Raw genomic sequence first — 144,179 nt, 5'->3', positions numbered from 1 at the left:
TGGTACTGGTACTCCCTGTATATAGCTCCACATAGATCTGGTACTGGTACTCCCTGTATATAGCTCCACATAGATCTGGTACTGGTACTCCCTGTATATAGCTCCACATAGATCTGGTACTGGTACTCCCTGTATATAGCTCCACATAGATCTGGTACTGGTACTCCCTGTATATAGCTCCACATAGATCTGGTACTGGTACTCCCTGTATATAGCTCCACATAGATCTGGTACTGGTACTCCCTGTATATAGCTCCACATAGATCTGGTACTGGTACTCCCTGTATATAGCTCCACATAGATCTGGTACTGGTACTCCCTGTATATAGCTCCACATAGATCTGGTACTAGTACTCCCTGTATATAGCTCCACATAGATCTGGTACTGGTACTCCCTGTATATAGCTCCACATAGATCTGGTACTGGTACTCCCTGTATATAGCTCCACATAGATCTGGTACTGGTACTCCCTGTATATAGCTCCACATAGATCTGGTACTGGTACTCCCTGTATATAGCTCCACATAGATCTGGTACTGGTACTCCCTGTATATAGCTCCACATAGATCTGGTACTAGTACTCCCTGTATATAGCTCCACATAGATCTGGTACTGGTACTCCCTGTATATAGCTCCACATCGATCTGGTACTGGTACTCCCTGTATATAGCTCCACATAGATCTGGTACTAGTACTCCCTGTATATAGATCCACATAGATCTGGTACTAGTACTCCCTGTATATAGCTCCACATAGATCTGGTACTAGTACTCCCTGTAGCTCCATTCTTGTGCATTTTATTCCTCTTGTGCTACAATTTTATTATTACAGTTTTTGACAATTGCTTACACAAGATTTCTGAAACTATGGCTCCTTTTCTCTTGACTCTACACACAAAACCCCAAAACACACACACAACATGCAAAACGTCACACATCTCTTGCAAAACCAAACACTTCAAAACGACTTTCACTCTTCCTCAAAATTGTGTTTTTGCATCAAATGCTACACACAAACCGGCAAATGATTAGCTCTTATACACGCCGACTACACACGGATGTGACAAATGTAAAACACTACTATCTAGTGTATTTTGCATGTTCAGTGTGCAGTGGAGTTCATGGCAGTTTGTCATAACACTCACACGTGCATGTATGTGCACAAATATATACAGTATGTATGCATGTTCAGTATATATTTACACTATAAACAGAAATGCAAGGGGGGAAAAATAAAATGTATGTCTTTCTCAAAACATTGTATTTTCATTCAGATTTCGGGATGAACAGTAACAGACAAAACAAATACAGTAGAAGATAAACAAATAGGCTTGTTACTATAAAGAAAAAAACAATTAGAGTGCATCCTGTCTCCTATTTGGGTCTGGCCACAGCAGCTCATCAACATCACAAGCGATGTTCTCTCTGGCTAAACAGCGGGGGAAGTAGCGTCTGGAGTGGCGTATCCAGCCCTGTCAAGCCCCCTCGTCTGTCACCACAGGCCTCCTCCTCGTCCCCCCTCTTACTCTCACTCCTCTTCCTCTAACTCTCTCTCCAAAACTGGCCTCCATTGTTGTCCAAACCAAAAAAGCCAACCTGAAGCCTATTTATAGTGCTTAAGCTCTGATTTCTAAGTCAAGAAATTAGCTGGAAGTGTTTTCACACGCGAGCACTGGGTGTAGGTCATCTGTAAATGAGTGTGGCATTTTGAATGGCAGTTTTCCAAACGAAACACAAGACCTGTTAGTTTTGAATGATGTGTCTAATGTAGAGAACTGTTTAGTGTTTTGCAAAAAGTGTGTTTTACAAATGCAAACTGAGTGTAAAGCAGATAATGTGCTTGCAGACTTGGTCTGAAGATTAGGTACATGAGTTAATGGTTTCACTTACTGTGCCTCAAGTACCACTTTGTGTGTAAGCGATTCGTTTTTTTTTTTTACAATCCTTTTTTTTACTCTGCATTGTTGGGAAGGGCTCTTAAGCAAGCATTTCACGGTAAAGTCTACACCTGTTGTATCTGGCGCATGTGATAAATACAATTTGATCTCTCCCTCTCTCCCTCCTACTAATCCTGAGTGGCCTAAACAGATGCAGCTCCATCACAGCTCCTGCATATCACATTGTTGGCCAGTGAGGCAATGAGGCACAGAGAGACAGTTTTCGGTGGGAAAGTTAACCGATCCGTTCACAGACGCATTAGACACATCAACAATGGCAGTCATGTGAACGCTTCTGCAAATTTTGAGACGTGTGAGTGAAAAGGAGCAAAAAACAAAACAATCACAAAATGTATCAACATCATCTATGGTTTGATTTGAGGTGCTTGTTTGAGTTGGAGGAGAGCTGAAAAGCTGTTGATGTACAGTTTATTGTACAGTTAATCATGTACAGTTTATTGTACAGTAGATGAAGTATGTGTGCTTGAGAGATTGTTATGGTGACAGCTCTAGTCTCGTAAACAGTGCAGCTGATCCATTCACTGTGTTAACAGCTTATAACGACACAAGGCGAGACCCAGATGCAGATGGTTCGAGTCTGATATTTATTGAACAACGAGGGGCAGGCAAGAGGCAGGTTGAGGACAGGCATGAGTTCATAACCAGAGTCCAAACCGTACAGGGCGGCAGGCAGGCTCGAGGTCAGGGGCAGGCAAAAGGTTAGAACCGGGAGGACTAGAAAAGAGAGACTAGGAAAAACAAGAGCTTTGAAAAACACTGGTTGACTTGGCAAGATGAACTGGCAACAGACAAACAGAGAACACAGGTATAAATACACTGAGGGTAATAGGGAAGATGGGTGACACCTGGAGGGGGGTGGAGACAATCACAGGGACAGGTGAAACAGATCAGGGAGTGACACAGCTAATCCTGCTGTTGTTCATGGGGTCAGTAATGCAGGGAATGACGTAAACGTTTAGAGAAAGAGTTAAATTCTTGTTACACTTGATGAATGACAGGGTAGCAGACTGGTTAGGCAGTTATTTGTAAGGTTACAGATGCTGTTTTTCTTGTCAGTCCCGTAGAATAAGACTTTCAAATAACCATTAATAATCCTCCATATTCATCAGAAAATATTGCAAAAGCTTTTTTTGTAGTCATTCAATATTTGGGTTCGAAGCAAAGCTTAGATATTAGCTTGGGGAGCTAATAAACATTCTTCAAAAATCTAAAAGCATGAATCCTGTATTTCCAGCATGTGTCCAGCATTTTTGCTTGCATCTGTCAAGTGTTTGGACTCCATTGTGTGCTGATTTACTCGAATATTCATGACATGTAACTCTGTTGTGTCGTCCAGACCATATTTGCAGTGTTTTTCCTTGGCAGTTGATTCGTGACTATACAGGACCAAGACGCATTGGATCATTTGGCTGCCCAATCTGGTGAGGTGATGCTCTAACTTCTCCACCAAGTCAGTTGACCTACAAGGCTCTCGCAAGCTACTTCACCATAAACATAACATACTGTAGCTGCCATATGCTTCCTCCCAATCACTTTCCAATCTAAGCAGTTGATTCAAAAGTCATATCATGGACTTTTCCTATATCAGGATGACATTGCTGTGTTACCATTGGTGGACGGAATAGGAAATGAAGAGGTTACTTACAACATCTAAACCCATTTACAACTATACTATGGTCTCAGGAGTCAGAGACCATAGGAATCAGCTGTTCTATTAGAGAGTGATTGGTTTTGGAACACCGTGCAGCAACAGGCGGTGCCTATGCCCATGTGCCAGCTCAGCATTTAGACAGCTATTCCCATTGGTATTATTATTTAATAAGATGAAGCTAGGGAGTTGGGCGCTGGGCTGATCACATATTGGCTGCAATGATGTCAGCCTGGCCAATCAAAATTCATTATCCTGTGTTTTTAATAGGATAGTTATTGTTTCAACTGATTGCCCCTTTAAGGTGAGCAAATTGGCATAAGTATTAATATGACAGTATAATGTTATTTGACCCATTTATGGCAAATGGAATTACGATAATGGACTTTTTGTCTATGTTGAACATTGCCATATCTACAATCTATAGTCCAGCTGTCACAGCTGCACATTAGCCTAAGTGTATTGTTTAAATGACAAAGTGTCACTAAGGATGGGGCTGGAGAAATGTAACCACTCTCAAATGAATTAACAGAGCTATGGATGTAAGGACTGACCATCCAATATATCAAAATGTTAGTGTTAACCATGTTTTGAGGCTATATAGTGTTTGTTTACATTTACTTTGTTCACAAAAATTGGAGTTAAACAAGTTTATATTTTGGGTTCTGATAGGTACAACAGCTGATCTAAGCTCATGAGGCAAGTTATTCTTCAAGAATCAGTGGGTGCATGTCATTCATTTAAAATGTAAAACAATTCATGTATCAATTGCAGATTGCTCCTTTAATCATCGTATTTGTCATGCCATTTTGTGTTTCTAAGAGTGTAATATATGTTGTTTCACTATATTGGATCACTCCAATATATTGGTATCACTCTGCGGCTGAGGGATACATCCGAGGTGAGGATTTACAGATTTATTCCTGTGTACACCTATGTCACGGCTGGGGTCCGCCCCTATATAAAGACCCCACTGCCGCGACACGTTCTTTCATTTTCTCGGCGGACGTCCGTACGGTTTGAGGTACAAACTTTCTTTAGTTCACTTGGTAAATCACTGGTAAGTGTAATATCTTGCTTGGAAGTATACTCACTGGCAGTTTGCAGCCTGGAGCAGCTGGCCGCATGGCCAGCCCCTCCTCGTGAGTGCTCCACTCGCTGCGCGTGATTGATCTGTAGCTTCCGCCCATGGTTTGTCGTGCTTGTGTTTCGTTAGCGGTACACTACGACTCCGTGTGCATTAATATATTGGTGGCTTTTGCTGCCACAAACCGTAATTTACCTTACACAACTTGCCGACTGGTTTGATCTATGTGTGTGTTGCAGTAGCGTGCCGTGGGCCTGGGGCCTGGGCCTTCAGTGAGGTCCTACACCAGGGGTGTCAAAGTCAAATGGACGGAGGGCCAAATAAAAAATTTAGCTACAAGCCGAGGGCCGGACTGTTCGAATGTTCATTGAAAAATTTTTAAATGACGCATATAGTCTAGTGAACCTAATTGAACCTACTGAAAACCTAACAAATATATTCCAATATGATCAGATAAATAAAGCAATATTTTCTTATGGCTCTGTCAGTAATCTTTAATTTTCAACAGACACAAAAGACAAATTTCCTTTATATAAAAATCCCCATAACATGAACATTAAATGAAAGAAACCGGTATTCAAGGCACCATCAGTAGCCTATATTTTCTATTTTAGCAAAAGTGGGCTAAATTTACTTCAAAGAAAAAAACAATAATAGCAATTTTCTATCATCCACTCAACTGAAATATTTTTAAAATATAATTGGATTGAAATACAATAAAATAAAGTGCAAAAATCTATTAATCAAAAACAACACTTTGTTTAAGGAGAAGTAACATGCAGTGAAAACAAATATTAAACTTTAACTTTTAAACTTGAACTGAGTAAAAACTCTAAATATGTGATTGCACAGTAATGTTCACTTGTTTGAGGTTGAGGGTGATACTTGGTGGTGTCCCATCTTTTCCACAAGTTCATCAATGTTCGGGGTAAGGCTCTGAGCTGAGGAAATCCTCAGAATTGAGTGGAGGTGTTCAGCAGTAAGTCGACTTCTGTGTGATGTTTTGTTCAGGTTCATCAAAGAAAACAGTTGTTCACACAGGTATGTGCTGCCAAACATAGACAACGTTTGAGCAGCCTGGATGCGCAGCTGGGGCATTGTGTCGGGGAGGAAACGGGCGAACTCCGCAGCACCCACTGCCGCATATTTTGCCCTCAGTGCATCATTGCATTGGAGGTCAATCAACTCCATTTGGAGGTTTGGTGGTGAGCTTTCCACGTCAACAGCAAATGGGTTACCGAGCAGTTCCAACCTGCTTTTTTGTGCTTCAAAGTCAGCAAATCGGCGTCGAAAGTCAGCGGCAAGCATACCTATTTTATCAGCCAACTGTGCGCTCGGGAACGCACTGGTAGAGAGCTTCTCTTTCATGGTCTGGCAGCTGGGAAAGTGGCTCAAATTTTCTTTCCGCATCTGCGTCTCCCACAGAGTCAGTTTGGTTTTAAATGCCTTCACTGTACTGTACATATCAGAGATGACATGATCCCGACCCTGCAGCTGCAAGTTCATTGCATTCAGATGACTCGTAATGTCACACAGAAAAGCCATTTCACACAGAAACATTTCGTCTCGGAGTTGTGTTGTGTCTTTCCCTTTGCTGTCCAAGAACAGACAAATCTCCTCACGAAGCTCGAAACATCTTTGAAGCACCTTTCCCTGGCTTAGCCATCGCACCTCTGTGTGATAAGGCAAATCACCATGCTCCGTTTCTAACTCCGTCAGAAATGCCTTGAACTGGCGGTGATTCAAACCTTTGGCTCTGATAAAGTTAACTGTGCGCGTGATGATGCTCATTACATGCTCCATTTTCAAGGCTTTACCGCACAACGCTTCCTGGTGTATGATACAATGATAAGCTGTCAGCTCACCTGTCGCGTTTTCCTCTTGCATCTTTTCCCGTATCTTCGCCACCAGTCCGCTCCTGTGTCCACACATCGCAGGTGCTCCGTCGGTTGTCAAACCCACGAGTTTTTCCCAAGGCAGCTCCATCTCATTTACACATCTTGACACCTCTTCATACAAATCATGCCCCGTAGTTGTGCCATGCATAGGACGTAAAGCCAAAAACTCCTCTGTCACGCTTAGGCTGGAGTCCACTCCGCGGATGAAAATTGACAACTGGGCAATGTCAGAAATGTCGGTGCTCTCATCCACAGCCAAGGAATATGCAATGAAATCTTTTCCCTTTTTCACAAGCTGCTCTTTTAGATTGATGGACAACTGGTCTACTCTCTCGGCAATGGTGTTTCTGCTCAGACTCACATTTAAAAAGAGTTGCCTTTTTTCTGGGCAAACTTCGTCACAAACTTTAATCATGCAGTTTTTGATGAAATCCCCCTCCGTAAATGGCCGGGCTGATTTAGCGATCTCTTCTGCCAAAATAAAACTGGCCTTGACAGCAGCCTGGCCTTGTGATTTGGCTTTTTTGAACAGAGCCTGTCGAGATTTGAGGCCTCGTTTTAATTCCTCTGCCTTTTGTAGCCTTTGTTCCATGTCCATATTCTTGTTTTTGTCCGCGTGTTTCGTTTCATAATGTCGTCTCAGATTATACTCTTTCAGTACCGCCACACTTTCTCCACACAGAAGACACACAGGTTTTCCAGCTACCTCCGTGAACATATACTCCGACTCCCACCTTGTTTGAAACCCCCGGTTCTCAGTGTCCACCTTCCGTTTTGCCATTTTTGATGGGTATCTGAAAGTTAATTTTACTGTGATGCTGACGACTGCTGTGCCAATAAATATTGAAATGAAGCAGCCTACTGCTCGGTGCGTCACCGTTGCATTGTGGGAAATGTAGTATTGGTGCGTGTAAAAGATCTGCGGGCTGCCGGCTTGCTGCGGTCTGCGGGCCGGTTCTAATAATAAATCAAGATCATCCCAGGGGCCGTAAAAAACCTTCTCGCGGGCCGGATGTGGCCCGCGGGCCTTGACTCTGACATATGTGTCCTACACAGTCCCACCCGAATTAATCCACCTCTTATTACAGAAACGCAGTATAACCAGGCGTTGCGTCACCTTGAAATTGACATTTTTATTCAGAGAATTGCAGGGGAAGAGTACAATACAGTACAGTTCAACTAATAGGCAAGAACATAGTCGACTGCAACAGAGTTATATTAATATTCTTCTTCTATCCATTTCTGGTCCACAAACTTTGAGCTTTAAGTCCCCCAAAAAATAAATACAGTGTGTTCACTAAACAGCGCATTGTCGCACCCAAAGCAGTTTCACCGTGATGATAAAGACACATAACTATTCACTGAAAATAAAAGAAAGAAAACAAATAATTTGCAACATAGGCTATTTGCCATTTTATTTTGTTAATATATAGGGTATTTAATATTAACGAAATAAAATGCGAAACATACATACACATTTAATAAAAAATAACATGCATTGTATGCCTACTCACCAAAGACTGATTATTTGAACACAAAATCCTTCCTCCTTTCTTTCCTCAAGAAGACTTCAATGACTCTGTTGTACAGTCTATCTGTGCGTTTTAGTTCCACCAATAAGTCCTTTTCTATCGACATGGAGGCTAATGCTGAAAGCCGAGTCTGTCCAGTAGCATTTCTGGAATACGTTTTGATTCGCTTTAAGGCCGAGAATGACCGCTCGACAGAAGCCGTGGACACAGGGATAGTCACTGTCACACATGCCAATGTGTAAAGTTGCCCCATGTCCTCATTCAGATTTTTCTGCTTAAGGAAATCAAGGAGATCAGAGGGACTTTTCCCTTCAAAATCAGTCATAGCATACATTACAGTCAGTTCTGTTTTTAGCTTGGATAGGTCGAACAGTGTTCCGTGACTCTCTGTTAAGCTGGAGAAGGCTGTTTGCGGGATTTTTTTCCGGTAGGTCTGAAAGTGCCGGGGGTCCAGGAGGGAGAGAAACATTAATTTTTCGTGGTCTTGAAACCTGTTTCGTATCTGGCAAAGAATGTTGTCCAGAATATTGCTGTGGAGTTGTTGATAGTATGTGCGAGGGTCTCCTTGTGGGCCTCTGCGTGCGCTGGGTAAACTTGAGATGCGCGCTGTGTCATCGTAGATTTGACTGAACCTGCACCTCTCTCGCTCAATTGTGTCACAAAACTCGTTCACCCTTGTCAGGCAGAATTGTACATCCAAAGTTTGTTTCTGTAGAATTCCAAAAAGCACATCCGAATAATTAAAAATCCCATTGAATGTTTCAAGCAAAAAACAAAACTCAAAATCATCCAAACGTGCATTAAATCCATCAGCCATAAGCACAGTATCCCCGTCATGGTCATCATGATGTTCCAGTAAGTGGTTAAACAGCTCCTTTAGGGCAACTCTCTTTTCAAAGACTGCATTGACCAATCTAGATGTATATTGCCACCTCGTTGGTGCAACCTTAGGAAGACGACGCTTGCAGATGTCATCCAGCAGTTGCGTGCGCTTAGGGGATCGTGAGAAAAATGCTGCAAGGCCATTGAGGTTGGCAAAGAAGACCTTGCATTCTTTAAGCTTTGAGGCTCCTTGAGCCAGTACTAAATTTAGTCGATGTGCATAGCAGTGAATGAATAAGGCCATCGGTGCCCTCTCCTTAACTTTAGCCTGCACCCCATTGAGTCCAGATGCCATGACTGCTGCGCCATCAAAACACTGTGCCACAACTTTATCCAGACTACATTCATTTTCCTCCAAGAAACGGAAAATAAGAGCGGCAATGTCATCAGCTCGCTTGCCGCTTGTCACATCTTCAAATCGGATAAATCGCTCCTTGACTCCTGTGTCCGCCACATAACGCAGGACGAGTGAGAGCTGTGCTGCATTTCCCACATCTGTTGTCTCGTCCACCATAACAGCAACAAAGGGAGCTTTTTTAATCTCCATTTTGATCTCTTCTCCCATCACTTCAGCAATAGCATAAATTAGGTCATTTTGTATTTTGCCGGACGTCCCAATGAACACTTTGTTAGTGGACAGGTGGTATTGTAAATCTGTGTTGCTTTCAGAAAGAAAAGAAAGAAGCTCCACGTAGTTCCCTTTGTTTGTGGAGTCAGCACTTTCATCGTGTCCCCTAAAAGAAAGTTCCTGTTTACCCAAAAACATGACACAATCAATGAGTCTTTTCAATATTTCCCTATTTTTCTTCACCTTTTCATTGTGCAGCTCCGTTGCCCTGCGCGATTGTTCATTGAGCTGTAGATCCATTCGGGTGTCCCCAAAAGTTTTCAAAAGCACCATTGCTTGTAAGTGCCCAGCCGTACTTTGGTGTCTCGTTGCTGCCTTGGTTAGACAACTCAAGTTTGCAAAGCCAGTGTGGCTCCAAACACCAAATCGATCACTTGCAAATAATAGGCATTCCCAGCAGTACAGTTTGCAGTGCTTCTCGGAGCCTGTGAGCCATTGATAGCGCTCGTAGTTGGAACTTTGAAAGTGGCGAACGAACCCCTTTCCCGCCTGTGACAGGCTTTGTAGCATCGGCGTCGGGCGACCTCTCCTTACAATGTCTAACTTTTCTTGAAAAGTTCGTCTTGAGAATGGCGTTATAATTATATCCTCGACCAAATCGATATCTTCTCCTCCTTCCGCCATTGTGGGTTGAAAAAACAGCTTAGTCGTACGCAAATTAATTAGTTTATCAAATTCAGTTTCCTAGTTCTGAGGATCTGCATAGACCTGCCCATAGGACCTGCTTCTCAATATTGGTAATCCAATCAAAAGACGTGCACGCACTACGCCTGCTAGCTGGCTCCTGTGTAACACTGGAGCCAGCCAGCAGGCGTACAATAGCCAACTCTAAAGCTGATTGGTTGACACTAAATTTTCATTTCCATTCACTTTAAGCTACAAGCGCCCGCACTGTTGATTCTGAAGGCCTGCGGGCAGATTTTAGACCCCTGGCAACACATGATGGCTGAATATGATTGGATAAAAGATCTAACATAAAGGCCAGCCCTCCAAATCTCAACCTGGGGCTGGAAGCAGTGCAACCAAGAGGAAAGCTATGAAATGAAGAGTATAATTCTTACTCTGGGGAATAATTTAATACATATTTGTGGGAAAATATATTTTAAAAAAATATATATTCTGATGATGTTTAGGCCAGCAGAGAAGGCCTTGCTGGCCCTGACGGCCCACCACTGGTGTGTTGTGAATTGCTTAATTAACATGCTGCTCCCCGCGCCTCTCTTTTAATTATCTTGCAGTGTTTTTTCTTGTTCTTTCCCCTGCAGAGTGTGAATATCGTGGAAAACTACGTTGAGACATTAACTTTGGGGTTCGTTAACAGGCGGTACTCCATATGGTGCTGTTTTTACTGCTTGGATATTAAACCAGTAGGTAATATTGCAGTTGGCGTAAAACCAAAAAACTATTAAATCAAATCCGTTACCTGGTTGGTGTTTTTTTTGTCTGCCTGTTTTTCCCACAGGGGTCTTCCACGTTTTTTGCAGAGGTACTGGGTAATTTATCCCTCACCGGGTTCCTATTCCTCCAAGCGGGTCACCACATAAGCTCTCCCAGGGCGTCGGACCCCTGCTCTGTGGCCTTGTTGGCTTGGTTGAGCTTATGGCTTCCCTTTGTGACAGGTGTGATGGTGTCAACCGTCACTGTCATAGGGACGTGCCTGGGAGAACCAGGTGCTCGGGGCACCAGAGGAGACACCCTTCCACCGGCCTCTGCGCTTCTCCAGGTCTCAAAAGGGCAAAGTGGGAGGAGGGTGTGGAGCATAGTGTTGTCCACTACGCTCGAGGGGTACCGACTCCAATTCTGTGCCGGCCCCCGTCCTTCAGGGGCCTTGTCACCACGGTGGCCGACCCCCTGAAGATAACACTGCGGCTGAAGATCTCCTCACTCCTGGACAAGGATGCCATCCGCAGGACCGAGACATCAGAACGACTAGGTAGGTTTAACTCCACTTATTTTGTGGTTCCAAAAAGAGGCGGAGGGTTTCGACTGATTCTGGACCTCCGCAACCTTAATGGGTACTTGAAGGTACTGAGGTTCCACATGCTGTCCCCAGTCTTGTGTTGCAGGCCGTGTCCAAGGACCAGTGGTTTGTGGCGCTGGACCTGAGGGATGCTTACTTCCATGTTCCTGTTCACCCAGCTCATTGGCAGTACTTCCGATTCACTTTCGAAGGAATGGCTTATGAATTCATGGTTCTTCCCTTCGGCCTCTCCTTGGCACCCCACACTTTCACAAAGTGCATGGATGCTGTCCTGGCACCTCTCACGTCCCGAGGATTGTTGATCCTTAATTACCTGGACGATTGGCTGATTTGTGCCCCGACCAGGACCCAGGTCATTACTGTAAATGACAAGAAGAGTCATCTGACGCCCACCCAGAGGGTGGCCTTCATTGGCATGGAACTGGACTCAGTCCTCATGACAGCACGCCTTCCCACCAGAAGGGTTCAGGCGATCCATCTTGCCCCAACCACATTCGGTAGGGTTGGGTGGTATCCGCCCTGACCTGCCAACGCCTGTTGGGCTTGCTTACGGCGGCCTCGTTGCTGATTCCCCTGGGCCTGCTCCATCAACAGCCTCTTCAACATTGGCATTGTTTAACTGGCGTTGTCACTCTTCTCTCAGGTGGGGTGGAGATGCTGAGGATGTGCCGCCGGGAGCTGGTCAGCACAGACGCCTCCCAGATCGGCTGGGGGGGGGTGTGACCAAGGGCAGGTCGGCCAGCGGTTGTTGGCTACCCTCTTGGAGCGGCAGGCACATCAATACACTAGAGCTCTGAGCTGTACTGCTTGCCCTGCGGTCCTTCCACATCTGAAAGGAAGACATGTCCTGGTGAGAATGGACAGCACCACAGTGGTGGCTTACATCAACCATCAGGGTGTACTGAGGTCCCACCGCCTCAATCTTATAGCACAGGAGCCCCTTCTCTGGGCTCAGGGCTGTCTAGCGTCTCTAGCGCAGCGCACATACCTGACATCCTGAGTGTGGCAGCGGATATGCTCTTGAGGGAGGGCCTGCCACCTTGGGACTGGAGCCTACATCCCCAGGTGGTGCAGCACTTTTGGGACAAGTTCGGGACAACGCAGGTGGACCTGTTGCCTCCCTGGACAATGCACACTGCCCCCTGTGGTACTCCATGTCGGCGCCACCAGGGCCTCTGGGCTCACAATTGGCCAGGGCTGGAACTTTATGCATTCCCCACTTCCTCCCTGATCCAGGCTGTGCTGAACAGGACCAGGATGGCAGAACATCTTCTGCTTCTGGTGGCCCCATACTGGCCCAGACGACCCTGATTCAGCCTTCTCCTGTCCCTGTTGTCTGGGACATCTTGGCAACTTCCCCTGAGACCGGACTTGCTGTCTCAGGCCGGGGGAACTCTGTGGCATCCGAGGCCACACCGCCTCGGATGATCCATGTTAGGACTACAGGAGGGTGTAATGAACACCATGCATAGTGCAAGGCCGCCGGCTAGAACCGAGGCATACCAGTTGCGCTGGCGGTTGTTCTGCTCTTGGTATTGAGGTTGTGCCCGAGTCATGCGGGGTGCAGTATGTCCTCCAGTACCTGCAGTCTCACATGGATGAGGGCTTGGCAGCCAGAACACTGAGAGGGTATTTGGCCGCTATATCTGCCTGCCATGTGGGGTGGATGGACAGGCCAGTGGTGCACCATCCCTTGGTCTCCAGGTTTATGAAGGGGGTTCATCGTCTGCGTCCAGCTAGGACCCGCTCAATGGCGAGCTGGGATCTGGATGTGGTCTTGGCAGCTTTGGCAAAGCCGCCTTTCGAACCATTGGAGTCTGCCTCCCTGAAACACCTCTCTATGAAGGTGGCTTTCTTGAAGAGGGTGGGTGAGCTCCATGCTCGTTTGGAAAGTTCTGAGTGCTACCGGATGGACCCCGGGGGGAGGAATATATCTCTCCGCCCCAACCCTTCATTCCTCCCGAAGGTTCTGTCAGACAGGCATGTGAATATCCCTTTTATCCTGTCTGCTTACGACCCCCGGGAGTGGCGGTGGAGTCTAGGCCTCGCCGTGGCATGTTGTGCCCTGTGAGGTCACTGGCTGCCTATGTGGAGCGGACACGGTCAGTGAGAACAACAGACTGACCAGCTCTTTGTCTGCTATGGTGAGAGAGTCCTGGGGGCTGGGCTATCAAAGCAGAGGCTCTCTCACTGGATCTTGGACACGATTACGACAGCATACTGCCTGGCTGGCATGCCAGTGCTGGAATCTGTGGTGGCACATTCAACATGAGGTGTGGCTGCGTCCTGGGCTCTACTGAGAGAAATACCCCTCGCTGAGATCTGTGCTGCGGCCAGCTGGGCTTCCTCTAGCACTTTTGCTCGGTACTATCGGGTAAATGTGGCACCTCACACTGCGGTTGGTTCAGCGGTCCCGGGCGTCACCTCCCCTTCCGGGGACTGTGCCGGGACCCCCTTCTACATTGACGGCCCCTGCGTCTCGGTCCCGCGCTGGGACGTCGCCGCTGGCTGGCCAGGTCCCTCTAGCACTGACTAATCTCGTACAGGTATACCAATATATTGGAGTGATCCAATATAGTGAAACATAAAGGTTATGTATGTAACCACGGTTATGTGAGCTATATGGATCACTCCAATCCTCTACGGTGCTAGAGGCACCTTAAAAATTGTGTAGAGAACGTGTCGCGGCCATGGGGTCTATATATAGGGGCGGACCCCAGCCGTGACACAGGTGTACACGGGAGTAAATCTGTAAATCCTCACCTCGGATGAATCTCTCCGCCGCGGAGGGATACCAATATATTGGAGTGATCCATATAGCTCACATAACCGTGGTTACATACGTAACCTTTGTTTTCAATAGTTAGCAATGCTCTCTTACACAGGTTCTGGGACAGTCTTTTCTTACGGCATCTATCAACATTTTATTTGAGTGGCCATAGCCATCTCCAGAGATCTAGAGAGGATTTAAAACCAGAGATCTTTTAAACCAGAGAGTGTTTTAAAAACAGACCACAGAGATAAGCAGCCTAGACTGCCCTCTTAACCAAGACATTTATGGCCCATGTATTTATTTGTATTTATTATGGATCCCCATTAGCAGCTACTCTCCTGGGGTCCAGCAAAATTAAGGCAGTTATACATTTTTAAAAACATTACAATACATTCTCAACATATTAAGTGTGTGTATACCTTTCTTTCATTGAGGATTTGTTGAGTACATCAGAATTCAACCAATTCTACATACGTTTGTTTTACAATAAAATTCTAAATCATTTTCAACATCTGCCCATATACTGTATATTTCTCAATCTGACCGGTATGCTTCTCTCATGACAGAAACATGACACATGACATGAGCTTTAACATTAGAATAACACTCTATAGTATGTAGTGTGCTCAACATTTTTTATCATTTACATTACACTTGTCAGTGTCATGGTATGAAAAAGTCCTTATGCAAAGCTTGTCTTATTCAGTTCTACTGAAAGCTCTTCAGCGTGTGATGAAAAGTATAGTTTCCTCTTTGGTTGAGCCACAAGGTTAGTTAACTGATGGGGTCTAACCCAGCTGAGCTGAGCTCTCTATTCCACCTGGATCCAAGCCAAATGGACGAAAAGCAAATGTTCCCAGTGGGAAAATACTGGAGTTTTTCCCTCTCATAACTTTCCTTAAGAGAGCAGGATTTTTTAATCAGCTGCACCTGCTGTGGGCCCTCAGCTGCATGGTGGGAAAATGCTGGTATATTTGGTCAGTGTCCCTAGAGGACTTAAAGGTTAAGGACTTAAGGTCAGGTCAGCTATTATGATATTGATTTCCAATCAGAAGAGAGGTACTTTCCAGAGAAAAAACACAAAGCAGGACATGTGAAGCATGGATCATTTCAATGTATGAGGGAATATCACAGTGGACAAGTCTAGGCATGTGCGTGTCCCAAGCTGCATATGAGATTTAAATATTTTCATTGTATGATTTTCAATAGTGCTAGTTAATATACTGTAGTTTAATAGCAGTTCAAGAATAATCTCTCTCTCAAGCCACAAGTTCTTGAATATGAACATATTATCAGTGTCATTCATGGTCAAAAGGAGAGATTAATATGGGGCGACACACCGCCATCCCCTTAACTGGATTATGTGATTGTTTCTTGTAGTATTTCTCACAGCAGATTAACATTCATCTTCTGTTTCAATATAATCCACAGAATTTGCCGCTTCTTAGTGTAACCGATGTGAAATGGCTAGCTAGTTAGCGGTGGTGCGCGCTAATAGCGTTTCAATCGGTGACGTCACTCGCTCTGAGACCTTGAAGTAGTTGTTCCCCTTGCTCTGCAAGGGCCGAGGCTTTTGTGGCGCGATGGGTAACGATGCTTCGTGGGTGTCTGTTGTTGATGTGTGCAGAGGGTCCCTGGTTCGAGCCCAGGTAGGGGCGAGGAGAGGTATGGAAGCAATACTGTTACATTAGTACTTTATGTGGCTTTACAGCCGCTTATCAACACTCTTATATAGGAGGGTAAGTGGAAATAATCTCCCAGCTCATACAAATGTAGCTACATCACATAACATGGAATATTGGCAGTAGTAATCAGGTTATCTTAACACAACATATACAGTGCATTTCGAAAGTATTCAGACCCCCTGACTTTTTATACATTTTGTTATGTTACAGCCTTATTCTAAAAATTATTAAATTGTTATTTTTTGCTCATCATTATGCACACAATACCCCATAATGACAAAGAAAAAACAGGGTTTTATAAATATCACATTTACATGTACATAAGTATTCAGACCCATAACTCAGTACTTTGTTGAAGCACCTTTGGCAGCAATTACAGCCTCGAGTCTTATTGGGCATGATGCTACAAGCTTGGCACACCTGTATTTGGGGAGTTTCTCCCATTCTTCTCTGCAGATCCTCTCAAGCTCTGTCAGGTTGGATGGGGAGCGTCACGGCACAGCTATTTTCAGGTCTCTCCAGAGCTGTTCAATCAGGTTCGGGCTCTGGCCGGGTCACTCAAGGACATTCAGAAACTTGTCCTGAAGCCACTCCTGCGTTGTCTTGGCTGTGTGTTTAGGGTCATTGTCCTGTTGGAATGTGAACCTTCACCCCAGTCTGAGGTCCTGAGCGCTCTGGAGCAGGTTTTCATCAAGGATCTCTCTGTACTATGCTCTGTTCATATTTCCCTCGATCCTGACTAGTCTCCCAGTCCCTGCCGCTGAAAAACATCCACACAGCATGATGCCGCCGCCACCATGCTTCACCGTAGGGATTGTGCCAGGTTTCCTCCAGCTGTGACGCTTGGCATTTAGGCCAAAGAGTTCAATATTGGTTTTATCATACCAGAGTATCTTGTTTCTCATGGTCTGAGAGTCTTTAGGTACCTTTTGGCAAACTCCAAGTGGGTTTTCGATTTGGTATAAATTTACAGCAATTTCTAAAAACCTATTTTCACTTTGTCGTTATGGGGTATTGTGTGTAGATTGATGAGGATTTTTATTTATTTAATACATTTTATAATAAGGCTGTAACGTAACAAAACGTGGAAAAGGTCAAGGGATCTGAATACTTTCCGAATGCACTGTACCTTAAATGCTGACACCAGCCTGTTTGGCCATTCTCTGCTGCTTGCCTTCCAACCCAACGTCCAACCAGATCACTGATTAGACTGTTAATATTGTCTGTCCCTGTTTGGCTCTTCAGATGCATGTACAGTTTCATCTGAAGGATGTGATTATTCAGTATTCAGTCACCTTTCCCCTGACTGATCAGACTCTGGCTTTGCTGTGGGAGCATACAGCGGGAAGTGTGCTAAGGTCTTGAGCTGCCAGTTTCGTTCTAAGTCACTGATGCCTGGGACGGATTACTCATTGTCTCCTTTAGCCCTTGACGTATTGGAAAGGACATAAGATGTGATCACTACGTAGGAGAAGCAACGGATTTTGTATGGGGGTGACTCAACTGTGGTTGTTATAAATACTGGAGTGCAAAGCTGCTGTGGAATATTGCCCTCCACAATTAGAAAATATAACCCTAGCCAGCCAAACTGGTTGCAATGATGTCATTAAGACGGCTTTCGTGACATCCAGGTCTTGTTGTATACTAGATGTGAAAGGTTTTGTTAACGTCTTTTTAGCGACCAGAAAAATGTCTTTATATCTGGTCTGACAACCTAACAACCAAAACATAACTTGATGTTGTCATGAAAAAATGTTTAAAAACAGAATGATGTCTATTTGACATCAAGTTCCCACTGGGAACATCTGAGGCTAAATAATGGAATGATAATAATGACGTCGGTTTGTGATGATTGGGCAAACAAGAGCCTTTGACCTCATGACCCTACATGTTTGCTGTTCATGAGACATTCTCTTTTCTCAACTGTTTCAGGGTAATCGAATTTCCACTAAATCCTGTGTGCAGATATTTGTTCACCTGGGACACAGAAAGTGGACATTGTCTTTTTTTGTGGGGAGTCGTGGGTGGGTGACGTCTGAGGGAGAGTAAAACCCAACCAGGCGTGAGCTGTTGCTTTTGGCTGGTCGGGAAAAATACTGCAATGAGGCGGCTGGGCTGGAGCATTGAGCATGTCCCCGCACCTGTGTCCACTCCTGATTGACACCACGCAACTCCTGGTCATTCTGCTCAGTGACAGCAGTGTGACCTCACTTGCAATGATATCATGGGATTGTCTGTGTCAGACAGATGGTAGCGTGGTTGGTTTGCACAGCTGCAGAACCCCATAGGGACTCTTTACACCAGCACATCACGTCTCGCTTACACAAGTCCACAGCTCAACTCAGATTCCTTAATACTGCAGGGACCTCATCTCCAGTGGATCTGATGTCTCTGTTGTTGATGCAAACACTGCAAAGTGCTTGGCATCGTTGTATTGTATATTTGATCATTTCATGTATGAGTAATTTTCCTTGGCTAATTCTAAAGACATCACAATGCTTCTTTGAGTGAGAGCACTCATAATTAAGAGTAATTTGTGTCTGGCACAATTTGAGATTGAGTGATATTTCTACTCAGATATGCATGACAGCATGATGAAGCTATGTACTGTGTACTCCTGGATTTGATATGGCTTTTTAATGGTGGGTGTTGATAACAGAGAAAGGCTTGTGTTTCCTTAGTCTTCCACGCCTTCTCTCTCAGTGCCAATATTTTACGTGTGGACAAGGCGTGGTTACCATGTGCAAAAATATATGTATTTAGATAGATTTAATTTGTTTAACTTTCTCTTAATCAGATTTTTCACTAAACTAAATAGGAAACGAAGCACACATTTTATGTGTTTCAATCAGTGAAGGCTCCACCTGGGAAAAATAGGGACGGTCCTCCTCAAACATTTTTCAAACATTAAAAACAATTTCCCAAAAATATGTTTTAAATTGTCGTTGTTTCCCACATGTCCTCCCATTAGCTTACCAGCCGCGACTGGTTTCAATAAACAAATGCTCACATGCAGTAATTTCTTGTCCCAGAGAGAACTGGTAGAGTGAGTTTGGTTCAGCCACACGTCCATGTTTATTGAATGTTTCTCGATGTGTTGTACATGTTCCTCTCCATCCATCACGTTCAGAGTCTTACCATCCATCACGTTCATTAGACTCACCGAGGGGTTACCCCACAGCTAGTGACCATGTCCTCATTTGTCAGTCATCCCATGACAATATACTTCTGCATTACCTTCATTTATCACATCAGCCACAACAGCTCTCCAAAGAAAACAGCTTCAGCAAACATCCTGAAAATGCCCTGACTTATGACACTTTTACATGATTGATTTATTTGAAGGGGGTGAGCACCAAGACCCTTGAGACGCAGTGGGAACATACTGGTTGTGTCAATGTTGTTTCCACGTCATTGCAAATAAATTACATTGAACCAATGTGGAATACACATTGAATTGACGTCTGTGCCAAGTGGGGACACTCTTAGAATGGCAGGAATGACAACAGTACAATTAGTATTTTCTCAACAGAGCACACCTGCTCTTCAAACAATTCTTCAACAGTGCTCTTCTTACTCAACTGCAAGCTGTTGTTAAACTGCACGCTATTGTTAAACTGCACGCTATTGTATCAAATGACAGAGGTTTTGGTTCTAGTGGCTTAGAAAAAAATAACCACAAAAATGCCACAAGGTTGAGATCATTTTGAAAAGATTCAGGCAAGGTTGGCGGGTGGCTGTTTATTTTTCAACATGAAAAGAGGGAGAGATATGTGAGGTCATTTCGTGTACTCTGTAATATGTTTTCATTATTATTAAAAGTAAAAACAACCACATCTTTTACTGCCATTTTGTCACCTCAGCAACAAGTGCGAAAATGGTCAAAACCAAAAACAATTTACTCAAGAGTGCAAATTACATTCAATTTACATGTATAAATGTCCAGTAGTAACATGTCAAGGTTCTACTCTGAAAGCTGTGAGTAAAAAAGCAGGTGTGTGCAAGGCAGCTGATCTATCCTACTAACTGAATTCTCCACAGTTCCCCTCTGAAGACATTCCCTTTCAGCAGAAGTGTCCAACCTCTAGAATGGTGAGTAGCCATGACGTTTACAACACACTGTAGGGGAAATAAGTCCGCCCTAACCAGGCATCCATAGCTCCTGCCTTTAAGCTTATAGAGATTCAGATGAATTCTCTCTGCATTGTTCAAGCCAGTTGTTTCATGTTTGTTACTAGGCCACTGCACTAGGGTGTGTGGTGCTTAGCTCTGATGGAGGTGAGACAGTGAGAACATTGGCAGGCTGTGAGGCTCCTGGGGAAATGGTCAACAACCCATAAAATATGTTCCTTCAGGAGTAGCACATGGTGCTTTGAGTATCGGAAGGAAAAGTCAAGGTCACCTCCAGGGACGGTCAATGAATGTCTCCTAGTGGTACACTGTATAATTTAGATGAAGATGGATGTCTTCCCTTAATGATGTTTTTGCATGCTTATGATCGGGTTTCTGGAACAGTGACCCAGGAATACCACACCCCAATGATATAAATGTGGATATTTTTTCTCTCTTGTGGAAACACATGTTCATTGGGGTCATTGAGGGCCATGACACTCCGAAATAGTTTTCACAGACCCTGGAATGTCATCCAGTTTCTTCAGGAGGTTGAAGGTTGGAGAAACAGAATGAAAGTTTTATACAAAATCACCAATGACAGGTGCTGTATATAACCTGATAACAATTAATCTTGATGGTTGTAAAGTCGTCTCAAATAAAACTGTGAAGAACCTCGGCGTTACTCTGGACCCTGATCTCTCTTTTGACAAACATAAAGACTGTTTCAAGGACAGCGTTTTTTCCATCTACGTAACATTGCAAAAATCAGAAACTTTCTGTCCAAAAATGATGCAGAAAAATTAATCCATGCTTTTGTTACTTCTAGGTTAGACTACTGCAATGCTCTACTTTCCGGCTACCCAGATAAAGCACTAAATAAAACTTCAGTTAGTGCTAAATACGGCTGCTAGAATCCTGACTAGAACCAAAAAATTTGATCATATTACTCCAGTGCTAGCCTCCCTACACTGGCTTCCTGTTAAGGCAAGGGCTGATTTCAAGGTTTTACTGCTAACCTACAAAGCATTACATGGGCTTGCTCCTACCTATCTTTCCGATTTGGTCCTGCCGTACATACCTACACGTACGCTACTGTCACAAGACGCAGCCCTCCTAATTGTCCCTAGAATTTCTAAGCAAACAGCTGGAGGCAGGGCTTTCTCCTATAGATCTCAATTTTTATGGAATGGTCTGCCTACCCATGTGAGAGACGCAGACTCGGTCTCAACTTTTAAGTCTTTACTGAAGACTCATCTCTTCAGTGGTCATATGATTGAGTGTAGTCTGGCCCAGGAAGGTGAACGGAAAGGCTCTGGAGCAATGAACCACCCTTGCTGTCTCTGCCTGGCCGGTTCCCCTCTCTCCACTGGGATTCCCTGCCTCTAACCCTATTACAGGGGCTGAGTCACTGGCTTACTGGTGCTCTTTCATGCCGTCCCTAGGAGGGGTGCGTCACTTGAGTGGGTTGAGTCACTGACGTGATCTTCCTGTCTGGGTTGGCGCCCCCCCTTCGGTTGTGCCGTGGCGGAGATCTTTGTGGGCTATACTCGGCCTTGTCTCAGGATGGTAAGTTGGTGGTTGAAGGTACCCCTCTAGTGGTGTGGGGGCTGTGCTTTGGCAGAGTGGGTGGGGTTATATCCTTCCTGTTTGGCTCTGTCCGGGGGTATCATCGGATGGGGCCACAGTGTCTCCTGACCCCTCCTGTCTCAGCCTCCAGTATTTATGCTGCAGTAGTTTGTGACGGGGGGCTAGGGTCAGTTTGTTATATCTGGAGTACTTCTCCTGTCTTATCCGGTGTCCTGTGTGAATTTAAGTATGCTCTCTCTAATTCTCTCTTTCTCTCTTTCTTTCTCTCTCTCGGAGGACCTGCGCCCTAGGACCATGCCTCAGGACTACCTGGCATGATGACTCCTTGCTGTCCCCAGTCCACCTGGCCGTGCTGCTGCTCCAGTTAACTGTTCTGCCTGCGGCTATGGAACCCTGACCTGTTCACCGGACGTGCTACCTGTCCCAGACCTGCTGTTTTCAATTCTCTAGAGACCGCAGGAGCGGTAGAGATACTCTTAATGATCGGCTATGAAAAGCCAACTGACATGTACTCCTGAGGTGCTGACTTGCTGCACCCTCGACAACTACTGTGATTATTATTATTTGACCATGCTGGTCATTTATGAACATTTGAACATCTTGGCCATGTTCTGTTATAATCTCCACCCGGCACAGCCAGAAGAGGACTGGCCACCCCTCATAGCCTGGTTCCTCTAGGTTTCTTCCTAGGTTTTGGCCTTTCTAGGGAGTTTTTCCTAGCCACCGTGCTTCTACACCTGCATTGCTTGCTGTTTGGGGTTTTAGGCTGGGTTTCTGTACAGCACTTTGAGATATCAGCTGATGTAAGAAGGGCTATATAAATACATTTGATTTGATAGGTCAGTGGTTTTGTTTGTTGCAAAGCCATCTACTGTGGATAATGGATTTAGACACAAATTACAACTTGATTCCTAGGGAAGCCCTCCTTAACCTTTATAAGGCCTATTTAGATGCTTGAGAAGCATCATCTTTTAAGTAGTATGACTTTGCTTTGTGAAGATGATTTGTGAAGTTATTGTGAGACCCCAAGTTCTTCATTCCTTCTCCATACACGTTGAGTGGGACCAACGTGATATTTGCTGATTTTCCCACTGTTTTAAAGTCACGCAATGGCTCGCTGACCTCTCATTCCATAGAGCCTATTGTTGGAGAGAGGTTGCCTAGTCGCTGCTTTTAACGGATCCTTATCAGTTGACAGGAACAAAAGAAGAGGGTGCTCAGGTCTGAGAGTCCTCTCCAAAAATGTGGGGGGGAAAAAATGTCTTGGTATTCACTTTGAACATGAATTCTTAACATTTATGGTCATCTGTTTTCAGAAGAATGTGTTTCTGTCAGTTCAAAGAAATGAGAATGCTTAAATTCAAAGATATGTAGCCATGTTGGGTTTGAGCATTTTTTGTAAGTCTGGGCTATTGTGGCTCTTTATTTTGGATGTTAAACGCAAGTACTTTCCAAGAGTGACTTGTGGAGTAACTAAAAGACTACAGCTTATTGAACCTTATACGAGAATATATTTTCTAACTTACTTATCTGTGGATGTGTGCAGCAATGAAAACATTTGTGAATAACATAGTTGTGTGGTTTGAGTAAATAACATCACACGAAGTGAATGTGCATGAAATAACTTAATTTGTGAATTTTCATGGCCATCAGGTATTAATTGAATTAGTCAAAGATGCAGCTCAAATCTGCCAAGCATTCCATTTGAGAGTATGTCAGTGTTCTCACTAATACCAGGCCACAGATCCTTTTAACTTTTATTTTAGGTTCTCATGCCTAAATGTGACAAGCATGCCTATTTTGTATCCTTGTCTATGCCTTAAAGCTGTTCACAAAGAGAGAAGCAACCTAGAGTCAGAATTCAAGACAGAGTTCAAATGGCCAATAGCATTTTGAAGCCTTGTTCATGTGAGCAAGGTCGTGAGTAGTTGGAAGAAGACCTTTGATCGGAATCCAAACATTCCGTCTATAAATCTAACATGCTCTTGACAGGGTCTAAAATAGCATGGTGTTTTTAGACAAAACTTAGTCATGGACATTAACTTTACTGTCAAATAAATAAGACTATTTGTTCATTCTAAAAGTTACCCAAGGGTATAATGTCTCATTGTTTCAACCAAAGGTCATTATTAAATTAGAGCGGCTATTTAAAATGGATGTAACAAGCCTTAAATTATTAATAATTAATTAATGTTTTACAAATAAAGTGGAACAGATTTGCTTTCTTACCTTGGTAGTATGCATGGGTAAATCCACATACTATACAGACTTCATCAAAAGCCACTTAAACATACCAGAATATTTGAATCCTTTTTGTAGGCTGTTTGAGTGGCAATCTGGTATTCGAATAACAACTGAGGGATTGGTTACATTTATCCAGACCCATCTCAAATTCCTAGACCAAGCTATGGAGTTATGCACGTGATATTACATGTTACGTTCTAAGACAAATGGCTTGACCATTCTCGGCCGTTTGACTGACGCAAACACTGTACAAAGCTTGGTGATGTTTCAGCACATGTTGTGTTTTGAAGGAGCCTGTCAGTGAATTCCATATGTTACTAGCAACGCTTTAGTCTTGATGTATGGATTCTGGGTACCAAGAGTTTTTTTGGGGAGGGGGGGTTCAAGACTGAGAAAGTGAAAATGTTTGTATTAGTAAACAGTAAAATAAATTAAGGTATATGTTGAATAATCACATACACAAATGGTTGGCATATTTAATTTAACTGATTCGCACTAATAATTTCAATTTGATACCATCAAATTTCAATTGATTTGATTGATTTGACAACACATTGCACATCATCGAGGATAACCCAAAGTTGAACAACTTGGTCCTTTTTTAAATGCACTCAATTATTTACTTAGTCAAGTATATATACACATTATTTAATTATACTTGTCTTCAATGTGGTTGAGAAATGGTGAGAAAATGCCAATATTTTCTGAGATTTGATACTTGATACTTTGAACAGCTGCAAAGCGGAGGGTTTTAATGGATTGACAAGGCAGCAGCATCTGCTAGGTTTATCACATGACGTGACATCATTTACCATAAAGGAATCAGGGGCCACTGGGACACATTCCTGGTATGGTTCTGTTGTCTTTTAATATCAGACATGAGAATATCCTATATATTGGACACTTCAGCGATGATGTACGTCTGTTTCAGCTTTGGGATTTACTGGTGTGTCTTCGCACAAGCAGGATATGACTTTAACTTGGTGCCTGAACACTTGAACAAAACAGTAAGCTATGGTATCAACATAGAACCAGAGGCAAAATTTGATCCAAAAAGATTCCCACATCGTGTAGCGTTGCAATTTCTGAGGCCTGATAATGGTGTATCTGGATTGTTTTTGGCCAATCTAAGTACAGTGCCTTCGGAAAGTATACAGACCCATTGGCCTTTTTCCAGATTTTGGTAGGTTACAGCCTTATTCTAAAATGTATTAAATCGTTTTTCCCCCTCATCAGTCTACAGACAATACCTCATGATGACAAAGCAAAAACAGAATTGTATACATTTTTGCTAATTAATTATAATTATATATTTTTTATCACATGACGTAAATCACCTCCCTGACCAAGGCCCTTCTTCCCCGATTGCTCAGTTTGGCCGGGCGGCCAGCTCTAGGAAGAGTCTTGGTGGTGCCAAACTTCTTCCATTTAAGAATGATGTAGGCTACTGTGTTCTTGGGGACTTTTTGGTACCATTCCCCAGATCTGTGCCTCGACACAATGCTGTCTTGGCACTCTACTGACAATTCCTTCAACCTCATTGCTTGGTTTTTGCTCTGACATGTACTGTCAACTGTGGGACCTTACATAGACCGGTGTGTGCCTTTCCAAATCATGTCCAATCAATTGAATTTACCACAGGTGCACTCCAATTAAGTTGTAGAAACATCTCAAGGGTAATCAATGAAAACGGGATGCACCTGAGCTCAATTTCGAGACTCATAGCAAGGGTCTGAATACCTATTTAAATAAGGTATTTCTGTTTTTTTATTTAACAAATTTGCAAATAAATCTCTAAAAAACTGTTTTTGCTTTGTCATTATAGGGTATTGTGTGTAGATTGCTGAGGATTTGTATTTATTTAATACATTTTATAAAAAGGCTGTAACGTAACAAAATGTGGAAAAAGTCAAGGGGTCTGAATACTTTCCGAAGGCACTGCATGTAGTTCATTTGCTGTGGCTCTCTTTCAATCCAAAACATTTTTATATTATCTTGTGAAGTTTGATGGTCTGAGTGGTTTCTTCTCTCAAGTCCTCATTTCAGCAGAAAACGTACAACTTTGTGAACGCAACATGTTCAAGTGTTTCAATAAAAATAAAAAATAAAATAAAATGTGCTCCTACGTACGAGAGGAGGCAGTTGTGTTTTTCTCAGAATATCCGGTGGTGTAAAGTACTGAAGTAAAAATACTTTAAAAGCACTACTTAAGTATTTTTGGGTGGTATCTGTACTTTACTATTTATATTTTGACAGCTTTTACTTTTATTCCACTACATCCGTAAAGAACATATGCACTTTTTACTCTTTACATTTTCCCTGACACCCAAAAGTACTTGTTACATTTTGAATGCTTAGAAGGACAGAACAATTGTCTAATTCATGCACCTATCAAGAGAACGTCCCTGGTCGTCCCTACGGCCTCTGATCTGGCTCACTAAACACAAATGCTTCGTTTGTAAATTATGTCTGAGTGTTGAAGTGTACCCCAGTTTATCAAAAAAGATTTGGGCCATCTGGTTTGCTTAATATAAGGAATTAGAAATTATTTATACTTTTACTTTTGATATGTAAGTATATTTTAGCGATTACATTTACTTTTGATACTTAAGTATATTTAAAACCAAATACTTTTAGACTTTTACTCAAGTAGTATTTTACTGGGTGACTCACTTTTACTTGAGTCATTATCTTTTAAGGTATCCTTACTTTTACTTAAGTATGACAATTGGGTACTTTTTCCACCACTGAGAATATCACCCACTAAATTCTCAGTTACACAATGATGGATGGAGGACCTACTTGAAAACATCATCCTCTGCATCCCAGATCCTGATATCTATCTGGTGGGAAACACTCGTTTTGCCAGAACCCACTCCCCTCCCTTGATGAATAGTTCACTTTAAGCCATTCTAGAAAAGATGTCTGAAAAGTCCTCCTCAGTGTCTGGCAGACAGCCACTCAGGCCCCTCCAGGTCCACCCAGGAGACATACTGTCGGAGGGGGGAACCTGAGTGGCGTGTGGAACAAACATTTATCATGGAAAAAGAAGTGGACCATCTGAATGCTCTGCATGTACTCCATGAGCGAGGAACTGATGTATATTTTTTTCCATTTGACTTTATGAAGACATTTATGCGACTTCAGCTCTGCAGCAAATGAAACCTTACAAACTTGTTTTTAATGATACAAAACATTTTGTTAAATTTGTACAAATCATACTTTGATTTGTGCACCCTATCACCACAATTAACCCTTGGAGTAAAACTGAATGACATTGTCTTAATGCTATTCAAAAGGACACCCTTCGTTTACATTGAAAATATTCAAGTTACCTTTTAACACCTCTGTCACAATAGCTGCAATGTCTCTCATAACTTAGTCCATGCACTTGTAGGGGTTAGAGGTGAGTAAATTTTTACATACTCTTAGCCATGATGACATTGAAATCATAATTCGATTTACACATGCCATCATATGTGATTCCCTTTCACAACCCCATTATGTGCTGGCAACAGATTATGTTGGGGCCTCTTGGATTGGTAACCATGCAGTTCTACCTCATAGAGAAGGCCCATATACATTGAGTGTACAATACATTGAGAACACCTTCCTAATATTGAGTTGCACCCCCTTTTGCCCTCAGAACAGCCTCAATTCATCGGGGGATGGACTCTACAAGGTGTTGAAAGAGTTCCAGAGGGATGCTGGCTCCTGTTGATTCCAATGCTTCCCACAGTTGTGTCAAGTTGGCTGGATGTCCTTTGGATGATGGACCATTCTTGATACACATGGGAAACTGTTGAGCGTGAAAAACCCAGCAGCGTTGCAGTTCTTGACACAATCAAACCGTTGCACCTGGCACCTACAACCATACCCTGTTCAAAGGCACTTAAATCTTTTGTCTTGCTCATTCACCCTTTGAATGGTACACATACACAATCCAAGTCTCAATTGTCTCAAGGCTTAAAAACAATTATTTAACGTCTCTCCTACCCTTCATCTACACCAGTGGTCACCAATCGGTCGATCACAATCGAATCTCCAAGGCATTCCTAGTCGATCACCAAACATTTCTGTAAAAAAACAACGATAAAGCCTTGCGTTCCTATTTTTAAAAATTTGGTCTCCCGCTGTTGGTGGTAGAAGCAACCGATTCAGCCTCCCTGCGTGCAGAGTAGCCGTGTGTTCCCAATTTTAACCATTTCATGTGTCTTAAGGTACAAACTCTGCCTTCCCGGCAGGCCCGGAGAGCAAATCTATAGGCCTACTGCTGGCCAATCGGATGGCTCAGATTACCGTGTCTGCAGTGAAGTAGTTGATACTGTGAGATTTAAAAACTTTTAAAACCATGACTAGAGAGAGACTGTCAACGAATAGAGCAAAGAGCGGCTGTTTTTATTAGTGAGTTCTAGTGTAAGTTCTTACTCAGCACTGTCAACACTCTATTCAACACTTTTATAAGCCATAAAATGCACGTTTTTCCTACTTCCACTTGTGCTACAACCAGCACTGCAGCTGTAATGAATGAGTAGGAAGTATATTGATAGGCTTGTGTTGTTATTATTAGCAGCATGGGTATTTTTTTATATCAAGGAATATTTTAATAGGAGTTACAACATGAATTTGTGCATGAGGCAGAAATAATGCGGTGCTACTCGAGTTTCACTGGAAGACTGTGTCCCTTTTTGGTCAGTGTCAGCGGAGGAAAGCGAGAGCGTTGAGAGGCAGACCATCAGTCTGCTATCCTCTCCCTCCACTGACCATCAGATGCAGCCTCCATCAGCCCAGTAAAATACAAATGGAATGTACATGTATGCTCACTCAGCTGTGCCTCACAAGTAATACAACAACTGATCAATTACTGTCGTGATCATATAGCCTACCTCACATTTTTCAATATAATATTTATTTCAATGAACAACAATGCATTGGCAGGGCAATTCAAGCAAAGCCAATATGCGGTGATAATGTACTGGGCCTATAGGCTACTGCACAAACCTCATTGCTACAGTGCTGCTTTTAATATGTTCGTGTTGCATAGACTTACGTTCTGAGCGGTAGATCTCAGCTTGCATTTTGACTCAAAGTGATCTTGAAAAGGCCGGTGACCACTGATTGAAGTGGATTTAACAAGTGACATCGATAAGGGATCATAGCTTCCACCTGGATTCACCTGGTCAGTCTATGTCGTGGAAAGGGTTCCTAATGTTTTGTACACTCAGTGTATATGTGATTCCAAGGCCTACATTTAGAAAGCTAATGTAAGCTGTTCCTCGCTACGTTTCTACAATTGAATCAATGTATACAATTCTAATCCCTAAAAGAAGGCTCTTCGTGTTTTTTTATCCAAATAGAATTATGTTCCTGCCCTCCCCAAATTACAAGATGACCTGTTGTAAATGGCCCATGGTGGTCTGTAGAGGGAGGGTCATCTCATCTCCTTTGTCATTTCTCTTGTAGCTGCCGGAATTCTAACTTGGCTGCATTGACTTGGCAGTGTCAAGCACCATAGAGTGCAGCTTTGTACGTCTCATCCAATTCTCTGCTACCCCTCAGTCACGCACCCCTAACAGGCTAACAGCTGACTACACCACAGAATGATTTCTCAGAACAGCTAAATAGACTGGCATGCAATGGGCAGGAGTGAAATCATTGTATTTCACTGAGCAGAGCAGAAGAGTTGGCATGGCCGTGTTTTTCTGGGTTTGGTGGAAAATAACTCCAGCTAGTAAGCATAAGCATCTGTTTCCTGATACAAGTTTGTAACCTCAATTGGATCTTTGCTATTTTTAATAATATACTGTACATTTTCACTCGTACTGTTACAATGTTTGAGAGAGAGAGAGATTTTAAGTGAATTTAAATCTGAATGGAGAGAGAGTGCATTATCTTCACATTTTGGTAGTCAGGTTGGCTTTGATGGCGTCTATTTTATAAAAAGATCAACAGTATTTAGTCTTATGTGTTTTATTTGATCACACATTGTATGTTGGAGGAAAATCTAACTTTCGTTGCATGCTGATTGTTGTTCAACAGCACACTTTCAATACTTTGGGGAAAAAGGGTATTTGAATGTTAACAGAGCCTAACCCTCAAGTATATTATCCAATGGGAAAGAAATAGGAAAAGTCTCTCACATCAGCTTGGAGAGTCATATCAAACACAAGGGATCTGTTATTAGATCACATTTGACCAATGCATATTGGTTGGGTGTAGCCCAATCAATTGGGTAAGAACATATTACTATAATTTGATACATTTTATTTAATTCACCGGATGAAATAGTACATTCTGCAGCTTGTCACAGTTATTGAATGAGACATTTTAATTGCATTCTAAGCTATTACACAGGAAATACTCACAGTAAAACCACAGCGTGAACATGGAATACTAATGAAAGGCCATTTTTTAGAATAACTACTTCATCTGGTCATCATACTTTTTTAAAGGTTAAATAGACTTTTGTTGTAAAAGTGAAGTAGTATGACACAGAATTATGCGAGCATCTAAAATGTCTTCAGACATACATATCCATGGTACATTTCTTGCATGTCTTAGTGTAGCATTTCTAGTGCACTCAGGTTAAACCCTTCGACAATGGATAGCAGATTCTTTCCGCGGTTGAAATTGAAACTAATGGAAATTGACACATCAAAAGTATTAAAATTACATGTATTATATTACTACTGTGTTGCAACTCAGTTAAACACATTTTTATTATAATGCTACGTGGGTGTTTTTTTACACATCTGGTTCATAGAAAGTGTTCATATTCAATTAGTTAATGCCCCACTACATTTACTCATGACCTCATCCACAACTGCAAAATGGGAAAGGCTTTTTGTTGGCAGTGAGTGTATTATGACATAATATATTTTCCTTGTGCCTGTAAACCTAATTTTGAAGGTTAAACATGTTTACCTAAAATATAGTGTTACTTATTTTGGGGAGTCATTAACTGTTTTTTAGATTTGAATTCAGGATCTCCAACACATCATATTCTGGTTGTACATACGGTGCATTCTGAAAGTATTCAGACCCTTGACTTTTTCCACATTTTGTTACGTTAAATGGATTAAATAATTTTTTCCCTCATCAATCTACAAACAGTACACCATAATGACAAAGTGAAAACCCTTTGCAATGAGACTCGGAATTGAGCTCAGGTACATCCTATTTCCATTGATCATCCATGAGATGTTTCTACAACTTGATTGGAGTCCACCTGTGGTAAATTCAATTTATTGGACATGATTTGGAAAGGCAAACAGCTGTCTCTCTAAGGACCCACAGTTGACAGTGCATGTCAGAGCAAAAACCAAGCCATGAGGTCGAAGGAATTGTCAGTAGAGCTCCGAGATAGGATTGTGTCGAGGCACAGATCTGGGGAAGGGTACCAAAACATTTCTGCATCATTGAAGGTCCCCAAGAACACAGTGGCCTCCAATATTCTTAAATGGAAGAAGTTTGGAACCACCAAGACTCTTCCTAGAGCTGGCTGCTCAGTCAAACTGAGTAATCGGGGGAGAAGGGCCTTGGTCAGGGAGGTGACCAAGAACCTGATGGTAATTCTGACAGAGCTCCAGAGTTCCTCTGTGGAGATGCAAGAACCTTCCAGAAGGACAACCATCTCTGCAGCACTCCACCAATCAGGCCTTTATGGTAGAGTGGCCAGATGGAAGCCACTACTCAGTAAAGGGCACATGACAGCCTGCTTGGAGTTTGCCAAAAGGCACCTAAAGGACTCTGACCATGAGAAGCAAGATTCTCTGGTCTGATGAAACCAAGATTGAACTATTTGGCCTAAATGCCAATCGTCACATCTGGAGGAAACCTGGCACCATCCCTACGGTAAAGCATGGTGGTGGCAGCATCATGCTGTGGGGATGTTTTTAAGCAGCAGGGACTGGGATACTCGTCAGGATTTAGGGAAAGATGAACGGAGCATAGTACAGAGAGATTGTTGATTGAAACCTGCTCCAGAGTACTCAGGACCTTCAGACTGGGGGAAGGTTCACCTTCCAACAGGACAATGACCCTAAGCACACAGCCAAGACAACACAGGAGTGGCTTCAGGACAAGTCTCTGAATGTCCTTGAGTGGCCCAGCCAGAACCCGGACTTAAACCGAGCTAACATCTCTGGAGAGACCTGAAAACAGCTGTGCAACGACGCTCCCCATCCAACCTGACAGAGCTTGAGAGGATCTGTAGGGAAGACTGGGCGAAACTCCTGAAGTACAGGTGTGCCAAGCTTGTAGCGTCATACCCAAGAAAACTCAAGGCTTTAATTGCTGCCAAAGGTGTTTCAACAAAGGGTCTGAATACTTATGTAAATGTAATTTCCTGTTTTTCTATTTTTAATAAATTAGCAAAAATGTCTAAAAACCTGTTTTTGCTTTATCATTATTGGGTATTGTGTGTAGATTGATGAGGGGGAAAAAACAATTTAGTCCATTTTAGAAAAAGGCTGTAGCATAAAAAAATGTGGAAAAGGTCAAGGGGTCTGTATGCAATACTTTTGACAGGCATATGGGGATGTAGGTTACAGTACACTGTACTGCAGTCTTTGTAGGCCAAACTAATCTCTAATTTCTGTATGGAACATTGTTTGGCTCGGACAGTGAATCTGGTACAGGTTTGCTGAGGAGAGAGGAAGTGGAAAATAATTGATAAGAAAAACAGCGATACAGTACAAGCTGGGAGTTTCAAGTAAACAAAGTCTGTGTCACATGTGAATCTGTGAGTGTATCAGTGGAGTACAGCAAGTGAGGGCCTAACAATTCCTCGAATCCTTGTTTACTTTGAACACATTCCAATGATAATGAAATCATCTTCAAAGGCCTCTGATCTCTTTCAAAACACATTTCAGATTCCTATATTTAAAATAAACAGCTCGGCAGGTTTGATAAATCACTTGGGCATCATGGAACATTGAACATTTCTCAGTATTGTCTTGGCTCCAAAATGTTGATTGAGCCTCCCGTAGGACAGTTCCATTTACGTGAATGTTTTTAACAGTCTGGCCACCAGTGACCTATCCGGCATGTACACCCCAGTACGTCATTTCACAGTACAGTAAGATTTCACCAGCCTGAAACACTCCCTCTGGAGCCGCTCCAGGACACCATTTCTCACTCTCAGGACTGTCATTTTGAGAAATGTAAGTTGAAGCTTTTCAAACTAATGGGATGGAACATCCCAAACTTGCCCACACTCAGGTAACACCCAAATACAATAACAGAAGTTTAGTCATTGATGTATGTGCCAAGTGTTGCTGTATGATCTCCGGTCGAGATTATCCTAACAACGGGACATTAAAAACTGTAATATCTTTAAAAAACTGTAAAACTGTAATATCACTGAGTTGTGGCTGAACAACGACACGGATAATATAGAGCTGGCTGGGCTTTTCGTGCATCGGCAGGACAGAACAGCTATGTCTGGTAAGACGAGAGGTGGGTGTCTATTTGTCAATGACAAAAAAGATGGGTGTCTATTTGTCAATGAGGCCTAATATTAAAGAAGTCTCGAGGTATTGCTCACCTGAGGTAGAGTACCTCATGATAAGTTCTAGACCACACTATCTACCAAGAGAGTTTTCATCTATATTATTCGTAGCCGTCTATTTACCACCACAAACCGATGTTGGCAGGAAGACCGCACTCAACGAGCTGTGTAAGGCCATAAGCAAACAAGAAAATGCGGCACTCCTAGTGGCCGGACTTTAATTTCCACCAGCATGTGCAACCAGAGGAAAGAAAACTCTAGACCACCTTTGCTCCACACCCAGAGACACATACAAAGCTCTCCCTCGCAATACATTTGGCAAATCTGACCATAATTCTATGCTCCTGATTCATGCTTACAAGCAAAAACTAAAGCTGTAAGTACGAGTGACTCGCTCAATACAGAAGTGGTCAGATGATGCAGATGCTATGCTACAGGACTGTTTTGCTAGCACAGACTGGAATATGTTCCGGGATTCATCCAATGGCATTGTGGAGTCTACCACCTCAATCACCGGCTTCATCAAAAAGTACATTGACGACGTTGTCCCCACAGTGACCATGCGTACATATCCCAACCAGAAGCCATGGATTACAGGCAACATGTGCACCGAGCTAAATGCTAGAGCTGCCGCTTTCACGGAGTGGGACACTAATCCGGACGCTTATAAGAAATCCCACTATGCCCTCAGACGAACTAAGATTGAATCCTACTACACCGGCTCTGATGCTTGTCGGATGTGGCAGGGCTTGCAAACTATTACAGACTACAAAGGAAAACCCAGTCGCAAGCTGCTCAGTGACGCGAACCTACCAGACGAGCTAAATGCCTTTTTTGCTCGCTTCGAGGCAAGCAACTATATATGATATAATACAATACAAACTGATATTTTTAACCTCTCTCTGACAGAGTCTGTAATACCTACATGTTTCAAGCAGACCACCATAGTCCATGTGCCCAAGAAAGCGAAGGTAACCTGACTAAATGAATACCGCCCCGTGGCAATCACGTCGGTAGCCATGAAGTGCTTTGAAAGGCTGGTCATGACATCAACACCATCATCCCGGAAACCCTAGACCCACTCCAATTCACATACCGCCCCAACAGATCCATAGATGATGCAATGTTACTGCAATATTAATCACACTCCACACTGCCCTTTCCTATCTGGACAAAAGAACAACTATGTGAGAATGCTGTTCATTGACTACAGCTTAACACCATAGTGCCCTCAAAGCTCATCACTAAGCTAAGGACCCTGGGACTAAACCCCTCCCTCTGCAACTGGATCCTGGACTTCCTGACGGGCCACCCCCAGGTGGTAAGGGTAGGCAACAACACATCTGCCACGCTGATCCTCAACACTGTGGCCTCTCAGGGGTGTGTGCTTAGTCCCCTCCTGTACTCCCTGTTCACCCACGACTGCGTGGCCAAGCATGACTCCAACACCATCATTAAGTTTGCTGACGACACAGCGGTGGTAGGCCTGATCACCACCAACGATGAGACAGCCTATAGGGAGGAGGTCAGAGACCTGGCAGTGTGGTGCCAGGACAACAACCTCTCCCTCAATGTGATCAAGACAAAGGTGCTGATCGTGGACTACAGGAAAAGGAGGGCCGAACAGGCCCCCATTAACATTGACGGGGCTGTAGTGGAGCGGGTCGAGAGTTTCAAGTTCCTTGTTGTCCACATCACCAACAAACTATCATGGTCCAAACACACCAAGACAGTCGTGAAGAGGGCACGACAACAGCTTTTTCCCCTCAGGAGACTGAAAAGATTTGTCATGGGTCCCCATATCCTCAAACGGTTCTACAGCTGCACCATCCTGACCGGTTGCATCACCGCCTGGTATGGCAACTGCTTGGCATCTGACCGTAAGGTGCTACAGAGGGTAGTGCGTACGGCCTAGTACATCACTTGGGCCAAGCTTCCTGTCATCCAGGACCTATATACTAGGCGGTGTCAGAGGAAGGCCCAAAAAATGGTCAAATACTCCAGTCACCCAAGTCATAGACTGTTCTCTCTGCTAACGCATGACAAGCGATACCGGAGGACCAAGATTAGGTCCAAAAGGCTCCTTAACAGCTTCCAAGACATAAAACTGCTGAACAATTAATCAAATGGCCACTCGGACTATTTACATTGACATCCCCCCCTTTGTTTTTACACTTTATTTATTATCTATGCATATTCACTTTATCCCTACCTACATGTACAAATTACCTTGACTAACCTGTATCCCCGCACATTGATTCAGTACCGGTACCCCCTGTATATAGCCTCATTATTGTTATTGTGTTACTTTTTATTTATACTTTAGTTTATTTAGTAAACATTTACTCAACTCTATTTCTTGAACTGCATTATTGGTTAAGGGCTTGTAAGTAAGCATTTCACGGTAAGGTCTACACTTGTTGTATTCGGCCTATGTGACAATTAAAAATGGATTTGATTAGATCTTAGCCAAGATTTTGAAAGCAACGACCATGGTGAGGCAATAATTGTTTTACGTAAATTTGTCAATAATTATACCTGTTGTATTCGGCACACATGACAAATACAATTTGATTTGATATTCTCATAACCATACTGTACCAAACAATTCTCCTGGAATTTGTATTGCAATGTGCTTCTGTAAACATGGTTCTGGTTTTGTCACGGCCGTCGAATGAAGAGGACCAAAGCTCAGCGTGGTGAGCGTACATATTCCTTTTATTTAGAAATGACGCCGACAAAAACAATAAACAATACAAAACAACCGTGAAGCTTAAGGGCTATGTGCCACAAGTAAAGTTAACTTCCCACAAAGAAAGGAGGGATAAGGGATACCTAAGTATGGTTCCTAATCAGGGACAACGATAGACAGCTGTCCCTGATTGAGAACCATACCCAGCCAAAACATAGAAATACAAAATCATAGAAAAACAAAACAGAATGCCCACCCCAAATCACACCCTGAACAAACCAAATAGAGACATAAAAAGGCTCTAAGGTCAGGGTGTGACAGGTTTTGATGTTGGGCTTAGATGATTTCAGGACATCAAACCGAGAGACTAAAGCCTTGTAGCGTTATAGAACCATAGCGGGACAATAGAGACTAATACAACTCTTGTCTTGGTTAATCAGTGAGGTTGTGTATTCTCTAGCCGTCCTTTGACAAACTGTTTGAAACCAAAGCCTTTTTTCTCTTTCCTCCTCCTAGCCTCAGTGGGATTCTGAGCTCTCACTGTTGACTGAACACCAAAGGTATGCTGAGGCTTGCAATTGGGATCAATCTCACACACAATCTCTCATTGTCTGTTCTGTTTAAGAATTTTCTCGCCTCAAGCTATGATTTATTTTACCTTCCTTTAGCCTCCCACTTCTGGCAGTAAAAGTAGTGTCTCCCTGTTACCATAGGGAGATTTGTTGGAAGAGGTTCTCTTAGACATGGAATCACTGGTCACTTTAATAATGGAACACTAGTCACTATAAGAATGTTTACATACTGCTTTACTCATTTCATATGTATATACTGTATTCTATTCTACTGTATTTTAGTTAATGCCACTCTGACATTGCTCATCCTAATATTTATATTTCTTAATTCCATTATTTTACTTTTAGATGTGTGTATTGTTGTGAATTGTTGTGAATTGTTAGATACTACTGCACTGTTAGAGCTACGAACACAATCATTTCGCTACACCCACAATAACATCTGTTAAATATGTGTATGTGACCAATAACATTTGATTTGATATTACCCCCAAGACTGACTGAATGTGCTTGGTATGGTAATTGGGTAACACTTCAGTACTGTAACAGTTTTGAATTAACATGTTGTGAGATAGTTGCCTGGCTACCCAGACTCCTTGCTCTCGCAAAACGCTACGCCACACCCACAAACATTAGTTTCCTCTCTGCAATGAGTCTGGATCTGAGTACCTCCCCTGCACTGAATTGCGAACACATTCAGGGATGTCTGATAGCTCCAGAAAACTATGGGTTGGGCCAGAGCCAAAACACACGTGGGTAAAGTGGCAGTTTGAAAATTCATCATTGGCTTTGATGCTCTGATTGGTTAGACTATCCAATCGCTGATGACTTTGTTTTGTACAACACCCCTTGTGGCCCTCTTCACCACAAACAACTTTAATGATGGCAGTCTCAAACTAAAGTATGTAGAGAGCAACAGAGCAGTGGAAGAATTTAGTGTGAGTTTTCAGGCTAGTTACATAGTACTGTACTTTAGTTGAGGACAGTCCCCATTTGTATATGGACAGTCCCTATTCCATTGCTATATACAGTATTTAATAACAAAAATCACAACTTAATTACTATGTAATTATATTGCAATTGCCAATGTACATGAATGTACTATCATGTATAATATAATGTTTACCAGTTGATTAGAGTAGGTCAATTTGTTATATTACATTTTTATTGAGAAAACAAATAACCTACTGTACTTTACAATAATTCTACTCACAAATGAGGAGCTGAGCTATCAGAGTCATAACATAGCTGCCACAACAGGGCTCACATTTCACAGGTTAGTTGTGTTGTGCTTTAGTGCACCTCTGGCACATAAGGGGCAGGTGTTAGCAATAAAACCTGATCGCTTAGCTCTCCCCTGCTGTTTATAAACTGAACTGGTTATGCCAGGCATTAGTGCGTACCCAATTATAAATCAATGTTTGGGTTTAAGGCTTGTAATGGGTACCAGGTGGGGTCACGCATGCATGTTTGGATAATGTCCAGACACAAAGGCCACATTCTCGTCTGCACAAGTTCGAGGTCATACGTCATACTCGCATGAAACGTGAATTGTGGAAGATTTCCAAGACATTGACCTGAGAAGCGATTTAAACAAATCAAACTGTATTTGTCACATGCGGCGAATACAACAAGTGTAGACCTTACCGTGAAATGCTTACTTACAAGCCCTTAACCAACAGTGCAGTTCAATAAGAGTTACCAAATAAACTACAGTAAAAATGTAAAAACGAGGCTATATAAAGGGGGTACCGGTACCGAGTCAGTGTGTGGGGGTACAGGTTAGAGGTGTACAGGTTAGAGGTCATTTGTACATGTATGGGTGAAGTGACTAAACGGCGAACTAACACAATTTAACACAGGAAATATATTTCTATACACTATTTCTTTCTCCATCTGATGAAGTGACTGACACTCCTTTGCTCTTGGGCAGAACCTTGTTGGAACCTTATGGTATGCAACATAAGACCACACAGGCATACTGGTATGATGTCATTGGTGTCAAGCTTATTTGGAGCACATGTGCGGCAAAAATAGTACTCCTACAGTCTAGTAACTATTCATATTTTTGACCTCTATCTGATTTTATGGAAAAACATGAAGTTTACATGCAAAATGTGAAAAATACTGCATGTGACAATATTACAGTGTATTCATAATGACTTGATCATTAAAGTCTTTATTGTCACGTCTACTCCCACTCATCCCTTCCGGTGTTCAACGTCGCCAGTTTACTAACCACCGGTCTTGGGAATCATCATTACGCGCACTTGGCTTTCATCATTACGCGCACCTGTGCGTCATCATCAAGCACACCTGTTCTCCATTACCTCACTCATTACCTCCCCTTTATCTGGCACTCCCTTAGGTTCCTTCCTCAGGCAGTATTGTTTCTGTTTGTTCATGTCTAGACGCTACTCCCACATTGTTTCATTCCATGTTCGTTGTTATATTAAACTTACCACCTGCTTCTCAACTACCAGTGTCTACGTTATAGAATACTGCCTCACCAAATGGAAGAAGCTGGAAATCAGGACATCTCCCAGACAGACGACGAACAGGGATACCTACTTCATAAACACCACGACCAGCTGGCTCAAGTGGGGACGGCCATGGAAGAGGTTCTTCGCATTCTTCAATGTCTCCAACATGCCTGAGAGGCGTTGCTTTCCACTAGCGGAGGATACCCTTCCACCAGTCGATCAAGCGAGCCTGCTCATTCAGCAGTCCGCCCAGGTCAGAGTTGCAAAGAAAAAGCCATGTCTCAGACTGGCCAATAAAAAGAAAAGATTAAGATGGACAAAAGAACAGACACTGGACAGAGGAACTCTGCCTAGAAGGCCAGCATCCTGGAGTCATCACTTCACTGTTGATGTTGAGACTGGTGTTTTGTGGGTACCATTTAATGAAGCTGCCAGTTGAGGACTTGTGCGGTGTCTGTTTCTCAAACTAGACACACTAATGTACTTGTTCTCTTGCTCAGTTGTGTACCGGGGCCTCCCACTCTTTCTATGCTGGTTAGAGCCAGTTTGCGCTGTTCTGTGAAGGGAGTAGTACACAGCGTTGTACAAGATCTTCAGTTTCTTGGCAATTTCTCGCATGGAATAGCCTTCATTTCTCAGAACAAGAATAGACTGATGAGTTTCAGAAGAAATATCTTTGTTTCTGGCCATTTTGAGCCTGTAATCGAACCCACAAATGCTGATGCTCCAGATAATCAACTAGTCTAAAGAAGGCCAGTTTTATTGCTTCTTTAATTAGCACAACAGTTTTCAGCTGTGCTAACATAATTGCAAAAGGGTTTTCTAATGATCAATTAGCCTTTTAAAATGATAAACTTGGATTAACTCAACTCCAGCCACTTTAATAATGGGAATTGATGGAAATTATGTAAAAATGTACCACTAGCCACTTTAAACAATGCCACTTAATATAATGTTTACATACCCTACATTACTCATATCATATGTATATGTATATACTGTACTCTATATCATCTACTGCATCTTGCCATCTTTATGTAATACATGTATCACTAGCCACTTTAAACTATGCCACTTTATGTTTACATACCCTACATTACTCATCTCATATGTATATACTGTACTCTATACCATCTACTGCATCTTGCCTATGCCGTTCTGTACCATCACTCATTCATATATCTTTATGTACATATTCTTTATCCCTTTACACTTGTGTGTATAAGGTAGTAGTTGTGGAATTGTTAGGTTAGATTACTTGTTAGTTATTACTGCATTGTCGGAACTAGAAGCACAAGCATTTCGCTACACTCGCATTAACATCTGCTAACCATGTGTATGTGACAAATAAAATTTGATTTGATTTGATTTGATTAGCTAACACAACGTGCCGTTGGAACACAGGAGTGATGGTTGCTGATAATGGGCCTCTGTATGCCTATGTAGATATTCCATAGAATATCTGCCGTTTCCAGCTACAAAAGTCATTACTTCGCCACCATGGCCTATTTATTGCCTTACCTCCCTTATCCTACCTCATTTGCACACACTGTATAGACTTTTTCTACTGTATTGACTGTGTTTATTCCATGTGTAACTCTGTGCTGTATGTGTCGAACTGCTTTGCTTTATCTTGGCCAGGTCGCAGTTGTAAATGAGAACTTGTTCTCAGCTAGCCTACCTGGTTAAATATAGGTGAAATAAAAAATTTACACCAATAACAATGTCTACACTATTTCTGATCAATCTGATGTTATTTTAATGGACAAATTTGCTTTTCTTTAAAAAAAGACATTTAAGTGACCCCAAACTTTTGAATGGTAGTGTATATTTCTGTCCTAAAATGTTTGTTTTTACGGGGCACATGCCCCTAGCCCCTCTCCCCCTTCCGCGTCAGTTTCAATGGGCATGACGCCTCTGCTAATGAGGAGCTGATACAGCTCATTTCCTTGTTGTGTAATCACATTCAAACTGATTCATGGCCTTTTAACCTCCTTCCATGCCTTGTCATGAGTGGTGTTATGCCGCGACTTACAATGCATTCAGAAAATATTGAGATTTTGTTACATTACAGCCTTATTTTAAAATTGATTACATTTTTTCCTCTCATCAGTCTACACACCCCATAACGACAAAGCAAAAACAGGATTTTAGAAATTGCAGCAAATTTATAAAAAATAAAAACCTGAAATATATAAGATCCCGTTACTCGGTACTTTGTTGAAGCACCTTTGGTTGCGATTACAGTCTTGGGTATGACACTACAAGCTTGGCACACCTGTATTTGATTTTTTTCTTGAGATACTCTCAAGCTCTGACAGGTTGGATGGGGAGCGTTGCTGTGCAGATATTTTCAGTTCTCTCCAGAGATGTTCGATTGGGTTCAAGTCCGGGCGCTGGCTGGGCCACTCGAGGACGTTGAGACTTGTCCAGAAGCCACTCCTGCATTGTCTTGGCTGTGTGCTTAGGGTTGTTATCCTGTTGGAAGGTGAACCTTCGCCCCCAGTCTGAAGTCCTGAGTGCTCTGGAGCAGGTTTTCATCAAGGATCTTTATGTACATTGCTCCGTTCATCTTTGCCTCGATCCTGACTAGTCTCCTAGTTCCTGCCGTGGAAAAATATCCCCACAGCATGATGCTGCCACCACCATGCTTCATCGAAGGGATGGTGCCAGGTTTCCTCCAGAAGTGACGTTTGGCATTCAGGCCAAAGAGTTCAATATTGGTTTCATCAGACCAGAGAATCTTGATTCTCATGATCTAATAGTCTTTACGTGCCTTTTGGAAAAAGTAAGGTATCTGAATGCACTGTAAATACAAAATATCTGACTTTGTATTCCCAGTTCAACTTTGTTGTGCTTTTAAATGGTTGAAAGTGCAGTGATAATACATTTAGATGACAACTAAACCAAAAATTTGACTTTTCCCCCCATTGGAATCTGGTTGTGCTTTTAGATGGTTGAAAGCATAGTGATCACACTTCTGGAATTCAACAAACATCTGGCTGTCTTTTTGAGTGGGTGAATAAAGGTTGAGTCTCAACCAAGTATTACCCAGATTTCCATGTTGAAATGACGTGGTGTGCCTAGTGAGTTATTGCGAGTTGCAATTGTTACTTGCAGGTATGTTAACACACACCCTTGTGATTTTCACAGCACATGATCTTGAGTGCCCATTGTAATGACAGCTCTTGACTGTTATTATAGAGAACTTAAGTGGTGCTTGCAGGCATGTAAAAAACTTGTTGGATAACACAAGCACACGTCTGTCAAACTCTTGCATAAACAGCACTTTGTTGGTCAAGATTTGATTGAACATGTTGACTAAAAGACGTTGTGATTGTAGGGATCTTTGTATGCGGTAGCCTATGATGAGGAACAATGATGGGTTAGTTGCTTAGTAGAATACAGAATACCACCATAATAGAATCCCAGAACTGTATTTTCTAATGGCACATTTACATTCCTTCTGAAACAGTGTATTCAGGGTGTGTCCAGAGAGTTTTTCACACTTTGAGTGAAGCACAACTGCCGGTGAGCAGTCCTGGGTTCAAATACTAATTGAAATAATTGAGTTTGCGGTGCAATACAACCCCAAAAAATTGTTGTATTTGAAAGATTTGAAATAGTCTTTGAACCCGGGTCTGCTGGGGTTCACAGCAGTGTCTCAGTTTGGACCAGATCTGAAGTATGTAGGTAATCCATCAAGATCTGTCCGGACATGGCTGTATTTCCACGACTAACGTGTTGTGCATGTGGAATCTCAGGATGATGAATGAAGCCCATTGGAAACAGTGAGACAGCAGGAGACTCTACTCCTCTCACACCCTCTCTCCCCCTAATCTCTACTTCTCACAGGATTGTAACTCCCCTCTCTCGTCTGGTTTTTGTCTTGTATCTGTGCAGGTTACTGTAAACATTTGCTCAAGAGAAACTTTTGAGAAACTCTTGTGCTTTTGACGTATTGATTTTCTTGTTTTTAGCATCGATTTATATATTTACAAACGTCAAGCAAATAGGCCTATAGAATATATCAGTTTGCTCATACCGATATATGACTACCCTACAGTACTATTAGGAATGTCTCTCCGCAAACAACAAGGTAACTCCTCATGTCCCATATAAACAGAGCAGAGGTTGGACATGCTTACAGAACCCAAGGGCTGAAACACTAAGCATTGGCAACTGTAATGATGATGTTAACGGCACCACTGGGACCCCCTTTCAGGACGTGAGTCATTTGCCCTGTCACTCCTGGATTAGGCAGCCTGAGAAATGCCTCTCCTGTGGGTCTATTGGAACTATTTACCCATTTCGACCAATTAATCTAATGCATTGTTGGACAGAGACTGCCTGTGAGGGCAGATTGATACATTATTATCTCACTCTAGTGGGTTGATGGAGGGGCCCCAAGTTCTTTAACTCAAATTGAAGTGCCTGGCTCGACATCACATATTTGGAAAAGTTAAGCTATTGTTAGGGATGTAAAAGTGGAATAGTATGAATTGTGTTTCGTAATGTGTTTTTGTGGTCTTATTGGCTTGCTAGTATCTGGCATGGTCTTTCTGTTATTTTGCTCTTATGCGACAAAAGTATTGACAGTTTTGTATGATGGAGGATTGCTATCTTACTTGAGAGCCTGTGTTTTTCTCCTGCGGGCCAATGGAGAGAAGGAAGTTAGGGTTTCGCGGTCTAGAGAGAGAGCAAGCTTGTCAAAACTGTGAAGCAGCTGAGGGAGTAGAGAGTAACCAGAGCCCTTTGCACTTCTGCTGTAGCGTCCATCACACCCACAGCTCAGGAGACACGGCTGGGAACACAACCATCCCCTGCCACTCTTAGCTCTGTCTGTGCAGCAGCTCTCACACTGTGGAGTAAAAACCAGAGAGAATGCACGCACGCACGCACACATCAAATCAAATCGTATTTGTAACATGCGCCGAATACAACTGGTGTAGACTTTACCGTGAAATGCTTGCTCACGAGCCCTTCCAAACGATGCAGAATTAAACATTTATAATATTAAAATAGGAACACGAGGTGTAAAATAAAATACACAGAGTGTACCAGTACCAGATCCAGGGGCGCAACTTTGGTTTTAGAAGTGGCGGGGACATAACTTGGTGTCTGGTATGAGGGTCCTCACATTTTTGGGGGGCATCTAATGCTAATTTCCTGCATTACTACACAATCTAATATGACCCATGGCCCTTCTAGCCGTCTCTATTTAGAGCAACATAAAGTAAGCAAAAATGCCCAGTCATCAAGCTAGGTAAGAGATCATTATTAAATATGTTTAAGTGATTGATAAGACTGAACTAGATCAATGATAATTCAATAATTCATATTGTTTTGCACCTTTAACCAATAGCCTAACAAATGAACAACTTACAAATAAAGTAAAGACTAAACTTTTGATTGTCTTTAATTAATTAATTCAATCAAATTTCAGCCAGACCGCCCAGCAAGCCCTAGCTGTCTACACGCCCAACCCCACCAGTCTAGTCAATAACTCAATTCCCTCCCCAACTTACTTACAATCTTTCTTTTATGTCTCAAGGAAAGGTTTGGAAAACATTTTGTTGTTGAATAACACACACCCTACACATTAACACACAGAAACAGTACACCCTCCATATAATTCATATCATAGGCCTAATAGTACTGTAGAGCTCTTGTTACTTGCACACAATAGAGCTGGGTCACCCCGTCCTGCCCCTAGGGGTCCACGGCCCTGCAGAGCCCCAACCCAACACACCCCACTCAGCTTTAGATCTTAGTGAAACATTCATTAATGGTTTCAGGTGTGTTAGGCCACGGACAGAGTGTCAACCAACATTATGGCAGACCCCCAGGGCCAGGACTGAGCAGCCCAGCAGCTAGCTTCTGCCTAAAAAGGTATGTCCCCTGACGTGGTTGTTTTCAATACAGACTCATTTTGTTGTACTGTATTCCATATATTCCATATAAGCCATCCAGACCTTATGAAAGTTGCACAGTATACCCTTAATCTTGTAAAACATCTAATCTAGTGATACAGTGTACATAACTTGACATTTCTTCCATCCATTGTGGGAGTATAAACAACCTTCCAATTAATGGCAATGCATTTCTTACCCGCTAGGTTACAGTTTTTTCTGATAACAGTCTCCAGTATCAACATTTCCAAGCAAACAAAAACAGGGAGAAGGGAGAATCTGTAGAATTCAGCCAGCCTTCACAAGACCATAGCATATGCAAATATGTCCCCTTTTGTGTTTTACACCTCCAGCAGAATAATTACATTTCTGTGTGCATGATTACGTTTCACTGGTATATAGTACGTTCTATGGATGGTCTTACACTTCAGTAATTTATGTTTGAGATTATATGAACATGACGGGATCTGTATCCATTCATCATCAATAGCGTTTTCTATGTCTTCCTCACATTTTGTTTTACGTGTGTGTCATTGGGAAAAGCCTCTATCAACCCTTGATACAGTTTGGAAATCAACTTTAGAGGTTTGTCAGACTGCCTTAAAATAGTTTAAATCTTTGAAGCTTCTTGCTTGTCCAGTGTTTGCTGCACGAGAAAATAAAGTGTTGTTTCTGTAAAAATTCACCTCAGCTCTGTCACAGACTGGTCTTCCCTGGCTGCCTGACCCTGATGAGACCCCTGTCACCATCTGATCCTTTTCAGATGAGGCATGACAAAGATTTACATTGTACATGTATACATTATATTATCCATGAATGATTCAACAATTGATATGACCATTATTCCCAGATCTCAGACTGTATCCTACCCATCAACTCAAGATGGAACTTTGTATCCATTCACTGATTGTTATAATATACTGCAAATTTCAACTGAGCTCTGTAGACTGGTCTTCACTGGCTGTCTGACCCTGCTGTCACCATCTGATCCTGCTAAAACATGATGGGCATAGTGTTGTGTACTGACGGTGTACCATGCCAGTGAAGCCTGTAGAGCTGTTTATACCGTGTCAGTGTGAAAAGTAGGGAATTAGCTAGGGAAACCGACAGATCAGTAACGTTACATTGCTATACTGACTAATAAAAACTCACATTGTTGTAACGATGTGTGCTGAGAGTCAGGAAGCAAGTTCAGGGAGTGAGTGTTTTGATGAATAAACACACCATAATACAAAAGAAACACGAACAACGCAGACATGAAACTGAAACAGAAACAATAACGCCTTCGGAAGGAACCAAAGGGAGTGGCATATATAGGGAAGGTAATCAGGGAAGTGATGGAGTCCAGGTGAGTCTGATGACGCGCAGGTGCGCGTAACGATGGTGACAGGTGTGCGCCATAATGAGCAGCCTGGTGACCTAGAGGCCAGAGAGGGAGCACACGTGACAATTGTGCTGATAAAATGTTGAAATACCAATCTTCAGATGTTTGGCCGCTGGTTTCATTGTTTGATTCAGGTCTAGTGTGATTGAGGCAAAACAATTGCTAAAGTTAGTGAGCTAGCTAGCTAACGTTAGCAAACTTTTGGCTAGCTCTGCTAGCTAATGATACAATGGTACATCATCAAATTGACTTCTGTTGAAACGGGACAAAACGAAGGCTACAAAACATTTCCATACACACAACAGCTGTTAGATACTGCTACCTGACAGATAGCTAGAAGCTAGCTAGAGCTGAAGTGACTGTGGTAGCTACTTGTTAGCTAACTAGCTGCTAGTAACGTAAACTCACTCACTTTTGTACATCGCCTTGGTCCGTACAATTGACCTTATTTTAGCGCCCCAAAAATGTAATACCTCCAGATCAACTGTAATGTCAATACCATTGTAAAGCACAATTTCTCCCCATTCCAACAAAATTAATGACAGGACCTCCACGCTGCCCGTTTCTGCATAATTCAAGAAGGCAATGAGCTACGTCGGGTCTTTTAAAAAATGGTGGGTGGGGAAGCGAAACTAATGCGTGATAGTAAGAAGGAGAGGAGATGTGTGGGAAAACTGCTTTTTTTCACTCGATCTGTCCAACTTATCCCCTTATCGCCTCTAAAATGTAAATAAAACACTATAAAGAGTTTATATAATGTGTCATTACATACCTAATTGAAGGTTTGTGTCAAATTTTTATTGGGTTTTTAGGGCGGTGCTAAAGTGATCTTCAGAAGTAAACAGCGGCTTTGAGAGTCATGATCGCTTACAGTGATGACGCAAAAAATGACTAGGTATCTCCCCCTTACCCCCGTCACTGTCCATTTCTTGTTTTTAAAGATGAGAGAAGTGCTTCACCTGGTGGAGAGAGATTGGAAGACAGAAATAGTTGCTTTATGCGTGTACATTACGGCATGACACGTCACGATGTAACGGAGGGTCAGTTTTTTTCAACTTTTCTCCAATACTATAGAGCCATTACCATGTCGATCAACGCTTGAATAGAAACGTAGTTCACACCCCAGATTTTGAAGTCAACACAGTCGCTACAGTCCCATTAGTTTTCTTTGTAGCCTTGTTTGAATGTCGCGGTTGCGCACATTTGTACGGAATGGGGTGAGTTTACGTTGGTTCATTCACTTTAGTCGAGAAGGGATGAAACATTAGCTAACGTAACATGTCAGTTACACTACTAGCTCAGCACTGGGAGTAAATATTTGTTTTTCTGTCAAACAGCAGTTACCTTGCCAGCTAGATCAGTCAACTAAAGAATATACATTTTTGCTCTGCTTGCTTTTACAACTCAGAGAATAAGTGTAACACAGACAGCAGCTGCCTCTGCTGGTACTATACGCCAGCCTATCAGAAGCTTTGCCTTCACACAGTCTGTCTGCACTCTCTGTGAAGTCTGTGCGGTCCTAAATCCAGCCGGCTGAAACCGGAAAGCAGCCTACCCAACCACTCTGAGGTGTCCGCATGGTCCTAAAGCACACCCAAGCCGCGTTTTGTATCACAGTGCAATGATAAAACCAGGGTGGACAAAATAACATTTCTGAATATGTGTATGTGATCAGATCAATGTGCAGAGTTACGAGGTCTTTGTGGGTAGACTAGTACATGAAGGCAGGGTAAAAGTGATTAGGCATCAGGATAGATAATCAGTGCTTGACTTGGGATAAAATAAATGCATTTAGATTTTGTTCACCGAAATTCACGAATTACATTATGCTGTAGAGACCTCTGATTGTTTACTGTTAAGGGTTCATACACATTTTCGATGACTTCTCTCAGCAGGTATTCCCAAACTGTGAATACAGGTGTACCCCAAGGGTACGCGCAATGCCGTCGGGGGTAAGCCAAATAAAAATGTGATTCAAATTGAATATATATATATTTTTAATTGTTTAATAAAATAAATATTTAAAACATCGTCACATTTTCAAACAGTACATATTTTCCAATGGGGCTTTACGTTTGGGTGAGGTTTTTTTCTCGCCTGAGTAGCCTCGTTTCACTGTCAAAAATAAAATTGAACCATCTAGTGTTCAGTGAAATAACAACACAATGTCAAATACAGGTAGCCTAGTCAAATAATTAATCACGTTAACCATTACTCTCTCGCGGGAAACCTTCACTCTTGCGTAGACATTTAGAAACGAAACATGACAATTTGAAAAATAAGCCACAGGAGTTTTTGGAGCGAGAATAAAGGCAACCTTTGAGTAGTAAGAAATGTATAAAAGCAACAGATACCATTAATAAGAAGGGGCTAGAAGAGTCTTATATGGTGACCTACCGAGTGGCTAGGACAGGGAAGCCCCATACTATTGTGGAGGACTTAATTCTTCCTGATGCCACGGATATGGCTGATACTATACAGACAATGCCTTCATCAAACAACACTGTTTCACGACACATCAGTGACATGGCAGGAGATGTTTTGAAACAATTACTGCTTTGCATACAAGCCAGTGATTTATATGCGTTACAGCTGGATGAGTCAACAGACGTGGCGTGCCTGGCACAGCTTCTGGTAAATGTCCATTGCGTTCATGGGAGATCAATTAAGGAAGACATCCTCTTCTGCAAACCACTGGAAACCAGGACAACATGAGAGGATATTTTTCAAGTACTGGACAGCTTTGTGACATCAAATGGACTTTGGTGGTCAAGATGTGTTGGTATCTGTACTGATGGCGCAAAAGCCATGACAGGGAGACATAGTGGAGTGGTAACGAGTGTGCAAGCAGTAGCTCCCGACGCCACTTGGGTACACGGCAGGATCCACCGAGAGGCTCTTGCTGCCAAGGGAATGGTCCTGTTGAGTAGCTGATGTTTAGGCTACAAGGTGGTTTGACCAGGGCTTGAACAAAAGCCTGCACACCCAGTAGCTGTCCTGGAGGATGGTTGCTCCCCTTGATATAAAATATTTCAACATTACAACCAAGTATTTTTGTCTTTATAAAATGATTCCCTCATTCAATGAATCAGGGATGAAATGGATAAGGTAGGCTTCTTCAAAGCATAGTATCTAACTAGACATGTTTATATATAAGGCTCAAATATTCATGTTTCAGGGGAGCTCCGCCTGATATAATTTTCCTGGATGGCAGGGAGCTCGGCCCCAGTGATGTACTGGGCTGTCCGCACCACCCTCTGTACGCGTTGTGGTCAAGGGCGGTGCATTTGCCATACCAAGCGGTGATGCAGCCAGTCAAGATGCTCTCGATGGTGCAGCTGTAGAACTTTTTGAGGATCCGAGGGCCCATGCCAAATCTGTTCAGCCTCCTGAGGGGGAAGAGGCACTGTCGTGCCCTCTTCATGACTGTGCTGGTGTGTCTGGACCATGTCAAGTCCTTAGTGATGTGGACACCAAGGAACTTAAAGCTCTCGACCTGCCTCACAGCAGCTCCGTTGATTTGGATGGGGGCGTGCTCTCCTATAGCCCATGATGAGCTCCTTGGTCTTACTGATGTTGAGGGAGCGGTTGTTGTCCTGGCACCACTCTGCTTAGTCTCTGAGGTGGTATGTGAATGGAGTGGGTCTAGGTTTTTTGGGATGATGGTGTTGATGTGTGTCATGACCAGCCTTTTAAAGCACTTCATAATTACAGATGTGAGTGTTACAGGGCGGTAGACATTTAGGCAGGTTACCTTGGAGCGCTTGGGAACCGGGACACACACACAAACACACTAAACCTAAGATTTCCTTTTTGTGTGTGTGTGTGTGGGGGGGGGGGGGGGGGGGGGTTGTTATACTCTAATACATAGAAGTAACGTATTCCTAGTCCTCCAATAAAACTGTTGGCTCTTTGTAGGGATGTCTTTGGCTTGCTTTATCTGGTTCGATGAGTTTTAATATAAACTAAGACATTGTGATTCATGTCAGCCCAGGGGTAGCCCATATGTAATAAGCTATCCTCTTACACTATATTACTGTATGCTTTGGCAAGCTCATTTATGCATCAAACCTTTCAACATATTATTCAACTCAATTGTGGACTGATGTTCAACTTGTCTGCCTTATTTATTATTATCTGATTATTTGACTTAGCATGACTTCATTCTTATCAGGCAGATTCCAAGTGAGAATGGGTTGGCTTTCTCCACTGTTCACTTTATCCTGAACACTCAATATCTATTGTCATTTTTCCTCCCCTCTGTTTGACAAAACCCATTCTACACCCTTACAGCTACACTATACATTGGACGTTTGGCGCAGTCTGATGTTGGCAATGGCAGTACAAAACATCTCCGCTAACTGTCCCGGACACAACATCTCTTACTTCCCATCTCCATGAGAGAGTTTTCATGTCTGAGCCTCTCCCTGGTCTAGCTGCAGTCCCCTGTCTGGCCCTGAGTGCTAGGGGACGGCCTGAGCCTCTCCCGGGTCTAACTGCAGTCCCCTGGCTGGCCCTGAGTGCTAGAGGAAGGTCTGACCTGTGTTCACACGCAGAAAAACTCTGTGGTTTGTGGGGCTCCTCACTGATGAGGACTGACAGCCTGTCTCTCCAGCTGCTTTAATCTGCTGACGTTCCAGGAAGCATCTGGCCTTGTTGAAGCAATGCAAGGTGAAGGACTGCAGGCAGAGCTAGGGGCCTGTTGCTTTTGCATTGCCTGGTAACTGGATTAGGATATTTGGATTGTTTTCAGTCTCCAACTCAGTAGATAACACCATGTAGTTTGGTATCATAATCACTCCTGATGATCTATATTTATTTACCATGTTTTTACAGGTAAATACATTAAGAACAGACTCTTATTTGCATGATGAGGATGAGACTGAAAATTAGGATTATTATTATGATGATGTGTTATCCTCTAGGCTTTGTTTGTATTTTTGTAATTGTAGAATTGTACCTTCCCCCCAAAAGGTGATGATGATGATGATGATGAAGTCGACTGTAGCATATGCCTGTAAAGAAGAATGGGTAAGGCGAGCCACACGTATCCTTGTCAGACTAACCCCTGCTGTCATGCACGCTTTTCAGATCTGTTCTGTACAGTGTAGTGTGGAAACTCTGTAGGCCTGCCATAGCAGGTTATGCACTACAAATGTGTTTGCATTCACATTGTAGTATTCCCCAAATAATATCATGTGTCAGAGGTTAACAGTTGGCTGCAGTTCTTGTTTTTGTAAAGCTAGTTGACTAGTGGAGCCTCAAGGTCAGGTCTATGAAATCACTGTGTGGTCAAATTACATGGGGTGGCAGGTAGCCTAGTGGTTAGAGCATTGGGCCAGTGACCGAAATGTTGCTGGATCGACTCCCCAAGTTGACATGGTAAAGATATGTCGTTCTGCCCCTGAACAAGGCAGTTAACCCACTGTTCTCTGGGAGGCTGTCATTGTAAATGAGAATTTGTTCTCAACTGACTTGCCTAGTTAACTAAAAAAACATACATATGAGCAAATAGAATCAGTTTACTGGCATGTTTTTTTAGATCATTTATTCATTTAACTTTTTCCCAATGTGAAAAACAAAATGTATTACTTGTTTTTTCCTATTCATTATTTATCCTTATTAACTCTACTATATGAGTGATTTATTTGGAAGCGATTCTCTGGATGATATTCGTCTTTATTTTTAATTTTTACTTTCACCTTTATTTAACCAGGTAGGCAAGTTGAGAACAAGTTCTCATTTACAATTGCGACCTGGCCAAGATAAAGCAAAGCAGTTCGACACATACAACAACACAGAGTTACACATGGAGTAAAACAAACATACAGTCAATAATACAGTAGAAAAATAAGTCTATATACAATGTGAGCAAATGAGGTGAGATAAGGGAGGTAAAGGCAAAAAAAGGCTATGGTGGCGAGGTAAATACAATATAGCAAGTAAAACACTGGAATGGTAGATTTGCAGTGGAAAAATGTGCAATGTAGAAATAGATAAGTGTTTCCAGTTTCAGAGATTTTTGTAGTTCGTTCCAGTCATTGGCAGCAGAGAACTGGAAGGAGAGGCGGCCAAAAGAGGAATTGGCTTTGGGGGTGACCAGAGATATATACCTGCTGGAGCACGTGCTACAGGGGGGTGCTGCTATGGTGACCAGCGAGCTGAGATAAGGGGGGACTTTACCTAGCAGGGTCTTGTAGACGACCTGGAGCCAGTGGGTTTGGCGACGAGTATGAAGCGAGGGCCAGCCAACGAGAGAGTACAGGTCGCAGTGGTGGGTAGTATATGGGGCTTTGGTGACAAAACAGATGGCACTGTGATAGACTGCATCCAATTTATTGAGTAGGTATTGGAGGTTATTTTGTAAATGACATCGCCGAAGTCGAGGATCGGTAGGATGGTCAGTTTTACGAGGGTATGTTTGGCAGCATGAGTGAAGGATGCTTTGTTGCGAAAAAGGAAGCCAATTCTAGATTTAACTTTGGATTGGAGATGTTTGCTGTGAGTCTGGAAGGAGAGTTTACAGTCTAACCAGACACCTAGGTATTTGTAGTTGTCCACATATTCTAAGTCAGAACCGTCCAGAGTAGTGATGCTGGATGGGCGGGCAGGTGCAGGCAGCAATCGGTTGAAGAGCGTGCATTAAGTTTTACTTGTATTTAAGAGCAGTTGGAGGCCACGGAAGGTGAGTTGTATGGCATTGAAGCTCGTCTAGAGGGTTGTTAACACAGTGTCCAAAGAAGGGCCAGAAGTATACAGAATGGTGTCGTCTGCGTAGAGGTGGATCAGAGACTCACCAGCAGCAAGAGCGACATCATTGATGTATACAGAGAAGAGAGTCGGCCCAAGAATTGAACCCTGTGGCACCCCCATAGAGACTGCCAGAGGCCCGGACAACAGGGCCTCCGATTTGACACACTGAACTCTATCAGAGAAGTAGTTGGTGAACCAGGCGAGGCAATCATTTGAGAAGCCAAGGCTATCGAGTCTGCCGATGAGGATGTGGTGATTGACAGAGTCGAAAGCCTTGGCCAGGTCAATGAATACGGCTGCACAGTATTGTTTCTTATCGATGGCGGTTAAGATATCGTTTAGGACCTTGAGCGTGGCTGAGGTGCACCCATGACCAGCTCTGAAACCAGATTGCATAGCGGAGAAGGTGCGGTGGGATTCGAAATTGTTGGTAATCTGTTTGTTGAGTTGGCTTTCGAAGACCTTAAAGGTCTTAAAGGCAGGGTAGGATAGATATTGGTCTGTAGCAGTTTGGGTCAAGAGTGTCCACCCCCTTTGAAGAGGGGGATGACCGCAGCTGCTTTCCAATCTTTGGGAATCTCAGACGACACAAAAGAGAGGTTGAACAGGCTAGTAATAGGGGTTGTAACAATTTCGGCAGATAATTTTAGAAAGAAAGGGTCCAGATTGTCTAGCCCAGTTGATTTGTAGGGGTCCAGATTTTGCAGCTCATTCAGAACATCAGCTGACTGGATTTGGGAGAAGGAGAAATGGGGAAGGCTTGGGCGAGTTGCTGTGGGGGGTGCAGTGCTGTTGACCGGGGTAGGGGTAGCCAGGTGGAAAGCATGGCCAGCCGTAGAAAAATGCTTATTGAAATTTTCAATTATAGTGGATTTATCGGTGGTGACAGAGTTTCCTATCCTCAGTGCAGTGGGCAGCTGGGAGGAGGTGCTCTTATTCTCCATGGACTTTACAGTGTCCCAGAACCTTTTTGAGTTTGTGTTGCAGGAGGCAAATTTCTGCTTGAAAAAGCTAGCCTTGGCTTTTCTAACTGCCTGTGTATATTGGTTTCTAACTTCCCTGAAAAGTTGCATATCACGGGGGCTGTTCGATGCAAATGCAGAACGCCACAGGATGTTTTTGTGTCGGTTAAGGGCAGTCAGGTCTGGAGAGAACCAAGGGCTATATCTGTTCCTGGTTCTAAATTTCTTGAATGGGGCATGCTTATATAAGATGGTGAGGAAGGCATTTAAAAAAATAACCAGGCATCCTCTACTGACGGGATGAGGTCAATATCCTTCCAGGATACCCGGGCCAGGTCGATTAGAAAGGCCTGCTCGCTGAAGTGTTTCAGTGAGCGTTTGACAGTGATGAGTGGAGGTCATTTGACCGCTGACCCATTACGGATGCAGGCAATGAGGCAGTGATCGCTGAGATCTTGGTTGAAAACAGCAGAGGTGTATTTAGAGGGCAAGTTGGTTAGGATGATATCTATGAGGGTGCCCGTGTTTATGGCTTTGGGGTGGTACCTGGTAGGTTCATTGATTATTTGTGTGAGATTGAGGGCATCAAGCTTAGATTGTAGGATGGCTGGGGTGTTAGCATGTCCCAGTTTAGGTCACCTAGCAGCACGAGCTCTGAAGATAGATGGGGGGCAATCAGTTCACATATGGTGTCCAGAGCACAGCTGGGGGCAGAGGGTGGTCTATAGCAGGCGGCAACGGTGAGAGACTTGTTTTTAGAGAGGTGGATTTTTAAAAGTAGAAGTTCAAATTGTTTGGGTACAGACCTGGATAGTAGGACAGATCTCTGCGGTAGATTGCAACACCGCCCCCTTTGGCCGTTCTATCTTGTCTGAAAATGTTGTAGTTAGGGATGGAGATTTCAGAGTTTTTGGTGGTCGTCCTAAGCCAGGATTCAGACACGGCTAGGACATACTGGTTAGCAGAGTGTGCTAAAGCAGTGAATAAAACAAACTTAGGGAGGAGGCTTCTAATGTTAACATACATGAAACCAAGGCTATTACGGTTACAGAAGTCATCAAAAGAGAGCGCCTGGGGAATAGGAGTGGAGCTAGGCACTGCAGGGCCTGGATTCACCTCTACATCACCAGAGGAACAGAGGAGGAGTAGGATAAGGGTACAGCTAAAAGCTATGAGAATTGGTCGTCTAGGACGTCCGGAACAGAGCGTAAAAGGAGCAGGTTTCTGGGGGCGATAAAATAGCTTCAAGGTATAATGTACAGACAAAGGTATGGTAGGATGTGAATACAGTGGAGGTAAACCTAGGCATTGAGTGATGATGAGAGAGATATTGTCTCTAGAAACCTAATTGAATCCAGGTGATGTCATCGCATGTGTGGGTGGTGGAACTGAAAGGTTGGATAAGGTATAATGAGCAGGGCTAGAGGCTCTACAGTGAAATAAGCCAATAAACACTAACCAGAACAGCAATGGACAAGGCATATTCACATTAAGGAGAAGGCATGCTTAGCCGAGTGATCATAAGGGTCCAGTGAGTAGTGAGGTTGGTTGGGGTCACGGCGATTCAGACAGCTAGCCGGGCCATGGGTAGCAAGCTGGCAGAAGATGGAGGTTTGTTTTTAGCCACCTCGTGCTTTTCCGTCGGTAGATTAGTGGGGTTCCGTGTGGTAGAGGGGATCAATCCAATTGGCAAAATAGTTATAGTTATAGTGGCCCAAGAAAATTGTCCGATAGACCTATTCAGATAGCAGCCGATAAGACAGCTAACGATTAGCGGGCCGCAGATGGGCGTTCAGGTTACGTCGCGACGAAGGGGCCAGTTGGATACCTCTCTCTGGCAGATAACGTCGGTAGTCCAGTCGTGAAGGCCCGGTGGGGCTCCGCATCGGCAGTAAAACGGGTCCGGATAGGTGATTGTAGCCCAGGAGTAGCTGATGGAACTCTTCAGCTGGCTAGCTCCGGAATAATTGATGTTTTGTCCAGGACCGACGTTAGCCAATAGTCACTCGGATAGCAGCTAGCTAGCTGCAAGATCCAGGTGTAAATGTCCAGAGCTTGCGGTAGAAATCCGGGGATATGGAGAGAAAATAGGTCCGGTATGCTCTGGTCTGAGTCGCGTTGTACAAACCTGGCAATAGCTTTTCGAGCTAATGCTGATGACCGCCAACCGTGGTTAGCTGAATAATAACGTTAATTCTGGCTAACTTCTGGCTAGCTTCTGTTGTGGATTTCAGATTTGAGGTGAAAAATACTTTTTTTTTTAAATTGGTGAGGCGGGTTGCAGGAGAGTGTTTTGAAGTTGAGTTTTTAGAAAAAAATATATAAAAAGATATGCGAAGAAAATATGTAAATATATATATACACGGGACACGACAAAACGAGGACAAAGGACGTCTGACTGCTATGCCATCTTGGAATCTATCATCATCATAATGCAATAATGGCCCCTGTCAGCTGAAAATGTAATGTGTTTGGAATGAGGTGTTGGTTTCCGGGAGTCCCTTTCCAGCGTCCACATGAGAGACTATCAAATTCTTGCAGGCAGTGAAAATAACGGAAGATGGGAATCCATCATGTTAGCATTAGAAGTCTAAAAGGCTTGAGTGGAATCAAGACAACCTGACTCTGGACGTTATTGCTGACAACACACTAAGGCAACTGAATCCTGAGTAGCTCAACTTATGTCCTCCCTGTGTACATCCTCATAGTGACAGTGAAAAGGAACCGACTGCCAGACCTGACTTCAAATAGTATTTCAAATCATAGAAGTATGTTTGCCGTGCTTGACTGAGCTTGTCTGGTGCAATGGAACCAATGGAATAGTCCCAAAAGTGCAGACCCCACCCCCATCTGCACCCCAGGCAGGCTCAAGCCAAATACTATCTTGTATGAAGTGTTTTGTCTCTGATTTAAATACAATGGATTAAACTGACAGTGATATATTACAGAATCCATTTGGAATGATGAGGGAGTGGGTAATCCGAACCACTGCCATGACACCACATACACATCTAATTCAAACTCCTCCATGTTTATGTAGCGATTAAACCTCTCTGCTGTTTTAGTACCTTGGGGATTGAATAAACTAGAATTACCACCCTCACCAGGCCCACTGTGGTCCAGCCTGCCACATAAACATTTGTAGAGCATATTGACAACCATGTCAGCCGCAGCATTATGTTAGCACCAGGAAGCAAGAGAATAACCACTTTAAGACATGCAAAGGAAGCTTGAGCTCATTTACTATTGACCGACTGATGAGAGGTTCCCTACACCTGAGAAGGGACAGTATATCTTCTGGAGAGGAACTTGGCACCGCTTGTGGTATTTTGTATTAAGTACCTGTTGAAAGACAGGGATATACTGCACACAACTCACTCCCAGATATTTAGCCACGGGCCATAGTTTTAGCTTATCTATCACTTGCTTTCTCTACCTTCTAATAAAACAGGTGACAGCAAACCTTCATTTCACATTATTTGTAGAAAACACTAAATGAAAAATGGCCATTCTGTTTAAACCTATAGGCTTGAGCGGAATAAGGATATGCTCAGACGTAACACACCCATTGCTGTTTTGGGTCTTGATCAGCAATTTGTAGCAAAGTGTGTAGGAGAGACCAGATGTTCTCTCTCCATCTGGATCTACTGTCCAGAGAGAGAGAGAGAGAGAACATGCAGCTAATCTAAATCTGCAGGTTACCAAGAGTTAAGGACCCGCAAACAAAGGAAAGGCTATATGAAAGGAACTCCTTTGATTGTTTCCATTGAACCAGGTTTTTCACAAGGTTTTACATGTTTGATGTTCCTAAAGAGGAGGTACGTTTTGACAAAATGCTTTGACAAAGTCGATATAGAAATGTTGGTATTTCAAACCAAAAAGTCAATATTTGCCAGTGAGCAGTGTTGCAACATCAACGTCAGAAATGTTGTGATTTGAAAGCTACAACCAATTCAATTCAATTGAGATCAAAAGGACTACTACGTATGTCATTAAACAGCATAGACATAATCATCCCCTAAGCATCTATAACTTGGAAAATAATATATCTCAATAGTCATAATTTTGTTATGATCTTTCTTTGGAGCCGTTCTTTTCAAACCCTCAGTAAATCAAAGAATAGTACAGTGTGTGGCACGTGTATACTTTAAAGACTGGCAATGGTGGATGGGGTGTTTTGGCTGGATTCGAAGTCCGCTGTTACATTACATCATCGTTCTCTCATCATGTGAAATCCAATACCTTGTCAAACATAAGATCAGGTCGCCAGTATGACTGTATAGTGTTTCATATATTTTGAACTCAAAGTCTTTTATCCAACGTCGTCACTTTGAAAACAAACATATGAATAGCATGAGAACACCCATTACAAAACTGTTTTACTGCCCCTTGGGAATATGATTGACCACATATTTTCTCCACTTAAAACCACAATGTTGACATATTTAAGAGGAGGTTCACTACACTGTGAACGTCGTCTTAAATATGTCGACATTGTGGTTTTAAGTGGAGAAAATATGTACTATTATGTACTATTACTATTATGTGCATAGTGTATGATCATAACCTTATACCGTAAAAAAAAAGATTCAGTGTTGTAAAAATCACTTTTATTCCTTTACACAGAAATCAGAAGTGATACTTAGTTTTTGCATACAGTGATCAAATGCAGCGTTATCATTGCACCATTATACCACAGAACTCGGTTTCAAATAGTATATTCCTTCAGATACTTTGAGTGTTTGACTGAGCCTACCTGGAGCACCAGATAGGTAGTGTTGCACTTTTGGGACAATCGCACCAATCGAGCACAACTAAAGTATATGAAAGATTTAAAATACTATTTGGACCCAGGTCTGCAGAACACCATATGTGTTCAGTGTGATTCAGTGGACATAGAGACAGAGAGAACGGGGTGAACCAGTGGGCAGAGACAGTTCACTGCACATCCCTCAGCCTACTTCATTAAGCCCCCACAGGCACATACATTGTTGAAATCACTCCGAGATTGAAAACAGCATTGAAGATCTCATTACTTTCATCCTAGCAAATTGCTTCCATTCTGCCTGGCTGACTGTCTGTAAAACTATCCTCTCCCAAACAGAGATTCCCTCTGAGTGGCCCAGTGAATGCGGAGGAGGGGAGAGAAATCACTCTACTGTAAACTCGTTAAGCAAACACAGCAAATTAAGATTAAACCCACACTGTCTACCTCTGCTGTGATTCACCGATAATAACCGAGCACATCAACAGGCCTTTATAGGGCTGAAACATCTCTCTCTCCCTCCCCCTCTCTCTCGCTCTGTATGTTTTACAAAGCCATCAACCAGAGTCAGTTTGAGATACCTTGTGTGTACTCATTATTGAAAAAGATGTGTGTCTGTTAGTGTGTGTCTGTGAGTGGAGAGCTTATTTTTTTTTTAAACGAGGACATGCTACAGCGAAGCATCACAGAGGGCAGTTGAAATAATCAGCTGGTAGATTCCTGCCATCCATTGGTTCCATCCCCTTACGATAACAAAAGGCGGTCTTTGTTATGTGAAGGCAAGCAACCGTTGAAATTGGGCAAAGTTTTGCAGGCAAGTGAAACTCTCATTGTTCACGTCTTCAGCATGGCCACATCAAATGGCAGTACTCACATGATTGTAGTTATCCTCAACTTTTGTAGCCAAAGGTAGCAACTCCTATAACTGCCAGTTTATTTGAGCAGAATACACTAATCTATATCAAGACCATCCTCAAATGTTCTGCATCCCAAATGGCACCCTATTCCATATGTAGTGCACTACTTTTTTATGCGAAAGGAATCTGGTCAAAAGTAGTGCACTTTACTGTGTAGAGAACAGGGTGCCATTTGGAATGCAAAAAACGTCTTTCTAAGGTCCATGAACAAATCATGTTTATTTCAGAGCTAAATGAAAGGCATAGGAAGTGTCAGAGACATGTGAGATGACTACTTAGAAGTCAACTTATTATACGTTAATGGTGTGTGTCTTCTTACATGTTATCGTCTCTGAACTAAGGAGTGGAAAGGTCCATAGCAGTGATGACCAGTTCAAACTTGTATAAGAATACAGTAACGTCTGTTGAGTGAAAATGCTTCCTGTTTGTATAGGCCTTTGCATGCTCAGTGATGTAATTGTGCACATGGGCTGTCTGATCCCTCTTTATAAAATCGTAATGTTCCATCTGGTTAAAATCATATCAGTTGCAACAGTTTTGGCATAACATTTTTTTTCTTCTGTTTTGCTTCTTTGATGTTGTGGATTTGAATGGATACTGTAGATACATGTCATGGGAATCATCAGCAAGTACACCTTTTACTGACAGATTGGTTGGAACAATAAAGGGGAGATATTGCACAACATAACCACAGACCCTGGCACTCCCAGGTGGAAAGGTCAATGTCTTGTTTCTTCTTCTTCATTCTAATTGGTTTGGAGGCGGACAGTGGAAACTGGGGAAATAAGTTACTGTCACGACTTCTGCCGAAGTCGTTGCCTCTCCTTGTTCGGGCGGTGCTCGGCGGTCGACGTCACCGGTCTTCTAGCCATCATCGATCCATTTTTCATTTTCCATTGGTTTTATCTTGTCTTCCCACACACATGTTTTCAATCCCATCCATTACCTGTTGTGTATTTAACCCTCTGTTTCCCCTCATGTCTTTGTCAGAGATTGTTTGTTGTCAGTGTAGTGTTTATTTTGTATAGGTGCGCGACGGGTCTTCGTACCCATATTTGTTTATTATTCATTTTCTTATGAGTGTTATGGAGCATGTTTCTTGGACATTTATTAAAAGACTCCATTTTACACTCCGTTTGACTCTCCTGCACCTGACTTCCCTGCCACCTATACACACGTCTCTGACAGTTACTTTCACACACAATGGCTCTGTTACAATTGTTCTTGACTAATCAGAAATTATCCATCTTCTTTATTGTTACCCGTTTGGAAAGAATGCCTACCAAAAATCTATTCATCATGTCACTTATATGTCATGTGAGTGATCTCTGTGGCATGTTGAATTCCTTTCCAAAGCAACATCTGGTCCTTGGTAGGTATTCAGCCTTTATGCAATCTCAGACATGTCTTTTCTAACAATAGTATGTACAGTATATAGTCAAGTTATCGTTACTCATTGTGTATTTATTCTACCTGTTTTTATTTTTTCTATTATTTTTCTATTTTTCTCTCTGCATTGTTGGGAAGGGCCTGTAAGTAAGCATGTCGCTGTTAGTCTACACCTGTTGTTTACCAAGCACGTGACGAATAACATTTGATTTGATTTACTCCTCAATTACTATTGGTTTAGACTTCTAAGGTATCATACACATTCTGGTAGACTTTGTGAAAGTAGCCGTCACCTTTCAACCAACCTGAAAAGGAGAATAAGAGCTCCTTCAGATAGATAGTCACCAGGAAAAAATACAGTAAACCAATGTTTCAACTCAATTAAATATCAACCAAAAATGGACATTGGTTATACGTTTGTATGTTACATCAGGGTATAGTCCGATTATTCAGATGAGAAGGTCACCATGGAGATGTGAGCGAGCCAGTGACCTCACCACTTGTAGCCCACTGCTTTTCATTACGCCCTGGTGTTGCTTTGCCTTCTAGAGTTCCCAACACTGCAGTTTAGCCCTGCCCTTATTTTGATGTGCACCATACGTTTTCACCATAGCAACCTAAATCTACTTTAACCCTGGAAAATCCCTATTTATGTCCTCATTTAAAAAAAAAAATATCCAGAGGAATAAGAAGGCAATGTGAGACTGTTCTTTCTCCCTAATACTGAGCTGTAGGTCTTCTCTGTGGTGTTGAAACTACTACGGGGGAACTTACAGTGGCAAAGGAGTATTGTAATTGTGAACGTACGTATCCACATAAATAGTGGAGTTGAACAGGTGCTTTTTATAGTGGGGAGTGAATGTGTGTGTGGAGGGGGTGAGTGTGAAAGAGCTAGACTGGTTCCTCATTCCTGCGATTCAAAAAAACAACAAACTGGCTGCCCCAGCACTTGTTTCGGTAAACAGCTGATAAATGGCTATACAGTATATCATTAATTTAAAAGTCCAAAAATGGATGTGGCAAGTGAACAATGCTGTTTTAAGCAGAAAAGTTGTGGAATTTATTAGAGACCCTGTACATTTTCAGAATAACAGCTAACCTCTTAACTTTGAAGGTCCGGCAGCTTTTCTTTTGGATGTATGCCCACTGATGCTGGCTCAACGTACAATGCAGAAATATTCAGCTCAGTTCAACTCAGGACAGGCTTTTTGGTGACGTGACATGTATTTAGCCAGAGACAATGTTGAATGATGGCTGTCATTTTGACTGTAGTGCCGTAATTACGAGAGCAAAGCTGTGCTGCACAATTTATATATTTCTTGGGAGAGTCCCAAGATTTCTGGGGACCTAATTTAGCCCAGCTGGGTGTTGTTTACGGGCCCTGTCAGGACATTTGATGAACACAGCAATATGCCAGCCAGTTGTATTTCTGCTTCTGTCATGAGCTTTTCAAATCACATGTCAGGCTTTGGTTTGCGTGGGTACATTATTACAGTAGCATTAAGTACAAGCATATTAAAGGAGAAGTTACCTTTATTTGTACCAAATCTCTATTTTGATGTCAGTGGCATGTTATAGAAGAGTCCAGACAATTGTTTTGCGATCTCACTTGTTTTTGTCACGGCCATCGTAGGGAGGAGACCAAGGCGCAGCATGGTATGCGTACATTCTCTTTATTATAAGAATGTGATACTAAACAAAACAACAAAACGAACCGTGAAGCTATACAAAGAGTGCTGAACAGCCAACTACATATAGACAAGAACCCACAAAACCAAAAGGGAAAATGGCAACCTAAATATGATCCCCAATCAGAGACAACGATAAACAGCTGCCTCTGATTGGGAACCAATTCAGGCCACCATAGACCTACATATACCTAGACATGCCAAAACCCCTAGATATACAAAAACCCCTAGACAATACAAAAACAAGCATACCCACCCTCGTCACACCCTGACCTAACCAAAATAATAAAGAAAACATAGATAACTAAGGTCAGGGCGTGACAGTACCCCCCCCCCCCCCAAAGGACTCCCGACCGCAAACCTGAACTTATAGGGGAGGGTCCGGGTGGGCATCTACCCTCGGTGGCGGCTCTGGTTCTGGACGCCGCCCCCCATCTTTACACTGATCCCTCCGCCTTTGTAGATCCGGACCGTGGATCATTGCCGGAGGCTCTGGACCGGAGACCCTCGCTGGAGACCGTCGCTGGAGACCCCGGACTGGGGACCGTCGTTGGAGGTTCCGGACTGTGGCCCGTCGTTGGAGGTTCCGGACTGTGAAACGTCGCCGGAGGTTCCGGACTGTGAAACGTCGCCGGAAGCTCCGGACTGGGTACTGTCGCCGGAAGCTCTGGACTGGGTACTGTCGCCGGAAGCTCTGGACTGGGTACTGTCGCCGGAAGCTCTGGACTATGGAAGCGCACTGGAAGCCTGATACGTGGTGCCGGAACTGGTGGTACCGGGCTGAGGACACGCACCTCAGGGCGAGAGCAGGGAAGAGGCACAGGACGTACTGGGCTGTGGAAGCGCACTGGAGGCCTGATGCGTGGTGCCGGAACTGTTGGTACCGGGCTGAGGACACGCACTTCAGGGCGAGTGCGGGGAGGAGGAACAGGACGTACTGGACTCTGGAGGCGCACTGTAGGCCTGGTGCGTGGTGCCGGCACTGGTGGTACCGGGCTAGGGACACGCACCTCAGGGCGAGTGCGGAGAGGAGGCACAGGACGTACTGGACTGTGGAGGCGCACTGGAGATCTGCAGCGTAGAGCTGGCACAATGCGTCCTGGCTGGATGCTCACTTGAGCCCGGCAAATGCGGGGCGCTAACACAGGACGCAGAGCCGGCGCAGGATATCCTGGTCCAAGGAGGTATACTGGAGACCAGGAGCGCTGAGCCGGCACCATCCGTCCTGGCTGGATGCCCATTCTAGCCCGGCAACTGCGAGGAGCTGGAATAGAGCGCACCGGGCTAAGAATGCGAACTGGAGACACCGTGCGCATCTCTGCATAACACAGTGCCTGACCAGTTGCACGCTCCCCATGGTAAGCACGAGGAGTTGGCTCATGTCTCCAACCTGACTCAGCCAATCTCCTCGTGTGCCCCCCCCAAAATAATTATTGGGGCTGCCTCTCGTGCTTGCCTTGTTTGTATTTCTCCTCATAATGTCGCCGTTCCGCTTTTGCTGCCTCAATTTCCTCCTTCGGAATGCGATATTCCCCAGCCTGCGTCCAGGGTCCTGCTCCATCCAGTATCTCCTCCCAGGTCCATTTCCCCATTAAACGCTGCTCCTCCTTTTCACGCTGCTTGGTCCTTTTATGGTGGGTTCTTCTGTCACGGCCGTCGTAGGGAGGAGACCAAGGCGCAGCGTGGTATGCGTACATTCTCTTTATTATAAGAATGTGACACTAAACAAAACTAACAAAACGAACCGTGAAGCTATACAAAGAGTGCTGAACAGGCAACTACAAATAGACAAGAACCCACGAAACCAAAAGGGAAAATGGCAACCTAAATATGATCCCCAATCAGAGACAACGATAAACAGCTGCCTCTGATTGGGAACCAATTCAGGCCACCATAGACCTACATATACCTAGACATGCCAAAACCCCTAGATATACAAAAACCCCTAGACAATACAAAAACAAGCATACCCACCCTCGTCACATCCTGACCTAACCAAAATAATAAAGAAAACATAGATAACTAAGGTCAGGGCGTGACAATTTTTGAGAAACCCCACCAATTATATACTTCCTCATGCTCGTTCAGCAGTTATAGAGGCAGAGATAAAACATGAACAAAGGCTGCAAAAACACCCAAATACATGCTTTTTGGAAATGGGAATTCTCTGAGTATAGTGACGCAGGTCTTTAGATGTTGTACACATACAATTGTGTCATTCCGAACTTTATTCCCAACACTATATTCCATTTTGTGTGACTCTAGCGATACGTCTCTGTGTAGCTCAAGATACTTTTCCGTGTGCGCATGAGCGGGCCACATGGAGAAGCAGCGCAGCAGGAGGAAAACGCTTGAATCCCACAAAATGGAATATAACGTTGTGGTAATGTTTGGAATGACACAATGTCATTGTTTCTCGTGGTACACCATCTGTTAGCTAATGAACTTCATAACAAGATCACTGCAGGGGTAAGGCAGCACAAATAAACTGCTGAGAGACGTCTCAAGTACGCACACTCAGTTCTGCATACTCAAGTGTCATCCAAAGAATTATTGATTCTCTGAATGTTTTAACCACACAGTCTTTGATTCATACAAAGTGGTCCTCCATTTTGGCTCCACGTTCACCCAAGTCAAGATGTGGATCTGATGACACAGGCGCCAGTGAGATGAGCTGCAGTTGTTTATGTCTCTTTTGAACTCGGCACATTCTGTATCTCGCCCAGGGGCTTATGGTATTAAAGTAAACAAATAAATACATCACTGAACACATTAACCTCACCACCACCGACTCTGGCAACTCTTGATCGCCACATAATCTCCAGAAATGGGATCTTTGCACCACAAGTGATCAGAATTTCACTAAGTCCCATTTTAGATGTGTGGAGCATAGCACACTTGGCTTATCTGCATGTCAGTGAAGATGTAAACACGAGTTCTCTCTCTCTCTCTTTCTCTCTCTCTCTCTGTCTCACTCTTTCCCTGTCTCTCTCTCTCGCTCTCTCTCTCTCTCTTTCTTTCCAATGGAGTCCATGGAGTATTTTCTCATGAATGTGGCCTGTGGTCCATCCCAACCTCCATTTGTCACGAGTAACAACTTGTCTGGAGCCCCTGATAAACGGGGGCCGACAGTACGGAAAACATCTCACACTGTTAAGGGGTAATCCTTCAGTAATCCTTCCTTTATGTGTTTCTTTTAGCCTGGGATTTCTACCACTGTGTTTTAGCTTATTGCCTTCGCTAGTCTCCTTGCCCAAACAAATTGAGTCCGTTTGAATCCCACGTGCCCGTGATCGAGGCATGGCTTCCATACAAAAGAGCACCAACAGAAGCTGCATGTGTACACAGAATGCACACAGTCATTTCTAAGACCTCTGGGGCTGTTTTTCATGCTCAGCTTTCGAACGACACAGTGGTCCGACCATTGGAATTCCATTGGTTTTCGGTGGACTGGTGGGTTGTCTTGAAGGTTTAGGTCGGAGGCAGTGTCGGTGGCTATAGTTTGACTTGTGAGGCCTAGTGCAAGGACAAATTTAGAAAATGCGGTACACTTTACATTAAGTTGCCCCTATTACTATGCAACTACACATTCATAACTGTAGTAGCAACATAGTAGTTAAATAGGTACTACCATGTAATTACGTGGTAATAAGGTAGTAGCGCTCTCAGTTAATGTGAATCTTTGTCAAATCCATTAAAGAAAAGTCAAACTGAAAAATGTTCTTCTGTCTCCTTATTTTTCCTGGTCAGCCTGTTGTCTGCAAACATTGTTACATTGGAACTGCAAAGTAATATAAATGGCACTTCACTTTACAGTAAGTTGCTTGATCCTGGGAAAGTACATTGTAAATTCATGTATATCACTTGTAACATTGTAATTACAGAGCTGATTGTTAAATTGTAAGTAAAATGTAACTAAAAGGGTTATTACCATTGCTCTCCTGTCTCCTAATTCATCCTGGTTAGCCTATTGTCTGCAAAGGTTGTTACATTGCAACTAGATAGTGATTATAAGGGTTATACCCTGCTGGGTTTCATGTTTCATTAAGTTGCTTGCTTCTTGGTAGATACATGATAATTACATGTATTTCCTATGTAACCACATTGTTCTTACACTTGATTTGGCATAGCATTTGAGCCTGGTCATAACATAGAAATAAAGAAATTGAAAATGACTGGTAGTTAATGACTTCTTACAATTGTTCTTACCAGGTCGTAGCCTATTTATCAACCCTGGTATTACAAGTGGATTCGATGGGAGTGGCACCTTGTAGTTACATGTAACAAGGTCAGATTTTGGTTTGAGTTATTAACATGGTAATTCACAGGTGACTTTCAAACGTGTAATTACAAAACATTAGCTACATAGTGGAAGAAGAAAATGCGTAATAACATCAGTAATTACACATATGGAATAACCTTCAGCAAGTGGATGTGTAATTGTGACTTGTTTCAGGAAACTAGGCATATGTCGCGCGTCACTACTTCACAGGAGAGGCATTTGAACGTAAATAAATGTCAAAGATCAAAACACGTTTTTTAGCAGAAATGCCTTTTGGAACATATGAACTTTCATGTGCCTTAGTAACAAACTTGTATGCCATCTGTAAATATGAATAAAATTGTTAAATTACAAGCCTAGTTGGTTTAGCTACGGAAAAAGACAGGAACCTTCCCGCTAGCCATGATTGGCTGAGATAATGGGTGAGCTGGACATGCCGAGAGATGAGTTCGGATTGGTCTGCCATGTAGCATGTTTCTGTCTATAACATGAGCTGGTCAGTATGTGTAGGTAATCCTTTCTAATGCAGATTTTTTTTAAAGATATCACGTAGTATCACATAGTAGAACTGCACTTTCTTGAGGACAAAGTTTTGAAATCAGTGGAATGCCTGATGGAATTACAGTATGATAGCTAAGGAGATTGAGACAATTCTGGCGTTTGATTGCAAATATGCAGAAGGAGTCGAAAAGAAAACACATAGAAGGCTGTTGTATAAAACACCTGTCTCTGGATTACATCTTCAAACTAAGGGCAATCATGGCATCCGTGACAGAGAGGGAGAAGCGTCCATCCATGTATATGGGTAAGAGATTCTAGCCTAGCTAGCTAGCGTTAGCTGGCTGACTTGCTAGCTAACGTTACGTGTATGATCTGTGTAGTAATATTATTTGTATCTCAGAGCCGTTTGCATTGCTAGTTATAGCCCAATGTTAGCTGCCTGGTTGGTTAGCTACCTGCAGATTCATGTAACATTGTGAGTTGAGATTATGGTTCATTGTTTAGCTAGCTAGCTAGCTGGCTACATGTCTAAACAAAAGACTCCACTATTCAAGTAACCATTTCCCTACACCTTCTGTATCCTGTTCATGTGACAAATACACTTAGATTTTATTTGATATAGTATGTGTTTACCAGAGACAGTAATGTGAAGAACATGACCTGCACCAAAGTCAAATTAGGATATAACATTAGGCCAATGAGACAGTGTCCAAGTTCTAAAATTCTTCTGTAGAATACCCTGCTTTTTTCTGTAATTGGCTCGCCATTATTCCCTTGTAAATAATGACTGTGTTGTGAGTTTATGTTCCTATAATAATGAACACAAATGAGCTAAAGTGAAGACGTTGTCAGCTATATGATATGGTCATTATTTGAACTGGCTAGCCAGCTAACTTAACATTAGCTAGCTAGCTAGCTAACAAGCTAGAAATGAACCAAAACATTGTTTAGAAAGTTGCTTTTAGTTGCCTGGTTTGCTAGATTTGACATACACTAAATTCATTTTAAACGGGTGGGTTTGTTGGTGTTAAAATACACTAGCTATGCTATTTTGGACCACCAGGCTGCTGATGTCATGCAGCCTGTAGTTTTTGTGTTTATACTTTTTCATAACGACAATGACAAGTTTGATGTCGGACGACAATAGAATGTTCATGATGTCACTGCAACAAGTGTTGATTGACGTAGTATAAACCAGCCTTTAGTCTTGAAACATTTCGTTGTTTAGTACATGGCCTCAAATGTGAATCCTTAAAGAGATGGGTGGGGCTACGGCTTAAGAGGGTGTGAACAATGCTGAATGGGTGAAAACAAAGAAGTGCTCTCCAGTAGATTTATCAAAACATTCAAGGGTATTTTTTCAAAAGTGAGGTTACAAGTTTATCAACTTTCAAAGCAGAATTACTTTCCCATTGTTCCTCAACTGTAGTGTATGATATACCATTTTCTAGCTCTGAGTCTTTACTTTTATCCAATGTAAAAAACACTACACCTATGAGCTGAAATGACCTCTCTTGAAACTAAAATACATTCTTAGATTTGCTAATCTGTCTGTTGTGCATGGCCTTCTAAATGCATTTAATTCTGCAACGCTGGTCATATTGATTTCCAAGGTTATCTAAGTGGCTCAGCCACTGTAAAGGCCAACTTAATAAGGGCTCAATGGTTCCAAAGGACCGGAAAATATTAACCCTTTGAGGTTGCTTGCCCCATCAGAAGAGAGTGAAGGGGCACACAGCCATCCACGTAGAGAAAAGGGGGAAATGAGTGGGGGAAGTCTTTTCTGCTACTTGTTGTGTCCGTGTGTCATCCATTGCACCGTTATGTCAAGCGCATAATGGGACTTCAAGACAGAAATTATCCTCACACATTATGTGGTAGTACTGGGGTTAATACCCTTTCAGCTGAACTCAAAAGACGGATTTGTGTGGACTGAAAGAAATAATACATAAAAAAACTAAACTGGTGGCATGTTTAGATAAGTCTTTCCTTTTTCTCAACCTGTGCAACAAGCACCAAAAACATCCCAATACATCAAACTTACTTCAACAGGTTTCTGTGGAGGATGGAAAAGGGAATTTCTTTGAGCGCCACTTGAGCGCCACTTGTTTTGAGTTACTAATAATATTTGAAAGCAAAGAAATAGTTTATTCAAAGCTTGGTGACTGTGGCCTGCTACTCACCATGTCATTCTGGGTAGGGGAGATTTTATTAGTTCAACTTTTATTGAAATGGAAACAATTAGCCGACCACCGTGGCTAAACCTTGACATTTAAACACACATGAAGGAGGAAAATGGACAAGAGCCAGGAGAGATCTGAGACCAGTTTATTTTGTATGTGGCGTGATATAAAGTGTGTATATTGTTCTTACAGGCTCATTTTCCTCTATAGAACTTGTTTAAGTATTCCACAAATTCCTACTTTGATAACGTCATAAAAGATCACAGAGCTGGCCAGTTTGGGTGATGGAAACAAGAGGGCAATACTTCATAGGAATTACCCTCTTACCAACTGAGATGGAAATACATGCAAACTATACCATATATTTGTGTATTTTTCACATGTACGGGCGAGAAGACCTTTTGCAATTCTACAACCAGCCTTTCTATCCGTTTTTCAGTAACAAACTGTGATGTGGTAGTAATAATTAAACAAATAGTTTAGTGATTTTACATATTCAAATATGGATTGCAGTCACTCCTTGTCCATAGACTGCATTCAATGTAAAGAAACAAATATCTAAATATGCAAAATCGCATATTTCTCATCAACGTACAATCAATGCCCCGTCCACTCAAGCTACACTGCCTTTCCATCCCACGGCCTCAACTCCCTTTCCATCATCTGGAACCAACTACTAGAGACTTTTCAATCTCCATCAAATACTTTTGGTTTTTGCACAATACATGCCTCTGACTTTTTTGTGATATCCCTGTCACGTTTTTAAAATGTATGTATGTGCATGTTTTTTAAACTGGCAAATAAAGTCTGTTTAAAAAAAAAGACATAATCAAGTGAAGCCGTGGATAGGGTTTCTGTATTGTCAAGGCTAGGGGGAGTTGTAAGTGTTGATGTGTTAGCCAGGAGCAGAACTATCCATTGTATAATGACAACCAACTGCATATGATAACATGTAATTGTGAAAGTTACTCGGTCAGTGTTTTTGGGTAACGAGAGTGGTCAGGACCTGTCGTCGGAAGTGCTCTCAAAATACCCAATGAATGTGGGAGACTGCCTAGCTCTCACCAACAATAGACGTGGATTACCCGGCATGATGTAGTGGGTCTGTGACTGTTGTTCCAGGGAAGCCAGAACACTTGAATCAGCAAATTCCAGTGACTGAATGAGGTGGATGTGTTGGAGATAGGCTGTGGTGATGTGCCTCTTTGGCTGCATCATCACTTGGGGATCTAGACTGAAAAGCAAACATTTTGCGCCTCATCATGTTTATCTTTGGCATTCTAAACAGTTTAGTTAAAGGGATAGTTCAGTGATTTTATGTATTTAGATATGTGTTTCCTTAGTGGCGCAGTGGTGTAAGGCACTGCATCGCAGGTTCGAGTCCAGGCTCTGTAGCAGCCGGCCGTGACTGGGAGACCCATGGGGCGGCGCACAATTGGCCCAGTGTCGTTCGGGTTAGGGGAGGGTTTGGCCGGCAAGGATGTCCTTGTCCCATCGCGCACTAGCGACTCCTGTGGCGGGCTGGGCGCAGTGCACGCTGACACGGTCACCAGGTGCAAGGTGTTTCCTCCAACACATTGGTGCGACTGGCTTCAAAGTTGCGGGCCTCAACATTCCATTACCACTTTATAACGACCAAATTTGACAACTTTTGAGTTGGTCATTGGCTGCTACTGCTCCCTACTGTATGGGGAAATCCTCTGACTACTTGTCTCCACATCATTGACATTAAACACATGTGACCAAAACACAAAGAACACAATATTCACGTGTTATTTATTTGTGCACAGATGAATGTATACATAGTATACAAATGAAGCTGACGAAAGAACAAGTATTTTGCTGTACATGATGCAAAAGAAAATGAAATAGCTCCAATTCCAAAGATGACAGGAACCATCTAAAAGATGGAGACAAGACTGAACCAAGACTGTCAAAATAGACAACAGAAATGTATCATGGGAGTGGGTTCTCTCTGCTAGGTAGGTACCCTTATTTACAGTGGGTCTGAATGGAATGTAGAGCAAAACAAAATGCCTTTTGTCACTTTCCTATGCATTGCAATAAAACAATTATTATTGCATATTAATGTCAATAACACAGGCTTTATTAGAAAAGTCAGTAGAGAGGACAAAGTATCAGAAATTGCATCACTAATGATGTGACATGGTCTTGTAAAGTTCCTATTATAATTTACCAGCATTGCATTGAAATAGCTGAACTGAACACACTGTAACTAATAGTATTTAATGGAAACTCAAATTCTCAAATGACCATGCAAAAGGGGAAAAGGAAGAATAGCAGTATCCGCTCTACTGCTGGAGGTAAGAAAGCAATGCTATGTCAAGTTCATGTAGTGAATCTGAGATTTGTCTCTTGCAGTACTAAGGGTTTCCTCTAATTCAGTATCCTCATCACTTTGGCGAAAACATGAATCAAATCTGAGCTTTGTGAAATTTGCACTGTTCAAGACACAACATTAAGAGGAAAATGATGCATTGCACAATACAAGTACATTGTTTCTTGAAACGAATCATTAGTTATACAGTACATACAGTACGTTTGATGTTTATATATATGGTTTGTTTCTCTCAAAATATTTAATTGTTTGGCCAATTTTAAAGCTTTATTGTATCACCGAATTGATTAAAATCGATTCCTAATTGGTTTGATAATTGCCTATTGCTGGTAATCTTTTCAAGTGTATAGGATATTTCATTAAGAAGTTTTCATTATCATCATATGAGAAATATTACTATTACTGTTTAATCATGGAAACTGATAAAGGTATATTTTAGGGTTGTCACACCCTGGCCTCTGTTATATTGATTTTCTTTATTAGTTTAGTTAGGTCAGGGTGTGACATGGGGGATGTTTGTGTGTTTTGTCTAGTTTAGGGTGTGTGTATTGTTTAGGGGGTTGTGTATAGTGTATGGGGTTGTGTTCAGTATAGAGGTTTAGGAAAGTCTATGGTTGCCTGGTTTGGTTCTCAATCAGAGACAGCTGTTTATTGTTGTCTCTGATTGGGAGCCATATTTAAGGCAGCCATAGGCTTTAGGTGATTGTGGGTAATTGTCTATGTCTAAACGTTAGTAGCGTGTGTGTGCGCACTTTCGTTTTGTAGCTTCACGGTCGTCTGTTGTTTTGTATAGTTTGTAAAAGTGTTTCGTTTCGTGTTCATCTTCGTTATAAATAAAAGGGAAGATGTATTCATATCACGCTGCGACTTGGTCCACTCTTTCACCAGAAGACGATCGTGACAAGGGTTTTTAACAAGACCTTTTCAAATTGTTTTAGATTGTTTTTTTATATTGAACTTATGTCAATGTACCTAATACATTAACAATTAACAATATTAATAATACAATTCCATTGTAAATACAAACATATAATTTGAAACTAGTGCATGGATGAAACAGGTCTTATATTTTGCAGATACAGTACTGCACTTCACATTTCATTAAAATTATTACTGTAAAAATGGGGATGGTGAACTTCAGATGTCAGTAAATCAAGATAACAAACATCCTGCTCCAATGATAATCCAGTGACTCATTTGAAGTTGATTGAGTCTCTTGTGTCATATACAGTAAATAGTCTATAGACCTATATAGACTGTACCTAGACCAGCACTGTGTGTGCGTGCATGTGTGTTTTACTCTTTGTCTCACTAGAGGTAGACTGGCTGTGGCTGTGTCAAAAATCATTGTTGCCTACTGCCAACTAAAACAATAAGCTATGTACTAACCGTACCGCATACTATTTAGAACATACTGTTTAGTAAAAATGTATGCAGTAAGCAACATATATCAGCATACTAGGCTCATCCATACCGAGAGGGTGTCATCTAATGCATAGCTGGCTTGTCCCCCGCCTTTCGTTTATTTTGGTACAGCCGTTCCCCTTTTCTGATTATCAGCTGTTGTCAAACCCACATGGATCTAATAAACACAAGAATCTTCTTCAATAGTGTGCAGCGAGTTCATATTATATCAAAAGCCGAAAGAAGTATGGCATCTTGGCATTAAAAACACTCAATATTTGAAATTTCACATACAATAAAACGTTATATTTTCGCATACTCAAAAACCCTACTACTTAGGACACAAGTAAGAGTATTTGGACACAGCCAGTAACTCCAAATCAACTGAAATGGTCCCACAGTTTGTACCTCTACCACTTTCTTTCCCTTAGCTCTTTCAAATACCATTTTGTCATCACAGTCCTCCACAACAATGCCATGCACTATGGGAGTCCGTCAGAACCTTAAAGGACAGCGAATGGGTTTTCTTTTCAAGAGCATCACTGGAACAACACAAAGAGTCAGCAGACATAGAACTTCTCTAACACGGCTGCACTGTGCAGAAATCTAGTTCCTGTGGCTTCTTCATACCAGCGCAGTGCTCTCTGGGTAGGTGCATGCCAGTCTGAGTGGTGCAACGCAGCGGCCGCCGTTTGAAGCCCCTCCCGCATGTCTTGGAGCACGACGACCACTGGCCTATGTCCCACATTGGGCAGGGGTCCCCACATACCCTGGTGGCAGCCGGCCTCTGTAAGCTGTCACAGTCCGTGGCTGTTTTGCCCTCTGGGTCTGTACACTGAACCCGTCTACTCTGGAGCCCGTTCCCACAGGTCACGGTGCACTCTTCCCATGGCCCCGTCGACCACATGTTCGGGGGCATGGACTTGTGCGACGGCCCCTTCAGCTCCACCTTGTTGCTGTCCATCAGGACGCTGTTCTGCGAGTGGCTCCTCCCCACTTTCTTCAAGATCTTCTCCTCCTTGTGGTGCTCCCGAGCCAGGTAGAAGGAGTATCGGACCCGGGGCGGGGTCATCTTCCCCACCGAGAGAACCTCCACGGTCAGGGCTTCCTGGAGAGGTCTGGTGGCCTGGAGGATCTCCACAGCACTAGTGGTGCCGCTGTAGCGCAGCAGGCTGCCCTTCACAATGATGTCCCGCTCCACTGCTGACACCACGTAGTTCCCGTTCAGAAGGTATTTGCCATGTCGGTTCTTCACCGCTAGGTAGTTGTCGTCGTTAACCATGGCCCTGTAGCCACGCTGTCGGATGTCGATGTTGGACGCTCCCACAGGCAACATCACCACAAAGTTGTAGCCATGTCTGAAAAAATGATGGTGATATAAAGTATGGTGACAAAGTCTGGTGACACAAATTATGATGACATAAAGTATGATGACAAAAGTATGGTGACACAAAGTATGATGACAAAAGTATGATGACAAAAGTATGATGACATAAAGTATGGTGCATAAAGTATGATGACAAAGTATGGTGGCATAAAGTAGGATGACAAAGTATGGTAACAAAGTATGATGCCATAAAGTATGGTACATAAAGTATGATGACATAAAGTATGGTACATAAAGTATGATGACATAAAGTATGGTGCATAAGGTATGATGACATAAAGTATGGTGACAAAGTATGATGACATAAAGTATGGTACATAAAGTATGATGACATAAAGTATGGTGCATAAAGTATGATGACAAAGTATAATGACATAAAGTATGGTACATAAAGTATGATGACATAAAGTATGGTGACAAAGTATGATGACATAAAGTATGGTACATAAAGTATGGTACATAAAGTATGATGACAAAGTATGATGACATAAAGTATGGTGACAAAGTATGATGACATAAAGTATGGTGCATAAAGTATGGTGCATAAAGTATGATGACATAAAGTATGATGACATAAAGTATGGTGACAAAGTATGATGGCATAAAGTATGGTGCATAAAGTATGGTACATAAAGTATGATGACATAAAGTATGATGACAAAGTATGGTGACAAAGTATGATGACATAAAGTATGGTACATAAAGTATGGTACATAAAGTATGATGACATAAAGTATGATGACATAAAGTATGGTGACAAAGTATGATGACATAAAGTATGATGACATAAAGTATGATGACATAAAGTATGGTGCATGAAGTATGATGACATAAAGTATGATGACATAAAGTATGATGACATTAAGCAGAAGATTCTTGTATACATTGAGAACAGCATACTGTGTGCTGGTCACTTACATGGGTTTGGTGAACAATCCGGACACTTTCTTGCAGCTTTGGTTGTCCCCTCCACACACACCACACTTGTCATACTTCTTATTGGAGCTGAGCTTGCCGTCACAGCCCGCCTTGATACATTTCCCTTGGACACACACTGCAGAGGTGTCGGGAGAACAGGGTGTTCCATCAACAACCTGTAGGTGTGAGTAGATTTTGAGAAATATATTAATGAGAGTGAGAGGAAGAGGAAGCGGGCTTGTGTGTGTGTGTGTGCGTGTGCTTGTGTGAGGGTGTGCGTGCGTGTGTGAGTGTGCGTGCATGTGTGAGTGTGCGTGCAGGGCTTGACATGAACTTGTCCTTTGGAAAATATTTTTTACTTGTCCGAAAGCTAAAGTCAAAAAATGGTCTGTAACACAATGCGCCAAAAAGGTAACTGGAAATAGTGTTGTATGATGCATGGAACAACTTTACAAAATAGAATGTAGCATTATCATTATTATGCCTATTAGCACACAGAAAATCAGACAAAAATGTAGGCTACCCTCTGCCTACTGGCTTCTTTGCAGATTCAAGACTGTCTCAAAATACGACATTGCCCCTTTAAAGGCCCAATGCAGCCCTTTTATAGCAATATCAAATCATTTCTGCGTAACAATTAAGGACCTTACTGTAACAGATTTCTACTAAAATGGGCAAAAGTCTCTTTTTAGCAATTTGCTAGGACTGTTTGGGAGTGGTCTGAGTGGGGATGGGAAAACTGAATACCAGCTGTTATTGGCAGGGAGGTTTGGAACTCTCTTTGTTATTGGTCTATTAACCAATTTATTGCATGGTGATGTCACCATGGAAAGCCGAAACTCCCGCCAATGCAAACCTGCTGATTAGATTGTATTTTCAACCAGCAACTATCAGGAAATAACACTGAGCAATTATTTTCACACTTTTACAGTGTTTGTTTTATATCAGCTGATAAAACTATGTAAAACAAATAATGTTTACTGCACTGGGCCTTTAAGTCTCTTCTCAAGGATGATTGCAACATTAGGGTTACAATTACAACGAAATACTTTTTATGTCTTTAATAAAATAATTTCCTAATTCAAAGAATCAGGTGGCAAATGGCTAAAGTAGGTTACTTCAAAGCAAGGTAACTAACTAAGACATGTTTACATTCAGGTTTCAGGGGATATCTATTAACAGCATGGGAGATTGTCAATTCTATGAATATATTTTAAAGCCAATGTTGACTAGAGGGGAATCCCAGCTTTCCAACAATGTCAGATTTATCTTTTCAGCTCCCAATACTCAGCGCTGGAGAGACAGTTTTACAACCAGAGTACATAGCATTGGTTTATTAAGGCACCCATTCATCAACTGTATGCCGGCCATTTGCAGTGTGCCAGTAGAAGGTTTTAAGGGACATTGGACTTGCCAATGACATTAATACATGCTAATAGCTAAATAGTTAACTATTGACATAACTAGTCAGGCTACACGATATGTGTTGAATTAGCTATCTAATTAGCCTGTAGTCTATCATTTTTTATAGGCTAGGGCCTATAGGCTAGGGCCTCTCACTGGCACACATGCACATGCATACACCATAACTTTTCCAGGACTTCCATGACCGTACAAACTCTGTTGCTGACCAAAAATGTGTCATAACTGTGCAAATAACTCACTAATTAGTAAGGAATATCAATATGTGCAGACGCAGCTACACTCGGCTCTGTGCCTTGATCTCAAAAGCTTGCAACCGGGAATGTTTGAAGGACCGCTCCTGTCAATGCAATACAATTCTACTTGATGCGCTCTGCAGAAATTGGGAGAACAGCAATACTTCGCATCCAGAGGACAATGATCCAATTCTTATCCAATTCTGATTGGAGTAATTGTTAGATATTGTGATTTTTGAACTGACTCATATCTATATTATTATTGCCCAACTTTTTTTTACTTGTCCCGGAAAAGCGTTAATGTTGAGCTCTGGTGTGTGTGCGTGCATGTGTACATGCGTGCGCATGTGAGAGAGAGAGCGCGAGAGAGAGGAAACAGAGAGAGATTCCATTCTAAAAGACCACAAATGGATCCACACTTTCTATCCAGCAACTATCTGGACCATCTAAGGACAGCACAGCAAACAAGCAATACACATATCAGTGCTCAAAGGGAAAGAGAGGTCTGGTATGTATTGATATAAAAGCTTGTTTCACTGCTTGGTTGGTTGGCTGTGTAAATACTTGCCGACATACAACGGCTGTAAACCTCTCTCTCTCTCTCTCTCTCTCTCTCTCTCTCTCTCTCTCTCTCTCTCTCTCTCTCTCTCTCTCTCTCTCTCTCTCTCTCTCTCTCTCTCTCTCTCTCTCTCTCTCAAACGAAAGGAAACTTCTTGGCAGGGGAACAAACTAATTTGATTAAATGTGGGTTTTGACACTATTATGTAAGTGTCATAACCAGCCATGAAATAACTAAATATATGTCACAACAGGTGTAAATATATGTCATGACAGTGTTATGACATATTATGACATGGTTATGACCGTGTGATAATGTGTTATGTCACTGGGTGTCAAGTAAAGTGTTACCGTTTGTTGTTTGTTGGTGCAATCTGTTACTGCAGGTCAGGAGAAGTTAATTTCTCAACAGCCTTTCTCAACATTCTTCAGCAGGTTGCTACTGCAGTCTGCAGGTACTCACCTTTGGAGCAAGGACATAGAAGTAGCCTGTTCCATTGGCCCTGCAGATGAGCTTGCACTTGTCCTTGGGTGACACTCCAGAATATTTGGGGACCCACACCACAGACGCTGAGAGCCTGTTGGTGTTGAGGCTGAATCCGTTGAACGCCTCGCACTGCTCCTCACGGAAGCTTTTGCCTATGGATTGTATGCTTATTAGTAACGTGGATCCATACGAGTACACATCGATTAAAAAAAAAAGTGGGTCATCCTTTAATGAAGCAACGTATAAAGGCTTTATAGAACATGCATAAAGTCTTCATGAGCACTACATACACGCTTGACATGAAAAGTAAAAGAATAAGATGTTTTATTGTCGGACAGGTGCACTGAAACATGTTGATTACATCTGGTACTTTGCCAAATGTGACATGACCTTTTGCGACTGTTCATATAACATAACATTTGCTTATGAATGATTTCTGAAGCTTTTATATAAGCTTTACCAAGGACTTGTGTCTTTCTTTAACACCTCAAATTGTAATTTTAAAGTGGGACATTTGTTTCACACTCAGGTTTCATTTAGCATATTTTTACATATTAGCATGTCAGCAAATCTTATTTCTTGTGGTAAAGAAGCAAAATGCTTCCAGTTTTCAAAATCGTTTAATTAAGGATTATTTAAAACTTCACAATGAGTTCTACCTGATTCTGGGCAGACGTCCAAATTGCAGGAGCGATACTTCACACGGAGTCCTTGGCAGTATTTCCCCCCATATTCTGGAACTGGGTTGTTACAGTCTCTTTTGGCCAGCTGAACTCCTCCCCCACAGGTTCTGGAACACGACCCATACACACCCCACATCCCCCATCCACCGTCCACCTGTAGGAGAACCACACACATTTAGAACCTGCAGTCTATATTACATGTAGAGCCTATATTTACATTCTAGTATACATTTAGAAATAGAGGTTCCAGTACATATTATTATTAAGATATAGATGTTTCATTGTTGTTAGATTGTGAAATCATTGTATTCATTGTGAGATCAGTCTCTACCAACATCTACATCAATAGTAATAACTAAGCAGATCAGAACACAGACAGTGAGTGTGCTCACCTTGGTCTTAGTGGTGTTGTTCTTGTCGGTGCACACCCCTCGGAAACAGAGCTTACTGTTGCCACAGCTGGTGCCATCGGCCCAGGGGAAATGACGTGTCTGGCAGACCAGCTGGCCTCTGGCCTTGCCCGTGCACCACAGCTTGGAGCAGTGCTGCATGTAGGGACAGGGCTTGGAGCCCGTACCGAAGGCCAGCTCACACTGGCGGTGGAGGCTGTAGTTGGTGCCTGGGAGGCTCTCGGGCAGAGCCAGCAGCTTTTGGGGCTGATCCAGAAGACAGTCCCCTTTTTAAGAAAAACAACCACAGTGTCAAGATATCAGCCGTGCAAAGCCAGCCAGGCTGAAGACAATTTTTATGGTTTATATCTGCTCAAGAGTGACAGGTGTTGTCGTATGAAGCAATGTCTCTGCACTGTTATTCAACATGCCTTTGCAGTTGAACAAAGCAGTCTTCACTCCTCTTAATCAGAGTTTTTCAAGATTTGTAAACCATTACATAATCATCTTTTCCAGCCCAAATAAGTGCAATACCTGTGCAAAAAACCTGTGCAACATTAAACAAGCACTCTTTATACGTCAGTCAGCTAATGCAGACGTTGAACAGGGACAGTATTGGGAATGAGAGGCCCATGAACTCTCCAGTGCTATTACTGCTAATTGCATGACCTCGTTTAAGAACTCCAATAGTTCAAACTGTTTAGATTTGTTGCAAGGGTGAGAACAAAGTCTGATCTTTTTCAAAGGGGGGGGGGGGGGGGGGGGGGCATAGAGTATATACATTCGTATGACAGCTACAATTTACACAGGCAGAACTCACACACACACGCACAACAGCTACAATTTACACCGGCAGAACTCACACACACACACGCACAACAGCTACAATTTACACAGGCAGAACTCACACACACACGCACAACAGCTACAATTTACACAGGCAGAATTCACACACACACGCACATGCACAACAGCTGCAATTGACAGAGACCGAGCTGAGTGGCTGACTGACCGTGGCCTCTGTCCAGGAAGTCTGTAATGATGGCTGCGCTGCACACAGACCAGGGGTTGGCACGGTCGATCTGGATCAGCGTGGGGGACATCATGTGGTTGTCCTTGAGCTTCCCAAACACCTCCTTGCAGGCGTTCACATTGTCATGGGGCATGTTGAAGACATGGCCTGAAGGACAGAAGAAATAGCACAAGGAGGAAATATGACCAGGACAACTATAAAATCTGAAAAAATAGAATATTGGTTTGGGGATACTAGGTTAATTTCATCATCATTTCATCATCATCATCATTTGAGTCAGTGTCAATCATCAGCAACAAAATCCAAAAATGTTCTAATTCACGTGTCAAAAACCCGCAGACAGAGGGTCTGTGGGGTTTTGCTCCTCCATTGTACTTGATTGATTAAATATGGACACTAATTAGAAAGGAACTCCCCTCACCTGGTTATTTATGTCTTAATTGAAAGGAAAAAACTAAAACCCGCAGACACTAGGCCCTCCATGGAATGAGTTTGACACCCATGTACTAATTAGAGGATGATTTAAATAAGAGGAAAAATTACATCTCTGGCTCAACAAGCCATTGAGACCTTGCTACTGTCGAGCAGTGGTTTGCTTGCAGAAATGTCCCCCTTTTATTAAGTTTGCAATGTCCATTTGTTTTGCTCAGCCTGCTGTAGCTCATGGTGCTAGCCTGGCCTAGTACCATTTGCTTATGTTTGTAATGAAGACCGCTGACAGTGGAACATAATCACAGATTCATTGGGACGAGAACAAGGAGACTCAAGGAGGTTCACTAGACTTCTAGTGTTAGCATTGAGGCGGTGTGCCCTAGTAGGAGGTCCACTGTGTGCAGCTCACCCTGCACTAACATAAATAACATGACAATATCTACTTCTGCTAAGCTTCCCAGAGAAGCAATGAAAACAAGCAAGCATCCCTACAAAAGTGCTCAAAATAGCCCACGTTAACATATGTAGCCTAAGAAACAAGGTTCATAAAATGAATAACTTGCTAGAAACAGGTGACATTCATATTCTGACTATCTGAAACTCACTTAGATTATACCTTTGATGATACAGTGGTAGCAATACAAGGTTATAACATTTACAGAAAAGACAGAAATGCCAGTGGTGGGGGTGTTGCTGTTTATATTCAGAACCACATTCCTGTAAAGCTTAGAGAGGACCTCATGTTAAATACTTATGAAGTAATATGGCTACAGGTTCATCTGCCTCATCTAAAGTCCATTCTGGTGGGAAGCTGCTATAGACCACCAAGTGCTAACAGTCAGTATATTGATAACATGTGTGAAATGCTTGATAATGTATGTGATATCAACAGAGAGGTATATTTTCTGGGTGATTTAAATATTGACTGGCTTTCGTCAAGCTGCCCACTCAAGAAAAAGCTTCAAACTGTAAGGTTGACTGTTAACCTGAACCAGGTTGCAGGCACTGGTTACAGTTTGAAGCTTTTTCTTGAGTGGGCAGCTTGATGAAAGCCAGTCAATATTTAAACCAACATGTATTGATCACATCATTACTAATGCTGGAGAAATGTGCTTGAAAGCAGTATCCAGATCCATTGGATGTAGTGATCACAATATAGTAGCCATATCTAGGAAAACCAAAGTTCCAAAGGCTGGGACTAATATATAGTGTATAAGAGGTCATACATTTTTTAACATAAACATACATTTTAGCCTACTAGAAAGTGTGTGCCCTCAGACCTAGAGGGAAGCAAAAGTCATTCTGCTCCCTAAGAATAGTAAAGCCCCCTTTACTGGCTTAAATAGCCAACCAATCAGCCAGTTAACAATCCTTAGAAATGTTTTGAATTTTTTTGTTGTTGACCAGATACAATGCTATTTTACAGTAAATAAATTGACAACAGACTTTCAGCACGCTTATAGGGAAGGACATTCAATAAGAGCAGCAATTACACAAATGACTGATGATTGCCTGAGAGAAATTGATGATGAAAAGAATGTGTTTTGTTAGACTTCAGTGAGGATTTTGACATTATCGATCATAGTCTGCTGCTGGAAAAACGTATGGCTTTACATCCCCTACTATATTTTGTATAAAGAGCTACATGTCTAACAGAACACAGAGGGTGTTCTTCAATGGAAGCCTCTCCAACATAATCCAGGTAGAATCAGGAATTCCCCAGGGAAGCTGTCTAGGCCTCTTACTTTTTTCAATCTTTACTAATGACATGCCACTGGCTTTGAGTAAAGCCAGTGTGTCTATGTATGCGGATGACTCAACACTATACACGTCAGCTACTACAGCAATTGAAATGACTGCAACACTTAACAAAGAGCTGCAGTCAGCTTCAGAATGGGTGGAACGGAACAAATTATTCCTAAATACTACAAAAACTAAAAACATTGTATTTGGGACAAATCATTCACTAAACACGAAACCTCAACTACATCTTGTAATAAATAATGTGGAAATTGAGCAAGTTGAATTGACTAAACTGCTTGGAGTAACTGTAATGGTCAAAACATATTGATACAACAGAAGTCTGGGGAGAAGTCTGTTCATAATAAAGTGTTACTCTACCTTCTTAACAGCACTATCAACAAGGCAGGTCCTACAGGCTTTAGTTTTGTCGCACCTGGACTGCTGTTCAGTTGTGTGGTCAGGTGCCACAAAGAGGAACTTAGGAAAATTGCAATTGGCTCAGAATAGGGCAGCACGGCTGGCCCTTGGATGTACACAGAGAGCAAACATCAGTAATATGCATGTAAATCTCTCCTGGCTCAAAGTGGAGGAGAGATTGACTTAATCCCTACTTATATTTGTGAGAGGTATTGACATGTTGAATGCACCGAGCTGTCTGTTTGAACTACTGGCACACAGCTTGGACACCCATGCATACCCCATAAGACATGCCACCAGAGGTCTCTTCACAGTCCCTAAATCCAGAGCAGACTATGGGAGGCGCACAGTACTACATAGAGCCATGACTACATGGAACTCTATTCCACATCAGGTAACAGATGCAAGCAGTAAAATCTAATTTAAAAACAGATAGAAACACACCTTATGGAACAGCGGGGACTGTGAAGCAAGACAAACATAGGCACAGACACATGTACACACACACACATGATAACATACACACTATACATACACTAACACCTGGATTTTGTGTTGTAGATATGTGGTAGTGGAGTAGAGGCCTGAGGGGCACACACTTAGTGTGTTGTGAAATCTGTTCTGAATGTATTAGAATGTTTTTGAAATTGTATAACTGCCTTAATTTTGCCAGACCCCAGGAAGTAATGGGGATCCATAATAAATACGAATTCTTCACTGCAACTGTTCATGGCAGGACACTTGTGACTAATGTTTGATCCCCATACTTTTCTCTTCACACTCATATAGCCTACATACGTTGTAGGGCTAGTATGTATATTATACACTATGTTGTGAAATTTCATGTATTCACTTGAACTCCATCCATTCCACTCCAAATATCAAACCAACCACTTTTCCCAATGCTGTCATAGATTATGAAGTGTAATACTCACAGACAGTAGAAGTAAAATAACCATTTTCTTTGATGGGAAAAAAAAGAAAACCGTTAGATGTTGTTGGAAACAAAGTCCTCAGTACGAAGTCATCACATCCCACACGGACATTACGACTTCACAAATGGATGTAAAATATGACAAGGTCCTTTTTGAAAGGAAGTTGTATAATTAGTTAATAGACGTGTGCACCTTAAACCAGTGCCTCTCAATGGGGCCTCACATCTGCTAGTACTTCACCATCTGTTTTCAGGCTTTACTCCCTTCACAGCCCCACATGGATGACTGAAAACACTTGATCGCAACTGTCACTTGTCTCATTAATAATACCAGCCTTGACAAAAATGGCTTCAGTGGTAACGAGACCGTTGGACAGAATCACACCCATTTCATTGGATCAAAGGAAGAAGGTGAGAAAAGTTCAAGAGTTTTCAACGGGCCTTAGTCCTTTTTCCCCCATTCCATGTCTGACAGATTAGAAATGGTAATCAAATGATGCAGGAGTCAAGGACCCCCAGGGCAGTTCACACATGGAGAGATTATGTATGCTCTTTGGTTCGACTTACAACATCTCATTTCTACGGAGATTGATGAACTGTACAGTACATCCTCAACAGACTAGAACTGAATGAGTTAACACCAAATGACATCATCAACACCTATCATCTTTTGTTCAAGACATGCATAATGCCTACAAGTTCACTCTGGCATTAACATAATCAACATACACGTCTATTTGGGCATTGACATATTATTTATTAGCTGTGAACATCGAAGACGATGAGGTGCCTGATGAAGAGCTCCGTGGCCTGTTTGTCAGATGTCTCTACCTCCCTGCCTGGCTGTTCCATCTATGCTCCCTCCTCTCAAGCTACTACATTATGAACCTCCTATCATCTAAAGCTGTGGAAGACCAACACCCAAGAACCGCCAGATCCCTACATTTGTTTTGGAAATGTTTTTGTTTGTTTTGTTTTTGAAGCGACTTGTATTGTACTTGTATTGAAAAGCGCTATATAAAATAAATATTTGATTATTATTATTATTTTTATTATTTAGTCTTCACACACTATCTAGAACCAATAAAGGTTCTTTGGCTGTCCCCAAAGATCAAATCACCACGATGTGTAAGAGGTGCGTAACTGGCTGCAGGAAAGTCAGGCGCAGGAGAGCAGAACTGGGTAATAACCGGAGCAGTTTAATGAGGCAAAACCGACGGCACCCAGAACAACACAATATGGGTTGAAATAATCCGTCGCAAACCAGTCTATAATGCACATACACTTTACAACAAACAATTTCACACACAGACATGGGGGGAACAGAGGGTTATATACACGTCACGTAATGAGGGAATGTAAACCAGGTGTGTGTGAAAAGAAGACAAAACAAATGAAAAGTGGATCGGCGATGGCTAGAAGACCGGTGACGTCGACCGCCGAACGCCGCCCGAACAAGGAGAGGAACCGACTTCGGCGGAAGTCGTGACACGATGTCACAATAGCAAGTCAATTTAATTCTGGTTTGTAAATACCGAGCTCGTTGCATGGTTGGTTCTATGCATGGTTCTATTCTGTATTTACAAATCAGTATTGTATAATGTAATTGACAGTATGGTAGGGGGCCAGTAAAATTGTCGCTATTTTCACAAATGGAACATGTTCAAATGATCAGATCTTAATACTCTTTGGTATTAAATTGCCTGGACCAATATATAAAAATAGAGGGGCAGGTAGCCTAGCGCTTAGTGTTGGGTCAATAACCAAAAAGTTACTAGTTCGAATCCCCAAGCCAACAAGGTGAAAGATCTGTCGATCTGCCCTTCAGCAAGGCAATGAAGCACGGTCCAAAATGGCTGATCCCTGACCTTTGACCCCACTCTCCGAAGGTGTCTCAGGGGGAGTTGGAATGTACAAAAAACACATGTGTACAAGTTACCCTCTTGTACATGCAGTAAAACAGGACAAATGTAAACACCCATATTTGAGTATATGCAGTATTATAAGCAGAGTCACTGTAGAGTGAGTCATTTTACAGTGTTTTTCCTCTTTCTCAGATTATAAACATGTTCTAATCTTAATAATTGTTGGCTATATAGATGGTCTGGACCTTATATAAAACAATATAAAATAAATCCACACACTCTCTCTCACACACACACTCCTAGAGTATAGTATACAGTGTAAGCAATTCCATTGTAAGTCAATGGAGAATGAGGCCTGCTACAGCATTCTCCCTCTTTCTCTCCCTCTCTCAAAAGCACACGTGTACACAAATACCACAGATCTACACACACACACGGGTGTGCATGGATGTCTCATGGGAGGGTGGGGTATGCGAAATGGGTCATCTTTGTGCACGTTCTGACCACTTCTACAATGTGCAGACATATATGGAAGGTGTCATTCAAATCAAAAAGGGGGCAGTCAAAAAGTGATTACATTCATAATATGAACGACCAACACTTATTCTACAGCAAAAGGGTCAAAATAACAATTCTACAGTTTCCACAAATGAATGAAACCAGTTAGGACATCAGACTAAATAAGATTAGCTTCAAAGATCTGTATTTGTAGATACATTCAGAATGGTTTGGCTTTCCCACCCGGTGTTGTTTGTTGGTGTGTGTGTGTCTGTGTGCACACATGGGTGTGCAAGCGTGTTTGTATGTCACCTGTGTGTTTGTGAGAGAGGGAGAGAAAGAGGGAGAATAATGTAGCAGGTCTCACTCTCCATTGACTTACATTGGATTTGCTTATACTGTATAATGTACTCTAGGAGTGTGTGTGAGTGTGTGAGGATTGCTTTAGATATTGTTTATACAGTAGATACAGTGCCTTCGGAAAGTATTCAGACCCCTTGACTTTTTCCACATTGAGTTCAGGTGCATCCTGTTTCCATTGATCATCCGTAAGATGTTTCTACAACTTGATTGGAGTCCACCTGTGGTAAATTCCATTCATTGGACATGATTTGGAAAGGCACACACCTGCCTATATAAGGTCCCACAGTTGACTGTGCATGTCAGAGAAAAAGCCATGAGGTCGAAGGAATTGTCTTGAGGCACAGATCTGGGTAAGGGCACCAAAAAATGTCTGCAGGATTGAGGTCCCCAAGATCACAGTGGCCTCCATCATTCTTAAATGGAAGAAGTTTGGAACCACCAAGACTCTTCCTAAAGCTGGTCGCCCGGCCAAACTGAGCAATCGGGGAAGAAGGGCCTTGGTCAGGGAGGTGACCAAGAACCCGATGGTCACTCTGAGAGAGCTCCAGTTCCTCTGTGGAGATGGGAGAACCTTCCAGAAGGACAACCATCTCTGCAGCACTCCACCAATCAGGCTTTTATGGTAGAGTGGCCAGACGGAAGCCATTCCTCAGTAAAAGGCACATGACAGCCCTCTTGGAGTTTGCCAAAAGGCACCTAAAGACTCTCAGACCATGAGAAACAAGATTCTCTGGTCTGATGAAACCAAGATTGAACTTTATGGCCTGAATGCCAGGCGTCACGTCTGGAGAAACTGTGCACTATCCCTACGGTGAAGCATGGCGGTGGTAGCATCTTGCTGTGGGGATGTTTTCAGCAGCAGGGACTGGGAGTCTAGTCAGGATTCGGCGAAAGATGAACGGAGCAAAGTACAGAGAGATCCTTGATGAAAACCTGCTCCACAGCACTCAGGACCTCAGACTGGTGCAAAGTTCACCTTCCAACAGGACAACAACCCTAAGCACACAGACAAGACAACACAGGAGTGGCTTCGGGACAAGTTTCTGAATGTGCTTGAGTGGCACAGCCAGAGCCCAAACTCGATCGAACATCTCTGGAGAGACCTGAAAATAGCTGTGCAGCAACGCTCCCCATCCAACCTGACAGAGCTTGAGAGGATCTGCAGAGAAAAATGGGAGAATGTTCCCAAATACAGGTGTGCCAAGCTTGAAGCGTCATACCCAAGAAGACTCGAGGCTGTAATTGCTGCCAAATGTGCTTCAACAAAGTACTGAGTAAAGGGTTTGAATACTTATGTAAATGTGATATTTACATTTTGACATATTTATACATTTGCAAACATTTCCAAAAACCTGTTTATGTTTTGTCACAGTATTGTGTTTAGATTGATGAGGAAAAACATGAATTTAATACATTTTAGAAAAAGGCTGTAACGTAACAAATTGTGTAAAATTCAAGGTGTCCGAATACTTTCCGAATGCACACCTTCCTAATATTAAGTTGCACCCCCTTTTGCCCTCAGAACATTCTCAATTCGTCAAGCCATGGACTTTACAAGGTGTCAAAAACGTTCAAGGTTGCTGGCCCATAGTTGTGTCAAGTTGGCTGGATGTCCTTTGGGTGGTGGACCATTCTTAATACACACAGTAAACTGTTGAGCATGAGAAACCCAGCAGCGTTGCAGTTCTTAACTCAAACCAGTGTGCCTTACACCTACTACCATACTCCGTTCAATGGTACTTAAATATTTTGTCTTGCCCATTCACCCTCTGAATGGCACACATACACAATCCATATCTAAATTGTCTCAAGGCTTTAAAATCCTTCTTTAACCGACTTCCTCCCCTTCATCTACACTGATTGAAGTGGATTCAACAAGTGACATCAATAAGGGATCTTAGCTTTCACCTGAATTAACCTGGTCAGTCTATGTCATAGTACAATAAAAACTGACATTGTAGACAAACGCTTTCGCGGAAATTAGATTTTGTTGATCAGTAAGCTCAGATGGCAAGTGTACCAAATTAAATGTTACATTTCCGTTATGGACATGAATGGGTTAATAACGAGAGTAGTGTTGATGATTTTAGAAACATTTTAGAAAATTGAGTATATCCATTATTCATTAGATAATCTAGCTAGTCTCCAATGGTCTGCATATTGTTTCCTATGCGTTATTCAGTCTAGCTTTACGACGCTCACAACCTGGAACTAACAGAACAACTTTGTTTATACACACTCTGATTTTATCTATAGGAGAACCCTTTGAAGAACCACTTTTGGTTCTTGGTAAAACTCTTTTGGTGCCAGGTAGATCACTTTTGGGATCCATGTAGAACCCTTTCCACAGAGGGTTCTACATGGAACCCTAAAGGGTTCTACCTGGAACCCAAAATAGCTCTCCTGTGGGGATAGCCGAAGAACCCTTTTGGAACCCTTTTTTCTAGTGTTCTGGTAGATACCGATAATACACAAGTTAGAGTGATCTTCACTCACCCAATTCATGAGCAGTGGTGAAGGCCGAAGGGAGGCCATCATCCTCGATGACAGAGCAGCTTCTCTTGGGATCACACATAGTGCCCACGTCTGCCATGCCTAATGTGTCACAGGTAGTGGCTCCACACAAGTCCTGTTGCAGGAAACAAATGACGTGATCATCTGGACAATGTGTGTAGGTGTGTAATGTAATTTGTCTTGCGTGTATGTGTGTTGTTATTTCATTGCATATCCACCATCTTTTGGTAGATATTTAAACAGAAAACACTAACAATCTGGTCCATTGTTCTGGTTAGGCCCATTTTTTTTATATCTCTCTCCCTCTCTCAATCTGGCCCAGTGAACTAACCCTTTAATCCACAAGATGCTATGGGAATGTTACAGCTGTCAGAGAAGAACAATTACACTGCCACGTGCCAAGAGGTCTGTCTGACAATGGAACTGTTAAAAATGTATTGTACTTGAACATTGTACAATGCTTTCAAACACAAGCTTATTTGATTTGAGTCTGAGAATTATTATCTGATATAACTGCATTGTTCATACAAGCACATTAACACCATACCTCTAGCCTACGATATTAAATTCAATAACCCCCTCCCCCAATAAAGTCAATAAACACACTTTAAGGTAATTGTATAGGTCAAGGCATCATCACCATATAAGTGGGATAATTTTACACTACTTTGATCACAGTTGGACAGATTCAGTCTCAGAATTAAGTGTTATGCACTCAAAGAGAACCAATGCATTAGATTGGTCCCAGCCAAGCTAGGCTTAATGGAAAACAGACAGACTGGCTGAATCCAGGCTGAGAGGCAGGACTAAAGGCTCACAGCTGGAAGTGAGTGGATCATCACAGAGAAATGGATACTTCCCATTCCACCATCGGAGTGTGTCAAATCCTAGCTCTGGTCCAGGCGTTAGTGCTAATGCTGAGCCTTCCATTTGCAAACTGTGCTGAATTCCTGGACCAGAGCTAGTGAAACCCCTGCCTGGCCTGTTCTACCTGTGGTATTTCTAAACTCAGTGGTATGGCGCTAACATGGGTTGGGATCATCGTTGAGTGATAATGCCCGAGAATCCGGTGTTTGGAGAATATATTGGCACGGGTGTTGTTAGGCCCGAGACAAAGTCGAACGCCGGCAAACCGTGCCTATATATTCTCCAAACACTGGCTTTGAGGGCATTATCACTTTTATACGCGTTACCAACATATTCAAATAATTTACATATTTTCATTAAAAACGTTATTTGGATTAATTTATTCATACCATTTCATCCTTCCACAAGATATAGTCCGGACACAAATCCAGGGTTGCTAGAGACGCGACCCAGTAGTTCAGTGTTTTTGTTCTGTATCTATGGACAGTCGTTTGTTCTAAATGTTCCATCGCCATACGGGCTGGCAACGTTCTTATCTCTTGCTTGCTAGCTAGCCAACTACGGCTAACTTACAGTTACGTCAAAAAGTGCAGACAGGGCTGATGAGACAGTAGGCAGCCAGATGAAACAGAGTAAATAGGCATTTTAACTCATAGATTTAGCCTGTGGCAATTTGTGGAATAGACACCAGATGGAATGCTGTTTTAACCAATCAGCATTCAGGATTAGACCCACCTGTTGTATAAAGTGTGATGGAGGCCTCTAGTGGCCAAAAGGCAGTTTTAGCATGGGCAGCACAATTGAGGGCTTCCACCGTGCTTCCGCCCAGTGGCAACCGTCATTTGTTTCGAGCCCCACCTGTTTTGCATGTTATTTTGGCATTAGTACATGTCACATATCAGTTTGACATCAAATCATGTTTTATCTACAGTAGCTTTGATTGGACTGATCATGTCAACATCATACTTTCAAAATCTTAGCTAGCAGTCATCATCGTGAATCAAGTCGACAATCTACTGGTAAATCCTTTTCAATCCTTGTCATATGAAGAGAAATAATGAAGAGAAATTATAGATAAAATGTATAGGTGCTCATCGGCCATTGACATAAACATTACACAACAAGTTGGAAATCGCAAATTCAACAATGAGTGGTTTGGAAGGAATCAGTGGATAACTGCAAGTATTGCAAAGCAATCACTAGCCTGCTATTCAGTGAAATGGGTGTGTGGTTCCAAGTCTGGGTTTAAGGGTCTCTTTTCCAAGCTTAAAAGGATAAACATTCAACATTGGCTATGCTGTTAATCCAGCATGACTTCTGCCGCGCTCAAAACAACAGGAAACTCAGAACTGGGAAATCTGACTTCAGTGCACTGAAGACAACTAGGAACTTGAAATACGAAAGGAAAATACGTTTTGAACGGTCATCCAACTCGGAATTGCAAGTCGGGAACTCATTTTAGAGCTCCGACCTGAAGATCACTGACGTCATCATGATTCAACCTTGTTTTTTCCTCGACTTCCCATTGTCTTGAATGCACCATCAATCCAGAGAATGCCAGACTTTTATGACAAAGTTTGATGACAAAATTTGCCCAAGAACGACCGCCGCGCCACCTTCCTGTTCAAGTGAGCACAGCAAGGTTTGTCTGAAAATGTATTGTATGCTGCTGCATAAAATATGTAATATACCAGAGAGATATGTCTACTGTAGCTAAGAAAGTAATACTAAATGTATGTTGTGTAGTAAGCTGTTAGCTGTTGGTGGTGCACATCTAGCCTATAGCCTGTTTTAGATAAATGTCATCATTGAATATTGTAAAAGCTTTCATTGGCTGCTTATATGCCCCCTTTATTTATTCTATGGTTCTGACTTGGTGTACAGGGAGAATAATGTAAGAATGGCCCATGTTCTGAATTAACAGGGGTACCTTGTTAAAAGTCAATTTGTGGAATTTCTTTCCTTCTTAATCCGTTTGAGCCAATCAGTTGTGTTGTGACAAGGTAGGGGTGGTATACAGAAGATAGCCTATTTGGTAAAAGACCAAGTCCATATTATGGCAAGAACAGATCAAATAAGCAAAGAGAAACGACAATCCATCATTACTTTAAGACATGAAGGTCAGTCAATCTGGAAAATGTCAAGAACTTTGAAAGTTTCTTCAAGAGCAGATGCAAAAACCATCAAGCGCTATGATGAAACTGGCTCTCATGAGGACCGCCACAGGAAAGGAAGACCCAGAGTTACCTCTGTTGTAGAGGATAAATTCATTAGAGTTACCAGCCTCAGAAATTGCAGCCCAAATAAATGCGTCACAGAGTTCAAGTAACAGACACATCTCAACATCAACTGTTCAGAGGAGACTACGTGAATCAGGCCTTCATGGTTGAATTGCTGCAAAGAAACCACTACTAAAGAACATCAATAAGAAGAAGAGACTTGCTTGGGCCAAGAAACATGAGCATGGGACAAATTTGAGATTTTTGGTTCCAACTGCTGTGTCTTTGTGAGATGCAGAGTAGGTGAACGGATGATCTCTGCATCTGTGGTTCTCACCGTGAAGCATGGAGGAGGAGGTATGATGGTGTGGGGTTGCTTTGCTGGTGACACTGTCTTGAGAGAATGCCAAGAGTGTGCAAAGTTGTCATCAAGGCAAAGCGTGGCTACTTTGAAAAATTTGTTTAACACTTTTTTAGTTACTACATGATTCCATATGTGTTATTTCATAGTTGTGATGTCTTCACTATTGTTCTACAATGTAGAACATAGTAAAAATAAAGAAAAACCCTTGAATGAGTAGGTGTGTCCAAACTTTTGACTGGTACTGTATATTTTTTTTAAGGCATTAAATGAGGCTGAATTAACTGTTTCGCTGCCAGAAAAGGCTCCGCTGATAGCCAGGTGTAGCAGTGGTAAGGTGTTGGGACTCTGCTTTTGAGACAGCTTTATGTAGGCCCTAACAGTTTGTGGGCACCGTTTGTCACCATTATAGTGCAATTAATGTATTGTTTAGTGTTGTGTTGTGTTGTGTAGTGGCTTTGCTGGCATGCATACAATTTTTTCACTTTGCCCCACCAAAATGTACATGCTAGAATTGCCACTGCTTCCGCCAATTTAAAGTAGTCAAAGTAGTCAAATGGGTGGGGATTCCTATGGGTTGTAGCCTCAATGGCGCTGCCCATGCTATCACAGACGCTATAATGGCACAGATATAAAGCTGAGTCCTCTATCTATCTCTATGGTTGGGATGGAAAAATAGGTGACTGGCTAGACGCACATTCTGAAAGATGTGCAACAGTCGTTGTTCATATGGTTCATCTTGTTCCATGAGCATGTTTTTTGGCTCAGTGATCACGATTGTGGGGGCCTTTATGCTAAATGTTTTGCAATGTGATTCATGATAGGAAAAAGGAGGTGGACTTTTAAGATGTGAAGACAGATGTGTTGCTTTTCAGCTGTGCAGTTGCAAGCAATGTTTTCATTTTTTTCTCATAGAGATGTATAGAGTAAAAATTGGAATTGGAAGTGGAATTTTAATTTACTTCCTTAACTGAAAAGGAATTGACACCCAAACCCACCTTGTCTCAGCATTATCAGGCTGCATGTAACACAAAGGGATGTGTTTATAAAAGAGCACTTAGTATTGCATTTGGAGATAATGTATTGGGTGACAATGAGATAATAATTCAAAATTGAAATAATTGATGAGCATGGAAGCATGGAAGCTAATCTGCAAGCAAACATTGACACCAGGCTGCAACTCACCACACCTTACCTGTTTGGTGAATAGGATTGCAGTGTCCCAGTATTCAGGGTGCTTGTCATTGTATTTGTTTAAATGTTTCTGCCAAGAACAGAAACTGCGCAGAGTGAGGGCAGCATTGGTGGAAACCTTGGGTCCTTTCTCTGTTTCGTTGATCACCATGAAGCCCACCACCACTATGTTTATGGAGTTCATGATGCTGGGGTGCTTGTAAAGCCTTGAAGCAACAGACATCAGGGTCAACAGGTAATGTTTCAAGTCGTCCCCGTGGAATTTGGCCATAGACTCATCAGCCACGACAAGAACCTCCACAAACCTAGGGATGGAGGCAAACCTTTTGGATCTACCCAGGCTCTTCAATACAGTTTCAGTCAGGCTGTCCATCTCCAGTCCTTTCATGCGTTTATATTTCTCAAAAGACCCTGAAAGGTTTTGGGTCAAACCAGGTTTTACTCCACACCTGTTCGTGGTAGAATTGCCGCTGGAGTCCCTGTCGCGTCCCCGGCGACGTATGACATGGGTTCTTCTTTCAGTATTCACTGTATATCCTCCTCCGGCCCTTTCGTTCCCAAGTGGATTGATAAAATATTCCATGCCCTGGTAAGAAAAGGCGCCTTGTAAGCCTTTGCACAGGCTCAGAGCAGCATACGATTCCTGGTCTGCATTGACATCACCAGAGTAGAAGCAGTGGTTCAGGTCTGTGGTTGCAGAGGAAGTTGATGCTAAGGAGCCGCTGTGGGGAGTGATGTTGGGCGCAATAAATGTAGAATCCGGTAAAAGGTTTAGATAACATTCTTGCCTGAAAGCAGTAATTTTAAAAACAACTAGCTGGTCATTCATTCTCCCCTCCGTCTGTCGAATAGTATGTCTTTCTAAATGTTGATGATCTAATCGAACAGGTACGCAAAAATCTATTTCCATGCAATAATTAAATTGAGCATATAATAGGACATCCATAAAAATAAACAGAGAGCCAATAAACATAGACATCTTTGTAATACAAAAACTATTATTTATCGATAAATCCGCCACTGTCCTTGGTGGTACCACGTCTGCATGTGAGGTTGATAATCCAGTGCGCTGTGTCACAGAGCCGCAGTTGAGCGTCCTCAAAGGATGAAAGACCAAAAGATGTGATCGATTCCCATCTTGAACCAGACTATTGAGCCCAGCCTGCTCTTTGGACTTTGTGAGTTTGACTCTCTGGAGTCATGTTCATAAACACTGAGAACTGTCAACGGAAATTCGGGGAGGTGCTGGGAAAAGCTCGTTGGACATAGTCTACCCCCTTGGTTTATGCTTTAAACCGCAGCCACTTGTAGCGCTCTAAATATTATTATCATCACATGTGGCAAGAGCTGAACTGTCTCGTCCCACTATCGGAACCAAAAGTGCGTCTCTGACGCAATAGGATGAACACTCATCACCTACCACAAAAGTACAGTTTTGGTTAAAAAAGAAATATTCAGACCAATTGTACTGTGTGAGTTATAGATTCAGGTGAAACTAATATGACTTAATCCGGCATAACTAATCGATTAATTAAACTATAATCTTGTACAAACTAATTATCCGACAGGGTAACTAGGCTTAATGACCTAACAGTTCAAACTCCATGTGTAATGCAAGTACACCCAAGATTGATTGAGAAATAGCCTAATAACATTTCAAAAATCACTTATGTTGCTCTAACCTGTTCCAGTGTGCAGTACATAGGCTATAGTTTAAAAACGAGCGACACCTGTTGCGCCTGGAGTAGAGTGCGCATCTCTGGTCATTCCCTCGCGTAAAATGTATGCCATTATTTAGTAATCAAATACTACCACCTAGTGGTTGAAATGCTTCCTCATAACCTTACCTAAAATAACCTACTTTTTATGTAGCGCTAACATGTCTCTTCGCCAACGCCACCTCGAAGCTTATGAGCCCAACGTAATATCAGCGTTCATTTGTTACATTATATTACAGTTTGATCTCTTAAAGATAAATCTCTAATGTATTCCATGATATCCCTTTATCATTGGTTTATTCGACTGATGAGGACCATGGTCGTGATGGATATGCTATAGCCTACTTATGGGAGTCACTTGGGGGTCAATGCACTGGCAGTCACTCAAATTCAGAAATAACTGACCGAGCCCTTAAATTATAGTATGGGTGTCCAGGTTGAAGCGTCATGTGCTGCAGGCCTATGCCGAGTTAATATTAGTAGCAGGGTTGTCAAACTGCAGCTATTTCAGACGGGGGGTGGGGGGTGGGGGGGGGGGGGGGGGGGGGGGTGTTGGTCTATTCTCATTGGATCCGTTGATTCCAAGAGTTTCTCATGAGGTACGAGTGGGAGGAGAATTTGAGGCAACGAGTGATATAAAAAACAATCCTCTTCTGTCCAGGGAAGACAAGAAAGTATAAATACCTCCGCTACTCCTAGTATTCAGTGGTGCTGCGGAGTGGTAGAACAGTATTTTAGCTCCGCTATAATAGCAATGAAGATCACACAATTAAACTAAAAATAACTGACATTCTCGACACAGACTGACTATACAGCATTGGATTTTTTATACATTATATTGATGAAAAAATATTTTAGGTCGCCAAGACTAAAAATAGCAGTGACTCAAGATTTCTACCGACTACAGATACTATCAATTGACGAGTCCAGCTGCGTTTGGGCTTGGTCCGGAATTTCGGTTGAAAGCTTGTCTTTGTTTTAATAGCTTTTTGAGTGCAATTTCCATTGCAGAAGATGTGTTCAAAACGGTGTTTCGTTTTACTAGTTCTGTGCGTAATAGACAAATCACTTTCGAAATTGTTTGAATCCGAGGAAATTGTACCTGTCAGGATAAATGGAAGAAGCAGCGGTCGTTTTTGGAAACGAAGTGAAGAACAGCCCAGGTTTAGACTCAGTGCCTTTGGTCGCGATTTCACTTTGAATTTAAGCCCGGATAACAGTTTCTTATCTCCTACACTGACAATTCAACGCATCAAAGCAAAAGATATCCACACTTTACGCAGAGCCTCAGGTGCCCAAGGGAGAGACTCTGAAACTGAAACTGACTTTCACAACTTGATAAACAAGACCGAGGAGATAGAAAGAGATTTGAGAAGCTGTTTTTACTCAGGGACTGTGGACTCCAACCAAGATTCTGTTGTTGCGGTCAGTATCTGTTATGGCATCCTTGGATCGTTTGTTACAGACGGGGATGAGTATTTTATTGAGCCCAAAGTCCTCGGCTCAGGGAGAAGGGAGAGATCCACTGAACAGTTACATTTTATCAAAAGAAGGACGCCCACAGAAGCACCAAATCACACTAAAACTGTCTTTGATCAACTGAGGGAGGAGAGTAATGTAAAAGCAGACAACGAACGTTTTCTGCACGAGAAAAAAGATCCTGAGAGACAATTACGAGGGAAACGCTTTGTATCAGCACCACGATTTATTGAGACGCTGGTGGTTGCAGACACGTCGATGACACATTTCTATGGAGATGAGATTAAGGTAGGATATATTCGAGTAAGATAGCCCATGCTGATTCACTCATTTGATTGCATTTAACAAAAATGAAAGTGCCATACTGTCACAAAATTCTATATTGATAATTTACAACATTATAATTGCAATGACACTTTCTTGCGCACAAAAACTGGTTGAATCAAAGTTGTTTCCACATAATTTAAACCCCCAAAAAATCAATATGATGACTGAATTAACGTGGAAAACTGAGTGTATTAACAAAGTCAATGTAAGGGCATTTCCTATTTTTTTCCACTCAACTTTTAACCTAAATCCAATGACATGGTGACATTTGCTGTTGATTTCAAGTTTAATTCGCTGTTAGTTGACAACTCAACCAAATGTAAATCAAAACTAGACCTTGAACCGACATCTGTACCCAGTGGGAAGTTTTCTTAACAGGCTAGTTCAAGGTTTAAAATCAATCCAACTCCCAATGCGGAAACACCCACAATCAAATGCTTTAAAGAAGAAAAACACATTTCTTTTTCAATTGAAATAATTCTAGGCTATATTTTGGATGCAGGAACAATGTTTCTGCTCTGTTATGCAAGACTAGGCGCTCCACACTTGCTATTTATCTGATATGCATGGTGTAAACTAAGTTGGAGTAATGAGATCATTTAAAAAGTAGAGTTCATAGAGATTAATGATGGGATTGGGAAACATCTGATAAAGTCAGGCAGGAGAATTATGCTTTGGCAGTAATTTCGTTCCGCATTCTTTATGACTTAGCTATGAGCATCACCATTAAACAATGTTGGGGTCATGCAAATGATAAAGAGCATGTGAGCATTTGACATTTTTAAGGATACTTCCTTTTTTGTGTACAGTACCAATCAAAAGTTTGGACACCTACTCATTCCAGGGTTTTTCTTTATTTTTTTACTATTTTCTACATTGTAGAATAATAGTAAAAATAAAGAGAACCTGGAATGAGTAGGTGTCCAAACTTTTGACTGGTACTGTATGTGTTTAATTCCAGTCTCGCTGTTATTTCATTCGCTTAGTTTTAGGTTTTTAGCTTAAATCATCACCAACAGTGTTGCCTTGTAAGCCTCTCTAATATCTAATTGCCTGTTGTCCTCCCTTGATCTAGCACTATATCCTGACCTTGGTCTCTGTGGCAGCCCAGCTTTACAAACATCCCAGTATCAAGAACCCTGTCCACATGGTGGTGGTGAAAATGGTGGTGGTGGAAGACGAGGAGGTTGGACCGTCACTCTCCAATAACGGGGGAGTCGCTCTGCGTAATTTCTGTGCCTGGCAACAACAGTTCAACCCGGCCAGCCAGAGGCATCCTGAGCACTACGACACTGCTCTGCTTTTTACCCGAGAGGTGAGCACTGCCTGCCCAAAATGTATACTGTTACACATTACATCAATGTCACAGGATCTCCCCAACCCCTTATTCCATAACCATATGGTTTGGAGAGTTAATGAAATAATCTAATATTTTATTATGTGATCTCAAATGAAATACAATTGCCTGTGTCAATGAATCAGATCGGATGAGCTTTGAAACCTATAGGGCTGAAGGCTCTCCTATGAGCTATTTTTAGAATGGTTACAAATCAGCCTTGAGTGATGATGACATCCCTTAAAATGGCCAGAGTATGGGTGTGATGTTGCTGCCCTGAATTTGACCTGCCAAAGAATGTGTGCCACATGTCTTGTCATAAGATAAACCAAAAACTTGAGACCTAAATTGGAAGTAGTTTGCACATGCGGTCTCCAGTGAGTGATGCTTCTGCAAAACAAGGTGTACACATGCTGAGTTGAATTCAGCATGTCTCTCTAAGTCCAGATGTCCTTTGAATCATGTGTGGTTGTGTCTTGTGGTTTGGGACATATTCCCCAGGAAACATGTATCTCAGTTAGAGAGCCAGCCTGACATGTGAAGGGAAAGGCATGTTGTTGAAATATATCTCTGATATCACACCATTACTTTCCCCACATCATAGATCTGCTTCAGTCTGCCAGGAATATTTATTTGCTTCATTTTATAATGGAAACATTGAGGGGGAAAAAACAACCAGGGACAAATAGAAATGCTGTCTAAAGATTCACTGTTTGAAACCGCTGCTGTCTGTCTTCCAGGATATTTGTGGACATCAGAGTTGTGACACCCTAGGGGTTGCTGATGTGGGAACCATGTGCGATCCAAAAAGGAGTTGCTCTGTCATTGAGGACAATGGACTTCAAGCAGCCTTCACTGCTGCCCATGAACTTGGTATGACGTGGGCATTAAAAAAATTAAACTTTCTCAAACTTCTATAGCGACCATATATAAAGATACTATAGGTCCATACATTTTTCCTCTTGTCAAAAATGTTCCTCTATATGCACAGAAATATTGTCCACAAATAACTTAATTTGGACAGAAAGGGGCACACCCATGAGCCGAAAGATTATACAAAAGTTTGTTAGCCTACAACTAATAATTGTGTGGAGATAAGGAGATAAGAACTTGATAAGATAGTCAACCCCCAAGCCTAATGTAGATGTAAACTATTAGTAACTTTACTTCCATAGCATACCTTAAATAGTTCAAATTGAATTTGAATTGGTTTTCAGGGTGTCTCTTTCGTCCCATGATCGGTACTGAATACTGATACAGTATTGTTCTCCTTTAGGCCATGTGCTGAGTATGCCTCACGACGACTCCAAGAATTGCGAGAGGATGTTTGGGAATCTAGGCGGCCATCACATGATGGCCCCTCTGTTCGTTCACCTCAACAAGACTTTCCCCTGGTCCCCTTGCAGCGCTCTCTACGTCACAGAGTTCTTTGACAACGGACACGGTATGTCATGCTGACAAACAACACTGACAACTCTGATGTAGGCAAATAAAACTTATTTGGTAACACTTTCTAGGAGGAAAGTGTTAAAGTGTTTATTTTCATTGAACGTTTTTAATTGATTTGATATTACAATACCTTTTTACAACTATTGTACTTGTTTTATTCAACTGCATATATTTCACAATATCTGAATACTGTGTGTTGACGTCAGAAGGCTGAACGTGAATGAAATCCGATATATATTTTAAAGCCCCTTTTTTTTACTAGAGCCTTCTGTTTTTACTAGAGCCTTCTGTTTTTACTAGAGCCATCTAGGTTAAACCACTCTTATGAGAGCCCAGTTTTCACTTCTGTATTTTCTTTTACAATATCTACCCAATTAAACTAAATATGGCCTCTGAAAATACTCTTCCAGGAGGCTTATAACAAGTTAAAAAGCATTATACCTGCGGGCTTCACAAGTGTTCACAATAATTTCTCACCTCAGGTTTGCTTACATGCAAAAGACTCTCTGCAGTTGCACAAAAAATCTTCATATGGAGATACGGTGCATTCGGAAAGTATTCAGACTCCTTGATTTTCCCACATTTTGTTACGTTACTGCCTTATTCAAAAAAATCCCCATCAATCTACACATAATACCCCATAATGACAAAAACGAAAACAGGTTTTTAGAAATGTTTGCAAAGTTATGAAATATAAAAAACATAACTTATGTAAATAAGTATTCAGACCCTTTGCTATGAGACTCGAAATTGAGCTCAGGTGCATCCTGTTTCCATTGATCATCCTTGATGTTTCTACATCTTGATTGGAGTCCACCTGTGGTAAATTCAATTCATTAGACATGATTTGGAAAGGCACACACCTGTCTAGATAAGGTCCCATAGTTGACTGTGCATGGCCGAGCAAAAACCAAACCATGAGGTTGAAGGAATTGCCCGTAGAGCTCCGAGACAGGATTTTGTCGAGGCACAGATCTGGGGAAGGGTACCAAAACATTTCTGTAGAATTGAAGTTCCCCAAGAACACAGTGGCCTCCATCATTCTTAAATGGAAGAAGTTTGGAACCACCAAGACTCTTCCTAAAGCTGGCCGCCCGGCCAAACTGAGCCAATCGAGGGAGAAGGGCCTTGGTCAGGGAGGTGACACTCTGACAGAGCTATAGAGTTCCTCTGTGGATATGGGAGAACCTTCCAGAAGGACAACCATCTCTGCAGCACTCCACCAATCAGGCCTTTATGGTATGGCCTTTTTAGAAATGTCTAAAAATCTGTTATTGCTTTGTCATTATGGGGTATTGTGCATAGATTTGAGAAGAAAAACAACAATTTTAATCAATTTTAAAATAAGGCTGTAACGTAACAAAATGTGAAAAGTCAAGGGGTCAGAATACCGAATGCACTGTACATTGGAGACGTCATAAGGAAATGAGAGATTGGCTGCCAGGTTGTTTGTGGTTACTACTTGAAATTGGGAGTGAATGGCAATGTGTTTGTAATTTGAAAAAATTTATATTATTTGTAACATTTATTCACGACCTTCCTTTCCTCTGAGTCATACATACAGAGAAGGTTTTGTTTCTCATGAGCCAAAAGTAACAGCTGTTACAAGCAAATGTTCTTTATCAGTTAGTCAGTGATTCCAAAGAGAGCGTATGTGGCTAAGAATGTGGTCTGAACACTGGGTCAAGAACAACATCACACTAAAGCTCATTGAACATTTCTCCAAATAAACTCAGCAAAAAAAGAAAGGGCCCATTTTCAGGACCCTGTCTTTCAAAGATAATTCGTAAAAATCCAAATAACTTCACAGATCTTCATTGTAAAGTGTTTAAACACCGTTTCCCATGCTTGTTCAATGAACCATAAACAATTAATGAACATGCACCTGTGGAACGGTCGTTAAGACACTAACAGCTTACAGACGGTAGGCAATTAAGGTCACAGTTATGAACACTTAGGACACTAAAGAGGCCTTTCTACTGACTCTGAAAAACACCAAAGGAAAGATGCCCAGGGTCCCTGCTCATCTGTGTGAACGTGCTTTAGGCATGCTGCAGGAGACATGAGGACTGCAGATGTGGCCAGGGCAATAAATTGCAATGTCCGTACTGTGAGATGCCTAAGACAGCACTACACGGAGACAGGACAGACAGCTGATCGTCCTCGCAGTGGCAGACCACGTGTAACAACACCTGCACAGGATTGGTATATCCTAACATCACACCTGCGGGACAGGTACAGGATGGCAACAACTGCCCGAGTTACACCAGGAATGCACAATCCCTCCATCAGTGCTGAGACTGTCCGCAATAGGCTGAGAGAGGCTGGACTGAGGCCTTGTAGGCCTGTTGTAAGGCAGGTCCTCACCAGACCTCACTGGCAACAATGTCTCCTATGGGCACAAACCCACCGTCGCTGGACCAGACAGGACTGGCAAAAAGTGCTCTTCACTGACGAGTCACGATTTTGTCTCACCAGGGGTGATGGTCGGATTCGTGTGTATTGTCGAATGAATGAGCGTTACACTGAGGCCTGTACTCTGGAGCGAGATCGATTTGGAGGTGGAGGGTCCGTCATGGTCTTGGGCGGTGTGTCACAGCATCATCGGACTGAACTTGCTGTCATTGCAGGGAATCTCAACACTGTGCGTTACAGGGAAGACATCCTCTTCCCTCATGTGGTACCCTTCCTGCAGGCTCATCCAGCATGACCCTCCAGCATGACAATGCCACCAGCCATACTGCTCGTTCTCTGCGTGATTTCCTGCAAGACTGGAATGTCAGTGTTCTGCCATGGCCAGCGAAGAGCCTGGATCTCAATCCCATTGAGCACGTCTGGGACCTGTTGGATTGGAGGGTGAGGGCTAGGGCCATTCCCCCCAGAAATGTCCGGGAACTTGCAGGTGCCTTTGTGGAAGAGAGGGGTAACATCTCACAGCAAGAACAGGCAAATCTGGTGCAGTCCATGAGGAGGAGATGCACTGCAGTACTTAATGCAGCTGGTGGCCACACCAGATACTGACTGTTACTTTTGATTTTGACCCTCCCTTTGTTCAGGGACACATTATTCAATTTCTGTTAGTCACACGTCTTTGGAACTTGTTCAGTTTATGTCTCAGTTGTTGAATCTTGTTATGTTCATACAAATATTTACACATGTTAAGTTTGCTGAAAATAAACACAGTTGACAGTGAGAGGATGTTTCTTTTCCTGCTGAGTTTAGGTGATCATGGGTTTGAGAAGCTTTACCAGCTGTTCAGAATGTGACTGTGAGAAGACTCCAACAAAGTCAGCCTCTGTCACTGTCAAATCTCCACATTATACAACCTTCAGATTTTTTTAAAACAGAACTCTTGTGTGTTGAATCACAGGCGACTGCCTCTTGGATCCACCGGAGAGCATCTTACCGTTACCCAGTGAACTCCCAGGCACCACATACAGCCTCGACCGCCAGTGTCAGCAGATGTTTGGGGAGGAGTTTGTGCACTGCCCCAACACCTCTGACAGTGACGTCTGCAGCCAGCTGTGGTGCCGGGAGGAGGGCAAGCCCCACTGCACCACCAAAAACGGCAGCCTCCACTGGGCGGATGGCACCACGTGCGCCACCAACAAGAGCTGTCTGCACGGTGCATGCATGGCAGCCCACGAAGTCACGCAGCCAAAGGTAAGCCCTAGTTTTTCTCAGAAAAGGGGGGAGAAAAAAAATCTCCCATATTTGGTCTTGTAGTATTGCATTTTGACACAAACGCTGGCTCAGAATGCCTTGTTAGTTACTATACTGTATGTGTATTCATTTATCTCTGATAGAGTATTTCCTTCCTGTGTTGTAAGGAAGACCGTACTTTTGAGAGTACAAGCTCTTAAGCATGTCAATAAATTTGATTTATAAACTGACATGCTGGCAGTAAATATACGTTTTGCTCACCCACTAATAAAAGCTTGTGAAAACACACACATGAACACACACAACACAGTTTAGTATTGCCAAGGGCGCCACGGGTTCTGCAAGTGGTGACACACAGGACAGGAATGTGGGAGACAGCAGAAGCGTGCCACACTGACGGACAGATTTACCCAAGTCATGGCATGCCAAGAGACGCTGATGCCTCAGCCTAGACTGTGGTTGAGTTGGACGGCTCATGTTATCATGGCACTCAGTACTCAATCTGTTACGTTTTGGCTTTACCACAGGTGGTTGTGGATGGCGGCTGGGGCGCTTGGGGACCATGGCAACAGTGCTCCAGGACATGTGGAGGGGGTGTGGAGTTCTCCTACAGGGAGTGCACAGATCCCGTGCCCCAGAACGGCGGCAAATACTGCGAGGGCCAGAGAGTTCAGTACCAGTCTTGCAACACCCAGGCGTGTGAGGATAATGATGGTAAGCCATATTTTGTCTATGTACTTGCACTATAGAATTTCACTTTTTTATATAGTGGTGAGCTATAGTGATGTTTTTAACCTAGGTTTTTCAATAAATGTCTCTGCTTTGATATTAGTTCGATGGATTTTTTTTTTTTGCTTTGTCATTTTCTCCAACCTTAGTGAAGAGTTTTAGAGAGGAGCAGTGTGAGAAGTACAACACCTTCAACTATCTGGACATTCTGGGGAACATGAAGCAATGGATTCCAAAGTACGCTGGTGTGTCGCCCCGGGACAGGTGTAAACTCTTCTGCCGGGCCAAAGGCAGCAGTGAATTCAAAGTCTTTGAAGCCAAGGTATGTTCACTAAAAATCTGTAGAAAGTTAGCCACTGTAAATAAATATTTTACAGCTTGCCTTCACTGTTTGGTGAATCACAGTGTTTAGTAAATTGAGACTTCAACTTTGCATTTGTGGTCCATAGGTTGTCGACGGCACCACATGTGGTCCCGACACTACGTCTGTCTGTGTACAAGGCCAATGTGTCAAGGCGGGCTGTGACAAAGAGATCGGCTCCAACAAGAGGCTTGACAAGTGTGGCTTGTGTGGTGGGAATGGCCTCAGTTGCAGGAAGATCACTGGTTCATACAACAAAGCCACGTGAGTACAACTAAATATTCCAATTACATTTCTGGTAACAAGCATGTATGACCCTAATAGCTATTATCATCTAATTATGATCCAGACTAAATAATAGTCATATTTAGAAAGTATTATTGGTTGATAGTCTTTTGTGCTGCTGATGTGATTACAGCTGAAATGAAACATTTTGCTTTTTTCTTTCAGTTACGGTTATAGCGACATTGTGACCATTCCTGTCGGGGCTACCAATATTGACATCAAACAGCGCAGCCATAGAAACATCAAACACGATGGAAACTACCTGGCGATCAAGCGAGAGAGCGGTGGCTACATATTAAATGGTAACTTCTCTGTATCCACGGTGGAGCAGGATATCCCTGTTCTCGGGGCTGTGCTGAAGTACAGTGGCTCATCCACCACCTTAGAGAGAATCCAAAGCTTCAGACAACTGAGGGAGGCCATCACCATCCAGTTGCTGGCCACTGCTGGGGAGGCATCTCCACCCAAGGTCAAATACACATTCTTTATCCCCAAAGATGTGCATTTCACTAAATCCAAAGAGAGAAAGGCTTCGCTGCATATGATCCAGGCTTTTGGTGTGCCCCAGTGGCGTTTGGGCGAATGGTCAGAGTGCTCCAAGAGTTGCGGCTCAGGGTGGTCCCGAAGGAATGTCGAATGCAGAGACAACGCTGGTTTCCATTCCAATACCTGCGATAAGGACCTGAAACCCACAGATATCAGACCCTGTGCTGATCTGCCGTGCCCCATCTGGCAAATGGGGCCTTGGTCATCCTGTTCACAAACTTGTGGCCAGGGGGAACGCCGACGCAGTGTTGTCTGTATAGACTACACTGGCAAGACTGTCGAGTCGGAGAAGTGTGACACCAATAAGCAACCCGCGCCAGTGTCGGGAGAGTGTGTTTACCAAATGTGCTAGCGAGGAGCCATGAAGATAGAGAACTTTGGTAGGGGTAGTGTACTGGACCCTTAACCACTCCGACCCGACCGTGCTTTAGAGAAAAGCAGGGAAACCCTAGTTTGGAAATTTAAGAGTGCACTAACTAACCCGGACAGGTTCAGAGCACTGGCCTGTGACTTTGTTTTACAACCACTAGAGAAGTTTCAACCAATAGAGATCTACCTCAGGATGTACATGTTTTGATAAAATAGACAAAGGTACTGTGTGCAAATTATTATTCTCTCCTAAAAGCTATTACTTTGCAGAAAACCTACTGACAAACACCATTGCGGTTAAATATACCTCAATTTTCCAGCATATAACCCAGAACTATACAGTCAGAGACTCAGAGCCAATAAATGAACTGGGTAAATAAAGTTAGTCTAAAGGCATACTATTTGTACCATAACATGTGACATTATTTGTACCATAACATGTGACATTATTCGTACCATAACATGTGACATTATCATTGCAAGACAACTACTTAGTGCTTATTATTTAGAGTAAAAGGGGTTTGTGTAAGCATTTGTTTAGGTACACAATATGGAAAACTTTGTAAAATACCTACTTTATTTGTTGTTTGCTCTTTTGTTTAATTTCCTTTGAAAAAAATATATTTTCTAAATGTGAGATTGTGTTATTGCCTGTAAAAAAAGAAAAAAAAGAACGACTGTCAAAAAAATGATCAAATCTATCTGCTATCTTATTGATTAATGATATGTGGTACTGATATGCTTACAGATGAAAATGTTAATTCTCCCATTATCATTCAAATCATACAGGTGATTAGGTCTTCTATTGACTAATCTCTCATGGACAGACTACGTAACATAATCTGACGCAATTACGATTTTAGTTCTGGGCTTCCGAGATTAGACGTTGATAGAAGAATGTACTTTGTAACAAAAAAAGCAACCAGCATAGTTAGTAGTAAGAATGAAAAATAAAATTTAGTTAAGCATAGACAATGGTCAGGAATTTGATCTGAGGCAAAAGTGTAACAGGGGACTTTTCCTCTGTTCTGCACCTTTTTATGTAGTGTTTTAAAGGAATTCTATGGCTACAGAGAATTGGAAGTACACCCAAATTCATTATAAACATGTGTAAAATGGTATGTTATGGTGCATCAAAAATATGATCTATTTGCATAAAGAACAACTCCTTTGTAGTAATTTCATAGTTGTGTTTAAAATGTTATTATTCATAATGCGAAGAATGCTCTATTTGTTTGTCAGATGTCTATGTATATGTTTGATTTCTCATTCCAGTTTTGTATGTCATAAAACAAAAAAGGCAAAATATGATATACCTTCAGTGAAGGACCATACTATATTATTATTATTGTAGCTTCCTTTTTTAAAGCTATTTATTTTTATAAAGTTTTTACCTTGGACATGACATTCTAACATTTTCAGATGCTGCTGTCTTTGAGATTTATGTCTACAATAAAATGGTAAAATACATCACATTTTACTATGTGCTGTAAGCATTGAGTTGTCTTGTTTTTACCCGTTTGGAAAGTTAAAGACCCACTTTAGCTATGTTTGGCCTACATCAGGCCTGGTTCTCCTTCCACTGCAGTCTGCTGGTTAAACACAGAAAATGTAAATATGTGCAAACTACACACATTGAACAATCTTCTCATTAGATGGGCATTGTCACGGATTCCCCCGGTACTGCTGCTCTTTCTGTGCACCAGTTCCGGAGATCTACGTCACCGGCCTCTAGGCGTCACTGAACTGTCTCATTACGCACACCTGATTCCATTTTCCCTGATTAGTAATTCTATATATGTGCCCTCTTTACCGTTGTCTTGTCGGTTATTGTTCCCATGTCCGCTGGTCTGTGAGTACCTGTGCTTTATTTCGACTTTCGTGCTGCGTGTATTGTGCATTAGCTTTATGGGTCTCGCCCCGTGTAGTGTATTGCGGGTCTCGTCCCGTGTATTTATTAGAGGTTTTACCTCGCTCTTTTGTTTGGGTTACATACCTGTGTTTTTGTATATGTGTTTGTTTTGGGCTTCGTCCCTGTGCCTTTCATGGCATGTTGTATTTTTGGGTGGAGTATTAAAACACCCTATTACGTATTCCTGCGCCTGTCTCCAATCCTTTATACAATATGACAGACATACACTTCAGACAATGAAAGTATGTTTTAAATTATCCTTGGTCCATAATTTCTGTTCATCTGGCTAGCATTTATGGGCTTATTGTATTACATGAAAACATCTTGATCAGTTAGTTTTGAGGTACCGTAGCCAATATGAAAGGAGCTATTTGACAGCATGATCCTCATCCAAACAGAAGAATTCAGAGGCTAATGGACTATCTCCAGTATCATCCACTAGAATGGTCCAGAACTGTGTCTGCAGACTCTTGACCACAGTATAACAATAACATATTCAGAGATTAACCTGCAGCTGTGCCTGCAGAAATTATAGCTAATTGCTTTGGATACATGACAAATCAAATGCAAAAAAAAATCCCTTTTCATTTCCACACAATGTTTTTTGGGTACAGCTCATGGATTCTGCTCATGTATTCTTAGGGCAATTCAATGGGATGCTAATAGGCTTCCCACTGGTTGAATCAACGTTGTTTCCATGTCATTTCAATGAAATTACATTGAACCAACATGAAATAGAGGTTGAATTGATGTTTATGCCCAGTGGGTTGACTACATAATACGATGGGGTAAGAAAAGTAGTGTTACTAGTGGCCTAGTAGGCTACAAAGCAACCTCTTCAACGGGTTTGGGCCTCTTGGTGTTAAGGTGTTGGACTGACAGAGACCCGTGTTCAAGTCCCCGTTGGGCTACTGGTTAAGGGCCTTACACACAGGGAGCTGCAAACCCTGTCAAAGCCACCTACAGTTTATGAAAAATCTTAAACTGTAACAGGACAATGTGGAGAGTGAGAGTGAGCTGTAACAGGGGCTTGATCCATGGATCCTGTGATGCAAAGGTGCAAACACTACTCCCTGCGCCACAAAAGCCTGGGCCTCCCCTCATGGAAAAGTACTACTGAATTACTACACAACCTATTTGTGCAGTAGTGACTATGTAGCGACTTGTAGGAATTGTGTAGTAAATGTGTAATTTATGCACTACTCAAGATACACAAGTAGTGTTCAGTATGAAAACAGTAGTGTTTCCAGTAATAATCAGGTAAAGCTTTTAACTACTTGATGTTGGTAGTAAATAAGTAGCCAAAACACTACAGCTTCACCACACAGGCTTTTAAATAGTGATCAGTAGAGCTCGTGGATTCCTGTGCACATGACCACAGAAGACAAAACCAGAAGTAGTTGGTTGTTCAAATCAAATTGTATTGTCACATACATGTTTAGCAGATGTTATTGTGGGTATAGCGAAATGCTTGTGTTTCTAGCTCTAACAGTGCAGTAATTTCAAATAAGTAATATCTAACAATTTCACAACAGTACACACAATACACACATCTAAACGTAAAATAATGGAATTAAGAATATATAAATATATGGAGCAATGTCAGAGCGGCATAGACTAAGACATAGTAGAATAGAATACAGTATATACATGAGATGAGTAATGCAAAATATGTAAACGTTATTAAAGTGACTAGTGTTCCATTTATTAAAGTGGCCAGTGATTCCATGTCTATGTATATAGGGCCGCAGCCTGTAAGGTGCAGGGTTGAGTAACCGGGTGGTAGCTGGCTAGTGATGGCTACCTAACAGTCTTGAAGGCCTTGAGATAGAAGCTGTTTTTCAGTTTCTCGCTCGGTGTTGTTTCCTACTTTCACAACCTGGGGGGCGGCCCGTCAGGAAGTCCAGGACCCAGTTGCACAGGTCGGGGTTCAAACCCGGGGCCCCAAGCTTAATGATGAGCTTGGAGGGTACTATGGTGTTGAAGGCTGAGCTATGGTCAGAGAACAGCATTCTGATGTCGGTATTCCTCTTGTCCAGATGGGATAAGGCAGTGTGCAGTGCGATGGCGATTGCATCGTCTGTGGATCTATTGGGGCGGTAAGCAAATTGAAGTGGGTCTAGGGTGTCAGGTAAGGCAGAGGTGATATGATCCTTAACTAGCCTCTCAAAGCACTTCATGATCACAGAAGTGAGTGCTATGGGGCGATAGTCATTAGTTCAGTTACCTTTGTTCCTGTACACAAGAAAGCAATGGTTGACATCTTGAAGCAAGTGGGGACAGCAGACTAGGATAAGGAGAGGTTGAATATGTCTGTAAACACTCCAGCCAGCTGGTCTTCGCATGCTCTGAGGCCGTCTGGACCGGCAGCCTTGCGATGGTTAACTTGCTTAAATGTCTTACTCACGTCGGCCACGGAGAACGAGAGCCAGGGCAATCAAACTTATCCCAGAGACTGCTCCATGTCACCGCCGGCGGATTATTCGGAGTGGACTTATAGTCCGACTCAGGAGGTGGGCACACCATCCACCACTTCCGAGTATATTGCTTGCTAATGTTGGATAGATGTTGGACAGTCCTTGGGAGCAGTCCGCGTCGGTGGCAATGTGTTATCCTCAAAGCGGGCGAAGGTGTTTAGCTTGTCTGGGTGCAAGACGCCGGTGTCCACGGCGTGGCTGGTTTTCCCTTTGAAATCCGTGATGTCTGTAGATCCTGCCACATATGTTTCGTGTCTGAGCCTTTGAATTGCGACTCCACTTTGTCTCTGTACTGATGTTTGCCTGTTTGATTTCCTTACGGAGGGAATAACTACACTGTTTGTATTCAACCAAATTCCCAGTCACCTTGCCATGGTTTGCACTTTCAGTTTAGCATGAATGCTGCCATCTATCCATCGTTTCTGTTTTGGGTAGGTTTTAATAGTCACTGTGGGAACAACATCCGCTATACACTTCCTGATGAACTCAGTCACTGTGTCCGTGTAAACGTTAATGTTATTCTCAGAGGCTACCTGGAACAGATCCCAGTCCGGGTGATCAAAACAATCTTGAAGCATGGATTCCAATTGGTCAGACCAGAGTTGAATAGACCTTAGCATGGGTCCCTCCTGTTTCAGTTTCTGCCTTTAGGAAGGGAGGAGCAAAATGTAGTCATGATCTGATTTGCCTTAGGGAGGGCGGGGGAGGGCCTTGTAGGTGAGTAGCAGTGATCTAGTGTTTTTCCTAAGTGAGTACTACAGTCAATTTGTTGATAGAACTTCGGTAGCATTTTCCTCAAATTTGCTTTGGTAAAATCCCCAGCTACAATAAATGCAGCCACAGGATATGTGGTTTCCAGTCCAGTGTAGTTCCTTGTGGGCAGTCGTAGTATCGGCTTGGCGGGGAATATACACGGCTGCGACTATAACCAAAGAGAATTCTCTAGAGAGGTAATACGGTTGGCATTTTATTGTGAGGTATTCTAAGTCAGGTGAACAAAAGGACTTGAGTTTCTGTATGTTATCACAATCACACCATGAGTAGTTAATCATGAAACATATACCCCTGCCTGCCTTCTTACCAGAGAGTTCTTTATTCCTGTCTGCGCAATGCTATATGGACGGGGACAGTAAACCCAGAGAGAGTCATGATTCCGTGAAACAGAGTATGTTACAGTCCCTGATGTCTCTCTGGAAGGAGATCCTCACCCTGAGCTTGACTGAACATTAGCAAGTAATATACTCTGAAGTGGTGGATGGTGTGCCCACCTGAGTCGGACTATAAGTCCACTCCGAATACCTATTCTCTGCCGGTGGTGACTTGGAGCAGCCTCTGGGATAAGTTCAATTGCCCTGGAGGGTACGAACAAAGGATCCAAGTTTTACTACATCAAGTAGATTGCTAGCCAAAACTATCTTAGCCGTTAGCCATTGTCATAGAGATGTATTGTGTTTAGTCTAGCTGTTTGCTAGCCACACAAATTTAGCTATGTAGCCTGTTTTCGTTACGCTAGCTAATAAGTATGAGTGTTTGTATGCAAATGTACAGTATATTCATATTAGTATACTTACCTTTTCTACTTATTTTGACCTCTTGCCAAGGAGGCCCTCGACAGAAGAAGACTACAGGCCATTGTTGGTAAGATTAACATTGTTTCTCAAATGTTTTTGTGTTGTCTTATGTTAGCAGATGATTAATAATGGCTTAGAATTGGCTGTCTCTTGTGCTTGTCTTTATTTTCTAAAAGGTTACATGGTGGAGAAACAAAAAGAGCATCTGAAGATACAGTGCATTCGGAAAATATTCAGACCCTTTGACTTTTTCCACATTTTGTTACTTTACAGCCTTATTCCAAAATTAATTAAATTGTTTGTTTTCCTTCATCAATCTACACACAATACCCCATAATGACAAAGCAAAAACAGGTTTATAGAATTTTTTACAAATGTATTAAAAATAAAAAACTGATATCACGTTTACATAAGCATTCAGACCCTTTACTCAGTACTTTGTTGAAGCACTTTTGCCAGCGATTACAGCCTCAAGTCTTCTTGGGTATGACACTACAAGCTTGGCACACCGGTATTTGGGGAGTTTCTCCCATTCTTCTCTGCAGATCCTATCGAGCTCTGTCAGGTTGGATGGGGAGCGTCGCTGCACAGCTATTTTCAGGTCTCTCCAGAGATGTTTGATCAGGTTCAAGTCTGGGCTCTGGCTGGGCCACTCAAGGACATTCAGAGACTTGTCCTGAAGCCACTCCTGCATTGTCTTGGCTGTTTGCTTAGGGTCATTGTCCTGTTCGCCCCAGTCTGAGAATCTGCTCCAGAGTGCTCAGGACTTCATCAAGGATCTCTCTGTACTTTGCTCCGTTCATCTTTGCCTCAATCCTGACTAGTCTCCCAGTCCCTGCCACTGAAAACCATCCCCACAGCATGATTCTGCCACCACCATGCTTCACCGTAGGGAGGGTTCCAGGTTTCCTCCAGACGTGATGCTTGGCATTCAGGCCAAAGAGTTAAATCTTGGTTTTGTCAGACCAGAGAATCTTGTTTCTCATGGTCAGAGTCCTTTAGGTGCCTTTTGGCATACTCCAAGCGAGCTGTCATGTGTCTTCCGTCTGGCCACTCTACCATAAAGACCTGATTGGTGGAGTGCTGCAGAGATGGTTGTCCTTCTGGAAGGTTCTCCTGTCTCCACAGAGGAACTCTGGAGCTCTGTCAGAGTGATCATCGGGTTCTTGGTCACCTCCCTGACCAAGGCCCTTCTCCCCCGATTGCTCAGTTTGGCTGGGCGGCCAGCTCTAGGAAGAGTCTTGGTGGTTCCAAACTTCTTCCATTTAAGAATGATGGATGCCACTGTATTCTTGGGCAACTTCAATGCTGCAGAAATGTTTTGGTACCCTTCCCCAGATCTGTGCCTCGACACAATACTGTCTCAAAGCTCTACAGACAATTCCTTCGGCCTCATGGCTTGGTTTTTGCTCTGACATGCACTGTCAACTGTGGGACCTTATATAGACAGGTGTGCCTTTCCAAATAATTTCCAATCAATTGAATTTACCACAGGTGGACTCCAATAAAGTTGTATAAACATCTCAAGGATAATAAATGGAAACAGGATGCACCTGAGCTCAATTTCGAGTCTCATAGCAAAGTGTCTGAATACTTATGTAAATCAGGTATTTCTGTTTTTATACATTTGCAAAAAATCTAAAAAGCTGTTTTCACTTTCTCATTATGGGGTACAGTGTGTAGATTGATGAGGAAAAAACATAATTTAAGGCTGCAACATAACAATGTGGAAAAAGTCAAGGGGTCTGAATACTTTACTAATGCACTGTAGTTAAGTCAAAGCTGAATGAAGACAAGGCGTCAAAGGGATTAATAAAAAAGTATAAATTGTCACGCCCTGATCTTTCACCTGTCTTTGTGCTTGTCTCCACCGCCCTCCAGGTGTCGCCCATCTTCTCCATTATCCTGTGTACTTATACCTGTGTTTTCTGTTTTCTTTTGCCACTTCGTCTTGTTTGTCAAGCTTACCAGCGTTCGTCCTGTCAGCTCCTGGCTTTTTCCCTGCCTCTCTTTTTCTCATCCTCCTGGTTTTTGACCCTTGCCTGTACTGCACTTGTACCCACCCACCTGACCACTCTGCCCGTCCCAGATCCTGCCTGCTGTCCTGTACCTTTGCTCCCCCTCTGGATTACTGAACTCTGCCTGTCCCAGACCCTGAGCCTACCTGCCTTGACCTGTCATTTGCCTGCCCCTGTTACAATAAACATCGTTACTTCACACGGTCTGCACTTGGGTCTCACCTTGATTCCTGATCATAAATATGTAATTTTATATGTAATTAATTTGATTAAATATAAAAAAAATGCAATTAAGTTTATAAAATCTTATTTATTGTTTGATTATATAACTACAGTTAGAAACTTGAGGAAATAACATGTGCACTAGTCTTGTAGTGACACAGTAGTGAAATAAGATGTGAATTTTGAATAGGAAACAGTAAATGTGTCAGTTCTCAAAAGGGTTTATGTAGAAAATTAAAAAGGATCAGAAGCAACTCAGTGATCAGCAGTTAACACGTCACTACACACATTGATAGCAGTATTAATTCAATCGGGATTGAGTAGGCATTCAGCAGTAATGTGTAAGCATTGTGTAGTGACTCAATAGAACATGTATAGGAATGTGTGTGTTTTAAGTAGTAGATCCCCTCAGTGGTTCCACAGTAGTCATTAAGGAATAATTATTTTGTGTTTTGAGTACGAAATATGTAGTGTTCACCAGTAGTGAAACGTCCCAATTTATCACTCATTACTACATAAATCACTACTGGTTTACTACACATCTTAATAGCAATCAAGTAGTAAAACCATTAGGTTTTGTGTAGAAATTGTGTAGTAATGATGAAAAGTAATTCAGTAGTACTTACACCATTGCCCTCACTCTGAGTGTTCTCGCATTCACACCAAACTCCAAATGCTAATAGCCAAGCTCCAACATGGCCATCCCACCGCAGCCACCAACGTAACTAGTCAGATAGAGAGGTGTAGGCCTAATATGGGAACGATCCATGTTGTGCAAAAGTGAGAGCACTAATCCTGAGCCAGCGCCACAAAAGCACAGGCATTGGGTGAAAGTGGTTAAAACAAACCAATGAGAGCTCCCATTGGATAGTTAACTAATCATGTGATCTAAATTGTGTATTTAAACCCCTTTTATTTTGCTTTTGGTTTCCAGGAGGCAGCACACAGGAAGTGGCGCAGTCCAGAGACATGGCTACTGAGGCTTGTGAGATGAATTATTATTATTTTTTTTACAGAAAATGGACACCTGCCTTCCAAGCTGCATCACCTCCTGAGTCCCCTTTTTGGTTATCGTTTAAATGTTTTACTTGTATTGGTTTCAAACGTGCACCTAAGCCATAGAAAGGCCACTGTAACTGAAATGAGAACTAAAATTGGACCTTGCATTATGTTGTAAAATTGCCTGTTTGGTCTGTACTGTCTGCTCAAACCTGCTCGAAAAGAACCTGACAATTTTCTACCCCGTGATTACAACAAGCATATTTAGCTGCATTAATTGCTTTAGAGGGACGGCAGGTATGTAGCCTAGTGGTTAGAGTGTTGGGCCAGTAACCTGAAGAATCCCCGAGCTGACAAGGTAAAAATCTGTCGTTCTGCCCCTGAACAAGGCAGGTAACCCTCATAGGCTGCCATTGTAAATAAGAATTTGTTCCTAACTGACTTGACTAGTAAAATAAAAAAATTGATATCCGTCAGACATGATCTTTACCGAATCAGACATTGCCTAATGCGCGTTGCATTATGGGACACAAAGTGCAAAAAAGGATTAGCACAGGGAGGCTAGCTAAAGAACCTCAACGAAACGGTACAAATATTTACGTTTTGTAAACCTTTTAAAAACAACTTGAGCAATCGACCGCTCCAAGTATTAATGAAAATCTCAAATTTATCTGTGTTTGGCCAACGAATGTTTCCCAAACACAAGGAATTCCAAAGAACGGGCTAAATAGGCACCGATAACAGCCTGCTTGCAAGCTAGGCTGCTTTGTGCTGTTGCACGCACAGCTGTGGTGTGTTTACATCGGCCTCATTTGACTCCACAACCCGAGGCCGATCAAGTCGAACAACAGACCGAATCATACACTGTTCTATCTACTGAAGGTATATTTCTTTGCATGGTTAGTAACTCGATCTCTGAAAACTGGTAGTTAGCTAACGTTAAGTGTTGAAGATTGGTGTATGTGTAACGTTAGTTTGCTAGCCGGTCAAGTGAAACGTTTTCATTAACGTTGCGTTATCTAGCTAACGTTAGCTAGTTCACTTAACTACCTGGTTGCTTGTCGAAGCCTTTGTAAATGTTTATAGGCAGCTAACTACAGTTGCTCTTTGTTTTGACTTTACATAGCTTTCTTTGTTAGCTAACTAGCTTGTTCGCTAGCCAACTAGCTAGCTCGCAACGTGTTACGTGCAGCATGCAAAGCACTGTTAATGTTTACAAGCGAAAATACTGGGTTCAGTTGAGTCCCCGCCCCCTTTGCCTGTAAACATAATGCCTGTCCCAATTTTGGACGACCTCTGTTAGCTAAATATTTGATGTTGCACTTAAACCTGATTTGATTTGTAAGAACTAAGAAGTTCATTGCAGCAGCTAACAACGTTGTTAGCTACTTTCGTCAGTGATGAAATCTCAAGAAAGTTAGTGGAGACAGTTCAAGTAGGAATAACCTTCTAAAAATGTATTTCTTAATGCAGGTTACTAGGCCTAGCTACTCGTCAATGTTTGTTTAGCTTGAAACTTCGATTTTGTTCTGTTTCAACAGTGCATTATGTTGGCCTATTTATGGACCCTTCACCTGGAAAAACGTTAGGCTAGTTGTTGAAAGTTCAAACCTGTCAATGTTAGAGTCGGGTTTTGAATTAGGTTAGCCCAAACTTAGAATCGAGAGAATATGATTTTGAAAGGTAGACAACAACCCACACTCCTCTCCTCCACTGCAGCTAAAATCAGTGGTGCAAGCCTAATTTGCGATGCCTTTATTGGGCCAACAGCCTGGGAGTATTTCCTCCTCTTTTTTTTCTTAGTGAGGGCAGCAAGCTCTCCCAAAGAGAGCCCCTTCAGGAGAGAGTTTTGTTTGATGGAAAATCTCATGCCTCAGAGCAGCCACATGTCTGAGAGAGGGAGGGAGATGGGGAGCTGCACTGCATCCTGTAGTGCAGTGGTTCCCAAACGTTTTATAGTCTCGTACCCCTTCAAACATTCAACCTCCAGCTGCGTACCCCCTCTAGCACCAGGGTCAGCGCACTCTCAAATGTTATTTTTTTGCCATCATTGTAAGCCTGCCACACACACTGTACAATACATTTATTAAACATAAGAATGGGTGTGAGTTTGTCACTTCCCAGGAGCCGGGTTGTGACAAAGAGCTCTTATAGGACCAGGGCACAAATAATAATATACTAATAATCAATAATTTTGCTCTTTATTTAGCCATTTTACATATAAAACGTTATTTCTTCATCAAAAATTGTGAATAACTCACCACAGGTTAATGAGAAGGGTGTGCTTGAAAGGATGCACATAACTCTGCAATGTTGTGTTGTATTGGAGAGTCTCAGTCTTAAATCATTTTCCACACACAGTCTGTGCTTCTATTTAGTTTTCATGCTAGTGAGGGCCGAGAATCCACTCTCACATATGTCGTGTCTTTGGCTATGCCGGATTAAGTGATATGACGTGCTATTCTATAAAATAATTTCTCTGTAATGAATATTACCTGATTAAGCTAATCAGGTTAATGTAATTAACTATAAAGTCGGGGGACCACGAAATAATGTTTATAGAGCTGTTATCCTCCGAATAAACTCTTAAAGACCTGGTAGTCTTTTACCTCAATAGCAGTCAATATTTAATCGTCACTTTATTTAGTCTCATCTGAAAGTTGTAAATTCTTGGTTATCTTCACAAACCCTGGCTAACAAGTTGAATCAGCAATACAATATTTGGTTTATTTATTTATTTACTAAATACCTAACTAATCACACAGAATTACAGAATTACATATACACAGAATGAATCATACATTGATGGACCTGGTGAACGGAGCCGATATAGCGGCTGGTTACACAAAGGGGGGGGTTTGAGTGAAAGAGCGGGAAGACTGAGGAACAAAGGGAGAAGCTATGCTATCGTAAATACAGTATCTTATGCATTCTAAATTACCGCCCTTTTGGAAAAGGAAAATACAATAAATATGTACTCTGAGCTGCGCTTCGATCGGTTGGTTGTAGATGGGAGGCCGGGTTGTCCAGCATGGATCTCTGGTCCTCTGAAGACTGTCTAGTGGTGAACTGGAGTGTGGTAGAATGGACACGTCGTCCGTCCTTTCCTAGCCCACGTTTACAGCGACTGCTGCTAACTCAACGGCTAGGAGCTAATCAGGTATCACTTGTGGAGTGAATAAGAGTTCAGAGTTCATACCAAGTTGCCATACATTTAACCTCATGCTATATTCTGGCAGGTATAGTCGAAATTCATCCTTTCGGCGTGTTGACCGTCATCTTCACGTTGAAATTCGATGCTGATTTCGTTAGGTTATCTGAGCACTTTTAACGTAGGACCGTCGCCCTAACGTCCTCGGAACAGAAAGTTACATTTTCGTCAAGGGGCTTATATAGGATTGGGAGAGAAGGCTGTGTTTCATAGTTTACAACCCATGTCTGTTCACTTGGGCGGTGCCTCTGAGTGAGCACAGTGGTGTTCTTCTGACAAACCGTTCTCTCATTAAGAAGCTAAAAATTACATTTAATCTTTTCACAAATAGTTAAATATTTAAACATTTAAATTGCACAACAATTCCATGTGAATCTGATAACTGGAATGTGTAGATTTTCCAAGATACAGTTTATGTCGTCCTATCATCAGTAATCATGTCTTAGACGCCAACTGAACTGACATCATATTCATTAAGTCCCAACGCATATTTTCAACTGGTTGGATTACCGAAATATGGTTCCGTTTCTCATCTTTTGATGTCACCAGACTCTCTGTGAACAAAGGGATTTTCAATAGTCCCATCGGTAGAGTAGAGAGAGGAAAAAGGGGAAAGGTATTTATGGGGGTCATAAACCTCCCCACTTCAGGCCAACGTCATGAAACATAGGTACGTGGTAGCAAAGGGTATCAGTGTCTTAACAGTGCGATTTGCCAAGGCAAGAAACTCTGATCGCCGCCCTATCTAGAAATCTGGCAGTGGCTTCTGATTAAATTCAATTTTCACAGAACCACTTGTTGCAATTTCGATGAGGCTCTCTTGTTCAGATATCGGTAAGTGAGCTGGAGGCAGGGCATGAAAGGGATAATGAATCCAGTTGTCTGTGTCATCCGTGTCAAGAAGGTACATCCGTAATTGCGCACCCAGCTCACTCAGGTGCTTCGCTATATCACATTTGACATTGTCCGTAAACTTGAGTTCATTTGTACACAAAAAATCATACAATGATGGAAATACCTGTGTGTTGTCCTTGTTAATGCAGACAGAAAAGAGCTCCTACTTCTTAATCATAGCCTCAATTTTGTCCCGCACATTGAATATAGTTGCGGAGAGTCCCTGTAATCCTAGATTCAGATCATTCAGGCGAGAAAAAACATCACCCATATAGGCCAGTCGTGTTAGAAACTCGTCACCATGGTCAGACGTGAAAATTATGGTCAGTCAAGAAAACTTTAAGCTCGTCTCTCAATTTTTAAAAAGTGTCAATACTTTGCCCCTTGATAACCAGCGCACTTCTGTATGTTGTAAAAGCCTTACACGGTCGCTGCCCATATTGCATAATGCAGAAAATACCCGAGAGTTCAGGGGCCTTGCTTTAACAAAGTTAACCATTTTTACTGTCGTGTCCACAACATCTTTTAAACTGTCAGGCATTCCCTTGGCAGCAAGAGCCTCTTGGTGGATGCTGCAGTGTACCCAAGTGGCGTCGGGAGCAACTGCTTGCAAGCACGTTACCACCTCACTATGTCTCCCTGTTATGGCTTTTGCACCATCAGTACAGATACCAACACATCTTGACCACCAAAGTCCATTTGACGTCACAAAGCTGTCCAGTACTTTAAAAATATCCTCTCAGGTTGTCCTGGTTTCCAGTGGTTTGCAGAAGAGGATGTCTTCCTTAATTGACCCCCCATAAACGTAATGGACATATACCAGGAGCTGTGCCAGGCCCGCCATGTCTGTTGACTCATCCAGCTGTAACGCATAGAATTCACTGGCTTGTATGCGAAGCAGTAATTGTTTCAAAACATCTCCTGCCATGTCACTGATGCGTCGTGAAACAGTGTTGTTTGATAAAGACATTGTCTGTATAGTGTTCTTGCCCTTTTCCCCCAGCATTGTCCCAGCCATATCCGCGGCAGCAGGAAGAATTAACTCCTCCACAATAGTATGGGGCTTGCCTGTCCTAGCCACTCGGTAGCTCACCATATAAGACGCTTCTAGCCCCTTCTTATTAATGGTATCTGTTGCTTTTATACATGTCTTACTACTCGAAAGTTGTCTTTATTCTCGCTCAAAAATCTCCCGTGGCTTATTTTTCAAATTGTCATGTTTCGTTTCTAAATGTCTGCGCAAGAGGGAAGGTTTCCCGCGAGAGTAACGGTTAATGTGACTGGATGTTAATTATTTGACTAGGCTACCTGTATTTGACATTGTGTTGTTATTTCGCTGAACACTAGATGGTTTAATTTGATTTTTTTGGCAGTGAAACGAGGCTACTCAGGCGAGAAAAAAACCTCACACAAATGTATAGCCCGGTTGGAAAATATAAATGTACTGTTTGAAAATGTGAATATTTTTTCTTCTGATTTTTGAAATGTTAATTTTTTTCTTTAAAAAAATTATAAAATGTGAATCACATTTTTTTTTGGCGTACCCCCGACGGCATTGCCCAGGTTGGGAATACCTGCTGTAGTGGACTCCACATGGACTTGTCTTTCACCATCATGCATTTGATTTTATTATTGTTACATAACTTGCCATTTTATCCTCCACCTTGTCTACCGCTCTCTACCTCCCTCCACCCTCTCACCACCTCCCTCGCTGCCTGCTCTCTTTCCTAGTCATTTCTTGGATGAAACCAAACTGGACCTTTTAGGTTAAAATGATATGCTTTTACACAATGACATTATTTGTTTGAACATTTTTGGCTTTAGGTTTTCGTTGGAGTGTAGAATAATGTAATCAGCACTTCAATTGCCCTCAACCATCAACAATGAAAAATGCAGATTGTTTGGTGTTAGGTTAAGTTTGTTTAGGGATTTGTTTATCTTCTCTCTAAAACATTGCAAGAGCTGTAAATACACGGTCTCTGGCTTTGAATATCCACATTAGTTTATGCTAGTAGCACATTTGTATATTCCATTTTTTTGGATGCAACTTGAGGTTGACAGACCTGAAATCAATCTGAGTTTCAGTGGTGAGTTTCAGTTTCCAAATGTCAAGAGGGATGTATCTCTTGGATCTGCACTCCTTCATCGCTGTTTTTGTTTGTGCATTTCTTTTGCCACTCTGTTAAGTCCATCTTGTGAGGCCAAATGAAAGTCACCCCAGACAATACTGACTGTTGTCTGTTAACACTTTGTTTGTTAAGTTGTCTGTCTGTGTGGTTACTTAGGCTAAACTGAGCTCCTCTAATCCTATCTGACAGTGTAGGTTTACTACACGGTAACAGTTTTTTTCAGTACCATCACTGGATTTATATTCAGGTTTTTATTTTTTATTTTAGTATAGTCACTGTTTAACATCCATAAGGATAATGAATTACAAACATTACATTGACTTTATAGCAAAGGCCCAATGTAGGCCAACATTTGTAGGCTAATTTTCCATTCTTCCTGTAGGTGAACGCCCTCCAGAGCAAGTACGCTAAGACAAAGATGGGGGTCAAAACCTTTACACACAGTTCCCCCACGCACAGTCAAGAGATGCTGGAAAAGCTAAACGCCCTGCGCAACGAGGGCCACCTCTGCGATGTCACCATCCGGGTGCAGGACAAGTTGTTTCTGGCGCACAAGGTGGTGCTGGCCTGCTGCAGCGAGTTCTTCCGCTCCAAACTGGTGGGCAGGCCTGAGGAGGAGGACAAGTTTGTGTTGGACTTGCACCACGTCACGGTGAGCGGCTTCACCCCTCTGCTGGAGTACGCCTACACCTCCACCCTTTCCATCAGCACGGAGAACATCATCGACGTTTTAGCCGCCGCCAGTTACATGCAGATGTTCGCTGTGGCGAGCACATGCTCAGAATTCATGAAGTCCAGCATCCTCTGGAGCGCCGGGAATATGGGGCAGGAGAAACCGCAGGAGTCGGCTCTCGGCGAGAGTGCTTCCTCCCACTGCGCCTTGACCCCATTGGACAGCAGCCTGTCACCTGTATCGTCTGACTGCAGCGTGATGGAGAGGAACATCCCTGTGTGTCGCGAGTCGCGCCGCAAACGTAAGAGCTTTATCATGATGTCCCCAGAGAGCCCACTCAAATGCACCTCACAGATCACCTCGCCGCAGATGCCCAACCCATCGCCCTCCTCCTTCTCAGAGACCGCCACCCAGCCCGTGGACTCTTCCCTGGCCTTCCCGTGGACCTTCCCCTTCGGTATCGACCGGAGGTTCCACCCGGATAAGCAGCCCAAGCTTCCCGAGAGCCCACGCCGTCTGGACCAGGCAGGGCCCTCGGAGGTGAGCCGCCGGCTGAGTGACTTCCTGGCCTGTGAAAGCTCCATTAAGGCGCCACTGTCGCTGGCGGGTCCCGAGGAGGACGTGCGTGTGAAGGTGGAGAGGCTGAGTGACGAGGAGGTCCAGGAGACATTGTCGCAGCCCGTCAGCGCTTCCCAGAGTTCCCTGAGCGACCAGCAGACAGTGCCCTGCAGCGAACAGGTCCAGGAGGACCTCCTCATCAGTCCGCAGTCCTCCTCCATAGGTATGGGTGTCACGTGAGTGGACAAAACACTCCAAAGTCAGTCTGTCAGATGTTTTCAGACCTCAACAGTAGTCTTGTGTCAAGCTGAGTCTGCAACACATGCCAACGGTTGTGTAGATATAGCTATATGCCTCGACCCCAAAATAATGGAAGAGCCAGGCCTAAGCACAGAATCTGGTGTGCATATCTTTTCCGTTAATTTTGGATTGCGTCATGTAGCTGGGTCTACAAAACGGATGACCTAGGATGTGGACTTATCTCAATACAAGATCACCAACTTTTTTTCTCTTTACACTTTTTGGGAGTGTAATTTCCCTCTAAATGTAAAGGGCTAATCTGCAGTTGCTACATTCTTTTTTTGCTTATAAATTAATGATATTTACGCCTACCCATTGATTCTTGAAGAATAAAACCTATAATTGCCTCATGAAATTTGTTCAACTGTCGTACCCCATCAGAACCTGAAATATAATCTTGTTTTACTCAAAGTAACAAAGTAGGCCTAAATATAAACAAACACTGTATAGCCTTAAAACATGTTTAAAACTATAATTTTGATGTCATGGATGGTGACAGAGCTATCCTTGCATCGATAGCTCTGTCTATGAATTTGAGTGGCTATGTTTCTCCGGCCCCATTCCTCAGCTGTTTTCCCAAACAGTGGCGGGGAGGACGCTTTATTGTTTCAACTGCGGATTGCAACTTTAAAGCTATTCAGTCTTTGCACTGGATCTGTGTATGGGTTCTATCCCGAACCATGTCTTATGGAAATCAGACGGAGAAAGAGCTAGTAACTGGTGAAAATTATATTTCTTCTTTGTTTTGGCATAGGTTCGATAGATGAGGGAGTCACAGAAGGGTTGCCCTCAATGCAAAGTACATCCAATGCTGGAGGCCATGCTGAGGATGATGAAAGGTAACAATATGATTGGTTGAAGACTTATATTTTTTTAATGTAAGTGGAAACATCATGATCACTGAACTCCATTAATTTTGTTCAAGCTAATCTTGCATTTATGTAAGATGTTCCATTTTGCCTTCCAACTGGTATGGAAACCTTGAGGTCTTGATGTTATTATGATGAAGCTAAAGGAAGGTTTTGATCTGACACCCCAAGGTCTACCACATTTGTGTCTACCTCACTGAAGCACCACATCCTCTTTCTTGTTTTTCAGATTAGAAAGCCTCCAGTACCCTTACCACTTATACATAAGCCCTTCAACCCGCCCTGGCACTAACGGGCCTGACAGACCTTTCCAGTGCCCCACGTGTGGCGTCCGATTCACCCGCATACAGAACTTGAAGCAACATATGCTCATCCACTCTGGTAGGTATTTCCACACATCCACTATGCAGTTTAACAGGGCTGTATAGACTAACTACTGCGCTGCGACCTCTAGCAGGTATCTGTTATGTCGTATCTGTTTATGTCGTAGGTACCCATCTGGAAAGTAGCTCATGTGACTTGTACTGTATTTACATTGCCCTCTACAGTAGTTCCATGCGTCCTCTATTCACCCGATGATAGGAGCCGGAGATTAATGGTATGAATGGCTCGTTAATGGTTTGACTCTTGGCACACTGTGGAGAAGGATGAAGGGCATTCCAGGGAACATTGATTTTGGAAACACTTGGGGCTTAGTGTCTCCCGCCTCGGCTGACATCGGAAAAACACACTCATCAAGTGCACACATACCCAAACTCGTGCTTGATGACAGTGGAACATTACAACAGGACATTATGGCAACCAAATATCGACACAAATCTCAACTTGACTCTTAACCATCACAAACAAGCAGTGCTAAGTTCAATGAGATCGTGTGTTGCTGTTTCACCTTTTCCAGCCCTTGATACAACAAGTTTGATTTTGGAGTGTAATGTCCCATTAATATCTGCTATAAGCTTGAAGCATGATGTTCTCAGTGATAGAGAATGCCTACTTTTAAGTTGTCTATAAAGCCAGTTAGTAGTTGTCCAAAAGTAATCAGGCTTGCATGTGGACAGTCCCATTTGTGTAGCCATGTACGGTTACAGCATGTGGAAGGTAACTAACTATAGGCTGCAGGCAATGACTCCACATTGTGTCCCAACATATAATGGTCTTTGGTACTCCAAACTTCAGACACACTGCTCACATTCATCAAGAAGACCACCATTGTATTCATTGGGGTTCTATCCCCCTGTCAATACACACATCCACAAGACCCAATTATGAAATTGGTATAATGGAGTAATCCATCAAAACAAGAGGGGAGGGGGGTTGCAGCTGTGTCCAGAGGTTTTTGACTACCGTAGCTCACTACCGTAGCTCCTGTGTTGTATTATTATTCTGAACTGGCCAGTCAAGTATACCATAGAGTAGCGCTGACTATCTGGTTGAAAAGACTTCGTGGGGCTCAAGTCTTTTTCTTCAGGGTCATTTAAGCTCGACCCATAGTGTTGTATTGTATGCAGTTAAAAGTAATGCAGTTCACGTCTGCTTAAATGAACTTACTCTGGCTCTGCGAAAGGAGCTTCATTGGAAGTTATCATAGAGCTGTCAATGTATTTTTACATTTCTCATTGAAAAAAGTCAGTCTTAATCTTGAAGTCGTGGCACGTTTATGAGGGCCATAAATAACTGAACCAACAGAAGCCCTTTTTGCCCTTCATATTGTTCCCCTGGTCCGATCGGCTCAGAAATGCTTGTTGCGACTAGTGATGCACCGATATGACATTTTTTGCCGATACTGATATTTTCCTTTCCAAAAAACCCGATACCGATATAAAAAACTTTAGCGGCCTTTTAAGCATTCTAGTACAGTTAAATATTTAAAACACACACATGGACGCAGCGGTCTAAGGCACTGCATCTCAGTGCAAGAAGCGTCACTACAGTCCCTGGTTCGAATCCAAGCTGTATCACTTCTGGCCGTGATTGGGAGTCCCATAGGGCGGCGCACAGTTCGCCCAGCGTCGTCCGAGTTTGGCCGGGGTAGGCCGTCATTGTAAATAAGAATTTGTTCTTAACTGACTTGCCTAGATAAATAAAGGTTACACACACACACACACACACACACACACACACACACACACACACACACACAAACACACCACACTGACCAAAAAGTTATTTTGTTGGCATTTACGTATGTCCCCATTACCAGTTAAACATAATCAAAACCTATTTCTTTCACTTACTTGCTGTGCTGTTTCGTTGTTCATTTGTTCAGTCGTTTCATTCTCAACCAGGATTTCTATGGAACGCCGTTTGGTTCTTTGCGTGTCAAAAAAGATACAAATAACACTATTTGTAAGCTTGTTGACCAATCAGGACCTGAATATGACTGCACGTCACATAATAATTTAAAGCGCTCATACATTTTTTACGTAGTTATTACACATTGATTACACTATCACTCGTATTTCATATGTCACAACGATACATATGCTATGATGCTGGTAAAGTTGTCTCGCGTACCTACAGTGCTGGTCATAAAAAAAGCTAGCTAGCTCATGGATGCAAACTATGTTCTTCCCCAAAAACATAGCAAAACGACAATCTGTTTCAGTAGCTATCAAATCAAATCAAGTTTATTTTATATAGCCCTTCGTACATCAGCTAATATCTCGAAGTGCTGTACAGAAACAGATAGTTTCTATAGTTAGCTAGGTAACTATATAGCTAGGTGTCATCTAAAATCTAAAATAACCCTAATTTATAAGACAGTTCTTATTTGATTAGTGGTGGTCATACCCATCTATGTGAAGCTAGCCACAATAAGGATTAGCCACAATAGTGGACTTTGCGGTTAGCCTTCAAAATAAAAGTATGTAATTGACAGTGATGCAAATGAATATAAGTAGTAGAATTATGCCATAATTGAATAGATCATGCTAAACGAGGTTGGAATGTTGTTATATAAAATCAGCAAAAGACAATAATTAGTTAATTTGACAAAAATCGGTTGAAATCACACTGGATGTGTTATACTTTAGAATTGCACTGGGGGCATACTTATTTACCTGTAAAGCCTTACCTATGGATTGTGGATCAATGACATGGGGTATCAGTCTACACCCAGAGAACATTAGCGTCGTAGCTCTTATTGCTGGACTCTGAAACAACTGTGAATTGAGCCACATTTATTGTCAATCTATCTGTATCCGACCTGCCCCCTGAGCCCACTCAGACACTCTTGACACCTATTCCAAATGGGAACTACAAATGTGGCTCATGCGCACAGTGCAATAGCACTATAAAAACATCCTTCTTCAGACACCCACATACAGGTTGAAAAATCCCTGTTAAGGGTATCATCTCATGCAAGACCAAGGGAGTAATCTATCTCATCACCTGTTCATGTGGAAAAGCCTACGTAGGACAAACGAAAAGACCATTAAAACAACGCATAGCTGAACACCGTAGCTCAATCAGGTGTAAGAACACTGACTATCCAGTAGCAGCTCACTTTGTTGAAGCTAACCATCCAATCTCCTCCCTCAAGTACACAGGCATTGAGCATGTTGCTCTACCAAGGAGAGGAGGTAACATCGAGATCCTACTACTACAAAGGGAGGCTTACTGGATATCCTATCTAAAAACATTGACCGCTAGTGGTCTGAATATTGACTTTGATCTCAGGCCCTTATGAACTATTCTTTCTGTTATGAACAAGTCTTAAAAATGTATATATTCTTTCTACAGCTTATTAGCGTACACCTAATATGTTCCCACTGTTGATGCTTATTATGCATTAAGGTTGAACCAAAAGATTACATGTAACAAATATGAAATGAAATACGAAACAATAAGTGAAATAGAATTAAACAATAATGTATGTTAATGCTAATATTATGTACAATATTTAATTGTTTCTATATGATAACAATAGCCTAATATATATGCCATAAACTATTGTTTTTTTAACAGTCATTAATTCATTCTAATTAACTTAATCATTACGACACACCCCTCACTATTGTCATTGGTTGCACTAATTGCACTGTTTGTCTACATAACCTGGTTCAAGCATTGATGACATTACCCTGAAGAAGGCACAGTGATGCCGAAACGTTGGTAAATACCAACTCCAAATTACTGGGAGTTTATATATGGAGTGTGCGATTCTCTTTTTTGATAGTTCATAGTTTATTTTCCGTTAGTTAGCACCTCCACACAAACACATTTTTCTGGGTTTGCTCCAGTTAATGTTTTTGAACACTATTCCCGAGGAAAAACAATACTGCGTAGATGTTTTGGAGTCTGATAACTCTGAGGAGGACATCGGGAAAAAATATCTTTGGTATTGAGTAGACTGATACCACGTTTCATTGATCCCCAATCCTTAGGTAAAGCTGTACAGTGCAATATGAATGTCAATACACACAATAGGCTGACTGGTGAGGTGATTTCACACAGTCACAATCCCGTGATAAGAGCTACAACGCTAATATTTAGTAAACTCTTCACAGTTGTGTTCTGTGGGTGTCACCGAGTAGACTGATACCCCATTTCATTGCTTCACATTCCAACCTTGTTTAACATTATCTAGTCTAAATATGGCATGATTCCACCAATTGTAACCTTCTGCATCACTTTCAAAGAGGTACTTTTATTTTGAAGGCAAACCGCTAATTCCACTATTGTGCCTAATCCGTATTGTGGCTAGCTTCACAACACATAACCCGGTCCGGTCGAGCGTCACTAGCCAGATGAAGCTAGCTGGCTGCTTATAACGTTAGCTCTGGGCAACAGGGTTAAGTAGCTAGCTAGCTAGCTATTTATTTTCATGAACTGAAGTTCAATTTCAATAGGCAAACAACAAGTGGCAACCTAGCTAATTCTTACTCACAAGGATTCCTAAATCATTGCTAAGAATAATGAAAATGACTGCAGTTTCTACTGGTCATTGTTTTCAGGCTGGTTGTATTGGTGCAAGCTAGGTACCAAGCTAAAGCTAGCTAGCTACCCCAGAAGTTGCAGTCAAACAAATAATGCTTTATTACCAACGAGGTATTGTAAACACATCGTTCGTGGCCAGTGTTTGCTTGTTTGCTGACTTTTTTGTAGAGCTTTGACTGTGCTACTGATAGTAGTGGTGGCGCTCGGCTTGCACGTGCAAATTCATCACACACGACATTCTATAATGGAGATGTGTTATTTGATGTGTCAAATAGTGTTCTTGTCAAACAGTGTTATTTGACGTGTATCTTTTTTGACACGCAAAGACCCAAACGGCGTTCCATAGTATGTCATGAAGATAATAGCAGTGACGCTATTACTGTGTAACTCCGATAGCACACTTGGTAGTGTGTACCGGTGCTCGACCAGTCGCGAAAGCCAACATCACCCATGACAGAGAACAGTTGATTGTCAAGGGAAATTAATTGCATTATCTTGGCGTTAATGGATTTCGCCTTTGAGTTGTCTCGCTGAAATGTTCTTACTCTTTCAAACGAGTGCTCAACTTGTTGACTGCTCGATCCACACAGCATACATTGTGGGCTAGGTTAGGAATGCTGTGTTGCGCAAAATTTTACGTGGCGTCATTATGTCATGTACCTACGTTATATAGGTATACACATCAGCTTTGACATCGGTTTTGCACATCGGCGTTTAAACTAGACATCAGGCCAATACCAATGTTGGCATTTTTAACTAATATCGTCCGATTCCGATATGTTCACCGATATATCGTGCATCCCTAGTTGCGACCCATGTGTGTCAATGAACCATGCGGGACATTGGAGACTGGATGCCTCTGTCACAGTTTCTTTGGTGTGCATGCATACTATACTGTAGGTCATACAATGATGATTACTACCTGTTTCTGTAGCTATTACGCTGACACATTTTACACATCGATTTTTAACACTCACACTTAACGTTTTTGTGATACATTTTTAGCACTGACATCTTTTTTTGTTTTGTGATAGTTTTAACATTGACAATTCTAAAGAATCAACGTCTTAATGCAGAATTCATAGTTCATCTATTGTAGTGATTCTAATGTGCGACACAAGTCATCATTCTTTTCATCCCTTTTTCAACAGGCATTAAGCCTTTCCAGTGTGATCGCTGTGGGAAAAAGTTCACACGGGCCTACTCCCTAAAGATGCACCGGCTGAAGCACGAAGGTAAACGCTGTTTCCGGTGCCAGATTTGTAGTGCCACATTCACGTCCTTCGGCGAATATAAGCACCACATGAGGGTGTCCCGCCACATAATCCGCAAGCCCCGGATTTACGAGTGCAAAACGTGTGGCGCCATGTTTACCAACTCTGGCAATTTAATTGTACACCTGCGGAGTCTGAACCATGAGGCATCTGAACTAGCAAACTACTTCCAGAGCAGGTGAGGAGTCCTGGGGTGTCGTCCCTTCATTTAATCAGCTTAATGTAACATGGGAAATAAGCAAAAAATACAAATAAATCTCCCATAGTGGCCATGTTCAGGGAGATATACTATTTCAAGCTTTTCAGAATTGGTTCATTAAACAGGCCCAACTAACTGTTGCAAACTGAGCATACCGTGAACCTTACAGTACAACACATATCAGTCATGCTGAATATGTGGTTCAAAGCAGTCTTTGGCCACTTTCCTCAAAATCCCTATATAGTCGGCAATATATATATGTCTTAGCTCAAGGGTAATGTAGCATAGACTATTACATGAGTTATTATTGTGTATTTTGTTGTCCATTTTCTTAATTGAACCATTCCATGCTGTTATCTTAGTTGCTTGCCTTTGGGAAACATACAGTATCAAATTATACGTGCTACGGGCTTTTAATCCTTGCGTCTCGCAACAATTTGGATAAATTACATAACCTATTTCTGTCAGAATGAATTTAGCTTTTCCATATAGGAATTTCACTCAGTTTAAAGGCTTTTATTAAAATGTATAGCTCATAGTACTTAACGTACTTCTACATAAAGCAGACATGTGCTCATATATTCTAGACTTTTCCACTTCTTAATCAAACTCAAGCCCTCACAGGTTGGTAGGGCTCAAATGGGCCATTTACTTTTTAAAATGTTATAGTATAATGTCTATGCCTGAGATCATAACAGTGTATGGAAAATTCTTTGGCGATCCAGTTTGATTCTCAAAAAACAGATCAAATGCCTCACATAGCCCTCACATAAAGATCTGTCACCGTATTATTTTTCAAGAAATTTTACCGATTTCCATACGTTTTTCATTTTGCCTTTAACTTCAACCATATTTACTGTGTAGTCTACTTCATATAGGAGGTTTAGAGATACTTTCATCAACAGCTTTCTATCGTCTGTTATGTCTCCACATGGTCCCAGTGATTTCCTCATGCCCGACTACCTGAGCCAAGTGCAGGAGGAGGAGACTCTGGGGCAGTACGAGCTGGTGGAGCACGGCTTTGAAGGCAACAATTCGTCTGTCCAGATGCCGGTCATCTCCCAGGTCTCCTCCACCCAGAATTGCGAGAGCAGCACCTTCCCCCTGGACCCTTTATCCTTGAAGGACGAAAACGTGTCAGAGGAGCCAAAGACAAATGGCAGTAACAGCTCCCCGGACAGCTCGGAGGAGGAGAACGCCCACATCAAAGAGCTGGCTTCCATTACGATTGAGTGACTGTCACTTCCTAATTGTCCCACTCGTTTCCCCTTCCAATCCAAAGCCCTGACTTTGGAAAGTGCCTGAGATTGCCCTTCTTTAACGAGCACCACTAGAATTAGAGGTCTTAACTTTGCTAACAGTGACAAGTAGTTTCTTTCCTTACTTATTGGATTATTGTTTTTTGCATAATGATAGTTCATATGATAGATGCTGTGTTACTTCTTGAGTGCCGTCGCTTCGGGCAAACTGTTAGTGTTACTAAATATTATTTGATAATAGAATGCTACGTTGGATTTTGTCGTGATTTATGTGAGAGGTGTGTATGTATTCCTTCGTGAATAGGAACACAGTACATTTAAACCTTAAAAACAACAACTATTATTTGAAAACTTGAAATTGCATCATAGAGCTCTCATTCTCTTTCTTTACGCGCAATATGAATGAACTGTAGCTACTACACTTGAATTGTATTGGGTGTTGTTCATAATTTAGGTATCTACTGTGGCTTTGACTCTCAAAGGTCGGGTCACAAAGGCATGGCAGCATTTCATATGTGAAGTCAATGGTTAATTCATCAAGAGAGACGCACTGCAGCGGCTGCGCTTTCCGATATCTGGAAGAGCTAGGCTAAGTTCAAATGTGAAGTTAAAGTGTAGTTAATTTGTCGGACCTATTTCATTAGAAATACTTGTACCTAGCAGTTCTTGTGTGATGGACATCTCTATACTGACATATTTGTAATATGTCAGCTGTGTGACAAAAAAACGAGTCTCACTATAATTAGTGGTTAAATAAAATAAAAAATGTCAGTGAGGTAGAATGACTTATAACTAATATGTCAACTTTGGTGACATATAACTACTATGCTTCAATGTCACTGTTTTGACATACAATGAGACCATGTTGCATTTGGTGGAGCATGTGTTGGGAGGAATATTTCTACCCAACTTTACACAGACGGTTTACTTTGGACATGAATGTGAGTGACATTCTTCGGACTAACGTTGTACTAATCAAGTGGTCAGCACATTAGAATTTATAGCTGGGTGCCTTGCTTTTACTTTGAGTTTAGTTTTGTAATTCCGTGTATATGGAGCCAGGAGAGGTCTTCAATAACATGGCCAACATGACATGGCTTTGTATCATTTAAGTGTGATCGATAGATATTTTCATCTTCATAGTGTTTTTCGGTTCACCTTGAGATTTTCAGGTACATTTTCTTTGTCACTGCTTTTCAACAGACATCTTGCCCTTGCTTGGACACCTGTTATATTGAGCCATCACTAGTCAGTTGCACATCACCATGCCTTTATAATAAGGTGGTGATACTCCATTGATTAAATGCTACTGATATTTATTTGTTCATTAAGTGTAGTCCTTATCAATTCATTAATCTTGGTAGTCCTGCAAAAAAAAAAAAAAAGGACTTTTGCGTTCCAATGAAATGCAAAATAGATTACAAACTCTGATGGTAACATAAAAAATATTACTAGGAAAATAAGAATTTGGTGATATTTAACATGATGAATCTGTTATTATTTTTGTTTTGTCATTTTAGCAGATGCTCTTATCCAGAGCAACTTACAGTAGTGAGTGCATATCTTGGGCTCAGAGAAGAAAAGTGTGTTTTATAATCAGAATGGGTGCTCAGAGATTTGACTTATGATTGTCTCGTGCCATCCAATCAACCTTTCCTAAAAGATGTGGCATTTAGCCTAACCACCCTATGTCTGGGTAACAATCAAGCTCTCCTATTGGACCAAATGTTCCCAGTCCCTTTGGGGGTTGGCGTGTCTACCATTTTAATCTATCGTTGCTGTTGACATTATAAAGTAAGGAGGTAATCATGCTTGGTTTCCCCATGCTATTGAAATATTGTTCACAGGAAATGTAATTTTCACTCCGATAGACACTGTATCATGTGCGATGGAGAAACTATAGCCTTTATATAGGACCTTGCATAGCTTCAAGCTGCACAATTTAAAATCTGTAGTCATTTTATTTTTTCACACGTTTGAGCATTTTAGCGCTTAAGTTAGCTTGTGTTTTGCGTGTGTTTGTTTCTGTTTGTATTCATATACCTTTTTCATAAAGAAATGCTGCTGTTTGTTGAAACTTAAAGTGCCCAAATATTTTTGGTGAACCTATTGTGTGCAATAAATGGACAAGCTGTTGGGTTCTATGTTTATATTTTGTGTCTGAATAATGAAAGAAAAGAATGTACTGTTTTCGTATTGTTGTGTACTTAAAATGTGATAAATTAACTGAAGAAAAACAAGTGAGAATCCACTCAATCTGTGAAATCACGAACGAAGTGTACATCTTGATTTTTAATTAGATTATTTTTAAATTACTCCTAGGATTGTGAAATGCACGTTCATTTGAAAGTCCTGTGAATCTGAGAGCATGTGTTTTCTTTCTTCTGTTTGCTGTTCAACAAGGCCTTGTTGAGGTGAGATGTGTTAACCTCAGCACGTATCAGCGTTTTGTTCTTGATTTTTCTCCAACTAAAGTTTTTACAGATATTAGCATGTCTTTCCTTTGTTCCCCAGATGTAGCTTCTCTTATGTGCAATGTTTAAAAAAATGTATTGACTATATATGCCTTTTCAATGTGTACATGATATATACATTTCCTGGTTCATATTGTTTGTTGAAAATATGACAAAACGGTAGCTTTTAGTTATACATTATATATTTTTGTGACTTTTGTATTACGATTGCTGTTTTATGAGTGCCATCTTTTGGATATTCTTGTTAAATGTGAATACATCAAATACATGTTTAATACATGTTTAAGGAGTGTGGGCCTTTTAATGTTCACTTTGTTGACTGTCTGCAAACACACAAACACATATATATATTGTATATTCTTTATACTGTAGATTAATTTCCAACTTAGTTTGGATGATTGAAAAATATGTTGTATTTTGTGACTTTGATATTTAATCTGTACTTTCATTTAACAGTTTTAAACATCCCTGTAATGCAATTTGCATATGGTGCAAGAGCAAAAATGTTTGTGGTTTCATAAGCAAGTGTTGAATGTTCAACTTTTCCAGATCATTTCCAAGATGAACTGTTCTAAACTGATGAAACCACTTTCTACTGCTATACAGTTAATGGATGTTCCCAATTCTGATCTGTGTTTTTTCCTAGTTTGCAATTATATTGTGAAGAGGGGTGTTTTGTACAGTCCAAAAAACAACTAAAATGTAAATAAAAACTTGCATCGACTCCCACCCCCTTGGCCAAGTTATTTATTTTTGAGGACATGAAAGGACAACGTATCTGGTATGCATCACTTACGCAAACATCTGACTGGAGCACATGTCTATAAATAATTTTTCTTAGCTATATGCCAAAACAATAAAACCCACCAAGCTCAAAAAGAGAGTTCTGCTTTAACGCTTGCCTAATGAAGGTGTTTGTGGTTCCTACTCATAATCATGTTTACCACTGTTTATTGCTAAGAAAAAGCTACAGATTAAGTTAATCAAATATACTTATTGATTATTCTGATTCATACATTGGCATGTAAATATTTTACTTTTCATGGCATTCAATTCTAAAATGCATTATGTGGTTGGTAAATGAAAGTAAAAAAACAAACATGCATTGCTTTAATAAATAGGGTCTTGCATGTGTTGTAAAATAACTACATGCCCCTCAGATCCAGACTTCTCACTACAGTTCAGTCCAAATCTCTGTAATTAATTACTGGTGCATGTCCCAGATTACAGACAGTTTTGATTAAAATGTGGGGGAAAAAGATACAAAAGATAACCTTATGTCGAAAGTGTGTTTACTTTAAGTAGTGAAAGCCCATAGAGTGAGGTCTGGACTATTAAAAGTGATTTATGATACACGTGAGATGATCCCAACCACCTGCGTATAATTCAGTGTCCCTTTGTTTGCGACGCCGAATTGGTCTTATTTTATAGAGGAATTAGGCCAGCATCAGTGAAGCTCAAAGTCATAAACTAGCTCTAAGTGTTAGGCCTTTTTTTAACCTTTTAGACTAAAGGAAAGGAAAACTCTGTATCGGAGATCCAATATAACATTTATCACAAATAATGTCCTTATTAGAAACATATTTCTCCTGTTTAAAAAAAAAAGGAAAATAATAAGTATTTCGTGAACTAACACTCGCACTTGACCCCCCCCCCCCCCCCTCCTTACTAGCTCTGGCTTTGCTGATAGCTACTTTATTGAGAATAAATGTACTTACTATGACTGTGATGTGTGGTTGTCCTACCTAGCTATCTTAAGATGAATGTACTTACTATGACTGTGATGTGTGGTTGTCCTACCTAGCTATCGTAAGATAAATGCACTCACTGTAAGTCGCTCTGGATATGATGTAAAGGTAATGAACTCAGATAATGAACAACAGATCATTTTGATCTGGATTAAAATGTTTTGGAAAAACTAGCCTATGGGTTTATCCACATACCCTGTTGTGAAAAAAATCCCACAGAAGTGTGGGAATATATAGGTGAATTACTTAGTGAAACCCATAGTATTATCCCCTGCTGTGGGCCTCATTAAAATGTTACGTAAGACTGGGCTGTCACTTCGTTACTTGTAAAGTTTTACTGGAGAGCCAGGAATGTGTTTGTAGATGCATTTATGACTTGTTTACATTCTTGACTTATCTGTAGACATGCAATCCCAGAGGGGCTTCGATGGGATAGAGCCAAACCTGCGTTGCCAGGAAAACATCATACAGTGTTGAACACAGCTGTCTTGCATCTCCAATCAATTCCCCAATGTCTAATCCATTCATTTGACTATAACTTTAATAATTGTATCAGATGCAAACTTAAAGAGCCTTTAAAATCTCTACAGTGATTTCAATGCTGCATATAAGGATGTTCAGATATTGTTAACACTTTACAATAACTGTCATGAATAAACATTTATAAGCATTTATAATGACTTATTTATGAAAGTTGTCATTTGAAATACTTAAGAGACATTTAAATATTGCATTGACCCCCCTGGTTCAATGATTTGGTGACCACAATGACAGCTTTATCAAATGTGTTTGGATAGTAGAAAGGGGAGCCAAGGCGTGATGCCTGATGTGGTCTGTACTAGTTACCCACCCTGTTGGTGGCATGTGGCTGCTAATCATCTCTGTAAGCTTCCCTCAACAATACTTTCCCTCTGTCCTTTTGATAATCCTGCTGACATCTATGTGGGTGACCCCAGAATGATGTGTTGTGAGACAATGATTTGACTCGACTTCAACCTTCTCTCAATTTAAATGTCTAAATCAACCCTTGTCTCATTGGGGTTTTCTTACAATAAAATAAAACTATTTTGTGGGCCTTTCTTGTTTAATGAAACATATTGTTAATACCATTTAAGAATCACAAGCTACTCAGCAATGCAACTCTCTCTGGTTCTGTCTCAACTCTAACCTCATATACAGTTGAAGTTGGAAGTTTACATACACCTTAGCCAAATACATTTAAACTCAGTTTTTCACAATTCCTGACATTTAATCCTACTAAAAATTCCCTCTTAGGTCAGTTAGGATCACCACTTAATTTTAAGAATGTGAAATGTCAGCATAATAGTAGAGAGAATGATTTATTTCAACGTTTATTTCTTCCATCACATTCCCAGTGGGTCAGAAGTTTACATGCACTCAATTAGTATTTGGTAGCATTGCCTTTAAATTGTTTAACTTGGGTCAAACATTTTGGGTAGCCTTCCATAAGCTTCCCACAGTAAGTTGGGTGAATTTTGTCCCATTCCTCCTGACAGAGCTGGTGTAACTGAGTCAAATTTGTAGGCCTCCTTGCTCGCACATGCTTTTTCTGTTCTGCCCACACATTTTCTATAGGATTGAGGTCAGGGCTTTGTGATGGCCACCTTGACTTTGTTGTCCTTAAGCTATTTTGCTACAACTTTGGAAGTGTGCTTGGGGTCATTGTCCATTTGGAAGACCCATTTGCTACCAAGTGTTAACTTCCTGACTGATGTCTTGAGATGTTGCTTCAATATATCCACATCATTTTCCATCCTCATTATGCTATCTTTTTTGTGAAGTGCACCAGTCCCTCCTGCAGCAAAGCACCCCCACAACATGATGCTGCCACCCCCGTGCTTCACGGTTGGGATGGTGTTCTTCGGCTTGCAAGCGTCCCCCTTTTTCCTCCAAACATAACGATGGTCATTATGGCCAAACAGTTCTATTTTTGTTTCATCAGTCCAGAGGACATTTCTCCAAAAAGTACGATCTTTGTCCCCATGTGCAGTTGCAAACTGTAGTCTGGCTTTTTTATGGCGGTTTTGGAGCAGTGGCTTCTTCCTTGCTGAGCGGCCTTTCAGGTCATGTCGATATAGGACTCGTTTTACTGTGGATATAGATACTTTTGTACCTGTTTCCTCCAGCATCTTCACAAGGTCCTTTGCTGTTGTTCTGGGATTGATTTGCACTTTTCGCACCACAGTACGTTCATCTCTAGGAGACAGAATGCATCTCCTTCCTGAGCGGTATGACGGCTGTGTTGTCCCATGGTGTTTATACTTGCGTACTATTGTTTGTACAGATGAACGTGGTACCTTCAGGTGTTTGGAAATTGCTCCCAGGGATGAACCAGACTTGTGGAAGTTCCCCAAAAAATTCTGAGGTCTTGGCTGATTTCTTTTGATTTTCCCATGATGTCAAGCAAAGAGGCACTGAGTTTGAAGGTAGGCCTTGTAATACATCCACAGGTACAGCTCCAATTGACTCAAATTATGTCAATTTAGCCTATCAGAAGCTTCTAAAGCCATAATGTCTTTTTTTTTTAATTTTCCAAGCTGTTTAAAGGCACAGTTAATTTAGGGAATGTAAACTTCTGACCCACTGGAATTGTGATACAGTGAATTATAAGTGAAATAATCTGTCTGTAAACAATTGTTGGAAGAATTACTTGTGTCATGCACAAAGTAGATGTCCTAACCGACTTGCCAAAACTATAGTTTGTTAACAAGAAATTTGTTGAGTGGTTGAAAAATGAGTTTTAATGACTCCAACGTAAGTGTATGTAAACTTCCGACTTTAACTGAATCATTGTTAATATGCCTATAAGCTTATTTTCTAGTCTATCTAGTCTAGTAGTTTGTCAAACCAAAAATGTAAATACTTTAGTAATACCTGGAAGTTAGACTGCAAATGGAATAACAAACAATAGATCATTTCAAAACAATGTGTTTCATCTCAAAAGCATGGCCCGAGTCATTTAATCTGACAGTACTAAACATTGGGTATTAAGTGGATACATGCACTTAAGCCTCTTTCCAGCAATTTTTGGACGCCCTCATAATTGTATTTGCTATTTAATTCTTTCCACTATGGCTCCGAATTTAATCCTCTCCGCTTTTGGAAAACCTTCCCTTCAGCCAGACATGGAAAATAGAGCCTTCATTCCAGTTGGAATTCCATTGGATACACATGTGACCCCCGGAGATAGGAGGAGGAAGCAGGGGTAAACATGTGAGTGGATTGTCTATTAGTTGCATAATAATTAACAAGTGACAACATCTGACAGCTTGGTACATCTTTTCCAGAGACAGATTGAAAATTAGATGTTACCTCTGTAAGCTCAGGTTCAGCCTGTTTTAAATATTACTGATAAATTGACTTATTGTGCAAAACCAAATAATGTCGTCAATGCCTGCCGTGACCTTTCCAATCAGGGCAATAGGTCTAGGAAGCTATACCTTTCATCAAGCCATAACTTGGCTCCAGGGGTTACATGTGTATTCAATGAGAAGAGCTATGAGTTCTTTCACAGTGGCTCAGTGCTGGACCTTCAAAGCAGTCAACACCGTGGTGGAACTGAAGCGTTTGTCTCAACCCACCATCACTCCTGGTGTGTAAGTAATTGGCCTCCTGCCAAGCATGCCAGACGTTTTATTTTACTTTGTGACACAAATGTATTGTCTTTGAACAATCAATTGTAAACTGTTATGCTTTGTTGTAAATGGGCCAACGTTGCTCATGCCGAAGTTGATGTATCTTAGTGTCCATCCTGTCATTGTGCTATTATAAATTATTATTTTCAGGTGGGGTAGTATTCTTCAGAGGATGTCCCTACTCATGTTGTATGATAAACATGTGTTTAGAAAATTTAATCTTTGTATTTGTATTTATTAGGGATCCCCCTTAGCTGCTGCCAAGGCAGCAACTACTCTTCCTGGGGCCCAAACACATTAAGGCACTTGCATCACACATAAAACAAAAGATAAAATAGTACATCATATATAACATTATCACACCACTACATATCTACAATAATGTATAATACCACCATACAACAATATTACAATGTATGTATGTGTAGTGTGTGTGCTAGCGTGTGTCTATTCCTGTGTGTGTGTGTCTCTTCACAGTCTCCGCTGTGCATTCAGCATGTCAACATTTCTTACAAAAACAAGTAGTGATGAAGTCAATCTCTCCTCCACTTTGAGCCATGAGAGATTGACATGCATATTATTAATGTTAGCTCTCCGTGTACATTTAGGGGCCAGCCGTGCTGCCCTGTTCTGAGCCAGTTGTATTTTTCCCTAGGTCCCTCTTTGTGACACCTGACCACACGACTGAACAGTAGTCCAGGTGCGACAAAACTAGGGCCTGTAGGATCTGCCTTGTTGATAGTGTTGTTAAGAAGACAGGGCAGCACTTTATTATGGACAGACTTCTCCCCATCTTAGCTACTGTTGTATCAACATGTTTTGACCATGACAGTTTACAATCCTGGGTTACTCCAAGCAGTTTAGTCACCTCAACTTGCTCAATTTCCACATTATTCATTACAAGATTTAATTGAGGTTTAGGGTTTAGTGAATGATTTGTCCCAAATACAATGCTTTTAGTTTTTGAAATATTTAGGACTAATTTATTCCATGCCACCCATTTTGAAACTAACTGCAGCTCTTTGTTAAGTGTTGCAGTCATTTCACCCGCTGTAGTAGCTGACGTGTATACTGTTGAGTCATCCGCATACAAAAACACACTGGCTTTGAGCACACTGCCTTTACTCAAAGCCAGTGACAAGATTGCAAAAAGTAAGGGGCCTAGATAGCTGCCCTGGGGAATTCCTGATTCTACTTGGATTATGTTGGAGAGGCTTCCATTAAACACCCTCTGTGTTCTATTAGACAGGTAACTATTTATCCACAATATAGCAGGGGGTGTAAATCCATAACACATACAGTGTGTTATTCCAGCAGCAGACTATGATTGATAATGTCAAAAGCCGCACTGAAGTCTAACAAAACAGCTCCCAAATATTTTTATCATCAATTACTCTCAGCCAATTATCAGTAATTTGTCTAAGTGTCGTGCTTGTTGAATGTCCTTCCCTATAAGCGTGCTGAAAGTCTGTTGTCAATTTGTTTACAGTGAAATAGCATTGTAGCTGGTCAAACACAATTTTTCACAAAAGTTTACCAAGGGTTGGTAACAGGCTGATTGGTTGGCTATTTGAGCCAGTAAAGGGGGCTCTAATATTCTTGGGTTGCGGAATGACTTTTGCTTCCCTACAGGCCTGAGGGCACACACTTTCTAGTATGCTTGGATTGAAGTTATGGTAAATAGGAGTGACAATATCATCCACTATGTTCCATCCAAATTGTCAGACCCAGGTGGCTTGTCATTGTTGATAGACAACAATACTTTTTTCACTTCTTCCACACTGACTTTACGGAATACAAAATTACAATGCTTTTCTTTCATAATTTGATCATTCATACTTGGATGTGTAGTGTCAGTGTTTGTTGCTAGCATGTCATGCCTAAGTTTGCTAATCTTGCCAATGAAAAAATTATTTAAGTCATTGGCAATATCAGTGGCTTTTGTGATGAATGAGCCATCTGATTCAATGAATGATGGAGCTGAGTTTGCCTTTTTGCACAAAATGTAATTTAAGGTGCTCCAAAGCTTTTTACTATCATTCTTTATATCATTTAGCTTTGTTTCATAGTATAGTTTCTTCTTCTTTTAATTGAGTTTAGTCATATAATTTCTCAATTTGTAGTACATTTGCCAATTGGTTGTTCCGCCAGACTTATTTGCCATTCCTTTTGCCTCATCCCTCTCAACCATGGTAGCCTAGTGGTTAGCGCGTTGGGCCAGTAACCAAAAAGTTGCTGGATTGAATCCCTGAGCTGACAAGTTAAAAATCTTTCATCATTCTGCCCCTGAGCAAGGCAATTAACCCACTTTCCCCGGGTGCTGAAGACGTGGATGTTGATTATGGCAGCCCCCCGCACCTCTCTGATTCAGAGGGGTTGGGTTAAATGCGGAAGACACATTTCAGTTGAATGCATTCAGTTGTACAACTGACTAGGTATCCCCCTTTCCATACAATTTTTTAATAGATATGGCTACTATATTGTGATCGCTACATCTGAGGGATTTGGATAATGCTTTAAATTTCTGCAGCATAAGTAAAGATGTGATCAATATATGTTGATGATTTAATTCCTGTGCTGTTTGTAACTACTCTGGTAGGTTTACTGATAACCTGAACCAAGTTACAGGCACTGGTTACAGTTTGAAGCTTTTTCTTGAGTGCACAACTTGATGAAAGCCAGTCAATATTTAAATCACTCAGAAAATATACCTCTGAGTGATATCACACACATTATCAAGCATTTCACACATATTATCCACATACTGACTGTTAGCACTTGGTGGTTTATAGCAGCTTTCCACAAGAATGGGCTTCAGGTGAGGCAGATTAACCTATAGCCATATTACTTCAACATTATTTAACATGAGATCCTCTCTAAGCTTTACAGGAATGTGGTTCTGAATATAAAACAGCAATACCTCCACCATTGGCATTTCTGTCTTTTATGTTGATGTTTTAACCATGTATTGCTACCGCTGTATCATTAAAAGTATTATCTAAGTGAGTTTCAGAGATTACCAGCAAGTTATTGATTTTATGAACCTTGTTTCTTAGGCTACATATGTTCATTTATATTTTAGCACTTTTCTGGGATGCTTGATTGTTTTCATTGCTTTTCTGGGAAGCTTAGCAGAAGTAGACATGCTCATGTTATTTATGTTTGAGGCGATAGTGTAGGGTGAGCTGCACACAGTGGACTTCCTACTAGGGCACACCACCTCAGTGCTAACAGTATAACTCTGGTTCATGATAACTGCATACAATAGCTTTAGGATCAACAGAGGCATTCAGGGCAGTTAGAGGGACTTAAATTATGTTACTTACATTGTGTCTGCCAACGCCCCTGGGATAATGTACATTTGTTGAAGCATGTACATTATCCCAGGGGCCTTGGTAGGGATTAACTGAGCTGGACTTGTGTCATTGATAAGTCATTGTCTCAATGCAGCCTTATAATGCTGTGAAAGGATCCAGGAATCCAAATTATTCAGCTGGATCCCATCCTCATTATAAAACATGATTTAAAGCCTTCAATGCCACAATTCAGAGAGGGCACAGGGCCAGATATGATGGGTCTTTTATTCGTGACTAGCAGAGAGTCAATCAGCTCTAAAATCCAGTTTCAACTGTTCAGAGCTGCCCTTCATAATGTCATTAAAACCCACATGGACTACAATAGAATCGATGTCCATGTCCTGGCGTAGTACATTCGGGAGCAGCTTAGTAATGTCATTTATTCGAGCTCCGGGATAGCACAGTGTTTTTGCACTTCTTACCATGGAGCGGCCCAAAATCACAACTGGTGAGAAGTAGGAGGAAATCCGTCCACTTCCACACTTCACAGGATTCTTTATATTCAGTGTGCTTTGAATACACAACTAAACTTACATACTGTAGCATACCTTTAGGTTGGGAAGGAATTCACTACTCGTGTGTGGCACCTACCCGGGACATCTGGGTAATGCATGGTAGGCATTGGCAGCCATTTTATAGTTTTGGACTTCCATAATCATTTTGTTAACCTGGGTGCAGACCCTTTTTTTGTTCTCCAGCTGCTAAGCCATATGTTTGGGTTGATATGCACCCATCTTCCACCTTTCAGACATATTGGGAATAGGGTGCTGTTCAGTCCTATGACATGTTTTATGAGCCTGGCCAATACAACTCTTAAACACACCTTTATAACCCTGAAGATTTACGTTCCTGAGGGGGTATGGATTGTTTTGTTTTTCAAGGGGTTT

At 41.9% G+C, this 144,179-nt stretch overlaps 3 protein-coding genes across 6 annotated transcripts; 2 read left to right on the top strand and 1 right to left on the bottom strand.

Annotated features, from left to right (window-relative positions):
- Positions 1-74,353: 74,353 nt before the first annotated feature.
- LOC120018627 (A disintegrin and metalloproteinase with thrombospondin motifs 15-like) lies at positions 74,354-95,122 on the bottom strand. Its single transcript, XM_038961831.1, has 8 exons — positions 94,295-95,122; positions 89,635-89,767; positions 80,866-81,033; positions 79,857-80,140; positions 79,441-79,618; positions 78,758-78,933; positions 76,079-76,254; positions 74,354-75,131 (listed from the first exon to the last, which is right to left on the bottom strand). Exons 1-8 carry the CDS (start codon positions 95,120-95,122, stop codon positions 74,354-74,356), a joined length of 2,721 nt encoding a protein of 906 aa, XP_038817759.1.
- Positions 95,123-96,701: 1,579 nt separating this feature from the next.
- On the top strand, positions 96,702-108,494 carry LOC120018269 (A disintegrin and metalloproteinase with thrombospondin motifs 8-like). The gene is made up of 9 exons (XM_038961377.1): positions 96,702-97,778; positions 98,893-99,132; positions 99,894-100,026; positions 100,430-100,597; positions 103,973-104,265; positions 104,793-104,979; positions 105,144-105,316; positions 105,444-105,619; positions 105,806-108,494. Exons 1-9 carry the CDS (start codon positions 97,026-97,028, stop codon positions 106,536-106,538), a joined length of 2,856 nt encoding a protein of 951 aa, XP_038817305.1. The 5' UTR covers positions 96,702-97,025; the 3' UTR covers positions 106,539-108,494.
- Positions 108,495-116,290: 7,796 nt separating this feature from the next.
- On the top strand, positions 116,291-135,261 carry LOC120018270 (zinc finger and BTB domain-containing protein 44-like). Of its 4 annotated transcripts, none has more exons than XM_038961379.1 (6): positions 116,291-116,636; positions 122,371-123,442; positions 124,274-124,358; positions 124,618-124,769; positions 130,478-130,778; positions 131,741-135,261. In XM_038961379.1, the coding sequence occupies exons 2-6, from the start codon at positions 122,407-122,409 to the stop codon at positions 132,033-132,035; spliced, it is 1,869 nt and encodes a 622-aa protein (XP_038817307.1). In that variant the 5' UTR covers positions 116,291-116,636; positions 122,371-122,406; the 3' UTR covers positions 132,036-135,261. The 4 variants fall into 4 exon arrangements, with proteins under 4 accessions (XP_038817307.1, XP_038817306.1, XP_038817309.1 ...); XM_038961378.1 differs by having other exon boundaries at positions 116,291-116,653; XM_038961381.1 differs by having other exon boundaries at positions 116,291-116,653; positions 130,478-130,561; positions 131,741-131,875.
- The last annotated feature ends 8,918 nt before the right edge of the window (positions 135,262-144,179 follow it).

The sequence above is a fragment of the Salvelinus namaycush genome, chromosome 23 (genome assembly GCF_016432855.1).
Source record: "Salvelinus namaycush isolate Seneca chromosome 23, SaNama_1.0, whole genome shotgun sequence".
Taxonomy (NCBI): Eukaryota; Metazoa; Chordata; class Actinopteri; order Salmoniformes; family Salmonidae; genus Salvelinus; species Salvelinus namaycush.
Note: the sequence above shows the minus strand (reverse complement) of the source record. Positions and strands in the feature narration are given on the sequence as shown.

Excerpts from the sequence above, each read along its gene's own strand:
- LOC120018627 (XM_038961831.1), bottom strand. The coding sequence starts at position 95,122 with ATGAATGACCAGCTAGTTGTTTTTAAAATTACTGCTTTCAGGCAAGAA. Across the intron at positions 76,255-78,757 it reads TCTATGTCCTTGCTCCAAAG|GTTGTTGATGGAACACCCTG; the intron begins GTGAGTACCTGC and ends TCACACCTACAG. Across the intron at positions 75,132-76,078 it reads GGATTGTTCACCAAACCCAT|ACATGGCTACAACTTTGTGG; the intron begins GTAAGTGACCAG and ends TCATTTTTTCAG.
- LOC120018269 (XM_038961377.1), top strand. The coding sequence starts at position 97,026 with ATGTGTTCAAAACGGTGTTTCGTTTTACTAGTTCTGTGCGTAATAGAC. Across the intron at positions 100,598-103,972 it reads GTTCTTTGACAACGGACACG|GCGACTGCCTCTTGGATCCA; the intron begins GTATGTCATGCT and ends GTTGAATCACAG. Across the intron at positions 105,620-105,805 it reads GGTTCATACAACAAAGCCAC|TTACGGTTATAGCGACATTG; the intron begins GTGAGTACAACT and ends TTTTTCTTTCAG.
- LOC120018270 (XM_038961378.1), top strand. Across the intron at positions 124,359-124,617 it reads CATGCTGAGGATGATGAAAG|ATTAGAAAGCCTCCAGTACC; the intron begins GTAACAATATGA and ends CTTGTTTTTCAG. Across the intron at positions 124,770-130,477 it reads ACATATGCTCATCCACTCTG|GCATTAAGCCTTTCCAGTGT; the intron begins GTAGGTATTTCC and ends CTTTTTCAACAG.